Raw genomic sequence first — 126,250 nt, forward strand, 5'->3', positions numbered from 1 at the left:
CCCCCTCAACATCGGATTACCCTCCTGGACTTAGCTCATACCTCTCCAGGATCTGGACATCCAGGCAGGAGGCGGACCCTCTCGCTCCTTCAACAACGTTACTGGTGGCCATCGATGGCTCTGGATACCGTCCGCTACCTCAAGGGATGCTCCGTCTGCGCCATAGCAGACACCCCTAGAAGACTCCCGGAGGGTAAACTGGTGCCTCTGCCCATTCCTGAACGTCCCTGGACCCATATAGGTATAGATTTCATGACTGACCTCCCTCTTTCTCAAGGCTACACCTGTGTGCTGGTAGTGGTTGACAGGTTCTCAAAGTCATGTAAACTCATCCCTCTCAAAGGGCTTCCCACTGCATTTGAAGCGGCAGAGGCACTGTTCCACAATGTATTCCGCCACTTTGGCATTCCTGAGGACATCGTCTCCGACCGGGGTCCCCAGTTCATCTCCAGAGTCTGGTCCGCTTTCTTCCGTCTTCTAGGGGTGTCCGTCAGCCTCTCTTCCGGATACCACCCACAGACCAACGGCCAGACGGAGTGTAAGATACAGGAGTTTGGGAGGTTCCTGAGGATATACTGCCACCGTAACCAGGACTGTTGGAGCCAGTACCTACCCTGGGCCGAATACGCTCAGAACTCCCTCCAGCAATCCACCACCGGGCTCACCCCCTTCCAATGTGTCCTCGGATACCAGCCTCCGCTCTTCCCATGGTCAGGTGAGCCCTCGGAGGTCCCAGCGGTAGATCACTGGTTCCGACAGAGCGAGAGGGTCTGGGACTCGGCTCACGTGCATCTCCAGCGGGCAGTGCGGAGGCATAAGGAGCAAGCAGATGCTCGTCGAAGACCTACACCGCAATACCAACCTGGACAGCGAGTCTGGCTCTCGACGAGGGATATCCGCCTCCGGCTGCCCTGCCGTAAGCTGAGTCCCCGATACATCGGACCATTCACCATTGAACGGCAACTGAATGAAGTGACCTATCGACTCCAGCTACCTGCCCAGTACCGCATCTCACCCTCATTCCATGTCTCACTCCTCAAACCCTTCACTGAACCCTTGTCTCCATCCACAGAGCCTGGTGATGATGCCGTACCTCCTCCTCCAGCCATCGAAGAAGACAACGACATCTTCCGGGTTAGAGCTATCCTCGACTCTCGACGACGGGGTCCACAATTGGAGTACCTGGTAGACTGGGAGAATTACGGCCCGGAGGAGCGTTGCTGGGTTAATCGCAACGACATCCTGGACCCCAGCCTTCTCACTGACTTTCACCGAGACCATCCAGACCGCCCCGCTCCCCGTGGCCGAGGTAGACCCCGTCGTCGTACAAGATCCCAGCCGTCAGGAGCCGCCCGTGGAGGAGGGGGTACTGTCACAACCACACCTGCTACACTCCCAGGATCGGACACTTACGCCACACCCACTCGTCCCCAATCACCCGAATTCTAAACACCTGTGCATCATCACCAGCACCACATATAAAGCCACCTGTCACCATCACTCAGTGTCTGGTCTTGCACCGATCTCCTCACTTACCTGAACGACATTAACCTACCTACCTGATCTGCCTTCCCCTCTTCATCCTCATCGGAACTTCTACTACCATCGTCTTCGTCTGAGTCACCGTCTGCACCACCACTCGCCCGAAGGAAAGTTGTGTTGCTTCTGTGTCCTCCACGTGTCAAGATTCACCTGTGTCTGAAACCTCTGATTCACATTAAATACTGTTTCACTGAATCCTCTGTGTCCTCGTCTGTGTCTGACACTTGTTTATATACATATATATATATATGTATATATATATATATATATATATATATATATATATATATATATATATATATATATATATATATATATTAGATCAATCAAAATTCAGCAAAAAATCTTTTTTGTCAGTTTCAGTGTTGGTATAGTTACTCTGATTTGTCTTCGTAAAGCACAAAACTGAAATGAGGAAAGTTTAGGACTGACTGAGATACCAGATATCAGCTAAGATGAAGAAACAGTGTACCTGGTCTCTGCATATTGTAATAAATCTCTCCTCGAAGAGAATGCAGAACTGAGTCAGAGAGCTTGTTGCAAAATATGGCTCTCAACATGCCCTGAATCTTGTAAAGCAAAATGAGTCATTAGAAAAATGAAATAAATATAACAGATTATGTTAAAGCATGTGCCATCTGCCCCAGACAGCGATCTCTATCTAAAGCATGTGTCAGTGACACTGCATGTTCTCTTATGCCAAGTACTGGCTTGTAATCATCTTTTATATAATCATGTCTTTGGCAATCGACTGTTATCAAAAGATCAAGAGGACGGTTACATCAGTTTTTTATTTTGAGCTGAAAGACATTTGAACACAGTGGATCAGTTGGTCTAGCAAACTTCCTGACCACAATTCATGCACGTAAGCATTTCAGATGTTATCCACAGCATCACTTACTTTGACACATTTTGCAGTGCATGCATGGGGTTACAGTGGTTTTGTCGATACAGTGGTGCTTTTGCTCCAAAGCACACATGCCTCCCTGAACAGTAACACTGAGTCCCCGTACTCTCCTGCTGCTACTTCAATGACTAAACACAAAACAGAGGAAAAATGCATAATGCATGATATATTGGTGCCAAATTGATTATTGGTTATTGATTTTTTTATATATATATTAGTTGTTGTTTTGTGTATACAGACAGTTTTTTTTAATAATGTAAAATCTTATTAGAATTTAAAATATGTTCTATATTAATCTTAATATCAACTTTGAAAACATTTGCTGATTTTTTTTTTTCAGGATCATTTGATAAATAGAAAATGTTTTCAAAAACAGCATTTATTAGAAAAAGAAATATTTTGCATTGAAGTAAAAATTCTTTACTGTAACTTTTGATCAATTAAACCCATCCTTGATGAAAAACAGTATTAATTACTTTGAAAATAATTTACTGCCCCAATATATGAATATGTAAGTATAAGAAACTGAAATCACTGAAATCAAAACGCAACAAAAAATATACAGTATATTTTAAGGCTACAAGCATCCAAATAATGCTGTTTTATTTGTGTCTAAATCTGATAACATTGTTACCAGGTGGGCTCATCAAAAAACATGACTGGGGGGTTGTTCAAGTTCAAGGGCAATAGCCAACCTCTTACACTGCCCCTCAGAGAGAGAGACACAGTACGAGTCTGGGCACACTCATGCAGTCCCAGGGCTGCCTTTCAGAATTTAGTTTTTCTTTTCTGCATGCCAATATAAACACACAGAAAGGAGGTGAAATTTCAGGGGGAAACTAGAAAACATTTCAGAAATCATTCAGTTCAGTGTGTTCCTTGATAGAAATGACATCTTTTTCTGCATGTGACTAAGTATTCAGAAGTTATTGTCATATGATATATAGCACCAAAGCAGCAGTATGGGGCACTACATTACTTTTGCCACACCATTCAAACTGCAGACTCACCATCATAGCTTATTTAACAGTCAAGTGTGGCAGCAATTTGGCCTCATGTATGATGTAACAATACATTTTATGAAAGGTTATGAGGTCTCTGAGCTTTACATTTTTACCAGGATCTCTCCAGTCATTCCTGTTTCCCTGTTACACACAAGACAAAACTTTCAGCCTATTAGACCAAAAGCTCTGTTCTCACAAATCACAGGAAAGCCCTCTCCTTTACCCAGACATTATTCCCATACATGTCCACTAAATGTTTAGAAGTTGTTTACTGTCTTATCATCATTGCTGACACTTTTCCTTAGGCCACAATGGAAACATAAGGACAATGGAAAAATTAAAGTGCAAACTAAATTGATCACTTTTACATTGGCACTAATCATATTTGCAAGTATATTCAATTCTGTATCTGTTTATTTATAAGAGTAGTCAGCATAAATTCCAAACGCACAAGCATTAGTATGATGTCAACAGCCAAATTCGAATTCAAAAATGTTGTTCTCCCCAGTCATGTCAGATGGGATCTCATTTAAACCTGTATTTTCAGCATCATTGCTCCAGTCTTCAGTGTCACATGATCCTTCAGAAATTATTCTAATATGACGATTTGGTGCTCAGTTTTTATTAGTTATTATTGGTCCTCAATTAATAATAATGCTTATTATTATTATCAATGTTTAAAAAAGTTTTTCCTTCTTAATAGTTTTGTTGAAACTGTGATATATATATTTTTGTCAGAATTCTTTAATAAATAGAAAGTTCAAAATAACAGCATTTATTTGAAATATGAACATTTTATGACATTATCAATGGCACTTTTGGTCAATATATTTAAGTTATTTATTTTAAATGTATTTATTTCAAGTTATTTTTGTTCTTCTTTTTAAATACGTAATAATAAGAAAGGAATAAATAATGATAATGAAAGTTTCTTGAGCACAAAATCTGCATATTCAGTTCAATTAAAATCGTTGCAAAGCAACTTTACCAAAAATTATATTTAGTAGTAGCTTAGTGACTGTCAGTTTAGGTGCAATGGCAGAAATGTACGGAAGAATCAATTAAAGATGTAATCAAACAGATGATGAACTCTATCAACAGCAATTATCATATGATGCAATCAAACTGTATTTGAATATTAGAATAATTTCTGAAGGATCATGTGACATCTGAAGACTGGAGTAATGATGCTGAAAATGTTATCTTTGCATCACAGGTAGAAATGACATTGCAAATATATTCAAACAGAAAACAGCCACTTGAAATTGTTTTTACTAGTTTAATTATTCCAAACGTTTGACTGGTAGAAAAAAATATCATTTTAAATAAATGAATCAGATCAGATCAGAACACTTTACTTCTCAACTGATTGTATGGAACATCCATATACAATGTTCTGTATAAAGATGTTTCAACATAGAAGTACTGATCACCCTGATCTATGTGATAAACTACACTACAAATTATTACATCTAATATCACTGAGTCATCATATGGAACATCACTATATGGTCAAAATGGGAAATCTCCAATGGGAGTGTCCTCCTATACTTTCCTCTTTACACTGTCTGCTCATTCAGGAGAGGCTCTCTGTCAAACTGATTTAGAATTTGGAGCTCTTCTAAAAGGCTTGGATTTGGTTTCCTCATAAAGACGTGAAATACTGCCATAATTGAATGCAATAGAAAAATATTATAATTTTTTTAAGTATTAATTTTAAAAGTATTTTCATTGAAAAAAATTATCATAATTACTGCATAAATATTACATAGTACCATGGAATTCTCTCAATATAAAAAAGAAACAATAATATAGAACAAAAATATATTATATATATATTCACTGAAAAAAAAAAACATTTACATTTCAGGTGTCCGGTCACTTTTGTCCTCAAACAACATCGAGTGCGACCCCCAAATGATTACATTAATAAACCTGCTCACAATACTCAATAAACCTGCCCTACCTGCTAATGCAATAATGATTTACTTCTTTAATTATTATTCCCAATACCATCACATGTAAGGTCTTGAGTAAAGCTCGTTTAAAACAAAACTTAGTGACACCTAGTGGTATCTTACTGTGTAGGGCAATCTGCATAAAAAGAGGAAAAAAGTTAAAACCACGAGTGCACCTATACTGTTTGACTTATATGGGATTGGAAAATATAGTACATTAACCAAATAACTCTGCTCTTAAAACCTCCAAACCTACGAAATGTGCGGTTTTATGTAAATGTAAATGCCTTATTTCAAAGTGATGACGAACAATATGCTAAGCATTCAGAGTTTACACCCCTGAATCTGAAATGGCAATAAAACTCAACTAAAACGAAGAACTGAAAGTATTTTATAGAATTCAATCATTTCATCACATTCGAAGAATCTTGCATATGCTCACACGGATTCAACATGGTATGAGTTAAACTATGGCTGTAAACCAACCAACCAAAAAAGAAATAAAGAAAACTGTGTTTCAGAATACTACAACAGAATACTTTGATCATGTTTTATCATACAAATGCAGGCAAAGAGGATGCTAAAATACATTTAGCCAAATAAATAAAGCAAGGACTTGTATGAATTTGAGTGGAGTGAATGAAAAGGCTCAGGCCTTGCTTCCAGACTCCATACAAATGACATCTGCATCAGACTAGAGCTAATACACAAAGATATTTGCAGATGTGATATTTTACATTTCCAGGCACTGATGTTACATTCGATTTAAAAGATTCAATGATAACATTTAACAAATGCACGAAATATATCAGTGGCAAATGTCTGAGATGAAATGAAAAACATTGTACTAACAAACCCTCCATCTACGAGAAAAAGAAAAAAAACTCAGCTGACTCTATCACACAAAACGTTTTGTAATGGTTCACAGATTATGTTGTACACATTCACGTGTACATACAGTATTGTTCAAAATAATAGCAGTACAATGTGACTAACCAGAATAATCAAGGTTTTTCGTATATTTTTTTATTGCTACGTGGCAAACAAGTTACCAGTAGGTTCAGTAGATTCTCAGAAAACAAACGAGACCCAGCATTCATGATATGCACGCTCTTAAGGCTGTGCAATTGGGCAATTAGTTGAATTAGTTGAAAGGGGTGTGTTCAAAAAAATAGCAGTGTGGCATTCATTCACTGAGGTCATCGATTTTGTGAAGAAACAGGTGTGAATCAGGTGGCCCCTATTTAAGGATGAAGCCAACACTTGTTGAACATGCATTTGAAAGCTGAGGAAAATGGGTCGTTCAAGACATTGTTCAGAAGAACAGCGTACTTTGATTAAAAAGTTGATTAGAGAGGGGAAAACCTATAAAGAGGTGCAAAAAATGATAGGCTGTTCAGCTAAAATGATCTCCAATGCCTTAAAATGGAGAGCAAAACCAGAGAGACGTGGAAGAAAACGGAAGACAACCATCAAAATGGATAGAAGAATAACCAGAATGGCAAAGGCTCAGCCAATGATCACCTCCAGGATGATCAAAGACAGTCTGGAGTTACCTGTAAGTACTGTGACAGTTAGAAGACGTCTGTGTGAAGCTAATCTATTTTCAAGAATCCCCCGCAAAGTCCCTCTGTTAAAAAAAAGGCATGTGCAGAAGAGGTTACAATTTGCCAAAGAACACATCAACTGGCCTAAAGAGAAATGGAGGAACATTTTGTGGACTGATGAGAGTAAAATTGTTCTTTTTGGGTCCAAGGGCCACAGGCAGTTTGTGAGACGACCCCCAAACTCTGAATTCAAGCCACAGTACACAGTGAAGACAGTGAAGCATGGAGGTGCAAGCATCATGATATGGGCATGTTTCTCCTACTATGGTGTTGGGCCTATTTATTGCATACCAGGGATCATGGATCAGTTTGCATATGTTAAAATACTTGAAGAGGTCATTTTGCCCTATGCTGAAGAGGACATGCCCTTGAAATGGTTGTTTCAACAAGACAATGACCCAAAACACACTAGTAAACGGGCAAAGTCTTGGTTCCAAACCAACAAAATTAATGTTATGGAGTGGCCAGCCCAATCTCCAGACCTTAATCCAATTGAGAACTTGTGGGGTGATATCAAAAATGCTGTTTCTGAAGCAAAACCAAGAAATGTGAATGAATTGTGGAATGTTGTTAAAGAATCACGGAGTGGAATAACAGCTGAGAGGTGCCACAAGTTGGTTGACTCCATGCCACACAGATGTCAAGCAGTTTTAAAAAACTGTGGTCATACAACTAAATATTAGTTTAGTGATTCACAGGATTGCTAAATCCCAGAAAAAAAAATGTTTGTACAAAATAGTTTTGAGTTTGTACAGTCAAAGGTAGACACTGCTATTTTTTTGAACACACCCCTTTCAACTAATTGCCCAATTGCACAGCCTTAAGAGCGTGCATATCATGAATGCTGGGTCTTGTTTGTTTTCTGACAATCTACTGAACCTACTGGTAACTTGTTTGCCACGTAGCAATAAAAAATATACTAAAAACCTTGATTATTCTGGTTAGTCACATTGTACTGCTATTATTTTGAACAATACTGTATAACCAGAGTCAGTGAAGGTAAAATGTAGATGATACTTCAAGCAGCTCCAGAAAATATGCATCCTGGGATCATTTACTGCAAGTCTGTTTTAAGTAGCAGCTGCAAATTGACATTCATTAAACTCCAGTAAATAAAAAGAAAAGTTTTCTTTGAAAAATAATAACACACAAAATATAAAGGCCATAGAATGACACGATAACACTTCTTATGAAAATACTTCTGGAAGGGGTGGTTGGTCTTCAGCTATGATATAGCTATCGCGCATCATTAAGCTGTCTGGCTACAGTCAGTATCTCTTTGGCCCCTTTGCCGAGCAGCAGATTCCCGAGGTCCACTCCTAACTTCACTGCGGCGTCCTGAGGTGCCTCTGACACCTTTAATGCAGTGATGCCCACACGCTGGACCTTCTCATCAACCTTCTCCTGTTCCTCAGCCTGGGAATAATGAGGTTACAGAATCTCAAGTGTCAAATTTAAACGAAGGATTCCGAATATTGGATATTTGTATCTATATTGTAGTGGATTAACAACCTGACTGTCAGAGCTGATGCTTGTCTGCATGGTCTCCTTCAGACTGTCTGAACCATCGAGACTGTACACCGCTCCAGTCAGGTAGAGCTGTGAATTCTTAACTTCAGTGTAAACAGCAACTGGAACACTGCATCCCCCTTCCTGTTAAAAACAAATCTAGTTAAATAAAACAGATACAGCAATGTTCTTAAGAAATGCATTCTTTGCATTCAGGTTGGATTTAAAAAAAGGTTTGCCAGAGAATGTTATTTTCAATGTCTCAGAAATTGTCATATGTGGTGTAAACAAGTAAATTGTAATTAATTTTCATTTTCACTTTAAATTATTATTAGATATTTACACTGCAGTTTGAAAGTTTGGGTTCAGTAAGATGTATCACATATTCCATAAAAATATTTAGCAGCACAACTGTTTTCAACATCGATAATAAGATAATAAGAAATGTTTACGAACACCAAACTTTGAAACCACAGTGTATTTATGTAATATTAATGAATTCAAATATTAAAACAAAAATGGCATCATGTCATTGATCCAGAAACAGGTGTGAGGGGTGTTACAGTGCAGCAGGATGTCTACCAGTTGTTTGAGGAAGGCTCTCTCCGCCATGCATCTCAACGCAGTTTCTGAGTCATTTAATACTGACACCATTTCCAGGATGTCCTGGTCTCGAGCTCTCACTTCGATTGCCAGAGCACCCTTTAACAAGACAGTAAGAGCAGCATGTAAGGTTCAATGTGATGGCACTCACTGCTGAGTAGGAGATCTGGACGAAAGCAACAGTGAATGTTACCCACCTGTCCAACTGCATACATGCAGACATCAGGCCCAAGGATCTGAAGCAAGGTGATAACAACAGATGTCAATGTTATCGATTAAAAGATGCAATAATCTTTAGTTTTGCATTTTATTTTTATTTTAGGTTCACTGAAGCAGGACGGGGCACCTGGCTGATGCGATTCTCCCAGCCCATTCTCCAAAGACCAGCTGCTGCTAAAATGATGGCTGAAAAGTCATCCTTTTCATCCAGCTTCTTTAGACGAGTGTTGAGATTACCTCTCTGAAACACAACTGTTAAGGTATAACCTCAAAACATCAAGTCCTTGTTAATACACTGAAATTATAATTGACTTGGTATCTGTATCTACATAAGAATAACAAGAAAAGTAAAAAAAAACTGCACTGCACTGAAAGATACAATGTCTTTAAACTCCAGATTTGGAAATCTTTTCTTCAGTTGGGCGGCCCGGCGAAGAGAACTGGTACCTACAACACTTCAAATATAAAATATATTATTTATTTTCCAAGAAAACACATATCCTGCAAATATTTATATGACAAAAATTCTAAAATATATCACTACCATCAAAAATGAAAGTTGAAAGTTGAAAGTTTTTTGAAGATGTCTTTTATGCTTACCCAAAATGCTTTTATTAAAACAAAAATACAGCAAACACAGTAATACTGTGAAATATAAGAATACATTTTACATACAAATGTAATTTATTTCTGTGATGCAACACTGAATTTTCCAGCATCATAACTCCAGTCTTCAGTGTCACATGATCAACACTGATTGTTTGATGAGTTCTTTGTACTGGCCTCCAATTTTACCTCTTGTTGGCTAGAGACTCTAGACATTGGCCTTTATGTTTGGGGTGCAGGACAACAGCATCATGAGGGTTTTCTCGCCTTTGAAGAGAAGGAAGTGTCAATCATAATGTTATAAGTGATTTGCAATGAGCAATACACTATATCATTTTTTTCCCCATACACTTTAATAATTATTTATGAACATTTAGGTTGTCAGCTTTCTACTTTTAAGATAAAAGACTCTTCAGATGTGGATGATTCACTTACTTCAGCACAGATCCTATAGTGAAACCTTCAGGAAGAACAGTTGGCAAGTCTTTCAAAGAGTGCACCACCAGATCTACCCTATGGAGACACAAATATTACAACAGCATTATTCAGTCTGAAACATAAGCACCAGTGCAGCAGTAAAAATCTCTGCAACATCAAATGCACCAAAAGACCAATAAACAACATTAAACATGAATGATATAAAGAAGGAATGACTCACTCATTTTTCTCCAAAGCATTTTCCAGTTCTTTTGTGAAGAGACTCTTTTCACCAATCTGTTAACATGTACAAAACTAATTAATTATTACATCAATATAATTTTTATTATTTATGGATTTGGACTCACTTTGGATAAAGCTGTGTCAAGAATTTTATCTCCTGTTGTTGACATAGCCACTGAAACAAAATCAAAAGATTGAAGTGGAATTTAATTTAAGGAGAGTGAATATCAACTACATCATACTTGCTAAAAAAAATCCATTACAAATAAACATCAACTGTTTCGCATATTCAACAATGATCTCTTACCTATTTCAAAATGAACATCAGGGTAGAACTCCTTGAGTTTCTCTACAACACTGTCTGTCTGAATCCGAGCCAGCTGAAAAAAATGGGAGAAAGGTAACTAAAGGTTCAACAATATTTCATTTCCCACACAATATGATGGTTCTTTAAGGCTGATCTTCTTGTTGAGGGCTGTAACTGGTTTCTTTCCTAAAACTAATCAATCTTGTACGCACCCTAACAAAGACAGAAATCTTATCAAAGCCATCACCGCTGCTGACACACCCAATCAAACTTACATTTGACTATATGACTCTAGAACTACTAAGTTATACTAAGTGACAATGTTTCCCATTATATAATTAGTTATAGAATGGAAAGTAAAAAAATATTTTAGAAAATGTGAGAGGATGAGAGGCATTTCAAACACATGGATTCCAATGACAAGCAGTCATAAAAACTGTGAAAATGGTTAGATATATTAGCAATATTTTAGATGATCTAATTTGTATGTACACTACAGTTTAAAAGTTTGGGATCAGTGATCATTTTTAAAGAATTAATACTTTAATTAAGCATGGATGTGTGAAATTAATCGAAAGTACCAGTTAAGACATTTATAATAATTCAAAAGATTTCTATCTTTCTATAAGTGATTTTTTTCTTCCTTTTGAATGTGATACAATTTTCATGAAAAAAAAAAAACATTGAGCGGCACTAATAAGAAATATTTATTGAGTACCAGCATATTAGAATGAAATTCAGCTTTGCAGTCACAGGAAAAAACTTGAATTATATTCAAATAGATAGATTATTAATAGACCATGCACACTGAATGTGCATGTGATATATTACCTGGCTTTTTCTGGTGCCAACACTGATCACCCTGCTGACTTTGCCATCAGCATCCTGTAAAAGAAGACAATATTTTTTCAGGCAAAGGTCAGTACCAACATAAATAACACAGACAAATATGTTAAATTGGATTACATTCTGACCCTAATGTATTTATAAGGTCCATCTGACATAGCTGTAGTGAAGTTAACTGTCTTCAGTCTTCAGAGGAACAGAAAGCAATGACTGATGAGGAGGCACTACGCCCCAGTGTGCTGGCTTCAGTAGATAAGACAATAATGCCTGTTCACTGCGTCCGTTACACACGAGGGAGGAGTAAAGAACACCATTCACATAGAGACATTTTATATGCGAGAATATTACACTACAACTTCTTGGGTGAAGATGATTCAGATGTAACCTCCTATTAACCACTAAACTTAATTATGTCATAATCGCATAACTAACGGAGCTGTAAAGTTTACGAGTATGGGCGAAATACATTGAATGTAAAATAAATACGGTTAAATTAGAGTTAGATTTGGTTTTGATTTCTCTTAAAATTACTTTTTATTCCGATTTTGAGTAGTGAATGAATGAAAACATACCTGTAACGTTAGTAGGTTTGTCTTTTCCGACATTTTGTAAGATTATCTTAGATATTTAATACTGAAAATACTGAAGTGGGATAAATGTCATTCACAACAGTTAGGTTGAGTATATTTTCCATAAAGTCCGAATTTCAAAACAAAAGTCACTTTGACAAAAAAAAAAAAAAAAAAAAATCGCAGAACACAAATACATTTACAGTAATCGAGTGAACACGAGTATGAATTATTTGACAAACAAACAATGTCTGTAATGACGCTGTTGAATGAAACTGCGAAGACTTTTTGACTGTGAATGTCTATTCTATTCCTGACAGAGGTGCGATATTGGACATAAATGAGAATCGACGCAGACTGGTGCCTTTATTTTTATTCTACATTTATTTATTTTGCATGTTATTTACTTATCAGCAAGGGATGGTTGTCATTTGTGATCTGTCAGACAGCCTGTTTCTGAAGTTTTTCCTATGTGTAGTCTTTTATTTTAAGGTTAGGTCACATTTTATATGATTAAGACTTGTGTTTAACACTGTAATAAGTAACTATATTTAGTTATTTAAATTCTTCATCTTGCTAGTTCGAACATTTTGTCCAGATGAATAAATCAGTAGTTAATATCTGCTGCAGGCAAAGCTTGTGATGGAGACCTTTAACAAGGTGGCTGTTAAAAAAAATATGCAAAGTCTTCAGTCATTGCTTTGCACTTAAAGGTACAGGTTGTAGGACCTGCCACTAGAGGGCGCACAACCAAAACAATAACAATCGCGTGGTTTGATGACGCTAAGAAGGAGCGTGGAATGATGGAATTTGTTGTCTCCTACCCAACCGCTGACGGCCATCAATCAGACGATATGAAAACGATTACCACTTGTTCAACAAATATATTGGATGAAAATCGGGAGGCTTGTGACTGTCCCATTAACTGCCAAGTAAATTACAGTCAAGGTCCAAAAAAATCTGAAAGACATCAGAATACTGCGTCTGCCATCAGTAACATGATGACCGTAACATTATAAAGCAATGAGAATACTTTTTGTATGCAAAGAAAACAAAAATAACAACTTTACTCAACAGTTCATCTTTTCTGTGTCTCTCCGCAACACCAGAGAAACATTTTGGAGAATATGAGCTGAACGCAAGCAGCTTACACTCTTCTGTGTCAGTTGCGATGCACGGGTGCACTGTTTTAATTCAAATCAAAGCGTAAAAAATGTAGAAAACGTATCCTTGTGTCGACACAAAATATTTAACATATACAAAAAGTATTGTCATCACTTCATATACGGTTGAACCACTGATGGCAGATGGACTATTCTGACGACATCTTTCATACTGTTCTGGACCAGTTAATGGGACAGTCACAAGCCTCCCGGTTTTCATCAAAAATATCTTAAATTGTGTTCAGAAGATGAACGTAGCTTTATGGGTTTGGAACGACATGGGGGTGGAGTAACCCTTTAAGCCAATTATTATTATGCAAAATCATTAATTATACCATGAGAATTTCTCATTGCAGTGTAATCTGTGTCTCTGTGTTTTATTTGTAACAGATGTATTAACTATTACTGTGAATAAGAACAAAAAGTAAAGAGCAGACAAATAGTTTTAAACAGTTAAATGCTCAAATTGTAAAAAATAAAATAAATAAATAAATAATAATAATAATCTAAATGTTTGACTTTTCCTGTGCAGGTTGATAGAGAAATTATTATGTATGCATAAATTCTCCAGCGTTTTGTCGTTTACCTTATTGACAATTTTTTTGAAAATCTGTTTTTTTTTTTTTTTTTTACCTAAAAACTGTCAATAGGAATTTCAAAAGATTTGCAATTCAAAGCTGATTTTGCATAACACAAAAACAATAAACAAGCTCATTTAACAAATTAACCAGAAAGGGATCTGACTACTATAAAAAAAAAAAATAAAACACTATAGTATCATAAATAATACGTCTTATTTAAATGGTTTGCCTGTTTCTACAGAGAACATTTTTATTTAGGTTTAGTTAAAAAGGATTTATGGTCAATGGCGCATCTTCGCATACTTTTATTTTGAAATGGTTATGAACTACAGAGGAAGTGTTTAGCGCAGAGTGCAACTTTTCCAAGGAGTTTGCACTCCCGATGGATAATTACAATATACTGACCTGCTTCATATTGAGAATTTGTTATTTTCCATCTGTTAGGATTGTTACGATAATTTGATTGCATTTATTAATACCGGATTTACAGTTTTATAGGCGTTAGACTGCCAATGCAGAACATTTTCTTCTAAATCATCCTGCAATATTATTTTGAAACCGCTTTCAGACTATTTCTCATTTGTGCACTGCTTGTAGCTGTGAAGAATATGTCTAAGTATGAGCTTTTTCAGAGTCAAACTGCTCTGTTGATCTTATTAATGCAGGACACACCAAAGCCACGCAGTTCTGCTGAACCTCATCTCAACATGACACACAACAACCCTCAGGTGGTAAGAATTTTTGTTATTGAAATTTATTTTGTAACTTGAATGTTTGCAGGTGAGTAGCTTGTATCTATGCTCTCTCATCAATCATTTTAAAATATTAAATATATAAGTACAAAATCTAAATGACCATACATTATGAAGTGCTGGTATGGTATATAATATTTATTTAAAACTTCTAGCACTATTTGTTTGTGTAGGGTTTACACGTAAAACATTTCCACGTGATGTGAATTGTAGGCTGCACAGGAGAGTCATGCAAGCAGATGTCTTTTAGTAGAGGACAGAGCAGAAGATAACATTCAGACTTTTGTCATGGGTGATGGTAAGGTAAAGTTCTTATACTAGCTGTTTTATTTACATTAGCTTATGAATAGTACAGCTGCTGTTTGTTGTACGTAGTAAGACCTCATTTTTGCTAAGATTTTTTATTTTAGCGTATGTCTTTCTTATAACTCAACTCATGCATTTAGATTTCTTAAACGGACTTCAAATTTTTTGTATATCTTTAAAAACATATTGATGATGCATGATTCTGTACGCACTAACGTTTTGGAAAAATCATGCTAAAGTATGAGTATCAAATATGACACAACAGGCTTTTGAAGAATGCTTATATGTCATGAGAAATCTTTAATAGCTCATATGATCAACACATTTTTTATTATTGTGTTGTTTTCCCATCAGATGAAGACAGGGGTTGGTCTGAAGATCAGGAAGGTGTGCTGCAGAAATCAGCCGAGCGACCTGAAAAGCCACAAGAGAACGAGTGTTTTGACTGCGAGCAGTGCGGAAAGGCCTTTCCAAAGATGTTCTCTCTTCTTCGACATAAACGTGTGCATTCGCGCATAAAGCAGCACTGTTGTGAAAAATGCGGGAAGAAGTTCTCACAATTAAGAGCGCTAGAAACTCATCTCCGCAAGCATATGCAGAAGTTCGAGAAGAAGAAATTTCCCTGTGCTACTTGTGGAAAGAGCTACAAAGATCTTGCAGCGCATGAACGGGTTCATGCAGACGTCAGACCGTTTACCTGTGATATATGCGGACAGGGATTCACAGTCAAAGGAAGCTTATATATGCACCAGAGAGTGCACACGGGCGAAAGACCATACACATGTGACACCTGTGGGAAAAGTTTCTCTCTAATAGGCACCCTAAACTGCCACAAGAAGTTTCATTCAGATGACAGGCCGATAAAATGCAGCCACTGCAATAAGAGCTTCAAGTGCAAGAGTCATTTGAGGCGCCACCTTCCTGTGCACACCGGTGAGAGACGATATGCATGTAAAATCTGTGGGAAAACATTTGCGCATCATGAAGCTATGACACGCCACATCCTCATTCACACGGGCGAAAAGCCGTACATATGTGAAGTGTGTGGTAAAAGATTTCGCCAGAGAAGCAATTTAAAAGTCCATATGCGGGTGCACGGAGAAGCACAATTTAAGTGTGAAGTGTGTGGGAAAACATTCCAACATGATTTTTTGCTACAGAACCATATTTTATCACACAATCATACTGGAAATTCAGAAGAAGAGCAGTTTCCGAATTCCAAGTCTGTTTTAAAAACTCAACTACAGATACATTCAGTCAAAAGCAAACCTTTTACATGCAAATTGTGTGAGAAGAGCTACAGCAACATTTATAATCTCCGCATACATGAGAAGCTGCACTCAGGCGAGACCCCATTCAAGTGTGAGGTCTGCGGTAAGGCCTATGCTCTCAGAAAGTCCTTTAAAACACATATGCTGTGCCATTCAGGAGACAGACCTTATAAATGCATTGCATGCGGGAAAGCATTCAAGTGGTCTGGCTCTCTGAAAATGCATATGAAGACTCATACTGATGAAAAAACGCACAAATGTGAGACGTGTGGAAAGAGCTTTCGCTTGTATGGAAATTTAAAGCGACACAAGCGTGCCCATGCTGGGGAGAAGCCGTTCAGCTGTAAGGTCTGTGGGGAAGGGTTCCCAGAACTCGACCTTGTCAAAACACATATGCAAACCCATCCTGGAGTGAAACCCTACACATGCCAGAAGTGTGGGAAGAATTATGTATATCTTAGACATTACAATGGTCACAAATGCAAACCTGTATGAAAAAGATGCCGTGGTAGGAACTTTGTTGTTACAACTGCAGGACTCTTTTCATATTGTAATATTTCCTACACAAATGTTTGGGTAACATCATGAAGACATTTAAATAAAACATTAGGCTGAATAAGCTGTTGTTATTTTTAATGTTGTATAATATGTACCTATATCAAAAACAAAGTGATTAATATAATCATTGGCATGATTATTGGAAACTTGGAAATATGAGGGGGGGGGGGGGGGGGGGGGAATTGTTTTTAGGTAAACTGCTCTTGCATAGAGCTTGTGGATAAATGTTTCATATTTTCAATGAATATTCAAACTAGTTTACAAAATGATCTGAATGATTGATTAGCGAATTTATATGATATAAAACATATATTTTTAAAAGTGTTTTTAAACATCCTTATCCAGTCATCAGAAATTCCAGAAAAACTTGTAAAAGGCATTCAGGACTCTTTGTTATCAAGAATGGTATCTGAATTCTCTCAAATAAACTCACAACACTTCATTAAACCACTGATATATAACATGCAAATAATAAAAGAAACGTAGGAAATGTATTATCCCTTTGAAATTAGTGAGCTTTCAACGACTTTTATTTTGAAACTCTGTTTCGGAAGTATATATGTTCTAGTCACAGGTCTATAATTGGTCTTACCAAATCCATTGTGAGATCAAATTGATCCAAAGCTGATCTAATACCCTCAACAATGTACCACTGAATTTTAAACCCCTTACGTTGTTTTTGTTATTCATAACATAAGCATCTTAATGGCGAATGCCGAGCATTAAGAGACTTTTATTTTAAAGTAAAGTGGAAGTACTTGCTGCTTAATTCAACTTGGTAGTGAGTTGTTTATTTTCTTCTCAATCTGGCAGTACCAACTGTCAAACACGGACTGAGTTGATTTTGTTGCAGTTCTCTTAACTGTGGTCATTATGGTCCGGTTTGAGCTTTTTCAGAGTCAAACCACTCTGATCATGTCAGTCCTGACGGACTCTGCGAATCTCGAGATCCGAAAGACTTTTACATACAGCTCCGATGAATCCAGTCTCACTATCAGACCAAACAATACACAGATCCAGATGGTAAGAAACTCTCTTATTGATTCATTTTAACATGGATTGTTGTAATATGTTAAAAAGAACCCTCAATTTTACAGCCCGGTTGATTATGTTTCATTCTTATAGTGTTATTTTTGTTCTTTTTTTCAATGCAGCTTAATTCCATAATGGAGAGGTTTGCCAAAGAAGCAGTGCAGAAGATTTGCAGCCTTTTCAGATACTGTTCATCCAATACAGCAGCTCCAGCACAGCTGTGTCTGACGGGTCGAGACGACCCGAGGAAGACTTCATCTCAGTTGGGACATGATCTCAGTGGAGCCACATACATCCATAACCAAGAGTCTCAGGGTACTTGATATAGATGTCAATATCAGGCCAGAAGAGTTGCTAGTCTGAAGACTTCCTCTAGCACATTCCCTCCTTTATCTTGGTGGTGATTTTTGTTTTGTGCTCCTCTCGCAGTAGATTCTGTATCTCTCTCTTTGAGTCCTCTGAAGGAGCCAGAAACAACATCTCACCAGAAACCTTCAAGCAGCGAGGTGAGTAATTATACAATGGTGATTTAAAGAGGAATTTCTCTTAAATATATAACTTACAGTGTGATAAATGTTGGTTGAAACTCTTATAGCCTGCTCAGGAAAGTAATGTAAGCAAATGTCTTATGATGGAGGACAGAGGAGAGGAAACCATCCAGACAATATTCATCAATGACAGTAAGAGATCCAAACTGAGTTTGAAATTTCTTGCTCATTTTCCACCCTTGCATGTGTTAATTTACATGTCAGTGTTGATATTGTTAATTGATAATTGAAATAAAGCTGAAATAAAATTGAGATAATAGAAAAAAAAAATTAATGGCAACTAACTGGAATAAAAAAAGTTTAACCCTTAACTGTCATCTGTCCCCTCTGTGGGACACCTAAGGTTACTTCACTATTTTACAATTAAATCCTAATCTTATCATGACAAACTATATATCGTTGGAAAGGTCTAAGACTTTATACATATTTGACCACTTTTTTTTGTTAGAAAAGTATGTAGGAAAAGTAATAGATTAATTTATGAAACAAGTGCACCTAAACAAATCTTCATCTTAACAGGAGATCTGACCTTTGTCAAAGAAAGTCTTCTTTTTTTTATCACGCTTTAGAAATCATAAGAAATTATAAATCAACTGAAAACCATTTTAGAATCAGATATTGCATTGTCATGGAAATGATGCTTCGAAATCATGTTACAAAATGTTTTTGTTCATGAATTCATCTATGTTAAAAAATGTTAAGGGGTTAAGTATTAAAATGACTAAAACGTAAATAAATTTGAAAGCTAAATAAAAATAACAAGCACATAAAATGAATAAAACAAAAAATATATAATTTTATTAATATATATACTGTATATAAATGAATGTATAAAATTTATATTAATATAACGTTGATATGCATAATAGTTTTTAAATGTTTAAATGCTAAAGTTTTTAAATTTGAATTTTAATCATCTTTAATAGTTCTTTAAAGGGGGCTTAACACAGTTTCGCCAGGCTCATTTTAATCTTGAGTACCTATAGATAAATTATTTCCAGTTTACTAATCTGTGAATATATGAATAGACTATGATTAATGTTGACTGACCCTGATGACCATGTTGTTTTTCATTTCACCTGCAGCTGATGACAGGGACTTGTCTGAAGATCAGGAAAATGTGTTGCAGACAACCAATCAACCTAAAGCTCCACAAGTGAACGAGTCTTTTGAATGCGAGCAGTGCGGAAAGGCCTTTCCAAAGATGTTTTCTCTGGTTCAGCACAAACGTGTGCATTCAATCGTGAGGCCTCACACTTGTGAAAAGTGCGGGAAGAAATTCACACTGCTGAGAGCGCTAGAGACCCACCTTCGCAAACACTCGCAGAAGTTCGAGAAGAAGAAATTCCCCTGCGCTACTTGCGGAAAGAGCTTCAGAGATCTTGCAGCGCACGAACTTGTCCACGCCGACGTCAAACCATTTACCTGTGAAACATGCGGACAGGGATTCACAATCAAAAGAAGCTTATACATGCACCAGAGGGTGCACACGGGCGAAAAACCATACAGATGCGACACCTGCGGAAAGTGTTTCTCCCTGATTGGCACGTTGAACTACCACAAGAGAATTCATTCAAATGACAGGCCGATAAAATGCAGCCACTGCAATAAGAGCTTCAAATACCATAAACTTCTGAAGCTCCATCTCCGCGTGCACACGGGCGAGAGGCCGCACACCTGCGACATCTGTGGGAAAAGTTTTGCACTTTCCGGTACTCTAAAACGCCACATCCTCATTCACACCGGCGACAAACCCTACGTCTGCGAGGTGTGCGGCAGAAGATTCAACCAGAGAAGCACTCTGAAAGGCCACATGCGAGTTCACGGAGAAAAGCGATTTATGTGTGAAATGTGCGGGAAAACATTCCAGTATAATTACGTCCTGAGGAACCACATTCTAACACATGATCAGATTGGAAATCCAGGAGATAAGAGCAACGCTCAGCGCTGCGACGTCTGTGGGAAGTTCCTGAGCTCTGCCTACGCGTTGAAAGCTCACTTGCAGTTGCATTCGGACAACAGCAAGCCTCATACGTGCACGTTATGCGAGAGAAGGTACAGTAGTGTCCATTCACTCCGGATGCATGAGCAGCTTCACACGGGAGAGAAACCGTTCAAGTGCGAGATCTGTGGGAAGGACTTTTCTCTAAGGGCTTCATATAAAACCCATATGTTCCTGCATTCTGGAGAAAGACCTCACAAATGCGTTTTGTGTGGGAAAAGATTCAAGCTGTCGAGCTCTCTGAAGATGCATATACGCACTCATACCGGTGAAAAACCTCATAAGTGTGAAACCTGTGGGAAGGCGTTTCATTTGTCTGCCAATTTGAAGAGACACAGGCTCGTGCACACTGGGGAAAAGCCGTTTACCTGTGACATTTGTTTGAAGAGTTTCACACAGCCCAACAATTTGAAGGCACACATGCACATTCACACTGGCAAAAAGCCGTACACGTGCACTAAGTGCTGGAAAAGTTTTGCCTATCAGAGAAACTGCAAAGTTCACAAATGTGCTCCACTTACAGACTGCTGAACTGGTAATGCTTGGAGTTCATGTAAGATTGTAAATAATTTTATGAAAGTTGAAATGAACATGAAATGCTTGACTGTATTTATTTATAAAAATAAATAAATAAAATGTTTTCCTTGTAATTTTGGAAGGAAATCGTTTCTGTGAATGTGTTCTTCAAGTAAAGGACATAAAACTAAAAGCCACTGTTTAAAATAAATCAAATAAACATTATACAAGTGGCTGGACTTAATGCTACATGAGTCTACTTATAATTTTTCAGGTCCTAAAATATATCAATATCCAACCCAAAATACTGATTTTATATTTTAATTGAATATTGTGATTTGTGCAAATTGCCGCTATCCCCAACAACATGAGGGCACTTTACTGCTACTGCTGTCATAAAAAGTTCAAAAATGCAGTAAATATTTAATATTCAGTGAAAAATTCTTCATTTTGTCACCTTAAAACCTCAGAGGTCACAATAAATATGCATGTAAATATATTAATTTAAAATATAAAATGTATGTAACTACATTTATTCATCTATTCATTTATTTATAGAATTGTTTGTAAATAATTTATTTTAAAATTAAATATATTTGTATAATATTTCTAGGGTTTTGTCATGTAATGTACAGTGGCAACAGCTGTGCCCCATATATTACATATCAAGATACAGGTGTTGGTTTTCCTGCTGGGCATCACTGCCTGACGCACCTCCTCCGGTGCCTTTTGAACTTGTGTGTCATGGCACCTCACTGAACACTTTTGTGAGCCTGAGCGGGTCGTCAGCTGGGGACCACCACTCATCGACGTTTCGCTCCTTTAACCCCAGTACGTCTCGTGGTGGCGGAGCGATGGCAGGGATCTCTCCCTGCCACCCCCTGCTGATGCCCTAGGTGTTTGCCCCCCAAACCTTCTCCTTCCTCCTTAGCCACAGCCAGAAGCTGCCTTTCTCTGCCTCCTCTGCCAGCTCTTTCATGGCTTTCCGATGCCTTGCTCCTGTTTATCCCATGTCGCGGAGTAGGCGAGCGGTTGAGGAACCTACAAAGCCCCTACACCCCACTTCCACAGGGCAGATAACGGCTTTCCAGCCCGCCTCCCTGCACTCTGCCGCCAGATCAGAGTACTTGGCTCGCTTCCGCTCATACGCGGCCTCCACCCCCCCACCCCCCTCCCATGGTACAGTGAGTTCCACGAGGAGGACGGTCTTGCAAGTCTCTGACCACATTATGAGGTCGGGCCGCTGGGATGTTTCCACTATTTCCCTGGGGAACTGGAGCTGCCTTCCCAAGTCGACCCTCATAGTCCACTCACTTCCCGGTGAGAGGAGCCTTGCTGTGTCTCTCTGGCGGGAGGGTCTGATGCTCTCTCCAGCCCTCGCGAATTGGATGGCATGCCAACCTCGAGCGGAAGGTCTACTATTCGCCTCCTTTCTGCATGACTCTGACACCTCTGCCAGCTTTTTCAGTACTTGGTCATGTCGCCACCTATAGCGGCCTTGGGACAATGCCGTCGTGCAGCCCGACAGGATGTGCTGGAGGCTTGCGTTGCTGGTGTTACAAAGGGAACATGTCTCTTCGGCCCCAAACCATTGGTGGAGGTTTCGGGGACAAGGCAAGGTGTCATAGGTTGCTCTTATCAGAAAGCTGAGCCTAGCTTGGGGGATCTTCCATAGGTCGGACCATGACATGGACCTGTCTGTGAGGCCTTCCCATGACGTCCAACGTCCTTGCTGGCCCTGGGACACAGCTTTGACGTTAAGGCGTTCGTGCTCAGTTCTTGCCACTTCCGCCACCACCATGGCTTTCCGGTCTTCTTTGGAAGCCTTTGACCAGAACAAGGGAACATCGCCCCTCCCAAGGCCTGCTCGACCCTCCTGGACTCTGCCAACCACCTCGCGGTGCTTCAGCCTAGCGATTGCCATGTCGACCTCTTCTTGGGCTTTCCACTTTCTTCCCGTTCTTATCTGGGTGCCCGCTGCTCTCACCAGCTGGTCAGTGGTTTCCCTCAGCTCCAGCACCAGCCGAGCCTTCTCTTGCTTGTATCCCCCGCTGATGGATCGCAGTGGTAGTTGTAGCGTGTTCCTCCCGAAGAGGCCTACCTCCGAGAAGCATCTTGGTAGTCCCAGCCACTTCCTGATGAACGAGTTTGCCAGCCCGTCCATCTTGTTTACCACTGATAAGGGGATTTCGCTCATCTTCAGTGGCCACATCACCCTTTGGTACAGTATGGCCTGGTAACACCACACTTTGTGCTTTCCGGGGAGTTGGCTTCGGTTGATCTTGGCCAGGCCATCTGCGAGTTGCTTCCTCACCGTCTCCCCCATCTGCCTGTCTGAGAGCTCTGCTGTGTAGGTACGACCCAGGCTACGGACAGGTTGATCTTTCACCAATGGGATATTTTCACCGCCTGCGACAAAGATGGTGTTGTCATTTCGAACTCCTTTCTTGATCGACAAACTGCGTGACTTGGATGGTTTTATCTTCATCCTCGCCCAGCCCACAAGCTCGTCAATCCTCTTCAGCAGCCTTGTTGTGCATGCTGCTGTCTGGAGTATGGTGGTGATATCATCCATGTAACCTCTAACTGCTGGTAGCCTTTGTCCTGACGGCAGTTTCACTCCTCCGACCATCTTCCTAGCCCCTATGAGGATGATCTCAAAGGCTGCGATGAACAAGATGGGCGAGATTGAGCATCCCATGGCAATGCCTACTTCCAGCTGTTGCCAGCCTGTTGTAAAGTCCTGGTGGGTGCAGCACATCTGGAGGTCTCCAAAGTACTTGGCCACCAGGGCTCTAATATCGACTGGGACGTGGAAGAAGTCCAAGGCGAACTCGATGAGTTGGTGGGGGACTGACCCGTATGCGTTGGCAAGATCGAGCCATACTACGTGCAGGTCACCTCTCTCTCTTTTCGCCCTTTGGATCTGCTCCCATATCACTGATGAGTGTTCCACACACCCTGGGAAGCCTGGCACACCTGCCTTCTGGCAACTGGTGTCAATGTACCCGTTTCCTGTGAGGTAGCTGGTCAACCTCTTGGCCAGGATGGAGAAGAAGATCTTCCCTTCGACATTCAGGAGGGCGATACTCCTAAACTGGCCGATCGTGCTGGAGTTTTGCTCTTTTGGGATGAAAACTGTGACAGCTCTCTGCCACTCTGACGGGATGACTTTGTTTCTCCAAGCCACTCTCAGCAGATTCCAGAGGTGTCTCAAGACCCCCGGGCAGTACTTATACAGCTTGTATGGTATCCCGTTAGGGCCTGGGGCTGAGGCTGTTCTTGCCTTCCGGACCGCCTCTGTTACCTCGCTGAGTTTGGGGAGGGCAGCGTCAAAGAGGGAGGTTGGGGGAGCTGAGCGAGGAACATACCCAGGGGATCCCAGCGGAGTTGACTTCGCTGGGTCACTGTACTGCTCCTTTATGTAGTTCTCCAGCTCAGACTTGGTAATCTCCAGCTTTCCGCTTCTCTTATCCTCTAGCAGCTGTCTGGCATGCTTGAAAGGATTTTTGAAGAAGTTACTCCTCTCTTTCTCCTTCCGCCTTCTGCGCTTACGGATGCGCTCTGCCCTCCGTAGGCCGGCAAGCTCTTTCCTCACCTCGTCCCACAGTGGTTTCAGGCCTTCCTTCTCTTCTCTGCTTGCCTTCCTCCACTGTTTCCGGAGTTGACGTCGCCTCTTCACCAACTGTCCGATCTCCCTCTCCCTCCTCCCCTTCTGCACTGGGCAAGCTCTCCGCTTTCCAGCTGTTACTCCGAGTCTGCCTATGCATTCATCGTACAGGATGTCTCCGATGCGGTTCAGCTTATTTTCCACCTGGCCATGCAATGAGTGCTCCAGGATCAGGCTGAGGTCCTTGTCCAGCTTCTGCCAGACCGCCACTTCATTAGCTTTTGGCCACTTGACCATCTGCCTCCTTCCGGGTTCTTTCCCCTCTGTCCTATGGCTTTGCTCGCGGTTGTTGGGGTTGCTTTGTGCTCTGTGTGTGTCTTCGTCAGTGCCACTCTCAGAGGCATTGGCGTCCATCACGGGCCCTCCTGTGTCCTCCACCTGCCTTTCTACAGCAACGGTGGATCCCTCAGCGCTGTGGTTTGCGACCTGGCCTTGGGTTCCTCTTGTCTGACCTGCGTTTGCAGTGCAATGTTGCTGTTGGCCTCCCTCTACACACTTCTTCCTACCCTGGTGGATCCGCAACCCTCTGAAGGTGGTCTCTTTCTCCCACCCACACCTGCATCTTCTCGTGATCCTAGAATCTTTGTCCGTATCCGTTCCAGTCGTTACCGGGAAATCCGTCAGTCTTGGCCCTTCTTCCATCCCGCCTCTCGGAGGGCCTTCGGGCTGTTTTTCCTTATTCGTTTTCGTTTTCATATAAGCTCTATATGTGTTCTTGTTGTAGAGCATTGGGTTAGCAGCGCAAAAGGCTGTGGGTTCGATTCCCAGGGAACAAATGTTAGGTAAAAAATGTTAGCCTGAATGCACTGTAAGCGACTTTTAGATACAAGCGTCTGCTAAATTCATAAATCTATTTAATTTATGTATTTATATAAACTCCAGTCCAGTGAGGGGCAGCATTAAGCACAGGTGCTTCACTACTCAATACAAGAGAACATTGCAGTGGCTTTATTGAAATTATCATGATATCAGTCACCAAAAACAGCAACAGGAGAATAATGTTGCTGCTGGAGTCTTGAGTTTGTCTCTGTTCTGGAGACACTCGTTAAGGCAACGGTTAATGAAAGGACGAAAGTCATGGAGTCTTCAAACAAACCTCCACAAATTAAAGAAGACAAGTCAGTAACCCTGGACTTTATACTAATTATGAAAAATGCACGAAATGACCGTGTTTCTTGTTTGCTGCATTTGTTTTTAAAGAATAGTCCACAACCTTAAGACCTTAACTGAAATAGAATTAAATGTGTTTAGCGAATAATCAAATACAAGTATCTCTGAGGCATATTCTACATCATTTGTCTATGGTTCTAGTTAGTTACATGGTCTGTAACAGTACTGTGTTGAATTGACCCCCATTTGTTTGGAATTTACTTTCTTAAAATATTAGTATAGCCAATACTGTTACTAATACTGAGTTGGTCCCATAAACAGTGAAAACATTGGTATTGGACATTCTGACTTTCTCTACATTAATTTTCAAGTAACTTTGTTATAACTTTTAACGACAACACTAACTAGTAAAATATCATTTAGATGTAGATGTTTTAAGGCATTTCCTCATCTTTTACCTTTCCTGAACTATTCATCTTCTAGTAAAGCCAGCCTCAACATAAGTATGATAACTTTAAAACCTGATTATAGTGATTAAATTATGGAAAAGGGTAGGCTAAAAATCTACATGCATGATGTCCAAAACATTTGTCAAATGTACGCAAGTTACTTGCTACAACTTAAAATCCAGTAATTTTTATTCCTAAATTTGAATTAATATCTTTTTTGTCAGTTTCTACTCATTCTTAGAACATTTTATTGACAAGCTAGGCCCTGAAGCCGGATGACATGTGTTCCTAGTTTTTCAAATTGATGTTCTCCGTTTCGGGGTGGGGAACTGACATTCGTGGTAATGAGGAGAGGAGATATGCTCTTTTGAATATGTGGGTTTGCTATCACAGTGGTAGTTTTTTTGGGCGTGCATTGAATGAGAAGGATGGGCCCAGTTTGCATGGAGCTTCCATTGCTCTGTGTTAAGTGAGGGGATGGAGAGTGACTGTGAGCTTTCTTTGAGAGAGTTCTGGTCTCGGCGAGAACTGAGCCTCTCTTCTTCCCACTTTGCATTTGGATCAGGACAGAATATTCAATAAAACAGCATTTATTTGAAATATAACAATTTTGTAACATTATAAGCTAAATAACTTTACTGTAACTTTTTAATCAATGTAATGTCCTTGCTAAATAAAAGCATTAATTTCTTTCCAAACAAATCTTACTTGCCCAAACATGTGAATGCTATTAGATTAGATTAAATTAGATTAGATGTGATTAATGACATTTCTATGTAGTAATGTTCGTATAAAGTCTTTTTAATTCAGCAAAGCATAAGATCCGTCATCATTCACTGACAAAATATTATATAATGCAGATACAACGCGAATCACGTTCCCAGAACCAGGATGCACTAACGCACAGTGACCAGCTGGGGGAGTGGTACACATTTATTTTGGCAGGATGCACTAGCGTACAGTGACCAGTTGGAGGAGTGGTACACATTTATTTTGGCATCTCTGTTTGTCTGTCGATGGGTCTTGCTACATGAATGAATGAAGAGTCAGTGTTTAGGACCATGGGGGGAAGGGTTTGTACGCGCGCGTCCGCCGCAGCCCTGCCCAGCCTAGTCTTTCTTCTGACGTCCTTCCTTGATGCCAGTGTCAAACGCTGCTGGGGATCGATGTTTTACAGCCACTGTACAGATTTTATGTTTGGGAGCTCTGACATACCCTGCCTCTTCGAAAAGGATATTATTCATCAGTCTTCGTTGGGACGGGAGTGTGCTCGAGATACGCGAAATTGTTTGGATTTCGTATTGTGCCTGCTGTTGTTTATTTATTAGTATATTGTTTTCCTGCAAATGCACACAGATGACTATTTGAAGAGGACACTGCGTCCGTGGGAGTGGTTTATTTTCTCTGGACAACCGTGGTTCATTGAAAAAAAAATGAGGCCGTTTTCCTCGATTTGATGCTGTGGTAGCTTTTTTTCTCTCTCCCTTGTTCCCTTCTGCTTCTGTTTTCTTTCTGTCAGTCTCGTGATATGCAATCGCTGACGACTGATCCTTGAGGTTTCAACATACATTTCTGTATATGGACATGTTATGAGGACAGCTGAGTGAGACGTTTTCATCTAGCGAAGGACAAAATGATCTATTGTTCCGGCTAGCCAAACTACCACAGACATGAGCATCATATAGCTTTTATTTTATATTTGTTTTCATCCCATCAGTACTGCACGTAGCATCCAGTAAACTTGACCGAGAATGAGGATTGTTTAAGGGGAAACGCTGTACTGGTGGTCGGAGAGGGCAGCGATAGCCTCGCGATACTGGCTCGGCTGCTGGCTGGTTCTCCTGCCTGGGCCGATTCAATTAGAAACTGTAGACGGACCGCTGAAATAACCGCAGGGTTGCTGTTGGCCGAAGCTCCAGGGACGATGTCTTCACGCGCGCCGCTGCAGCCGGGGAACGAAAGGAATGTAGACCACGTAAGTGTAACGCTTTCTCACGTCATTTAATTCCACTTTGCGTCAAAAGTAGAGGTGAAGGGAAGTGAGGCTCGCGGATCGGTTCTTTCGAAACATAACGAAACGTTTCAAAATAACACATGCATCCTTTACGTCATCGCGTTATTATTAAGACATCGTAGGATGACATTACATCTGTGTTTTTTACATTTACATTCTCCGCTGTTTTACTTATTATTATTGATATTAAGGGTGGTTATTGTTGTTTCACTTGTCCTAGTTTAGTTTGTTGCAGCCGCTATTCTGCTCATGAAAAAGTATTTGAAAAACTAAATAGGCCTCAAATTTGTATTGATAATAGTAAAACAAATATAGTAAAACAAATCGTTAAAAAACTAAACAAAAAAAAAACGTATTATCAAATGATGTGTGTTAATAAAACTGCTGTTAGACATAGGCCTACTCAAATTAATGTCATATTTCCATTTGTGATATTTCTTTTATCAGCTATTAAAGTATCTATTGGCCAATTATTAATTCAATTAATAACAATTAATTGATTCAGTTCAAATGGTCTCATCAGTTCAGTCGGTTCGGTTCATTGTGAATTGGATATGGCTCAAAAACCGATTCTTGTAAGAACCACGCGAAGCGATTTTGCGATTCATTGAAAAGACTCGATTCAAAAGAACATTTTGTTTATCAGGAGCACTGACATACAATCAGATTTTTGGGGGTTTATTTTAGTTTTATGGATATGTCAGAAACATTTGGTACTGTTATCTAAAAATGTGTCTCAACCACTGATCTATAATATATATATATATATATATATATGCGGTCTCAACTAATTTGAGAATTAAAGAGTAAGAGTATGTTTACATGTCTGTCTTTGTTGTCATTTAACTCATGGAGTAAGGGACTCTTTTAAAGTCTATCTATAACATTACATTTTTGGATGATTTGTATGCAGTAATTTGTGGGGGGTTTTAGGTATGTCCTCATGCAAAATGTTCTTGTAAACCTCAGGCCTACGTGAAGTAGGCTTAAAACCACTTCTTTTCGTGTTCAGTATTGTGTAAATTCAGCTACTAAGGCCAAGCTATGCCTTGTGTTCATAGACAGGGCCATACGCATCATTATTCAGATTAGTGGTTGATCAATATAGCCATTCAGTGTATTTTTACTGTTCCCTTCCCCCAATCTGAGATGTTTGGTTACACCATTTTGCATATGCCAAACTGCAATATCATTTAATGCATTTTTTTAGTATTTATATTTATTCATATTTATTCTTCCGTTTTGCTTTATCTTAATGAAAAACATAAAAAGTCTGCTTTGTTAATGATGTACACGTGTAAGTAAACAGATGTATGGCGGACAGCTTGTTATAACATTTTGAAGACCGTGTAAAGTATTTCAGAAAATACAAAAATACGTTTGCTTCTCGTGGTAGCAAGGCTTGCCCTTATTTTTGCGCGCACACACACACACACACATACACACACACACACACACACACACACACACACACACACACACACACACACACACACACAGTTAATAACTTAGAAATTGGGCTGTCTTTTACTTGCAAAGTTGTATATTAGTGTATCTTACTAAAGGCCTATTCATGTACCTCATGATTTATTAATAGTAAATATTAGCATTGAAAGAGTAGTTTACCCAAAACATTTGTTATCATTTAGACCCCCTCATGGAGTTCCAAACCTATGATTTTTGTACTGATTGTTCTTTTCCATTAAAAACCAATGGATGTGGACTACAGGGTTTAAAATTAAAATATTACCAAAATATAAGTAGTCAAAATAACTATTGTATATTTTATTCATTTAATTGCTTTAAGGTGAATAGACTGAATTTTAAGGAGGTAGACATGCACATAGTTTTGGAAGTGAGTCAGTGTTGGCATAATTTTCATTTGTTTTGGTTCAACTGTCCCTTTAAGATAGAAATGCCCAAACTTTTTACTTAAATGCCAAGAACCAAACTTGATTGAGGGCCATGGACCAAAAGGAAAAATCAAAGGTGATCACAAGCAAACTTTGGCCCACAGGCAGATTGTGGCTAGATAGTTTTTAGTAGACCGTTGCAAATATGGGTTTCACTCATAATAATGTAATTAACAGTTAAGAAGTGCTGTCTCTGTTTCCACTTCAAACTGTCATAACTTGTGGTTGGTGTACTTACTTTAACCAAAGCTCTTTTATTATGTGAGTGGAATGTCAGGTGTCAGTTTACTTCTTGAATAGTTCGTAAGGAGATGTAATGGACATCCGCTTTCCACATTTTTACGTCATGTGCCATAATCTGATCGCTTGAAAGAAATTTGATTGCTTGTATTTATTGCTGCTGTAATCGGAAATCGGATTATGTGTTATACAAAAACTATTGACCCACAAAGGGATTCCTAAACTCCGCGACTTAGTTGAGAACGTCATAGATTGAAAAATAAAGGAGTATACATAAAGAAAAAGGAGTGGTTGGCTATGTGAATGAAAGATGATGAAAAGTCTGCATAGTTTGTGCTTCAGTTATCCAGCACATTTGCAAGCACAGACACAGAAACATGGCATGCCACATAGAGGCACGGCGAGAGCTTCAAGAATGATGAGAGCAGATGAGATGAGAGCGATCAAGAACACAAAGCAAACACAATAGGAAATGCATCTACCAATCTGGGAGGTTATGGAAACTCTCTGTCTAGCTATGGGTTAAGAGTGGAACAAAGATGTCAAAATAAAGAGCCTGCAAGTGAATCCACAGATTGCATGTAGGCCAGAGAAACATTGTGTTGTCTGTCAGATAGAAGTTGCTCAAAGCTAGTCTAGAGGATTGGGTCAACTGAAGAAGAAATCCCGGGACGTCCTGTACATGTTAAAGGACATTTATGAAAATGTTTCCCTTGCAAGGTTAAATTAGGTGTAAATGGCAGCCATCTTGATAACCATCATATTGTAACAGCTTTACAGAAGAAAATGCTATCCACCTTATTCCCGATGAGCCTGCTGTGTTTTGAATTATGAGTGTCTCTTTTGGTTTGGGGATCTTCCATTCAAAAAGCCTGAAATGAATCATTTCAAATTATAAGGTTGTCCTTCAAATAAAGCTTAGCTGTCTGTTTGACTGAATGAGCTGTCGATTTCCCATGTTTTATTTTCAGACATCAAGAGAATAACGTATCATTTGTTATTTTAACCTCACGTTATGACAAAAATATCTATGGTAAGATCACTTGTCAGTCGCCTCATTAGTTTCCTCATGATTATTTACATTTTTCCCTTGGCATTCTGCTGTAGTATGTAGTATGAAAAAGGACAACGTATGCAGTAGTGGTATGGTCCCCCGATTTAATTTATGACATGTCCCATTAATAATACACTGGAATGCACAAAGAATCTCTCATTGTTCTCCTCAAATCCTCACGTCTCTTTTTAGGTTTGATTGTCTTTACAGGTAAATACAATTTATTATCTGTCAAAATGACGGAAATCACTTTGAAATAGTATCAAGTTAATGAACTTTTTTTTATTTAAGGCAGCGTATGTTACACAATACAGATATATATATATATATATATATATATATATATATATATATATATATATATATATATATATATATATATTACTACAGTGTCCATTATGTAGAAACAATCACACTTTTGGGGTTATTCATGGTCTATTGAAAAAACTTGTTTATGCTTTTACACTTTTAAATGTAATTTTAATGTTCGATTGTTAAAAAGGTGAGTAGTAATGTATTCTCATTGTACCTAGTTAAAAAACAAAACCAAAAATGTATTATTGCGTTCACAGAGCAAGCCTTTCACTGATTGTTTACAGCTTAACAGAAGTTACACCCATCATTTGCGAAAAGCATCATGTGGCATAGAAATAGGTGGACAAGGATGGAAAATAAGAGGTTAGAATTGCGTCATCCTCTTTAACTTGAACTAGTCTCTCTAAAGTCGCACTACTGTTTTGCAGCATTTACAGCAAACAGACACTTTGAAATTATGTTTTAATCAGGCAAAAAATTCTGGTGTGGAACTATAATTATGTATGTGTGTTGGCTACTGTGGACATTGAAGTGTCGAAACATCAGGAAATTGATTGGTAAAGTAAGTCTGTAAGTGTTCACACATTTGACTTCCTCCTGTACTTCCTCATTGCTGATCAAGTTTTTACATGTCATTTACATATAAATAACATCTATTTGTGTTTAGAAATTTGACCCTCCACGGCGAGGTAATGAGGAAAAAGCTTGAATTCCATTATTCTTTAATACACGTAAGAGCTAGTTATAAAATGATGTTTAAAATTCAAATGAGCCAATAAAGGGAACGGAGTTCTATTACATAGCACTTTTTAATTAAAATAAATGTAAAATAAAACCCTAAAAACTAAAATCAGTTGTTTAAAATGCTAGAAGTGAATTTGTAGTGTAGAATATGAATGTTTATTTAATTTGAGATTTGCTGAAGATTACATTTAACAGTGCTGTAAAATTATTAGTGTTTGTAGGTCTTAACTTTAGTAAATGTTAGATGATGACAAAGGTCATCTAAATATATAAAATCAGGGATATGAGCCCTATTAAATATCCAATATTGACCGATACTTTTAAAAATGTAAAATCTCTAATATCAGCTGATAATCAGCAATATATTGTGCATACTTAGTAAAAATTTCCCGTTGCTCAACAGAATTTCAAAGGTAAATTCCAACCATTTTTGTTGGAACTGCATGATGAAGAACTTGTAAGAAATAAATATATTTTATATGTTCAGTACAGACAATAATTTTTTTTTTCTAGTAAAATGTTTCTACTTTGACTACTTCATCTAAAGTGTTCTCGGCACCTGAATGTAACACCTACAACTCTGCATTTCCTTCTGAAGGATCCCGGCATTTAGAGAGAGTGGAGGAGGTTCTCAACAAAGCCTCTCATTGTTTTAGTCTGATTATGACATTTTAATGTTTTTTTTTTTTTAACTTGTCATAATTGAATACAGAATTTGCAAAGAAGTTTCTATTGAAGATTTGGCAACACAAACTATAACACACAATAAACAAATTGGTAGATTGCATGTGAGCACTGTCTTATTTCACACACGTCTCAAAGCACAGCAGCAACAAATCGCTTTTTTAATGCTCAGAGAGGGGGTGGAAATCGTTGTTAAATAGGGTGGCCATATGAGCTGTTCATATGGGACACGTACTGGCCAGGATTTTAATATTGCCTAAAATATCCAAAGAAGTTTGTTTGACCAATAGCATGCAGATATTGTACATATTCGACCAATCTTGGTTGGTTCTGCTTATGAGAAGGTGAGATCTACAGGGAATGATCACAACATGCAAATATGTGCATGTGTTTTTTCATTTGTTTGACTTGAAGCGTCACTTTGCACCGATCATAAAAAGACACCAAAGTAGGTGTGAGAGCGATTCAAAAGCATAAGGAGCCGTCTGTTCTGCTCTCTATAGCTCTCATGACTGGCACACAACAGTAGACCCGCACATTGCAAACAGCCTAAACCTGGATAGGCCTATTTAAGCAATATTAAAATCCTGGCCAGGACGTGGCCCATATGAACGGCGCATATGCCCATCCTATTGTTAAAGTTTGTCAAAATATAAAAAGATCAAAATATGTATGTCAAAAGAAACCGGAACACCATATCACCTTCACTCTTAGCAATGGTTGTGACTGGACATTTTGCCTCCATGTTCAGCCAAAAGAAATTCACTAAGAGGATTGTTTTTTTAATTGTTCCTTGGTAAAGCAGGAAAGCTGATCCAATGTGGTCCACACGCTTAGTGGCTTGTTTCTGAGGAACTAGTGAAACCTAGGCCTATACATTAATAAAAGAGGTCCTTGTGTCTGTTGTATGTGGAAAAGCAATGAAGTTGAAGGGGTTGTCTTGTTCATAGTGGCAGTAGTTTTTTGTTGTGATGTTATTGTGGTAACATCAGTGGTGTTAAGTGCTGTCTATGAGTCAGTGTAAATTTACACATTTTGTTGTCAAAAGTGGTTATCTTTTAGTTTGACCGGCCACTACAGGTAAACATGTTTATCTAACCTGTAATTCTGAGCATGTTTAATCAAGAGGGTGTGTTTAGACCATGAATGACAATCACAAAATGAGCATGTATTTGTGCTTGTCATTGTGGAAGTATTGCACCAACCCCTGTCTCATTGCCACAATGATTGTTGCTCTTGACAACTGATATTGATGCTGTTTCCTTGTGTATTTGGCTAATGTGTGTGCGTGCGCATGAGAGGGTTATGTTACTAGTTGGTGGGGAGGGGGTTTGCAAAGTGCAGTTAGCAGATGGTCCTCAGCTGGGGCTTTTTTGTTTGGTCCTCTCATCTGATGCCAAGGTGAGACTTTTGCTCTGTAGTCATGAGGATCGCTGCCTGTCTGTGACTGCTGCACCATTAGTTATTCAGATGGTTTCGCTCATGGCAGAGACCGTTACTAAAGGGTAACAACAAGTAGCAGAGGGGTTATGGCATTTCAGTCAAAAGGCATGAGCCAATGTAACAGCAGTGACATAGAATTGGGTCATCTGTTTAACAGAGGAAGATTACACGTTCATTTCTCGCAATATCTGTGTGAATTAGTCGTGTTAAAATGAATCTGTCAAATAGGGCTGTTACATGAATTGGAATAATGAATCAGTAATTTGCGATGTCTGGTTATTGATACATATTTCCAGATTCATTTTGATTCAGATTCGCAAGCTCTTGATTTGATGAACTCACAATATGTATATGAATTTTCAATGTTACAATTAATGAAAAATTAAGACTGTCATTCAGTTAAAATATAACTGAATTAATTGCATGAGATGCTAAATAATTAATCCAATTTTTATGTTTGCCAGTACTGGGTATTGATACAGATTTTTGGATTCAGTTTGATCTTGATTCTGATTCAGTAATATTTTGGTTAAAATGTCCATTTTATTAATGTGCGAAAGAATTTCTCTTTCTGCTAATGCTGTAAATCATGCGGAGCATTGTTTCAGACTGATTAAAACTCTCCTTTTGAACTATTTGTTAAAAGAACTGGCTAATGAATCATTCATTTTGGGAATCGGGCTACATTGATCACATTGTATGTTATTTTTTTTTCACTAAAAAGAACCGCTATGTAAGATTAATTTGCTTGTGAATTCAACTACACTGATCACTTTGTATGTTTGTTTTTGCATGCAGGCTCCTTTATTGTGGCTGATAAGTAAATTGTGGAATAGACATTAGAAAAAGTAACTTTAGAAGTCAATATACTGCATTGTTTGTTTTATTTCCATATAAGTGAACATAAGCCTATAAAAATTCATTTAAAGGAAACGCTGTGAAAGAAATCAGCACAGAGGAAACTGGTGCACCAGCAGTGCCAAATACAATGCTTCAGGACAAGACAGGCCAGGACATAGGTCCCTGTAAATGGATTTTGGGAGTAAGTCATAAGATGCAGCAGCAGGACCCCTCTCTACCCCCTTCACATGTGCTCATATCCTACCCTGAGCAGGGCACCACCCAGATAGGCGGTCTATTGTCTCAGTCTGCGGCGGGTCTCTAGAATTATGTTATGTGGAATAATGTTTTTAGATCTTTATTAACTGCATAGATCCTTCTACATCATCACTAAATAAGAATCCCTTTTGGAGCATGAGTACACTGTTAAGATACACTCACATTTACAAATACAGTCATTTCAGTGGAAAATCGAGGGTTTTGTGTGAGGATGAAAAAGTTCACCACAGATTTTTGGATGTGTGTAAGTGTGTAAATTTGCCATGTTGACCAACAGAAAGCTGCTTGGTTTGAAAGTGACTTCTGTGTGAGCGGTGCATTGCTGATAATGGACCTGATTTGCCCCACAGAATTTCATTGAAAATTCGGTTATGTGACTGCATGAATCAGACTGGTGTGATTTGGGCTTGGAATGAAGCATGGCATTTAAAAAAAGAAACAAACAAATTATTACTTTATTCAGACTGAAATCGAACTTTTAAAGTGCATATACTCTTATGCACTTTAGGATGTTAGGAAACTGATTGTCTAAATGCATCATCCTTTCTTGTTCTGTGGACATTAGGTCCTGAAGCTTTCTTCCACCATCTAAACCATCTATTTCAGTGGCATATTGCTTTCACTGAGAAACCCCCCTTCGTTTATACCCCCACCCCCATCTTTCTCATATAAATTGCAAGGCCAATCAGACAGAGAGCAGCGGTGGAACAATTAATGCGTATGGTTTGGAAAGGTTGAAGCAGTGTGCGGTGGTGGAGGAGGATGGGTGGATGACATACGATGAGGTCTATCTCAGCAAGAAATGGTTAAACTGCTGGGAATAGTGAGTGTAGGGATGTTGCATTAGAGACATTAAAACGTCTTATTGGTGTGAAGAAATATTCTCCCATCCTCTGTGATTAACATTTGTGATTCATCATGTGACTATAGAAGATAAAGATCATCATTGGTATACTTTATATAATATATCCTTATAGCATGTACATGCAATGAATATTTTTTTTCAAAATGTAATATTGACCATCTGCATTTGCTTTGTGATTTATATGGGGTCCTGTATCCAAACAGAATTCTAGAGTTAGCATCCAGCTAAGAATGCCACATGCGTCATGTCGCGCCAAGGTGTGAGTGCCATGTAGTGTTGCAATGCATTCCTGGATAGATTAGATTTAAGATTTAAGATCTTGGAACAGCCAGACATGAAACTTGTCAGCAATGTATAGCTAAGCAGAGATAAGCTGTCCTTGGAGAAATCACAAAGTTTTATAAGGTTCCATTTTTTCATCTAATATTATGTTGTTTTATTTTATTTCAGCTTTATTTCAATTAATGAAAATGATTTGTAATAATTTGATTTAACTGTAACGGCACTGTTAATCATATACATCAAAACCATTTAATCGCCCTCATGTCTTTCTAAACCTGAGTAACAGTTCGTTTGTGGAACACACACACAAAAGATATTTTTTTTTAAAAGTGAATGTAGTTTTGGTCCCCATTGACTGACATTGTATGGACAACAGTCCTTCAAAATATGTTTTATATATTCCACAATACGTGAGTCATATAGGTTGGGAATAACATATAAATATTGAGAAAATATTTATTTTGGGGGAATTAACCCTTCAGTTGCACATTGTGAACATGAATTTTGCAGGATTATGAATTGCCGTGCTGAATATTCTACACTATATCTGAATGTTTCAGTTTTAAATATCCATGAAATCTAAGTAAAACAACTCTTGGTCATGTTTTGAACTATAATGTATTAACAATGAACATTTTCTCTTCAACCCGCAGCATGCCTCTCTCTCAGCCAGTCGTTCAGAGAAGGGCACGGGATGGTCGAGTCGCTCACTCGGAGCCCGTTGCCGGAATTCCATTGCTTCCTGTTCGGACGAACAGCCTCACATCGGCAACTACCGGCTGCTTAAGACCATCGGCAAGGGCAATTTCGCAAAAGTGAAGTTGGCACGCCATATTTTGACCGGCAGGGAGGTAAGAAGTACAGAGAGATGACGGTATTATGTTAGGAAATTAAATAAAGATTTATATCAGGCTTTTCTGATTGGCATTTAAGTAAATCTTCTCAAGTTGTCAGTCATGTAATGGTCTAAACAAAGTGCACACTAATCTGTGCCATAGTTTTTGAACCAGATGTCATATATATAAAAAACAAATCTATATAAAAATCTACATATGCTCATCCAGCTTTTTTACACTTTGACCAAAAGCAATTATGTCATCAACCTACTGAGGTGCGCAAAATTCGCATAATTTTCCAGGTGACTGCTTCTTTTATAGTCAATTTAGTTGTCAAGTCAATGTGTCAGCTATATTTTGATGATTTTTTTAAACTTTGTGTCTTCTCAGGTTGCCATAAAAATCATTGACAAAACCCAACTCAACCCTACAAGCCTGCAGAAGGTAGGAACTAGGTCATAACCAATGCGCTCTTGTAAGCTTGTGATCCTAATTATGTCTTTGGGTGCTAATGTCTGTCTGAACTCAGACACAAGGTCATATCGAGGAGCTTGTTTTGGTCGAATGGTGTTTGATTAGACACTGTTTAGCAGTGGTCAGTGAAAACGTGAACTTTGACCCAATGGTTTTGATTTGCCCCCTTTGTGCTCTTATGGACTGTGCACTGATGCTGTTGTAATATATCTGGAGCTGTCTGAGCACTTTATCTGTGTGAAATCTGGAAAATAAAACCGTGAGCTGTTTTAGTCCTTGGTTTGGTTCTTAGCTAAGTGTATTTCACCAGAAAATGGCGGGAAAGATTAGATAAGCAATTCAAAAAAGAGAAAGCTGTTGAAAATGAGGTAACTATGGTGTTGTTGTTTTTGTTGTATCATAGGCATTATATGTTGTATTATAACTTCATCTTTAGTATTTGTTTTTATGTTTAGTGTTGTCTGATGTGTATTGCATGAATTAAATCATGATTAGAATTGATTAATCTTAAGTGAAAATGGAAAAAAAAATGCATTTATGAAGTGCTAAATATTCCTAGCTTTTGTGCATATGGTAAGATGACTGGAGAATATTGTCTTTCTGTGAGAGTCTGTGTGATAATCACACCTCGAATGTGAGAAATATGGCGTGCTTCTTCACTCAGAGGTTTTGTGATTGCTAATACAGCATTTCAAAATTAAAGATTATGATTAGCTCTAAAAGTTGTTCCAGGATATCCACATATAATGCAGTTTGAAGATCAATAAGTATGTAACAGCAGTTTTTAGTTAGATGATGCAATGGCACACTTATAGAAAGAGTTATATTTGTCGCTAACAGTTTATTGGTGATAAAGAGGTGAGTGATATCATATGGTCGAAACCAAATGCAAATGTTGGGTCAGATGCCTTGTGTAGTGTAGTATAATGTGCTAGGAGAGGCTGATGGTGATGGTGGTCTTTGCAGGGGTGTGTTAAACTCTGCAGCAGAAATGCAGACCTCTCCTGTCAGTATTATTAAAACACCCCAGGTGACCTTTCCCAGTACAATATTTTTGTACCTCTTCTTTCTTTCTTTGTTTTCTCACTCACTCAAATGCAGATCGTATCGCTCCCAACCTTTGTTTAACTGTCGGTTTCATCTGGCCTATAAATTGCCATGATTAACAATGACAGATGTGAAAGGAGTTCTTTCAAATTTGATGTATGTATTATATTTTAGGATCTGTAAGATTTTTGTTAATGTTTAAAAATACAGTAATATAGTGGAAATATCGATATGATATGCTATCATTTCAGTTTAACATAACTTTTCTGTTTTAATGTATTCTAAAATGAAATTTATTCCAGTGATGGCTTAACTCCAGTCTTCAGTGTCACATGATTTTTCAAAAATCATTATGTTATGCTGATTTGGTGCTTAAGAACCATTACTTAATATCACCAATGCTGTATTTTTGTGGAAACCATGAAACACTTTTTACAGGATTCTTCAATGTATAGAAAATTCAAAAGATGTTTATTTGCACAGCAAAACATTACAAATGTCTGTTCTGTCACTTTTGATTAATTTAATGTACCCTTGCTGATTAGAATTATACACTGATTTATAAAATAGAGACATATTGTACTTTTAAACAGTAGTGTCTAATAAATAATTCATGATCTTAAGCCTGCATGATGTCTCAAACTATGACACACTCCAAGGAAGGAATCATATACTTAAGATTGGGAACCAAATCTAAAAATTGTGTGTGCCTCTTAATGTCTATGATGGTTATAGGCCTGCTCCTAACTTGCGGTGTCATGTTTACTGGAGATCCAGACGTTTTGTTAGTCTGATGTGGCCACAGCCTTGTTTCTGGAGATCTGCCAGCAGCCTCATTCTCCTCTTCTTCTCTGATCTCCTCTCTGTTTAATCCTGTTCAGAGATGGAGGGGGGAGCACAATCAGCTGACCATGAACTTTCCCAGCAGCTGGATTTCAGAAGGGTTGGGAAAGACATGGATTTTGCCTTTATCGACATGTGTGTGAGGGTGGGGGGCGTGATCATGGAGGTGTGGGGCCCCATCATTAGAGCATGGTGCTACTTTGTTGAAAAAAAAAAACCTTTGGGCAGGACGATGGAGTTGGACCGTGGGTAAAGAAGGGTAGAGGGGGTTGGGTGTCCCTCATTCAAGTCTCTTGAAGCCAGGAGTGCCGTTCCAGACAGACGAACAATGGAGGCAACTGAACCCGGAGGGAGTGGGGGACTCCAGGGGGGCCGTAGCACAGAAACAGAGATCCTGAGAAAGCAAGCTTGTATTCAAGAGATGTGAGGAGTGTCTAAAACATGATATCAGAAAGCAAAAGCCCTGATTTTAAATGTTTTAGTTGAATGTGAGAATTTGAGAGCATAAAATAGACTTAAAGTTGTAGAAATGTATTGATATATGACTGCTGATGATATATTAATACCACTGCTGGTATGAAATTTCAATTTAGTTTCATTTCCATTAGTTCTCCCAAAAATTATACATTTGTCATCATTTACTCAACCTCATGTAATTCCAATATTTCAATGACTTTCTTTTTGTGGAAATTATAGATATTAAAAAAAAAAAAATATATATATATATATATATATATATATATATATATATATATATATATATATATATATATATATAATTTTAAATATCTTATTCTGTGACAGAATTTTTATTTTTGGGTGAACTAGGCTGTCCCTTTAGGGCAAGTTGGTTAACGGGTTTCAGTTTGAAAATGTAACTCCTCAGTCCCCCAAATTCTGGGATTCTAGGTAACCTGAATGTCTTTAAAGTGCAAAACCTTTTAAGTTTAGTGTAGATTATACTTGTGTAACTGTGAAATCACCTATTTCAACTTTAAATCAACTGTTAGAGCAATTGCTGCTGGAAGAGCACTAACAGGCAGAGCCAGATAAACTCCAAAGAGAAAAGAAGATGAAGTGAACTTGACATTTATGAGTCACATTGGAGATTGCCTAACGCTTTAAGATTATTTCTGATCAACTCCAAACACTCTTGGATTACTTATGTAAGCACCATCAATTATGAGATTATCACTATTTCTGGAACTGTATGGCATTGTGTGTTGCATGTATCTAGGAGACCGATTGTGTTGGGTAAACCCAGGGGCATCATGCACCAGTTTTGTTTTTTGAGGGGACACCAATGGCAGTCCTGACTCACTTGATGACAACATGAAGGCAAAGATAATTTTTAACTAAGTAGCTGTTCTCTTATTCTCTTAAAACTTGGTATAATATTGAGCAAATGAATCCGGGTTCAAATACTAACTGTTCAAAAGTTTGGGGATAGGAACATTTTTATTACATTTTTTCTTTGAAATAAAGAAATTAATACTTTGATTCATCAAGAATGTATCAAATTGCTCAAAAGTGACATTAAATATACTAATAATGTTACAAAATATTTGTTTTTTGAATAAATGCAGTTATTTTGAACTTTATATTCATCAAAGAATCCTAACATATTTTTACAGTTGCCAAAAAATATTAAAGCAGAACTGTTGATAATAGAAAGAAACATTTCTTGAGCACCAAATCAGCATATTAGAATGATTTCTGAATGATAATGTGATACTGAAGACTGGAGTAATGATGCTGAAAATACAGATTTGTCATCTCAGGAATAAATAACATTTTAAAATATAATAAAATAGAGAACAGTTATTTAAAATTGTAATAATAATTCACAATATTATTATTAAAAAAAAGGTGTAGGGAACATCCCATAGGACATAAATGTCACAAAAGAGATCTCTTTATTGTCTGAATCTCAGATGTTTCTGCTGAGAAAAAAGAGCCCAGCATTGCCATAAGAGATCCCAGTAATGTCTTAAACATCTTTCTCATCAAATTTGTCATCAAAAAAGATCAAACTCCAAATGTTCATATATTTTACAGCATATTTTAATTTCCTAAAGAAATTCAGACCAACATCCTGCATAAAAAGCACATCTGGGATCTCCAATAAATCTCCAGAGCTTTAAAAGAGCACTGAGCTATACAATGTTCGTCTGGGATGTGCTCAAGCGTCCATGAGGCTTCTGGGTAAGCCAGAGGTGTCCTGTCCTGATGTTCGGCCCCCCAGAGGCAGCTTTGACCTGAGCTGTTGCTGTGGCCTGATGAGAGTGAGACCAGACCATCTGCTTTGGTCTCTGTGGTGATCCCGCTCTCTTTCTCTCTCTGTCACTCACTGGGCTTCAGATCAATGCTAGGGGAAATGGCAAGGGCATGGACCAATGCCTGCCGAGGACAGAAGCACTTTGAAATCCCACAGGGTTCTCCTTTGGTAACATCACTTATATATGTGAACAATTCACTTTAAATGGTTAACTAACATGTTGTCTATTTGCAGTATTTCTCAATACTCTCACTGTTTTGTTTTCACATCTGAATGATACATTCTCCAGGCTTCAGCTGGCTGTGCACGTGCACGTTAGACCTCTTTTGGTGTGAACGAAATGGAGTAAAAAGACAGGCGACTACGGTCATATGAGGATGCCATTAGCTTCCTGAAAATCAGACTGAAAAAAACCTTCCCTTTGGGAACGGAATGAGCCAATGATGTAGAATCACGGATTATCATTATGACATTGAGCCACTGCTGGGAAGTTATTATAATAATTGTCAGTCAGACTGACGTTATTCCTCTAAGTCTTGCAGATTTTTAGTAGAATATTAAGCGGGAATGCAGAACCGTTCTTACCCTCTTGAGAGGCTCTTACAATGTCTTCGGATATATTTTGATACAATGTGGCACCCATGTAAAGCTCCTTATCAACGCCTCCCATAATGTGATAAAGTTTGAAGAATATGATCTGCCTCATCTGGATAAATGGAAGATTCAATTAACTGCTGTGTTGTATATTTCCATAATGTTTAAAAGGATAATTCACCCAAAATGTCAGATCTACTACATAACCTTCACACTCCCAACCAAATTTTAGTATCTTTGATAAACCACTGTTTTGTTAATATTTTGAATTAGATGTAATTTTTTGTTGTGTTTTTGTTATTTTACTTTTTGTAGTTGTTTTTAATGTGTCTATATAGTTTTTTTTATTATCCATTTTTATTTATTTGGTTTAGTTTATTTAGTTATTTTAGTACTTCCATTTAAACTAAATGCAAATTAAAAATGTTCCCTTGGCAACTTGCTGAAATAAAACCAGTTAAGTTTTTTATATTGTAATTCAGTTAACGTATTTTAATTAAAGTAACAGAAATTTTTCTTTTTTTAATAGTTTTCATTTTTTTTTTATTTAACAATAGTAAGGCTATTTCAAATTTGTATGGCAGGAACAATACTGTTTGGACTCCAATGTTCATCAAAATGTCTTATTTTATGTTCCACATAATAAAGTCATACAGGTTTGATCGATATGAGGGTGATTAAATGGTGACAGAATTTTCATTTTTGGGGAAATTATCCCTTTAATTGTGGAATTATGTAACGTGATTTGAGGCAAAATATCATTCACATGCTAATTTTCATTGTCATAGCTATTATTTGATGTCAGAAGTGTTTCGTGAGTGTTTTTGTTCTCTTGTTCAGACATGCAAAAATGACAAGCCTCTGATTTGCATATTTCACCCCCAGTGTGAAACGGTGTGGAAGGCCTGGACAGAACCAGAAGCAGATGAAAAATGGTTCCCATGGGATGTGGACGGCTGTGATATGCTAATGTCTGAATGATGAGTTTGATAAGGGTGAACAGAGGTTATTACACACTTTCAGAGATCTGTCGAAGGAAGAAATATGCCTAATGCTGAAGGATAGCCCCAGTGTAAAGTGTCACACCTTGTCTTAAAGGTACAGGTTGTAGGACCTGCCACTAGAGGGCACACTATCAAAACAATAACAATCGCGTGGTTTGATGACACTACGAAGGAGCGTGGAATGATGGGATTTGTTGTCTTCTACCCAACCGCTGACGGCCATCAATCAGACGGAAAGATAAATCATGGATTTAATGCGAGCTCAATGATTTGTGCGAGTAGATTACATACAAAGTCAATGCCCCGCGTTTGGCGTGTATGCCCCATAATACTAATCTTGTTGATCGTTATAATAGCATACGTTTTCTGTAAAGATACGAATCAAAACAACTCACCTGTCGAGTAAAACACAAGCGAGATCGGCATCTCTTTCTAGTTGAAGCTACTTCCACACACGACACGTGTGGGGTTTCTACTTCAGAAAGGCAGTAACAAAGGGTAACTAACGTCATTGACAGGTGACTGCACTGCCCCGTGTCACTGTTTAGAGTGGGAATTTTACAAGTAGTTGAAAACATTAGAGATATTGTTAGTAATCAGCTGGACAAAATATATAACACTAGCCTAATGGGTTTTGGATATTTTACTGCAAATATCTTACAAATTGTACCTTTAACACCATATATGATATCTCTTCCATGTAAATTTGGATTTTTGTATGTGACAAGCAACTGGCATCTAGACATTATGTCAGTTGTTGGTTTCGATTTCTGTTGCGTCTCTTAATGAAATCTTTCAAATATATTTAAATATATTCGGATAACCTATTAATTTTTTATTGATTAATTTTTTATGTATTGTTATATTTTTATCTTAAAACAAAAATGAAATAATAATAAAATACAATATATGATGAAAATTTTTAGTTGAGATTACTAAAGCTAAATATTAATCTAGAAAAAAAGTGGAAAAAATGACAAAACATGTAAAAGTATTAAAACTAATTGAAATTAAAATGAAAACGGAAAAAAATATTAATAAATACTATAATAATAAATAATACTAAAATAAAATAACATCTCAGAGACTTCTCTCATAATTTCATTTGACTTTATTTCATGTTCTCTTCATATTTCACAATGTGACTATTTCTTATTTTAACTCGCAATTATGCAATCGCACTTTTTAGGTCAAGGCATACAAATTTGTAATTGAATTTTTGTGTTTTGGGCGCTCCTATATATTTTTTTGTCTGTTTATTTCTAAGCATAATAACTGAATGGCAAATCTACTTTTATTTTTCACTTTTTCATCTGTAAATGTGGCTCATTCAGGCTCTGAGCACAAAGCCTGGATTAACTGATGGGAGGCCTGCATTGGGGTCAAGGTGATGAGGTCTTTCGCAAACATTACTCTGGGCTTGACAAACGTTTCCGTCCAGGAATACCAACACAAGAAAGAAAGAGACCATTATAAGCATATTTTATAGGCAAATTTACCTCTCTAAAGAAAGTTGGTTAACTCAGGGTTTGATTAACTATGTCTGGAAGTCAGTAACACGAAAAATGGACAGTAAAAACAGGAGAGAAGGGGAGAAATGGAGCAGTAATACTATCTAAAGTGAATCGTGCGGGCAGAGGCAGGTTTTCCATCAGGTGCTGAGGGAGCAGCACAGTGTTGCCTGACTGAGGGGGTGAGATAAGTCCCTGCTTTAATACCAGGTCACTATAGCAATGGTGACGTGAGGCCAAAGCTGGGAAATGAACCAGGAAGTCCCGTCTTTGAGGAAAAGCAGGAGAGATACATGATGGAAGGGCTGGATTATCTGATTGTTATCTTTAGGGCTCAGGTGAACAGCTGATGTGCAATTCAATTAGAGCCGCTCTCAAGGGGCCGTCGTATATGTATGTGCCAGATGAGTTTTGATGTTGTCTTAGGATCCCCCTGATGTTATGTGATTATTCAGTTTGTATGACTGCTCATAAAAGCCAAAGAAATGCACTTCCACATTTCAGATTGAAAATACCAGGTCTTTGTGTTTTTCCAGTAAAAAAATAAAATAAAATAGCAAAAAAATAATCAATATAAATGTACCTGTTAAATGTATTTATTTTATTCAGTCAGAATGCATTAAATTGATGGAAAGTGACAGTAAAGATTTTTACATTGTTACAGAAGATTTCAAAAAATCTTGAAAAACTGTTTCTACAAAAAATATTATGCAGCAAAGACAAATATTATATATTATATTATATATGTAATAAATATATAAGCAGCAGAAATTGTAAAGTTATTTCACAATATTACTTAGTTTACTGTATTTTCAGTCAAATAAATGCAGGCTTCGTGAGCATAAGAGTATAATATAGAAACAGATTAGATTATAGATATATATGTAAAACGTTTTACTTCCTTAATGCACATTCTCAGTCTTATTGTGTTAAATGGATCAATTGGACATGGTTACTTTACATTAATTGTTGATATTTTTCTATAAAACAAGACAAAGATAGGATTTTTTGCTGTGCAGATCAGCTGATTCATGGGATATATTGAACACTGAAAACACATGTGAATACAGAAGCGCACTAGAGTTGATTAGAGACAACTTACCGGAGTAAACTAGTGATATAACAGCTCTGTTTAGTTGCAGCACTTGGTCTCTGTAACAGAAGGGATGTGAAAGTGGATTCGATTTCCTTTCTGTGTACAGTGATTGTGCTGCTGGCTCGGAGTCTGTCGCATTAGCGGGCGTCATTATGTAACCTGTCTGCCTTGATCAGTTCAGTTCGCATTTGTGAGCATCTGTGTTTGTGTGTGCCAGCCGTACATGCGTAAAACAAACAGATTAGTGACCTCAAACCGACGCCTGCTGTTGGTGTGTCCCACCAGAACCGTGTTAGCTACTAAATTTCATGGTGAAGTGTTAAATGTGAAGTGTTTGACAAATTTTTCTGAATTTCTGAAAGATTGACTGTAAGTGCACATGAGAAAAATCCGTATAACAGTGATCCTAATCTGTGCAATTGATGTTGTCAATCCTTAAAAATATATTTTCAGAGCTGCAACGTGTGAAATCTAGTCCTACTTGCTTATGACACCATGTTGAGATCTCTTATCTCTTTGACTTACTGATAAGGCCCCATGTTTCTCAAAATACATGCAATGACAATTCGATCATAATGTTATCTGCAGTGTCTGATGTAAATAAAGGGCAAACCTGCTCCTGTACCGGTTTTGCTCCTGTACTCCTCGGGGAGCGTCAGCATGCAGACAGTATAAATCTTGAGAGAAATGCACTGGAATTCCTTCCTGCTCTTTAAGGCAAACGAATATAAAGATGCATGAGGTCATTTGTCTTTAAACGGCCTTGCAGGAGAGACAGAAACTCAAACGTTTTGGAAATGATGTCAGCAAAAAAAGGCCTTCCTCATTCTCATGCTCTGCTGCTAGCAATCAAGAAATGTAGTTAATCATTAGCTTTGTTCCAAAACCTACTGAGCTGAATGAAACTGCACGGCACATATATAACTTGATTGGAAATTGATTTCAGTGAAGAATATATATATACATATATCCAGATCAACATGCCACCATCAATCTCTAATGAAATCAAAATATTCTCCTTCACACCTCATTCAAAGCTAATTCAGCCAAACAAAAAATATATATCACCTAATATTTGCGTGCTATGTATTTTTATGATAACGTCATCACATTGTTAAATAACGAGATATATATAAATAAATAGTTTGGCTGAATTATCTTTGAATGAGGTGTGAAGGAGAATGTTTTGGTTTCATTAGAGGTTGATGTTGGCATGTTGATTTGGAAAAAAGCCATCGCGTTCATGTCATTCTGTTTATACTGTGTTTAGAAAGTCAACTTGGCCCTCATTCCCTATCAGTTTGTCAGGCTTTGTGTTGTGATGCTTTTTGTCAACCTATGATTTTGGCGCAGTGGTGAGAAAGTGAAGCTGCACATGCTCCTGAAATGAAAATGAATGGTAAATGGAAACTAACTGATGGGACACACAGACGGCAGCGAGTGAGGACAAAAACAGGACAAATGAAAGCATGGCCTCTCTCTTTTATTTCATTTTCGGATGTTCTCCCAGGGTGACTGACTACGTTTGGGAAGAATTAGCTCAAATAGTGTCCTGTCTGTCAACCTTCAACACTTATTATGCGTTCTCACTCTCTCTCTCCTTTACCTTTCCTTTCTATTTATCCGACTCATGTGTACACTCACAGTCTCTGTGACTCTTTGTCTTTCAGTTACACTCTCTCTTTTTCTGGGTCTGTCACTTCTCTCTTTGACTCCATCTCTCCGCCCCTCTCCTTTTGTCAAACAAGGTCCTTGCAGCAATCAAATTCTGCTTTCAAACAGCAGACAGACGGTTTGTCGTTTCATCATGGCCATTAGGTTGAATCTCCTAACAGCTAGTTTTAAAAAGTGGAAATAATGTCATGATTTTCCTTCATACAAGCCCACACGAAAAAAAAAAAAAACCTTAATAATAAAATAGAAATAAATAAACATTAAATGCATTTTTAAACATACTTTATTTTATATATAATTTTGTTTTTGAAAATTTTTTTTTTAAATATAAAATGTATTTTTTAAAGCTTTTTATTTTTCATATAATTCACTCTGAGAAAATTAATTGACGTATGTTACATTTGAAGAGCTTTTTTTGTTGTCTATAAATCATGGGAACATACAAAATCCAAAAAGACAAATATTTTACAGTCTTCCAAAGAACATTTTATTGAAATCATTTTAAATCTAGTTTTGATCTCTAGTGTGCTGTTCCATGCACATTTGCATTTAGCCTAAACATAGGCTACTCTAAGACTAAAAATGTCATGCCTTTGAAATACATTTTGTTATATGAAGGTTGTAACTAAATATATTTTCAATTTCAAAGTTTCGCAACTTTATTTAGCATATCATTAAAATATGTTTTGGCCAGAATTATTACCATTTTTTTTTTTTTTTCGAATGGGAGGAAATGTTGGAAGAAGGAAATTCGAAGGATACTTTGTGTGTAACAGTGATTAAGTTTAGTACCACAAGACTGTGATTCTCAGCAGCAGACAAGCTGCAGCGTAGCTCTGATGCATTAGACAACAGAACAAAAGATTGGTCACAAGATGGGGCTTTTTTTGGCTTGATCCCTTTTACATTCAATTTAACTGCCGTAAGAAAGGACAGGCTGAGCAGGTGGCACCGTGGTTGAGTCAGAGCCTGTGAGCTGTTTTGTATTTATCCCAGGCTTAGGTGTGAATGCTGTTTATGGATTTGCATGAATCCTCATCCATCAGTCTCTGCAGGGTCATTGTGGATTCTGATGTTTTATTGATGTAATCACTGAAACATTTCTGACAGAGATCATTTTATCAACCACTAAACACGACTGAAAAGAGGATCTGAAAGTCTGAGACCAATAGTGAAATTGTTTTGATTATATTATCAAATCATATTATCAGCATTTGGGTATATAGTAATTATTATTTAAAAGTTAATATAAATTATATGTGTACAGTATGTAATTGTTACTTGTATTTATTTTCTAATTATATTAAGATTTAATTATAGTATATTCATTTCTAATTATATATTATGAATTATAATACTCTATATTCCCATGTTGTCGTGTGTAAACAGAGGTTTTATCTAATTTTACTGATCACTTTCTCTCTGTATTTCTTCTCAGCTCTTTCGAGAGGTTCGAATCATGAAGGGCCTCAATCACCCAAACATAGGTGAGTGTTTTAGATGCTTCTGCGTGAAAGTTTATTTGCCAAAATGTCAACATCTGAGGCCTCTCAAAACACACTGACCTCCTCCTAAAATTAATTCGGTTAATATTATCCGCATCTCTAGCAGTGTTATATTAGTATTATTTATATACTCTTATGTACAATTCATTAGTATTTTGAATTGGCTTTTATTTTTATTCCTTACATTTTAATTTTATTTTACTTAGTAATTTATGTGCTTTAGTCTCTTATGTCTTTTTCTAAATATTTTTATTTACATTTTAGTGATTTAAGTGCTATAACTTGTCTTACAGTTACAGTTAGTTGCAACATTTCTAAGTTTTTCATTGAATAATTCTATTTTATTTAATGTCAGCTTTGTTGTCGGACTGTTCAACTAAAAAATAAAAAAAGTGGTCAAATATGCGGTGTCATATTTGAATATATGTCAGTGCAATGAGGTTAAAGAGCTACATTTGAGGAAACCATTTTCAGTGAATATATTTTTTTTTATTATTGGGTAAATTATTGAGTGAATTTTCATTTTTGGCTGAGGATTTCTTTGGAATGAACAACCGGCTCATATTCTCTATTGCTCAGTTTACTTATTACGTTTTTGCACATGGTACAATGATCTTCTGATTGTGAATTTTTTTCTTATATCTACAGTTCAGCTCTTTGAAGTGATCGAGACGGAGAAGACGCTTTACCTTGTGATGGAATATGCCAGTGGTGGTACGATTCCTCCGAAATTCAACATACATACATACATGCATCCTACATGTACACACTTTAATGCACTAAGCTAGAAAAAGTTACTTCAATGTAGCATATTACTATGTTTCTGCTTTGCTCTCTTTCTCATTAATACCAAATATGCTGTCTAGCTTTGATAACTTTCTACATGTATAATCACACGTGTCCCCAGTCTTTGCACGCACTCACAGATAAACATGCATGTGCGGGACTGTCACATCACTCAGACTGCACTGAGCACAGCTGCACATGCCTCGTTCTTTATCCCTCTTCTTATCTTTCCCTTCCTTCCTCCTTCTATAAGTTTCATGTGCATTCACTGAAGCCAGGCCCACACAGCTCAGCAATTATAGTGATTTGCCTCTAGTAAAGATGCTCATAGTCAAATCAGGCTTAATTTAACTTTAGCCCATCCTGTTTGTGGAGCTTGAATGGGCTGCTCTCTTAATGAATCACACGTTTCCACTCCACGTCTATCTGATGAGGCTGATGCACGTGCGAGAGTACAGCGCTAACTTATACTACACATTAGCAATGGCATCTTACTGGAAGCCAATTCATTATCCATTCCTTCCTCTAATGAATCACATTCTGTCATCGGTGAACACGTCGCAGAATGAAATATTGCATCCAGTCATTGGGGATTAAGTAGCTAACTTCATTAGTCAGGAAATTCCCAATCGATTGTCCATAACTAGATGAGTTGTATTAGTGACCTCCATTACCCATCCAATGTGCAATATATTTGTACCATATGGATTGTTGATTAATATTACAGAATTTCCTACAAGCGATACATTAAATAATATACTGACTTAAATTTCTTTAAATAATATGAATAATTTAATAACTTTTTAATATATTTTTTAGCGAATCTAAAAATATAAATTTTTCACACTGTACATTATAATCTTGTTAATGCCTAATTCCATTAGATTCACTTTGATTTTTACTTTTGCAGTTTTTTTATTATTGAATTTTAGACTTTATTGTACACTTTTTATATCGACTGTTTATCAAGAGGAATTTAGTCAAATTTATTTGTATAGTGCTTTTCATAATGCACATTGTTTCAAAGCAGCTTCATGGAAATTGATGATGTTAATGTTTATAGTATCTTAATATCTTCATGGGTTATAGTTGTATTTAGCAGATCAGAGCTGGGCGATAATATAGTTAACATTTTGCAATGATGCCACAGATCAAGCAGTTGAAATATTATATTGTATATATCAGTTATCGACCAAAATAAATTAAAATAAATAATTATCTGATTTCTAACTATTTCCTTGAAGGTAAAATTTTGGAAAATATTATTAATTTTAAGTTTGCTAAATGTTTCTTCTATGGTAGGTGAAGTATTTGACTACCTCGTATCCCACGGGAGAATGAAGGAAAAGGAGGCGCGTGCTAAATTCCGGCAGGTAAGACATATCATAATCAATGCAACTTGAAACTTGTTCATCTTTGATTTAAATAAAAATTTAAAAAGATCAAAGCCGAGGGGTATTTTCTGTTTTTAATGTGTTAAACATTAAACATTTTTATTCCTATTGCCCTGTTTTATTTCTGTTTCCTGTTTCAGAGACATCATTGTCTGTGTTTCCCTTTCAGATCGTGTCTGCGGTTCATTACTGTCATCAGAAGAATATTGTTCACAGGGACCTGAAGGTTATTGTTCTTTCACATGACTTGTCATTTTATTGCATCTGTGGCTTTCATAAAACAGTAAAGGCTTTACCATTACACACTTTGCTCCCTTTTAAAATAACCCCAAAGCGCAAAACTATTAAATTCCTTCTCATGGTCATATATCCCATCTTATACCTCACTCAGGCGGAAAACCTCCTGCTTGATGCAGACTCCAATATCAAGATTGCTGACTTTGGCTTCAGTAATGAATTTATGTTGGGCAGTAAACTGGACACGTTCTGCGGCAGCCCCCCTTACGCTGCCCCAGAGCTCTTTCAGGGGAAGAAGTATGATGGGCCAGAGGTGGACATCTGGAGTCTGGGGGTTATACTGTACACGCTGGTCAGCGGATCACTGCCCTTTGATGGACAAAACCTCAAGGTAAATTACTCAACTCAGCCTTGTAACAGAGTAGAGGGATGCCTGTAAAAAAAATCATCCAACGACCATGTTTATCTAGATATTTTTAATTTTAATATTTTTCCAGTGGTAGGTTGGAATGCACTGATATTAAAATTCCCCCTGATAGAGATAAGCTAATAAGTATTTTTATATTATTGGGTGATAATTGATAAATGCTGTCCATTAACGTTCTGCACTATTTTGTTTATACTAATTAAAATAAAGTACAAAATAAATGATCACTATCAATAATTTTTAATGCTACAAGTGAATTTAATATTACAACATTAGAATGTACAGTATGGAAAGTAGATTTTCATTTTGAGATTTTCTTAAAATTATATTTAATATATAATATATAAATAATATAAATAATAAATAAATAATATATAAATTATATATAATATATATAATATATAAAAGGGCTGCATGTATTGTCTATATTTCAGTAAAAACATATTTGATCATATGTGATTATGATATTTTTCTCATTCTCAAAAACATTAAATAAGTGCCACAGTGTGTTTTTTGGTAGAAACATTCAACTTTTATTCCAAATACTTTTTTTTTTTTTTACTTTTGTAGTAAACTTTTTAATATATTAAGTCACAGCTAATATTCAGTGTAAAATCTTGTGTCGTTCTGAACAGTCATATGACAAGTTTGAGACATTTTCTAAGGCAGCACACGTGCAGCAGTTGCTCTTATGAAGAGCTTTGCTCTCAAGTAATGTAGGTCAAGTGAGCGGTGATTGTTTCTTTGTGCCGTGGGGGTGATTCAGTGGCCGATGGGTTCAGATTTGAATTCGGTGTTGAATAGAAGTCTGTTTTTCCCCTCAGGAGCTGCGTGAACGTGTGTTGAGGGGGAAATACCGTGTGCCATTCTACATGTCTACTGACTGTGAGAGCATCCTGCGCCGGTTCCTCGTGCTCAACCCCACCAAGCGCTGCACCCTGGAGGTGAGGAGGAGCACCTGCGACCCGCAATCCACCACCACAGCTGATAACACGTCTTATTGAGTTTGCATGGATCTTGTGGCCTTTTGCTCACTCTATCTGACTATCTGTTCTTCCCTTTCAGCAAATCATGAAGGATAAGTGGATGAATCTCGGGTACGAAAAGGACGAGCTGAAGCCTCATATAGAGCCTGTGGAGGATTATAATGACAGCAGCCGTATAGGTAAGAAAGCTTCCCCTTTTGGCACTTTTACATGATTTTTCAGAAAATTATTATTATTATAATTTTTTTATTTTTTTTTGGCTTTTCAATTTATAAACATACACATAAAAAGATGTATCTTGCACATGTATGCTTAAGGTGTCATTATTTTGTTTTTGTTTTTATATTTTTATAATATTTAAGTAATAAATTTAAATTTTTTAACATTTTTACCCCATTGCCGAAATGTTATTTCTCTAGATATATGATTGAAACAATTTGCAAATAAAGTAAGAAAAATAAACAATTATAACTGTGCAGAACTTATGGTGTAAATACAGTTAGTATCTAATGTTTACAACGATTGCATTTATTTGATAAAAACCGTAATATTGTAAAATATTATCACAATTTAGAATAACTGTTTTCTATGTAATTTATTTGTGTGATGCAAAGCTACATTTTCAGTACTCATGACTCCAGTCTTGAGTGTCACATGATCTTTCAGAAAACATTCTAGGGAATCTTTTGTAACATTGTAAAAGCTTTTTGATCAATTTAATGCATCCTTGCTCAATAAAGTATTCATTTCTTTAATAAAATCCTGGAGTGTATATTCTGTGAAGAAAAGCTTATTCCACAATTCCACTTTTAAAGTAAAATGTATCTTGTTTTTGAGATAAAAAAAAGATAACGATAAAACATTTTTTGCATTGTAGTAACCAAAAGGTTGTGGTTTCAAACCTTACTAGCAAGGCACTTTTGCAAGGCAGATTGCTCAAATGTGTTGATTTGTTTACTTGCTTATTTTCTTTTAAGTATTTTTGCTCTCTCTCTCTCTCTCTGGTCATACAGATGTAATGGTAGGAATGGGTTACTCCCGTGATGAAATCAAAGATGCCTTGAGCACACAGAAGTACAATGAGATATTTGCCATGTATCTGCTGCTAGGCCGCAAGAACGAGGTGAGATAGAGAGTGCCGCTGACCTGAGAACAGCCTGTGCACTATATAAGTGTGTAATATCTTACAGTGTGTGTTTCCCATACAGGATGGCATTGAGTCACGATCGAGCAGCAGTTTGTCTCTAGCACGGGTGCGGCCCAGTCCCATCACGAATGGCACCAGCAAACACTCCTCCACTTCCTCGTCCAGCTCCACCTCTGCCTCCAGTCACACTAAACCCCAGCGCAGTACCTCCACCTGCCACCGCCAGAGGAGGCACAGCGACTTCTGTGAGCCCCCACACCCCTCACTGATCATTTCATTTTTATAGTTTGATATTATTTATAGCTTAATTATTAAATACCAGTAATAATAATAATTATTAAAAGCAACCATTTTATTTTTGTCGTTGTTGTTATTAATAGGATTTATAATGGTCATTATTTATAATGTCTGTCAGGTGGGCCGTCGGTGCCAGTAACCCAACCCAAGCGCAGCCCCACCAGTACAGGAGAGGGGGAACTAAAAGAGGAACGTCTGCCCTCGAGGAAGACCAGCTGCAGTGTGGTGGGCAGTCGTAGCATCCCCCCGTCGAGCCCCATGGTCAGCACAGCCCACAACCCCAACAAGGCTGAGATCCCTGACCGCCGCAAAGACGTCAATGTAACACCGGTAATCAAGCACACAAAATCAGATACATCCCGTTGCAGGAAATATCAATTCAAATATTATCAGTGTTCAGGAGATTATTCTCAATAGTTCACAAATATATGTGCATTATATTCCAAGACTTTTGAAGCCTTATGATAGATTTATGCAAGGAGCCAACGGAAAATTAAGCCATTCGTTACAGCCATGGTCACCGTTGACTTTCATTCTATGGAAAGGGGAAGCTGGATAGTCTGCTATAAATAACTTCTTTTGTGTTCCAAAGAAGAATGAAGAAAGTTCCCAAAGACATAAGTAAACGATGCTGGATATTTCATTTTAAGATGCACTATTCCTTTAATAGAGTAGAAACTAAAAATCAAGTTAATTGCAGTTCAAGGGACATCCATTAAAATGTTACACAACTCCCTGTATGCCAAATACATCAATAACAAGAATTATTCCCTGAGATATATAATGGCACAGGTTCACATTCGTTATCGGCATTCTCTGGTCATAAAGTGATGTTTCCTTGCATGCATGAATTTCTGAGGACAGCAGTGTCAGAAAAGCTCGTCATATTTGGATAGCTGCAATAGTAAATCTGTGTAAAATCCATAGTTTTTGGTTTTCAATACCTGCTTCCTGTTTCATGCTTTAGAACAACACCCCTGTCAGTGCCATGAGCCGTAGGAACACTTATGTATGTACGGACCGTACGAGCGCTGACAGACACTCCGTACTACAGAACGGGAAAGAGAACAGGTAAAACGTGTCTCTGTGTATGTGAATCTGTATTTTAATTTTGTTTATATGCAATGAAGTTTCAGAATTTATGTGCATATCGAAGCCAATTTTTTTTTTCTGTGTGCTTGATTATTGAGATGGATTTGCTTCAGCAGTGGCAGATAGTGATTGCTTAACTGTCCTTCTGTCACCCTCCTCTCTGTCTTTCCTTATCTTCGGGGGAGGCTCAGAGACTGGGTGTCATGTGACTTAAAGAGAACGAGAGGAGGCATGGGATTGTCTGGGTCACAAGGCTGCTTGACTGTTTGACCTAAAGAAAGCCTCCCAGCTAGTACAGCACACGTGTCCACACTCGCAGAATCACCGCCACCAAAATGTGTGTGGGTTTTTTTTAATTGTAAATGGTATTATCAGGGTAATGATTTTAATGATATTTATATTTTACAATGAATATAAATAAGCCACAGATATTCATATTTTATGTGAAATAATGAAGAATGTTTCAATAGAATTACTGTGTCAATTCATCAAACCTAAATTCTGAGATGTCAAAACCCAGACTAGCCTCAAGTTTATTGGACCCCATATACACACTGAATACACTCGACCCAGCCAAGCCATTTCAAACCCCTTCATCACACAAATGTTCTGCTCAGAACTGCAATTTATGACTGCAGTGTTTCCGACCAGTAGAAACTAATATGTGAAACTCTGTTACAGGAAATCCTGTGTGTGTGTGTGTGTGTGTGTGTGTGTAAGGTCCATCAGCACAGGGTTATTTAGAGCATTAAGTGAAGTGGCCCCGGGCCAGTGGGCAAACTGAGGCAGCATGTGAGATCTGTTAGATTTCTGCCAAAACTGTGTGAGACGGAGGGGACAGAGGCAGTCCGGTGCCAAGAGCTGCACGTCTGTGACGTGAACCCATCTGAACTGAGACATTAGTGGGGCTAGTTGCTATGTACAGCATCTCTATTCCTATTCAAGAGGAGAGGTGTGCTACTGCTTATCTAAGCGATTCCTGAAGTGTTCAAGGGGTCCTTGGTAACATCACCCTGTTAACCACCACCATGAACACCTTAGGAATGCTGAGTTGTGGATCATCATTTTTCTTCTTGCTCTCCTTTTCTCTCCTCTCTTTGTCTTATGACTTTCTCTCCTGTTTCCCTGGTCGGGATTAGTTTAATAAACAGAAAATAAAGAGATTTCTCTCGCCTTCATCATCCTCGGCGTCTCCAGGATTCAGATGTGCAGTCGTGTGCAAGATTTTTTCCACTAGGGGTTCAGTTTTAATTTGCCGTAAGTGGCTGTTTCTGAGATGGGAGTAAGAACACGAGAGCTCGTGCCTCAGTGACTCAGCATCCTGCCTCACATTTACACTCAAGTAAACCCAGCCCTCGAGATCTGATGCGGGTTTAATCGTATCGTTACAGAACTGCTACTGTGTTTCGTTTTGGACTTTGTCTTATGGATTAAGTTCTGTTACCAAAAGTAGTTTCCAGTTAGATCCCTGATAACTGCTAATAAGCAGGATTAATTGCATACTGTATCATTGCAATGTCCCTTATAATTAGATTTTTGCATTTTTCTTGTCTCTTTCCTCAGCTCCTTGTCTCATCGATTACCTCCAGCCTCCCCGTCCACCCACAGCATCTCCGGGGGCGGGGCCTCCAGCTCCACATCGACTGAGCGTTCTCGGTTGACGAGGGGCTCCACCATCCGCAGCACCTTCCACGGGGGCCAGCTCCGGGACCACCGGCCCCCCACCCACGCACCCCCCACCTCACCCACCCTCTCCCACGAAGCCAGCCCTCTGCCCCACTCCCGTAGCCGTGCCACCTCAAACCTGTTCACTAAGCTGACCTCAAAACTTACCCGCAGGTAAGAAGAGAACGACAGATTCTTCTAAACCAGAATGACTTTTGAAAGAGTACACTTTTGAATATTATAGATAAAAATATATCCAAATAAGTTCCACATCATCAGTTTGCTCTCTCCAGATATTCCACTGTTTAGAGTAACAATGAGAAACGTCTGAGGACGTTTAAGGCCTGTTCACACCAGAGAATAACTATAAATTTAACTGTAAAGATATGCACATTAATATCTACACCAAGAACGATAACTTCAACATTAACGTGGATGCTAACTATAAATAAAACAACTAAGAACAATGATTCTTTGGTTTGGTGCCCATTGTCCTGTGGAATCTGAGGAGGTAATGGAGTTAGATATGGGAGCTTTTGCAGTCTGTAATGTAATAGAGATGTTCAGTAGTGTGTAGGAACGCTGATGGGGCGCTTTGCTCTTCAGCATCCTCAGTCAAATTGTTTATGTGCCTCTCTGGGCTGTAAGCCAAAAAGAATGACTTGTGCAGGGCTACGCATATAGAAGCTCTTAATTAGATTAGAGCAACACTTCTATCTATTAAAGAAACTTCCCGATTAGATTAACCTACCTAGGTTGAAACCCAATGGATAAAGCTTTTTTCTGCATAAGTTTGCATACAGTATATACTCTTTGCATTAACTCTTCCTCAAGCCTCCTCTGTTATTAACCGACAGCTTCAGGCAGCTGCTCCCCCTAGTGTGTCCTTCTATCTCTTGTTCTTGGCTATTGTTGGGTGCTCTGTGTTTCTGTTTTGTTTATTTGTTTCTTTGCCTTTTCTCCTTGCTGCAATCTTATTTCTCTCTCGCTCTTCCTGTTCCCCTTTTTCTCTCTGTCTACCAAACTGTCTTCTTTCCTTCCCTTCATCAACTCTTAGGGTCAATCTTGACCCCTCTAAGCGCCAGAACTCAAACAAGTCCGTCTCGGGCTGCACTCTGCCACAGGGATCAAAAACAGTTAGTAAGTTTTCTTCCTGTTTGTGGCCTGTTTTCCATCTCTCAGTCTGTCCAAATACTCACAGTCTCACCGCTCTCTTTAGCACCTGTTTTGGCGCTGAGTGTCAGAACACCACCTTGAGCTTGTACACATATATTTATATGCTTTTTAAAGGAACAATTCACCCCAAAATATACATTTTGGATAGTCATCATACTCATCATCATGTCATTCCAAACCTGTATGGTATTCTTTCTTCTGTGGAATACACGTAAGATGTTTTGAGAGCTGTCAAGCTCCAAAAACCATGTATCTTATGACTAATTGGGTTAACATTTCGATTCCCGCATACGCATTTTAAGGAGATTTTAAGATTTGAGCACAGAAATGGCACACGGCACACATCTGAAGCGCGAGCACGGAGAACCACGGGCTCCAACTGTTTCTGTTTCATTACTGACTTTTTACTTGTATTTAACAATTTAACGTTTGAAAAGTATGTTAGTCTAGTTGTTTTTGCTGTGGTATTTTTGTTAAAACCATAGGCAAATGTTCCTCTTTTAGGCCTAAGTGATATTTGCTGATGTTATTCAGCTGCAACGGAACACTTTGTAAAAAGACAACAAATATGTTTGACTTATTTTTTTATTAGAATTTGTTTATTTTATATTATTGGAAGTCATTTGGACCAGTTTTACACTGCTTCATTTGTCATTTCCACAACATGACAGGCAGTTTGTGTATTATGCAAAGTATTTTGCTTGTAATAAGAAGAAAATAATTATACATGTTTGAGATGACAGGGCGAGTAAATGATTTCAGTTTTGACAGAACCACACCATTTTGGTTATTGTTTTGTAAAACTACATTTTTGTGGATATTTTAAAAAGTACTTTATTTGTGTTTGATGCTCAAGGGGTCTTTTACACCATAGCACCATCCATGTATCAGCTTTTTCATGTATTCATTCATGCATTTCTCTCACCTTTTACTCATTCAAGGGAATAGCATTTCGCTTGGTTCAAGGGATACTGTGTGCCTTTATCAGTGAATACAATTCAGAAGCAGCTGTTTATAACAATTTCATCTGGACAATTTTGAACAAGGCAGGGGCTTCCTCTCTCCATTTTAAACCTAGATTAGTTACGTAACATGTATTTCATCCTTTCATGCCAAATCCCTCTCACCGTTGGCCAAGCTCATTTGCCGCCTCTGCCTACAACATAATTTTTCAGTCCAGATATGGTTTATTTACACCCAACAGAGAGTCCTCCATTTTCACTCTAATATTTAAGGAAGAAGCCCATGTACTGTTCCTTTAAGAGGGAATCCACTGGCCACCTCATTTACCATATCATGTGAATGGAAAATTTCACAAATACTCATGAAAGCAGCCTTGGACCATAGCGCCCCCATGTGGACATCAGTCTCAACTAGCGCTTTCTTTGTTTAAAGCTATATTAATAACTGCTAATATTGTTCTAACATCTCATGTAGAATAGTAGATTAATAGACTTAAAAGCAAATAACCAGACACACAGGAAATGAATTAATTAATATTTTGTGAATGTTTTTGTAATTTGTGTTACACTGACATTAAGCACCTCATGGTGACATTTGAAAACGTAATTAATATATTAAATACATAATCCTACTCTATAAATCCATCGCTGTCGTCACTGTCTTTTGTTGTCAGTGGTGATTATTGTGGATTGCTGAAGGTGACGTCAATGTAACCGTGCAAGTCTGTGGTGTTAGATGTGAACTCATGCGATTGGTTGTTTGTGGAGGGCGGGAAGAAGACTGATTTATTCCTAACATGGACCTTTGTTTTCTTCTTGAGGGTCACAGACGAACCTGAGAGAGTCTGCAGATCTCCGGTCACAAGGTGAGTGTTTCCGTTATCTTTTTAATACACAAATATGACCGAGGACATGACATAAGCCATCCATCCTCCAATTCTAGATCATCTTCTTCATTGCAGAAAACAAGCAAACCAATCAAACAGAAGAAAGACAGAAAATAGGTAGAGGAAAATGAGCAATAATACCATAAAACAATCATCTAGATAGATAAATTAATATTATTTGCTCAGTAAAAAAAAAGACTAAAACATCACATACGACTGTAACTCTCTCTTACTTCTCCTTAGCTACAGATACAACTACAAAAAGTCAGACTAAAAAATACAGGTAATTTCTAGCATGTGATCCGTGCCGTGGCAGATCAGACTGTTCAGAATGTGACTGCATTTTGTTAATTTTATAGAACTGTGTACTGTGTGCATCAAAACTAGATTAGATTTTGTTTTCAGGTTTTGTTTAGACCCGTACTTGTCCTTCCCTTTACCCTTCCCATATTCTCTGACAGTGGTTGACTTGCATTTGGAAAGTCACATTTCAGTTTTTTAACATGGATGTTTGAATGACATTTTTTAATTGTCAATCTCAACATATGTTATTGTTAAAAGCTGCCAAGTGTATGTACCTTGAATGCAGTATATATTCGGTTGAGATTTTCATGTAGGAATAATGTATGTTTATGTAGTGCATGACAGGTGATGTATGGCTGCACAGGAATCTGATCTGAGTTTTCATTTCAGCATAAACATACAAGAGTGCTCTGCCAAATATTTTTTGCTTGATTCTTATGTTACTATATTTTATCCCTATATTTGTATGTGGCCGTTTATTTAAGTATGGATGTTTTTATACACTACTGTTTAAAGGTTTGGGGTCCGTAAGATAAAAAAAAAAACTGACTGTAAAGACTTTTTCAATGTCTTTAAAATAAAATTTTCTATTTCAAATAAATGCTGTTCTTTTGAATTTTATATTTGATATAAATGTATATTATAGTAATGGCTGCTGAATATTCTGCTTTGCCATCACAGGAATAAATCACATTAAATTACATGTAAAAAGATTTGGAATAATAACAATATTACTGTGCTTTTGATTGAATACATGCATTGCAGACCCAACATTTTTAAATGGTGGTGTATTTCTCGACAGTTTAAAAAACGAAATGAATGGCATTCACATTTTATGCAGACCTTCCAAAATGTTCCGCAGCTTTTTTCGATAGTCACACGGAGTTGAAATAATGCTCAGATTTTTGAAAATGGTTTTATTATCCTGAAGAACTCCAGTGTCTCCTAAAAGGTAACAGGTGTTTATCTAAACATTCCTTCTCTTTTCTGATTGCAGAAGGGTTTCAGACTTTTTTTTAGGATGCTTGTTTCAAACTGTTTAGGATGATTTTGTTGGCAACGCTTTACCACGAAGTTCACATAAACATTAAATACATTACATAAACCATCAAAAAAAAAAAAAAGTTGTTTCTTATTAGTTACCCAATGCTCTACCTAATGTTAACAAATGGATCTTTTCTATAAAGTGTTACCTTGCTATATAGTGATGATCAGTTCATTTAAATAATATCACAGACTACTAGACTACTAGTCTGGATTTTTGTTCTTACATAATTCTAATATATTTCTCTCTTGTCCCCCTTCCATCCCCCATCCGCTCATTCACGTCAACGCCCACGCCCCATTTCTTCCTCATTTCACCTCCTCCTCACTCCACAGTCGCTATCTACCTGGGTATCAAAAAGCGGCAGAGCCCCGGACCCCCCGATTCGGCTGGGATATGAGGGTGCGGAGCCCGCGGGACCCGGCTGAGGTGATTTTGGCACTGCGGGAGGCAGCGCAGAGCTGCGGTTGCCAGGTCCACCAGGCCGGGCCCTTCCTCCTCTCCTGCACCCACGGAGCAGCTGGCGCCCGCGTTGCTTTCGAAGCAGAGGTGTGCCATCTGCCCAACGGCACCGCCGAGATCAGCGGTGTCCGAATTAAGCGCCTGTGGGGGTCACCGCTTGCCTTTCGGGACATTGCCACCAAAGTGTCCAAAGATATCGAACTCTGAGGGCAACAGGGGGTGGAGGGCAGGGACAAAAGCATTGGACAGAAAGATAAGATGAGTGGACATAGCCCCGCCCACACCCCCGCCCCCTCTAAGCCTACAAAGACTGGCACACATAAATTGAGAACTGGGCACCTGCTCACACAAAAGCCCTGCTGAAGGAACTCCCTTTACCAGGTCTATTTCACCATTGATTTCACCTGGTATCTTATCCATGTTTTTTTTTAACACCCATTTATGTTCACTCTTCACATTGTCATTCCTTTTTAACTGCTGCTATTTAACTCATTTTTATTTCTATTCCTCTGCTTTGTCAGCGAGAAGAATATGTTTTATTTTACCATATTCACAAAAAAAAAAAAACGTATGAAAGCCACACTATTTCATACAGTAGACAACATGCAGAGCCGCTGAAAGTGATAGCAATTTCTCCTCATTTATTAACGATCTTGTTTGGTTGTCAAACCTGCCAGTGATGCAGGTTGAGTAGGTGATGTCTGCGTTCCTGAGCCTCATTGTTTTTAGATCCGTCACATTACATGGTCACACCATAGCACTTTAGGGCTGAGTGAGCAACATCGCCTGTTTAGAAGCAGTTCTCCCTTCAAATGGTGCAATTTATCCTGTTGAGCCAAGTCAATACACAGTGCTCTTTGTGTTGCTTTTGTATGTGTTCCGCTGATGAGAAACCTCTGTTATCTTGCCGTAAGTGCACTCTGCTGAATGACCACAAACAGACTGTTGACTTTGTTTATCTCCGATTTAAAATAGTAAGTCCTCCTCGGTAAAGGTTGGAAGATGTCTGAGCTGTGCAATGTGTGAAAATGCAAGAATGATTAATACAGCATTTGTCTGAAATCCAGTGATTTGTGTGTCTTTATTGTGTTCAGTTCAAAATGTAGCAAAGATATTTGCTTAATGGAAGTTTTCATCAAATATATAAAGAGAATATATAACAATAGAGATGTGTACTTTTCAAATCGCTCTACAATTTGCTGTAAGTGTGTTAGTCTAAACCTTTTTTCCTTTTTTCCAGCAATTTCTATTGCTATATTGCATTTCAGGTTTAAATATATTGTGTATGATTCGCAAGCATTCGAACTAGTTATAATTCAAACCAACATGATCTGGCTTCATAATAACTGAAAGAAATGGCAAACCATGCTTGAACTATTGTTGACGTCATTGTGCTATTCTCCACAAATGACTCATCTTTTAGTGCTCACAATGACTTTCTGGTCAGCTTAGACTGTATTCATTATAGTGTATTGATGTTCATCTTTGAGAATTCTGAATGGATCCTCCACAATTGTGTTCTACATTAAATATATATATATTAAGTAATTAACAGCTGTGTCTGGAGGTACAAATCAAGACTTGTCAATAATATAAAGGCTTAAAACAAAGGGTGATTGTTACATGGGGCCATTTATTAACTTTGTACAACCAAAAAAAAAAAGATCGTTTCGGTGAATACAACATAGCTAAGGTTTTCTAGCTATGTGAAGGTTTGATCCCAGGAAGTTACAGGAGGAACATGAAGATAAGAAGGAAAAGTGCAGGAAAAAAGTGAGCAGGGTGGAGTGTCTCTTGGAAAAACCAATACGTCATGACCGCATGAAAGAACAAATAAAAAAAAGAAAAGCACCATTTTACTTCTGGGCAGGGATCATATCATCAATGGACTCGCCCTTCTCCATTTTCTTTTCCATTTCGACCATGAGCTTCACACCATCAACCACCAGCTGTACCTGCTGCACCTCGGAGGAGCCCAGACGGTCAGCGTTGGAGATGTCGAACACACCGCCGACAGATGCAGTGTCAACACCACCTTAATAACGGAAGTACAAAGAGTCTCAAAATAATGATCACAGTGTAACTCTGCCACTTTATACATTCGGTGATTTCAAGCCCACCTGTGCCCCGCTTCTGAAGACGCAGTCTGGTCAGGATCTCCTCAAATTTGGCATGTGTGCTGAGTTTGGGCAGCTTGACGTGCACACCACCGCGCAGGCCGGTACCCAAGTTAGAGGGGCAGGTCAGGATAAAACCAAGATGCTCGTTCCACATGAACCCATGGTTGTTTTTCTTGAAGACATCCTCAATCTGCAATACACAACAAGGAGTCAGGCCTTCGGTGGCTTATCTTTGCATTAGATGACCAAAGGATTAAACCGACAGCATAATTAGGTAGTAAATAATGGGTTTTACCTTCTGCAGGCCAATGCAGAACCTCCTGAAGACTTCCTTCATGTTACCACCCTGCTGCATGGAGATGACACGCAGGTGATCCTCTTCATTCACCCACACCAGGAAGGACTTGTTGTCATTGTGCCAGATGCCTCTTGCGTCAGGCCAGTCGCGAGCCATGCCAGCAGCCAACAGTAAAGGGGACACGGGCTTGTCAAACAGGAAGTGGTCAGCAATGAGCTGCTCCTGTTCCTTATCAGTCATGTCCTTCAGGGGGTAGTACTTGCCCTTGAACTCGCCGTCCAGGCTGTTCAGAGCTGTGAGAGGAGCAATGTGAACGTCAGTAAGATCATGCATGTTCCTTTGTGGATGTGAGAACATAACGGCAATGAAGCTCACCTTCAATGGACAGCTTCTCCACAGCTCTACGCTCACCACGGCTGTTGTGGGGAGGCAGGGTGAATCCCTTGATGCTGCGGCCGGTGCGCACACGGCTGCTCAGAACGTAGTTGGGGTCAAGGTCATCACCACCCTGCGCACAGGTCAACATCAGCCACAGTAGAGTAAAACAGCCATGATGGTGTAAAGAACTTTAACATACCTTCAGGTTCTCCCAGTTCAGATCAGTCTGGTGCTTGTCGGTGGGCTTGTAGCCACCGTGACGGTCAGAAATGATGGGGTCAAACAAGTCCTTGAAGACTTCGTAGGACTCCTCATCACCAGCCACACACCCGACAGTCATGATGAAAGGATGTCCTTGAATTGGGATCAAAAGGTAGTGCTTTATATATCTTCTAGAACAACTAAAATATTGCTTGTGGTATCGCGAAAGGTCGGCTGCTGTTGGAGAATGTATTCAAACGTGTTCTGCGTACCAGGGTTGTCCACGCCAGTCTGGATGCAGTCATCCAGGGTGAATCCACTGGGGGTTGACTTGCTCCTGAGTTTGTCGTAGATGTCCTTATTCAGGACCTTGGACATGTGGTTGTTGTGCTGGGAGAGGTCAGGGAACTCCTGCTCTAGAGAGAACTTCATCTTGTAATCGTTGTTGCAGTTCTTAGTCATGATTGCACTTTTCCAGAGATCTGCCGAAAGACGAGTAGTAAGGCAAGTTGGCAAAGTATTTACAATGTGCTTTGGAGACTCAGATTAGTCTGCAAATCTTTGTCTGAAGAGTTGTTGTCACAGTGGACAACCAGGAACATTGTCCCAGGCCTACTAAGGTGTAGCTTAGACACAGGAAAGAGGGAAACCAACGTTCCTCATCGCTGCCATTGATATAGAAAATTATGAATGACTACCCATTTGCGTTTGGTCAAGAACAAGCAGTGCTAGTTTCCCGAATAAAATGCCAGCAGTTGCAGACAAAGTTAATGCATATTTTGTGTCCCAAGTAAACTTCAGTCTCTTAGTAACAAAATATGATGCTATGTCTTGGATGATTGAATAGCTCGCATGCTTATATGCATCAGACTGCAGGTGATATTTTTAGCATGCCTGCCAAACTCACTCCTGTCACTCAAAGCAAAGAGCACATTCACCTCTCTAATTTCTGCTGGGGGTGGAGAATGTACACTTGCCCCATAATTGGTATTATGTCCACCCCAATTTAGCTTAATTGCTTAATAGCAAAATTGAATTAACAAAATATAAGAAATATCAAATGTTTACAGTTTAGGAGTAATGAATCATTAATAATCTATTTATCCACATATTCACAGCTTTTGGCACACAGTTGGATGCAAAACAAATGCAATATCTTAAGTATTATAAATAGACTTGAGTAAAATACATCAGCTATAAATTCCCCAAGATACCATGACCTTGCACCAAAGTATGTCACACACACCCAGATCATTCCTACCATGGACTGCAAATCTTCTCCAGACTGTTCTCTCACAAGTTTTCCAATGCATTTCAAATGCAATGACAAGCTTTCTACAGATCTACCATGAACAAAAAAGCTTAAAAAATTTGAAACTGTGCATTTCTAATACTCCAACAATCTAGAGTGCTTCCATAAGAATCCAGATATTGTGCATCAGGGATCCAGTCATTAACACCAATGAGGTTTGATTCATTTGTATGTGGAAATACTTTGGATCAACCACACGTAAAGCCACAGTGTATTACACCCTTTTTTTTTTTTTTGCTCAAGTTTTTCTTATTCCCACCCTTTAGTTTACCTGTACAGAAGAAAGGGTAACAGTCCTTGGGATCAGATCCTGTCCACCAAGCCAATGTAGGGGTTGCCCAACTTTGCAAGATGTCATACCTTGGTTTATATACTTTGATGTTTGCTGCCTATTGGTTACTCGGCTCGCACATGCTTGAACCTCATTGGACAGCTGCACTTCTTGATAGGGGTTTCGGGTTCTAAAAGGAAAGAAGCTACATCACACCACCCAAGATGGGTAGACAGCTGTCCCCACCCCCCACAATGGCATTTTCCTCTTGCTCGGTTATGAAATAACTCAAAGACACTGCAGAAGCACAAAGAAGTTTCATTTCTTCATTTTAAGAACTATAATGCATTCAGTTATTAATTGTATAGTACTATTGTGTTGAGGCCTAAAACTTTCTTTGCTACTTTAATCTTTTCTAAGTGAAATTGTGAAAAAAAGACATTTAAACAAAGCCCACATAAAATCATAATATTCAGTGTTGTGAATGTATAAAAGTCAGAATAACCAGAATAACGGCATAATAACTTTTTATGCTTAAAATATGAAATAGTTAACTAATTAAATAGTATAAATTACTGTTCTCACTGTGGTAGTAGTGGGCCCTGTTTTCATCCATTTTTTGTAAGACATACTTTGTATAAGAGAAGGCACCATGTGTCCCTGAGGTAAAGACTGTAGTGTTCTCAGTGTCCAGTCAGGGAGCTGTGCTGCTTAAAACCACTGCATGCAATGTACAAATTATAAATCTGACATATTTTTATTATACCTGAGAGAATTGTCAATCTGCTACCAGTGTCTTCATTGCAGAGAAACAGGAACACAGCTGCCTTTGGACATATATACAGCCTGACGGCCTTTGGAACTATAGCAAAAATGGAAACATCCATGAGAAGGAATAATTATTTGTTTCATTCAACCCTACAATCCCAAGGAAACACATTACAGTTTTATTTTGAATAAGTAAAACTCAAGTGTGCATCCACTGGTTCATTATTGGTTCTTGAAATGTTTCAAGAGCATGACCTGACATTTGGCAAATCCCATAACATCAGTGAAGGGACAAGTTTGTAAAAGTTTGTGTACAGTACAAAAAGATGGACGAGGACAACTGAACCACTTACTCTATATTAATACCCAGGGTCCAATTTTACATTACACCCTGTCTATGTTTCCCAATGTGACAAGTTTAACCATTATCCACTTCCTTCTTATGTGCCAGATTATACCAGATCATAACTGTATATAGATACGGATATGATCTGAACTAGTTTCACTAGTTTTTGCCTTAGGATTACTTGATATGTAAATAAGTACAAAGACAGATCAAAATGTTACATCAAAGTCCTATTTTGGTGATGACCAAAACACTGAATTGTGTATACTATAGTGCAGACAGCCTTTGTATTTGGTGGAGCAATCCAGGGCTAAAAGCCCACAGACTGCTCCAAAATTATTCATCACGCATTCAACATCACATCATGCCTAGCAATGAGAGAGGACAGTCACAGAACAGTTGCCAGAGAGTGGGATGTGTGGAGGCCTCCATGAACAGAGAAAACCCCCTTATCTCATAACAGCATACACATATGTCTTTTAGGAATTAATAGGGGGTGGGGGGCTGCTGCAGAGTCTACATGCAAAGCATCACATCTACATGCACTGTAATCTGAGGACCTTTTAAACATTAGATCTAGAGTTGTCTACAGCTGTTTGGACAGAAGGAATGAGGGGTTATAAAGTCACTTTCTTTGGACCTCGGAAATGTCCTCTGAAAGCTGTGGCAAAAATACAGTCACACTTAACATGCTCTGTTGACCCTGTTAAGTCTTCAAAATGGTTACGAGAGCAATTATTCTTTTTATCTCTGACTGTAAATGTTAATGAACCTCAAAAATAACAAATGCCTTGCGAATGAGATTTTGACATTAGGTTGTTGTACTTGTCGATACCTGTCTGCATATTGTTTTGTTGTATAACAGGCAACTAAATGCCTTGAGCTATATTTAACCAAATGAATACATGTAGTATGCATTCTAATATTATATATTATTACACATAAATGTGAATATATTCTATTTTGTGTAACTGCTGTTATTAGCTATTTTTTGCAGCCACAAAATGTGTTTTTTTTTTCAATAGTGTGTCTTTTATCATAAGGCACAGTGGAACTAAGTGAAATGATCACAATTTAGCAGTGTTTGAGGGTAATAGTTTAATTATTTTGTTGGAGAGTTATAAATGCAAAGGCATTGCAATTAACAACTCACTGAATTTGCTTTAGACAGGAGTGCCCTGACCTACAAATACCACATGAACTCTTAAGTGAGGATGAGCAGAGACAACAGAGAGAGGGAGGTATAAAAATGGGGTTTTAGTGGTTCTATTGACTTTGGTCTCATCACATTTAGAGATATAGATTAACTCTCTCACTGTTTGAGAACATCGCCCTGCACTGGCCCAGCCAAGCTGCCCTTATTGGGAGCAGATCTGCCCCTGGCTCCTCGAGCAGCTGAACCATTAATCACTCCAGTCTCACATTTCTGCCCACAGTTGCTCTATTGCTTTCATTCTTCTTCCACTTTATATCCCTTGACTAATTTTTCGTCCTAAATTGCACACTGGTTTTACTCTTTCCATGCAGCAAAGTGTGCCAGTGTCACAGTGTCATTCTGCAACAGAACCCTCCCTTTCCTCAGTTCTCCACGCTCTGATTTTGTCTGTATATGTTAAACCAAAGACGATTCCTAGATGCATCCTTATCTGCAGGGATCCTATCATTAAGTTAAGCCTGTCTGATGGGTCCGAAGCTAATGCTGCTTATTTTACACACCCAGACAACAACCCCCCTCTTACCCCAACTCACCCTAAGCAGCTTTATATATACCAGCCTGGTGTCACAGAGAGAATCCTCCCTGTACATGTCCAATACAGAGTCCATCTAGTGATTTTTTACTGTCTGATGTAACAAACAGATTAGCATTTACTTTGCATTTGCGGGAAGTAATGTGTAATGTTTTTGTTGCTAAGCATTGATAATAGAATCAACTCAGGTCAATGGCTTATTATCATTACATGTAACTATAATGTCCAAAAATGCTAAGTAGGCAACTTTTATTTTTGGTTCTTTATTTTCACAACAGTAGGCTGCCTCACTAATGCTGTCAATAATGAAGCAGGCAGTTGTTCTATTTAAATATTACTTGAAATGTGAGGCTTTGGAATCTTTACTGAAATATTTACATATATTGACTCACTCAATTATTATATTCACTGTAAAAAATAAATAAATAAATAAATAAATAAAATACTTTGCTAATGTTTTCAGTAGGCTATTATGAGATATGACACATTGATGTCTTTACATTTTACAAATTATAGCTGTATATGTCTGTTAGTTATACAATTTCAATATAACAATCTGGAATCTGCTTTTTACCATAAAATATAATATATAGTATCCATGATGATAATACAGGTGGAAAAATAGAATAGCACATGAAGAGTTCATGTTAATACCATTATGTCCGTAAAAGATGGTGAGAAAACAACACAAATTGCACTGAAATAATGCACTAAATAACATAAAATGAAACATGATAATGTACATTTCACTCTAATAAAAACTGAGTTAAAATAGCGCAATTTGAGTAAGGCTCCTTAAATAGTACAGAAGACGTTGGGTTGATTTTACCCATCAAATTGGGTTGTTTATTTAACCCAGCATAATGATGATTCTTTTTATTATTCTAACTTATATTTTACTTCATGCATGAATTAATGTTTACAAGTGAACGTTTGTCAAATACTCCACCCAACCACCGGTTTGCATGATAACTTCCTTTATTTTGCTTATCATATTTACAGTTTAATATATTTTATATCGTTTTTAATACGTAGGCCATATATATTGCATATTTAAACTTGATTAACAAACCTTAACCCCTTAACTGTCACTCACATTTTGGTACATAGATAGTGAAAGAGCACTATCCAAATTAAAATGTTTATAATTCATGAACGAAAACATTTGGTTTACATGATTTTGACCATTTCCATGGTTATCCAATGTCTGATTTTAAAATGGGCTTTAAAGGATGCATTTTGACATTTTAAGTTTTCAACAGATAGATCCTTTTTTTATGATTTCTAAACCGTGATAGAAAAAAATGGTCAGAACTCCTGTTATTATGTTGATTTTTTTTTTTTTTTTTTTTTTTAGCTGCGCACTTGTCAGATATTAATCTATTACTTTTCCTACCTTTCCAAAGATATATAGTTTGTTATGAGTAGATTAGGACTTCATTGTAAAATAGTAACGTAACCTTAGGAGTCCCACAGGGTGACAGTCTGTAAAGATCAGATATGGTAATTCAGAGATTTTACTTACAAAGCAATACATTTGACAGTATTTGACAGTAAAGTTAAATTATGCCAAACCCAAAGCCAAATTTGAGCCAGCTGAAATGATTAAGAATGAGCCTCATTTGAACTGCATATGTTATTCAAGTAGCTTTGTAACTAGTCATGGTGCCACCCTCCTGTGTTTGTTTGTTGATGATGTTGGGCGCAGTTCAGAGCAGTGGCAGGTAGGTGGCCTGAGCTCGAGCTCGAGCTCGCTCCACACGGCGCAGTCGCGCGGCTGACGGATCAGGTAAGCGCTGTTAAGTCAGCCTGTCTGCGACGCCACAACAGGTGAATGAATGTCCGCCACCGAGGATCTATCTACTTGGCTGTTACATCTATTTATCGCGACGACATCAAGGGAATAAAGATGTGATGTGAGTTACTTTAGTCGGAATTGTCTGGCTGTAAGTTGGGACGCGTCGCGTTCACTTCTGCAGGTAAATAAACATCAGCTGTTGACTCTCACTGCTCAACCGTCTCTTGATGTGACCTGGGAGAGTAAACAGCTTTACAGGACGGTTTAGAGGACTATTAACTTACACTCTCGTTTAGTTAACAGTGTTTGTTTTTACTGAATTCGCTTTCGTTACAACTGCTAAGCTGATAAAAGTGTTATTTGTTAAGTGGACTATTATCCTCTCATAAAATCACTTTTTAAGGGGTCTAACGTTACCTGTTGTATAGAGTGTCATTGTTTATTATAAAGAAATGTTCATTTATTTAAGGTTGTCCAGCGCAATTGTCAGAATTAATATTTTATTCAAACGTGTTTTATTTTCGTGCTACCTAATATTTCCCCCCTCTGTAATTCTATATATTTGTCTCTTATATTTATCTGCAAATATATCTCTGTACTTAAAACAATTATTTGTTTACACAATAAGTGTCTGATCAGACTCAACACTAGTATTCAACTGACAGATCAAATAGGCCTAGATGACATTATCGTCATTATTTACTCGCCCTCATGTCAAGCCAATCCTCCAGATTTGAATGACTTTATTTCTTCTTTGAAGTTTGTGGATTTTAGGTGATATTTTAGCCGATCTTTTCCATATACTGACAGTAAACAATGATTGACAGCTGTCAAGTTTCAAAATGACAAAAATGTGACTCCTGCTGTTCTGTATTATAATTCTTCTGAAGCCATACAATAGCTTTTGCAACAAAAAGACTTAAGTTTATGTTGTTATTCACTGAAATTTTAAATGAGACGACTTGGAAAATATAGCACACTAGTCATATGAACACATTTTATGACACTTCTAAGGTGAACCCTTTAAGTGTTGAACTGGAGTCTGTAAGACAAGAGTATTCAGTGCAGTTTAAAACCGATCAGAACTGAAAAGCTTTTCCATCAACAACAGCCAAAATAGAGAAATATCATTTGAAACATAAAGATAAAAAATAAAACATGCAAGTTAGCCATTAGTCCATTAAGAATGCCAAACTGGTATCTAATGCATTTTAACATTGTTTTATTTTCTCAATTAATTAAGCCTAAATGCATCTATCCTGTGCTGATGACCTCATCAATCTGGCGTAAACATTAGCTCAGCTCTTCACCTCCCCAGAGAGATATCTGTTACTTACCTGTAAACTGATTCTTTCCTAGCAACCCTTCTGCTTGTTCTCATCTGTTGGGGCGGCAGAGGAGCTTGCCTTCACTTTTCTCTCTTAAGGCTAAAGGGGGTGTCTGCTCTTCCCTTAAAAATACACTGTAAAAAAAATCCATAAAATAGGTCACAGTGTCCTGTATTAATATGAAGGAATTGTCTGTATTGATTTTTTTTTTTTTTACAGGTGTTTTACCTGTATTTTGAATTTTGCACTTCATTGCACTGTGTTTAAAGTTTTCATAAAACTAACGGTTAATGTCTTGGCAGAAAATAACATATTCCTTTTTTTTTTCTTTTACACCATTTTATTCAGTTATATTCTCATGCTTCCTGAAATGTGAACACATCACACGTGATATGTTTGTATTAATGGAGTTACTTTTATGTTGTTTTCCCATCTTTATTATGAAGATTGGTCTTTTTTTTTTGCAGCCAAATGAGATCTTCCTTTTAGTGTGAATTAAGGTCAGTTTCTGATATTCTATACTGTGTGTGATATAATTTTACTTGTGACCCTTTTCAGTTTTTTTTGTTTTTTTTGTAGATGTGTTTGTCTATACATTTCCCGGTATAATAATGTCTGTGAGTTTATGTAGCTAAAGTGAAGCAGAAGGTGGCCTGCAAATCTAATTTGAATGCAGAGGCTTTTTATGCTGCACATAGTATTTATAATATAGTAAAAACTGTCAAATATAGATTGGCAAGTATGGAAACATGCTGTATAAGTTTTTATTTAACCTTTTGTGAGATCGAAGTAACATAAACACCCATTTACACAGGTTGTTTGAAAAAAAGTCTGATATCTGTTTGTCTGAAATGTAAACACCGTGACAAGCTCACAAACCACTTTAGATTCAGTAAAACAGTTTATACAGTAGCTGAACTAGTAATTTAATTCTCTTATGCCCAACAAGGTTGCATTTAGTTGATCAGAAAACAGTTAAAACCATAATATTGTAAATCATTATGAAAATTGTATATAACTGTTTTCGATTTTAATATATTTTAAATGTAATTTATTTCTGTGATGGCAAAGCTGAATTTTCAGCAGTCATTAGTTGAGTCTTCAGTGTCACATGACCTTTCAGAAATCATTCTAATGTGCTGATTTGGTGCTCAAGAAACAGTTATTCTCAATATTGAAAACAGATGTGATGCTTAATATGGAAACTTAATGAGGAAACCATGATGAATTGTTTCATGATACTTTGAATCAAGAGTTTAATAGAACAGCAATTATTTGAAATTTTTTACCATTTTAAATGCATATAAAAACTTTGAATAATAATTTGCATCGTCAACATAATGCTCAATATAGTAACCCAGAAATCATGTTACTTTCTGATAAGCCCTAAAGTTACACAGCAGAAATAGTGTTGTTTTAAAAGTTATAATGCACTCCTGCATGCTGTGTGAAAAAGGCTCAGTTTGCACATTGAATGCATGTTAATTAATACTAAATGCATATCTTCCTCTTTAGGGACTAAGTGTCGGACATGTTGTCAGGGGAGGAAATCTTATGCAGCACCCAGCAGGTGATCGCAGGGCTGGAGGCTCTGCGTGGAGAGAACCGCACGCTGCTGGACAACATGCAGGAAACGCTCCAGAGCCAGACACCCAGCGAGAGCGGCAGCCTGGAGCAGGAGAAGACCAACATCATTTTAGAGTCTCTGGAGAGGATTGAACTAGGCCTAGGAGAGGCGCAGGTGAGTGACGCCGTCATCTTCATTCACTTTCTGTCCCATCGAGGGCATTTCCACTCACCCTGGCTGTCTGTTTCCTGCTCATCCAGGTGATGATGGCACTGTCAGCACACCTGGGGTCCTTGGAGGCAGAGAAGCAGAAGTTGCGTGCTCAGGTGCGGAGGTTGTGCCAGGAGAACCAGTGGCTGAGGGACGAGCTGGCCCGGGCCCAGCTGCAGCTACAGGAGCGGGAACAGGAAGTGGTTACTTTAGAGGAGCAGAACAGACACCTGCAGTTCATGAGCAGCATCCGCAAGTACGACCATGAAGAGCCGTCTATGGTAAGGGTTCATCTTGAAAACATTCATATGGTTAATACATTTAGGTTCTTAAGCTAAACATTTGTTCTAGACTAGCTTTATATATATGGGTTTTTTATTATAAGAAAATGGCACAATATTAAGTAATATTTGACAAAATTACATCCTGATTGGTAATGATTCACAATAACAATATTCTGCTCAAAAGTGACATTAACCTTGTTTTTCTGTTCTTTTTTGTAATTTATTTAATTATTTATTATTTATATATTATTTAATCACAGGCATATTCTTCGCTGTGGTTATTTCTGATAAATAAGTACACAATTTTTTTATAACTTTTTAGGGGTAGAATTGTGTTGTGGAAATGACGGCGCAGCAGGGGGACAATCGCAATTTGTGTCAAATCTATATCAATTAAATGTATTTGTATAGTTATGTTTATTTCATTTTCTGTTTGGATTATGATAGTTTTAAACATAATTTTATTAATATTTTCATGATGGATTTTGATATTTTATCTAAAAACAATGCTCCTAAAAAATAAGGAGGATAAATAAATGTGTGGCATGATATCGCATTTAGTCAGTCTGACCTTCACACAAGAAGAAGAAGAGGTTGAGATCTGAAAAATCAACACTTGGGATTTAAAACATTTAATAAAAAACACCCACCTTTTTGACTTGAAGGCCCCCAATTGACCCCCATATAAACAAAGATATTTCCGTATTTCTACTGTAATTATGACATCCTGTCCTCTTGGAAGTGTGCCATAGCCCCCTTGTTGGCCGCGAACTGATGATTGGGGGGCACTGGTCTATTCAGAATATTCGATCGTACACTTATGACATGATCATGCTGTTTGTTTCTTTCAGGAGGATAAAGATTCGAATTCAGGGAAGGAGTCCCTTGATGATCTCTTTCCTAGTGAAGAAGAGGAGCAATCCCACAGTACGGCAATCCTCACCGATCACAACTGTTCCTTTACACATGTGTTTACAGAGTTTGTAAGGTTTAGGGCAGTGTTAGGTTTTAACCACAGTTAGGATTTACTATAACCACAACTAGAATTTAAACTTCTTAAAGATTATTTCGATACATTTTTAGTGAGAGAGACGAGTAGCGGTCAGGAAATTGAGAAATGTCACAAGATTGGTTTGGACTCATGATCACCAGAGCTCAATCTATCAGAGCATGTGCGCATGTGTCTCATCGCAGCTCTTGTATTTGCAGTGTCTCAGCCGCGCAGTAGTGCTGCTGCTGCTGCTGCCCAGCAGGGAGGATATGAGATCCCTGCCCGACTCCGAACTCTCCACAACCTGGTGATCCAGTACGCCTCTCAGGGCCGCTATGAGGTGGCCGTGCCCCTCTGCAAGCAAGCTCTGGAGGACCTGGAGAAATCCTCGGGCCACAGCCACCCGGATGTTGCTACCATGCTCAATATTCTGGCTTTAGTGTACAGGTCACACATTCATTTTACCTTAAAAGTAAATATAATTATTAATCTGTAAAATTAAATTATAATCTTCTTAAATAACATTAATATTATGCTCTACAGAGATCAGAACAAATACAAGGAAGCTGCCAATCTCCTTAATGATGCATTGGCCATCCGTGAGAAGACACTAGGCATAGACCATCCAGCAGTATGTACTTTTTGAAGATGTAGTATGTTACTGTTATAGGTTGTTTTTCTTTATGCAATCTATATCCGTTAGGTACCTTTCCTTGAGTTTATGTTTGTGTTTGTAGGTGGCAGCTACTCTGAATAATCTGGCTGTGTTGTATGGAAAAAGGGGGAAGTATAAAGAGGCAGAGCCGCTGTGTAAAAGAGCTCTGGAGATCAGAGAAAAGGTACTGCCACAAAAGAGTGAATTGTAGCCCTGCGTGTCCTTTCCATAATAGCTGTAAGATCAGATCATGATCAGATCACCTGTACACAAGCCGTTCAAAAGTTTGGGGTCAGTGAGATTTGTTTTTGAAAGAAAGTACATTTATTTAGCAAGGATGCATTAAAGTGATTAAAAGTGACATAAGGCTTTTCCATTACAATTGTAAAAAAAATTAAATAAATGGTTTCAGATAACTTTCTATTCATCAAAGAATCCTGAATTGCACAAAAATACTAAGTAGCACAATTGTTTTCAACACTGATGATAATTTTTTTTTTTTTAAGTAGCAAGTCATCATATTGTATCATTGATTTTATAACGACTTCACCTTTATCCGTTAAATCAAGAACAACTGGAAAAGTCACGGAGCCTTTAAATATTGTTGTGGCCTTGGAGTCAAAAAGGTTGAGAACCACTGGCCTATTCTGAATATCTTGCCTATCTTTGTCTACTGACAGGTGCTTGGGACAGATCACCCTGATGTAGCCAAACAGCTGAATAACTTAGCCCTCCTATGCCAGAACCAGGGCAAATACCAGGAGGTGGAGCAGTACTATGAACGTGCACTGCACATTTACCAGAGCCAGCTGGGTCCGGACGATGCCAACGTGGCCAAGACCAAGAATAACCTGGTCAGGATAGTGTTTTAATAATGATAGTAGTAGTTTATTATGCATGCTATATAATATACTATTCATGTGGTCTTCAGGCCTCCTGTTACCTCAAGCAGGGCAAGTACAGGCAAGCTGAGGCTCTTTATAAAGAGATTCTGACTCGTGCTCATGAGAAGGAGTTTGGTTCAGTAGAGGGTAAAGTGAATTTTCTATATACAGTAGTTTGACCTACTAAACATACCTGTCCAACAGTAAATTCCTATTTTCACATCTATAAAGGGGATGGACGGCCCGTTTGGATACATACAGAAGAGGGAAGCTCAAGACAGGTGTGTTTCTGATCCAAATATGTATGGTTTATGAGCTGGAGGAGCTTCTTAATGTACTTTTTCTTCTGTGTGTGCACTGCAGGATGGTCTGGGAAGTCTGAAGCGCAGTGGATCGTTTACCAAGCTCCGGGAATCCATAAGACGAAGCAGCGAGAAACTTGTTCAGAAACTGAAAGGTGTTGGAACAGAGGAAACAGCCCCTCGAGCTGCTGGGTAATGATATTCTGCTAATTGTTCAGCTCTTGTCACTTTTCATGTAGAAGAGAGCAGTATTAACTACTTGTTTATTTTTAAACAGGATGAAGAGAGCCAATTCTCTAAATGTTCTTAATGTGAGTCTCAAAGAGAGTCAAGAGACTGCTGTGGTAAGTGTTGAGTCTTTCCTTTTAAATTTGCTCAAGTATCTTATATTCACCAAGGCTGTTCTTAATTGATTATTTATTTTAATAGTGAAAACAGTAAAATGTTATATTGTGGAATAATAATATTGAGAAATAATTGAAAACGATTTCTATTTGAATATCTTTTAAAATGTAATCTCTGATGGCAAAGCTGAGTTTTCAAGTCAGAGTCACATGATCCTTCAGAAATCTATCATGATGATTTAGTGCTCACAACACATTTCTTATTATTATCAATGTTGAAAACAGTTGTGCTGCTTAATATTTTTGTGGATTTTTTTTTTTAGGATTCTATGATTAAAAATGATAGTAAAGACATTTAAGTTACAAAACATTTGTATTTCAAATAAAGGATGGTCTTTTGAACTTTCTAATAATCAATTTAATGTATCCTTTCTGAATACAATTTTCTTTCTGATGGTGAATAACTTAACAGTAAGCAGGAATAAGTTAGAGGTTGATTAACAGCTAATGAAAGTTTATTTTGTCTTTCAGAAGCCCAAGAGGCTGACAGACGCACGAGGTCTGAGTTCCAGCACGCAGAGTTTAGCTCGCCGTGCCTCTTTAAGTGGTGAGACGGCTAACTTTCAGACAAGCCACATGACATCAGGACTCTGGGGCAATGCACACATCTGACTAGTCTGTAGTAATGACGAAGATCATATTTGACCATAATATGAGGACTAGTACGTGATGAAGAATGCAGGCCTCCCTGAGACTCACTTTAAAGCAGTCCATTAAAGTGCTCCTGGAAAAGGAAAGCACTTTTTGGCTTTACAAAAAGATTTTTTACACAGTGTAAAATCAGTTCAGTCCAATCTACACATATTTTAAAAGCCAGTTGCAATATAAAATGTCAGAAATGTATAATTTATTACATTTAAAAGATGGGACCAAATTTAATAATCAGGCTATCCAATATTACAGACTTCGACTGTGCAGTTTTTTTTAAACTATTTTTGCAGGCAAAATCGAGTCATTTAATCAGGAATCCATGCATTCAGGAGTTTCTTGTGAGAACAAAAAAAGGTTTTCACTCAGGTTTCACTCATGTTCAGGTTCACTCAACTGGAAGCTTGTGTAGTGGAAGTCTCTATTTTATGAGCATAATTTATCACTACATTATTGACCTGCAAAGTTTCTCCAAGATTTTGCAAATGTTACTGCACCTCAACAGTTTACTTAGAATATTGGAGCAATATGTGACAGATTCCATGTCCTCACAACAACATACAAAAGAATTATAATATTGGAACTGAACAATTTGCACCTTAAATCTTCACTTCTACATGCACTCAACTCAACTAATTGTAATCCATGATGTTACATTCCAAGATGCATGTAAGATATGATGTGGTACATGCTAATTTGTCAACCAATTCATCAACCAATTGTGGTATGACTTGTGCCTATAAAATAAGGGACTTCTGATTTTACAATTTCGAGCAGATGTTGTACCTTATATATATATTCACATGCTGTGCTATTGCTTTAGTTTAAGTTTCTATTTATCAATAGGAATGATTTTATATTAGCGGAATTTCAGGGTACTAATACACAGAATGTGACTTGAATCTAGCTAGTGGATATAGATACTGAGAGGTTAGGAATCAATGAGCAGTTACATAATCTAAACTGCTGTACAAGCTATGTTGTTGAATCATGTTACATATTCCATGAGCTTAGGGGAAAATATTTATATACTGAATGTTGCTGATGAACTTAATAAAATTGTTCTACCTCTGTTTAAATCAAAATGTGTAAAAAGTTTGTTCAGATAATTAGGTGTGTGACAGCTTATACAGACCAATCAATAGCTGGTGTCCAACTCCTGGTGTCCTTCAGTTGTTTCCCTCAATTTAGTGTGCTCGTGTGCCCTCTACAGCTGCTTTTGAGACAGCATGTTTCTCCTTAAACAGTAAAGAATGACACTGGCTAAAGAACAGCATTTATTCATGCTTATGGGATTGTTGTAGAAAACACCATATTAAAGAATCACAAAAAAATGCACACATATACACATATCTGCCAGACTTTGTTCGCTTTGAGACCTCAGGCTTGTTGAGCGATCTGAGCAATTTTCTTAAGCATGTCCTCAGACTGCAGTTGTTCCAGAGTCAGCAGAGACAGACCCAACTGATCCTCCTGCCACACAAAGATGACACAAAGACTCTTGATTCAACATCACCTCAAAACCTCATCCAGCCAAACCTATCATTTTCATTTCTCTGGCTTTGCATTAAATTTAGAAAGAATTGATCTCTTGACTAACTGAATTAACACACACTAATCAAGAGAGGTTTAGATGACTGAACAGGTTGAGGAAGGTTAATGTTGATCTTACCCGTCTGAAGGGCTGGGCCATCTGTCGGAGAAAGTGCTTGCCTAACTGCACAGTCTCATCGATGGTCAGATTTAGGCTTCCGTCTGTAAGGTGTTCCTGGATCCAGCGGGGCAGCTTTCCTCGCTTATCCGCTCGTGCGTAACGCTGAGGGAAACACATCAATTAAACAACTAAGAAAAAAAAAGAAATCATGCTACCTTCTCACTAGTTGACTTACCTTATCTGCAAAGATCATCAGGCCGTAGTCTGTTTTGCCTCGAATGGCTCTCCCCACACACTGAGCCGCATGACGCATCGCATCAAATGTCAGAAAGTCATTTTCCCGGATTTGAAATTGGTCTCGGAGGTATTCCAGTCGTGCCTAATAAAAAAAAAATAAAAAAAAACAGGACAGGACAGGGTATTTTTATTAATTACAAAATGAATAAGAAATCTTCAAAATTAGAATCTGGAAGAAAGCGCTCTACAAACCTTTAGGATTCTGCTCTGGGTATAAACATACGGCACTCCAAACATGATAACGGCACGACCATAATGATGAACTGGTGTTTGAAAAGAAAAACTGATGAACAAACGTTTACACTTAATTCTTTAAAGAATCTTATGATTAAAACAGGATTTCTGCAGGTACATTTTTGAAGACCGATTTAGACCAAGCAAAGAAAATATAAGTAATAAATGGAAGCAGTTTGATTAAAACAAGAAAAAGTATTGCCGTAAGGGTCAGAAAGATCAATTTAATTTAAAAGGGAGAACAAGATTATTTTCCTGACCCCCATTAGCAGATTTATTGTTTTTTGTTTAGCACCATATTCTTAATTTTGCATCTCTAGTAAATTTATCTTGATTTAAGAATAATTTAAATATTTGTACAGGGAAAAAAAAATGTTATGCCATGAGTGTAAAACTTTCTGCTCCGATTTAAGACCTTTCTAAGACCTTAATTTATGGAAAGGCGAATTAATACTTTTTAAGACCATGTAGAAAACCTGTATAAAGTAACTTTGCAAAACTGTTAAAGGAACTAGTATCCACCAAAGTCAATGCCCTCTGACACTTTCCCTCTTGCCACTGAAAGCAGAATTGCTCCTCTGCCGTTCTCACAGGCCTGAAAGTGAAAGATAACGAAAGTGATTAATTTCATACAGGGCGCCCAAGATAAAGTCAACATTACACAACACGATAAAAGAAAATAGCATTAGAGAGCATTAAAACCCCAATGTTTATTGACCTCTTGATACTTCTCCAGGGCCATGCTGGTCTCAGCTGCATCCTGGGTTTCTATGAAAATGAGCTTGTTTCTTTGGATGTTCTCTAAGATCCCCTACAAAACCAGCAAGAGAATTCGTTATGCTTATCTTAAAAACACTTTCAGTGATCTGAGAAAGAATCAAGTTGTCCATACCTGTTCATACCATGAGGCCACAATGTTCTCCATGTAGATGTAGCTTGTGAAAAAGGCAACGATTCCATCAGGAACGATGGCAGACATTTCCAGGAGCAGGTTTCCATAGTTCCGGATCACAGCTATGGGATGTATTTTAAATAAATGAGTTGCCTTTTAACTGCACTCACAAAATAAAATCAGTTAAATACCGTATTTTCCGGACTATAAGTCGCACTTTTTTTCATAGTTTGGCGCGTCCTGCGACTTATAGTCAGGTGCGACTTATCAAAATTAATTTGATATGAACCAAGAGAAAACATTACCTTATGCTGCTCAGTGCTCCTGTAGTCTACCCCTGAGAACATAGAGCGCCCTCACGCGGCTGTAGACGGTAATGTTTTCTCTTGGTTCTTGGTTCTAATCTAAATAAATGCGACTTATATATGTTTTTTTTCCTCATCATGACGTATTTTTGGACTGATGCGACTTATAGTCCGAAAAATACGGTAAACAAAATCACAAAACCGCTTGCCAAAGTCTTCTCTGGTCTCAAACTTGGAGGTCATCGCTACCTGATCATTCCCTCGGCCAACAATCTGAAAGTTGGAAAAAAATAACATTGTCTAAGCTTGTTAACAAAAAAATAAATAATCAAGAAGAACAATATTAATACAATATTGTTATTATTACATGAAATACAGTAAATAAAATGATTACAATCACTAAGTATATATCAATATTCTCAGTTTATGTTTATAAAAAAGAACAAGCAACTTTCAGCAGAAATATCAAACAAATATATATTTTTGGACTTTATGCAGGGCTTCCAATATCGTGCCAAACAACAGGGGGTTTTGGAGTCAAAAAGACTAAAAAGGCCACTGATTTAATGTCTTTAAAAGATAACAATCCAGAATAAATTCATTTAAAACTCTAATATGCAAATATTTGCATAACTGCTTTCTTCAAATGGTGAACTACACACTGCTGGATGGCATTCCCAGTCATAACTCACAAGAGGGCACAGGCAGGTTCGTGCCAGTGTCATGGTGAAAGATGCCATAGTGACTGGGCGGAAATCAAGGATGCGTGGATAGATGTCCAGCGGAGAGAGAGTCTATTTAGAGAGAGAATCAACAATGACCTAGTTTCTAAAACAAATAACTGCAGAAGATTGAACTAATATTTGTGTTTCGCAATAATACTAAATGTGTAGGCTACTGATGTTGAATGAAAAGTTCCCCATTTTAAACCAATAAACAAGCTAAAGCAAACCCATTTAAAATGTGACTTGAACTTAAGGTGAAAGTGGAGTGTGTCTTACACAGATGGCATGAGTGTTAACAGAGGGATTATAATGAAGAGATTAGTGAGCAGGGTGTGTAATCTAATATTCAAGGAAAGATGAGGCATATGGATTGCTTACCCCTGATGTAATAATGACTGATTGAAAGCGCCCAAACACTGGCTTTATGGCGATAGAGGGGTCCATGCAACTGCATAGAAACAAATCCAAAGTTAATAATGAAGACATTTCATAGAAAACATGACAAATTGTATTAGAGCACCTGAAGTGAAGAACAGGATTTGCTATTGTTGGCGTTCTATCTTCAAAGGGCTCAATGATGATGGTGAAGCCTAAAATAGAGAATGATTACACATAAAAACTCACTCTTGTTGGAAATCATTATTAGACTGAGAAGAGTTTGAGATGAAAAATTTCAGAAACATTTCACAGGCCAAAAAAAGATACAATGGCAAATACTTGACACCAACTTCAACCCACTGCAAAACTGTTTGCCCTTACGCAAAATTCCCAGTCACATGGAATCTCTTCGGAATTACTGGATTTCTCTTGTGCAAATTTGCAGAACAATATTTAATGTGACCACAGCTTTATGGTGGAAGGAGGGCAGGACGAGGCTTTGTTACCTTTGCTGTAGGTGCTGACAAGTGTGGCAAAGTGTGAGATCAGGGTAACGGCTGAGAAGTCAGCAATGTCTGCAATCTCTAGTGTCCTCAGCAGTGAGCGTAGCCTCTCGGCACAAAATCTAGAAGTGGATTAAATATACATTTAGGCTCAGGTGAACATGATGCTTTATCATTTATTAATGACCATCAGTACTTCCAGTATGGGACGGCAGAAGAAACGGCTTTCTTTTATTCACCTCAGAGGTTTGCGGTCAATGCAGACCTTCTCATAGATGTCTTTGAGGAACTGAGGAGCGCTCTCCTGCACCACATGATGGATCCGCAAACGTGCCTTCAGGTATTCAAGAAAGCGCTTCATGAAGCCCACAAAGTGCTCTGCAGTGCGAATGCTGCCAGGTACAGCCTCTGTAGCGAGAGTCACATATATTTGGACACTTGAGACAAACTTCATGAACCAAAATATTGAAACAAATGGGATTGAAAAAAAAAATGTAAGCAAAATTCTCACAAAGGAAGTCTGTTAGGTTTCATAGAACAAAAATTTTATTTTTATTGTTCAATCAAGATATTTTCTGCTTGTCAAAGAGGGAGAATGACTTCATACATCAACTGTAATTTACCTTGGGACAAGCTGGTTGAAAACCATCACCAATATGTCTCAGTTAAGTTATATTTTGAGAAATATGACATGTTTTTGCAGATGGTTCTTGGGTTTGATTTGTATTTATTGCAAAGACTGACACTTTTGTGTGACTTAAGTCCAAATACTTTAGGGCTTGTTGTAGATAATAAAAGTGACCTTGGAGGATTTCATCTGGCAGAACTGGATTGGACAGATACATGTCAGTTTCTCTGGCAACATTTGCTTCTTTAAGACCTTCAACTAATCTCCTGTATTCTTCTCTGAGTTTGGCAGCATCTGTTTCCTTAATTCTTTAAAAGAACACAAACAGAATACAGGAAATTAAAGGCATTACTCATGTAGTAATAAATAAAATACTAATGAATTCACTCTCTCAGTATTTTGTTACACCTGCTAATGGTGTTTTGCAGGGTTTCCACATTAGTCTGGCAGCGATCCAGCGTCCTCCTGGTAATGTTGACGCTCATGGAATCAATACACACATTATCTAGAAGAAAAGATATCACCTTAAATAACCGTGATCTGTCCACCATGACAAGCAGGGTGATTTTCTACTCACCGATGTTGTGCGCCTCGTCAAACACAACCACAGATTTCTTTGCAAGCTCTTTCGAGACCAGGTCTGCAATTTTGGGATCTAGTAAGTAATGGTAGCTGTACACCACGATGTTAGCGTGAAGAATCTGAAAGAAAAAACATGAAATCGACAACACTGAATTGCATGCTCAGCAAACATCCACCATACTAAATCTAGCAAAGTACTCACTGCATAACGTGCCAGGAAGTACGGACACCAGCCTTTTCTACGTCCAAAGTCCTTCAGATCATCCAAGTTATATATACCAGGAGCAATGGGCACCTGTCTGCCTACTGCATCAAATTCCTGCATACAGGGAAACAATTGTTTTAATGTTAGTTATATATCTGATTTAATATATATTTTAACAAATATGTCTTTAAAAAATCTTAAATGGACGTGAACATTTCATAAAATATATTGAAATTCCTTGCATCAAAAAAGAAGGTGCCTTAAAACAAAATTACACATATTGTTCCGGGATTGTGAAGGGGGGAAAAAAAAGCCAAAGGCTATAGCATATGCTTGAGAAAAGCATCATACCTCAAAGAATTGGCAGACCGGTTGACTTGGATTACTGTGATGCTGAGCTCGAATATAGGATGCTGTCAGACTGTGACACTTTCCATCTACTTCTTTTCCAAACCGCAGGGAGCTCACCTGTAATCACACATACACTTCCACTTAATTAGCTAACCCTGCACAAAAATATTACAGAAACCACTCACAAAGCTGCTCATGGAGCAGCTTCTACCTCTGGATGAATGCACAGATTTTTCCGTGAAGAAAGTGCCAGTGCAAGGAAGTCATTTTTCGCTTTTGTTTGCTTAGTATAATAATCCATTAGTTTCCTAAGCTCCTCCACAACCTGACAGGAGAACAGAGAGGTTATAGAAAAGAAAGATAATTAACTGATGAAAAGCATATTTGAAAAGAAATTTAAAGATAAGTCATGAATTTAAAAAAAAAAAGTTGAAAACCTTCTCTATCTCAGGCACGGTGCGGGAACAGTAGACAAGCTTTGTGACTTCTAAAGGGTAAGCCTGCAAGAAATTAAGATATAAATTAAATTACATGCATTTATCATGGTGAAGTTTCAAATGATGTAACAGTCATTCAGAAATCCCTCACCTTCTGGTAAGCAACGATGAGTGAGAGAAGAGAAATAGTTTTTCCGGTCCCTGAGGGCATTTCGAGAACTCCATGACCCTTTGCACATATAATAAAAGAGGGAAACAGACAGATAGATAGATAGATAGATAGATAGATAGATAGATAGATAGATAGATAGATAGATAAATAGATAGATAGATTTCAATTTCTTTGGGGTTCTAAATTACTTTGAACTTTCACTTGATAGTTTAAATGCCCCTGTTGTGAGACAAAAGTAAATGCACAAATACCCATGTTGTCTCTCAATTAATATAAAAACTGCATGCATGATTGACTGAACTTTTGATTATTCACTAATGTGGAAAATTTCGTGTCTTCTCAAAAATAAATAAATAACAATAATAATTCTCACATAAGATGCTTACACTTACTTACTACCATTCAATATTCTAATTGTTACTGGTATAATTCGAGAAAAAAATAATAATTCTACATAAATTTAAATAAAAAAGCCGTTAACACACCTTCGCATCCAGCGTCCTCTTCAGCTCGAGCATGTACGAGTATTGTTCAGGATAAATGTAGTCATACGGGAAGTAAACTAATAAGCCGTCGATATTCAGCCTGAATGGATGAAAGAGCCATTACAGCAGGAAACTTCTGTTAATAACTAATAATAATAACGGTTAGGAGTATTACCAGTCTGCGCATTTGAAGCAGTGCTACTAACTTAATCCACTTTTTACAATTTTACCGTTTTACTTACTTCATGTTTGCTGGTACTTAAACTTTACAGCTCTGGTGTTTTTCTCGTAGTCAGTTTTCTATAGTTTCAAACATTTATATAGCTGTATATTTAACTGTCATGTGAATTACACAACAAGCGTCTATCGATTTATACAGGCGTTTTAGAAGCACGAGAATCTGTCGACACTAATACGCGTAAGGTATTTTGCTTCTGTGATTGGTTGTTCCGCTTGAAAACCCTCCCCAGTCTGATATCTTATTGGATGATACGCATGTCAATTCAACTTTTTACCGGAAGTACATTTAGAGCCAGTCTATGGGTTAGACCTAAATAATCGAAAAGAAGATCGGACAAAACTTTAAAAAACTTAAATAAATAAATAAATTCTGCCTGACAGGTTGTACTTTCCTACCATCAGTTATTTTAAATAGTGTAAATAATAATTAATTTAATTTAAATAATAGTTTTACCAAATTTAATAAATGTAAATAAATGTATTTTATATTAAATAATTAATATTTTTTATTATTGAGTATATAATAAACATGATATTTTTAATAATACAAGAAAGAAATAAAGAAAAAATTGTATTATTAAAACAGCAGAGGCATGTATTTATATAATATTTTATTTACATTAACATTTTATTTAATGCATTAAAATGCAATGAGATATACTGTGATATTACACCCCAACAAACATAAAACTTTACAAAGTGACTTCCTTTGTACTCGCAGCAGGGTATAAAACTATCTCTTAGATCTTGAGTTTTACATATCTGCATAACATGTTTAGTCCTAAGGAAGTAAATCAAAGCTCTGTTTTGGGTCACTACTTGATAATATTCACATTGACTAAAAATTATACTTTCCGAACTTTATGCAAAATGTTTGACATTTTCAAGATTTTTTTTTTAATACATAGCCAAAATCCCAATTCATTTCCCTGCAAAGCATAGCTTAATAAGTAACAGCAAATATAAAAATGAACAAATTGCTAGTGCCTAAATTATTTACATCTCCATTTAGGCTACAATGACCAAAACCCAGCAAAACATGTTATGTTACGATCTGATCACCTTAAGGAAATGAATAGACTGTCTTTTTCAGAGTTGAAGCTGTAATGGTTTTTGCCTGTTTGTTATAGTACATGTGGATAAAAATGTGTCATAACCCTACAGCATCTGTGGCACGACCAGCTAATGCTCTTTCATCCCAATTCTTTCACTGTGCTTTGAAACAGGCAAAATAACATAAATAGGCTGAGCTGATGCCTGTATTACAGTATCTGATAGAGTCCCCTTATATCTCATGTCTTTCTTCCACACTCTTATAGCGGTCCATGATTCTAAGAACATCCTCCAAAATGGACGGCCCCAGGTCCAGGTCCAAACCCATTAGCGACTCAGAGCGTGACATGCTGGGTGAGATAGCTGGAGATTCACAGTGTTCGTTCCGCAAGTCCTCATTACTGAGCCCTGCATCAGAGTCCAGACTCAAGCCTCGCTTTGGGTCCAGTGGACCACAGCCTTCCGACATGGAGTCATCCGAGGAAGCTTCAGATAAGGAGCCCGTGGAAGGCACCAGGTGCGGCAGGACTGGGATCGAGGCGGAGAGAGTGAGGTCACGGCAGGGATCCCTGTGCTTCCTAATCCCTTCCTCACACACAGACATGGAGCGCTTCTGCGTTGGACTGTGATGGTGATTCTGCTGCTGATGAACGAGGGACGGCTGCTCGTCTAAATGCAGACGGGGGGGTTTAGGAGGTGGTTGCACAGGCGCAAAGAATACCGGCATGGAGATGGTGGTTTTGAGGACAGAATTGTGATGAGAATTATGACTGCGATGGTAAGTGTGGCTCTTGCTGTTCACATCTAAGATCTCATTAATTCTTCTGTCAATGCTGTGAGAACGAGAGCTGGGCGCTTGATTGAGGGCTGGAAGCATGTCGAGTTTGCCTTGCAAGAACCCCACATCACCAAACATGTCCCCTTCTCCTTCAGGCCCAATATGGGCACTGTGACACATATCACCCAGCGGCGGGCTTATCATGTCTCCTGAAAGAACGTCACATATTTTTTGCTTCTTGCCTCGCTTTGGTGTGGATGTCTTTGAGTACATGGGTGTCTTGGCTGGCATGCTGTTTCCCAGTATTTTGTGTCAAATGTGTGATGATGTTTGTTGCACAAATGGAGAGGAAACTAGTCCTCAGTCTGATATAAGTTCATTCATATATTTCGGTTGGTTTGTCACCTTTATTTCATTTTTAAATTCCCCGACAGCAGCTGGAAGTGACGCACTTTGTGTCTGAAACTCTTCAGAAGCTCCTGGAATGAATCATCACAACAGCAGATCTGAGGAACAAACAGGGAGAAGAAAGATTTACAACCTGTGAAACTCAAGAGTGGGGTACAATTTCAAAAAACACAAAGAAAAGCAGATATATTTACTGTGCAGTTTGAACAGCAAAGAAAACAACTCTGTTTTTTCCTCTGAGCAGAGATTTTTCTCTTGTTTTGGAGATTCATAAAATATAATAGCAAGGATGTTTGTTTGCATGCACGCCTTTATGAGTATATTTTGAAAGTGCCTCAGAACATTATTGGCAGTAGAGAACGAGATTACAAATCAGCACTGCTGTTCTCCTTTGAAATCCAGCCTTTAAATTACATTGGTTTGTATTGAATTTGCTATGGGGCCCCCTCAAAACCTATTTTCTCCAGCATCCATTTGATAAGAAAATAAGGGAGGGTACAGCATAGACAGCATAAAGTAGTTATTTTTACTTCACCCAGAAGATGTAAGTTAATTATGCTGTCATTGGCTCAGCAAGTAAACCTGTTATTGTTTCTCTATGACAGCCATATGTTTTTACCCGTTTGACTGCTCACCGCTTGTTGCTGAGATTTATTGGGCTGTGACGCAACTGAGAAAACATGCTAGTAAAAAAGAAAGACAAAAATATGTATTGAATGTTTAAAAGATGTTTGTTCCATCAATGGAGAGAAAAAGTGATTTAAGATGTAAAAAGATGTATTATATGACATCCTTGTGACCTTCAGAAAAACACTTTACGATTTACACTAACACACTATTATGTAATGTTTAAACACTGTTAGTCTTAGAGGTTAGCCAATTCCCAGATTTCTCTAATAAACCACATGGTGTCATTGCGTTAACATAGCTGAGACTTGAGTCTACAACAACCATGGTGTACAGAAAGTGGGAGGCTTGGTTATTTATCAGGTTATTGTTTTTATATATATATATTAATTAAATTAAAGAATAATATGAATGACTGAAACCTTGATTATATAATTAAGTGCTTTTACAATCACCAAAACCTAGATTTGTACAATGAAAAGCCATATAACAATACACTTTCAGATATATTAAAATTTTCCTTAACTAAGCACACTGTTTTTGGTTATTTTGGTTGCATCCATTTAACTTATCTGTCGTTTCTTCTAGATTTTAAGTTCTGAGTTCAGTTTCTGTCACTAGAAATACAATTAAAAGTTGTCAATAAGTAATGTGTAACAAATGCTTTGCTGAAACAATCAAGCAGCAAATTTTTTTTTTTTACAAATTATAATGTATCAGATTCAACTATTTCAAGTATTCACTAGGCTACATGGCTCATCTCAAGACAATAAATCTCACTGACGTAGTTCGAGTAGTTGAGTTTTAAATGATAATATTCAAAGCGACAGGTAAAAGTATCTGTACTTGCCTGTGATATCTGCGTTGAAATGACTCGTTTGTTCTGGACGGTTATTCCGGGGTGTTAGGGGATAAGCTGTTCTGAGTGCGCGTTCTCGGCTTAAGCGCGCTGAAGCTGAGGGTGACGAGCTGCAGAAGGGCAGGGACGGGGGCGTGCGCGCATGATGCAAGTGAATGAGAAAATCTTTGGCAGAAAGACGCCTAAAGAGGGTTTGCACACACACTGTACAGCGTTTTGAGTGTTAAAGTGGGCACTTATATATAGGCACCGTTTATGCTCGCTCCCTCTCCTCAGTTATTTATTTGTAATTAAGAAAGGAACAATTCATTCAAAAAAATATTTTAAAAAATGATATCATGTACTACTTTTTTATCTTTGAAATAAGATATATTATGGTTTTTTTGTCATCTGTTGAACATAAAAGACATTGTAAAATATAATGTCCAACCTGTGCTCTTTTCAATGAATGAAAGTAAATGGTGAACACAAGTACTTTGAATACAGTGTACATGTAGTATACAGTTTTTGTGATTGTTTTTTTTTTATTATTGATTATTATTTTATTTTAAAATGGTGTTTTGTTTTCCTTTTTGAAACTTGAGAGCCCCTGTCCCCATCCCCTTCCATTATACGAAAGAGAGCAGCTCAAACATTCTGGAAAATTTCTCCCTTGACTTTCTATGGAAGAACCAAAGTTGGGTAGATTTGGAATGACATGACAATGACTAAATGATGACAGAATTTTCAGTGATTAACTATTTCTCTACCTTCAGATCAATCAGCATAGCAAGTGCTTAGCAATGTCTTTTTCCATGCTGATGCTGCATTGACTCATGGGATAGACAAGCCCTACCCTGGTGTAGGTCTGTCTCATAAATTGTCTAAAAACAAAGCAAGACAGGTTGCATAAGCACAGAAACAATGTTGTAATATCCCTTTACTGTTAAAAAAACCTATATATATATATATATATATATATATATATATATATATATATATATATATATATATATATATATATATATTATTTTCAATAATAGTCTAACAAATTATATGGATGTACATACAATTGATGATTATTAAATACTTATTATTGTAAGTTCAATTACATGTAAAATTGTTTTGCAAAAAAAAGTCTCTGACAGTCAGCCAGATCATCAGTACACTTGAAGATAAAAATGCAGATATGAGCACCTATAAAAATTTTGAAAACAGCTAAAAGAACCTACTTTTATCAAACTAATTTTCTCCAAATGATAAACATTTGACATAGTAACTAGGACTTTGAGCCAGGCTGATCTCAGACTACAAATATGCATACAAGGCCCTTTCAAACCATCATTTAAAACAGGTCTCTGTTTAATGGCTCTGTGGGTTTAAGCTCTAGTTAATGTTAAAATTAACAACTACCTCTGGAATTATTATCAGACTTCCAAAATTCACAGACCTGACATTTATAACTTCAACACACATTCAACACACCGCAGTCTAACCCATTTTTTAGGTTCGGTATATGTTGGATTAAGCCTTCTAAGCTTTTCCTGTAAATTTCAACATGATTTCACTTGATGTATCATGGTGATGACGCACTTAACTGAATACTATTTCTTAACTCTCATTATCTGTGTGAAAAAGTTATTTAGACTATGATTCAGTGATCTAGGAATTCCCGTTTCTCCAGTGACAGACAAAACTGTAATGGCATAAATACTTCTGTGACATTTTGTGCAATTTGGGAGTCTTCAGTAAGGTCACATATATTCATCACAACACCCAATTCACAGATTACTGCAGAAACCATCTGAGGATTAAGACCATCCTCCTCTACATATCATTTCTTGGAAGATCTAATGTCTGTTCTGGTTGAATTAATCAGTGGTTTAGCGCTGGAGGGTTCAGTTGTTGGTCAGCTCTGACGCAAAGGGCCAGAATGAACCTGGGTCAAGAAGCCCTGCTTTCTGCGGAGCCCTCTCAAGTCTTCAATCCATCAAAGATGTTACTGTGTATATTGTATGAATGGGCAGTAAATGGGGAATGCTGAACGTGAGACCAGTTTTGCAGGACAATTGACTAGCTAAGTGACCTTACTAGCAGGAATTCTGGCAATTTGGGGATATGACATGTGGTTTGCATTAGTGCTCTGAGTGTTTTCACAGTGTTCAGAGTACAGGCCTGTCAGAAGGCATTCTGGGAGGATGACACACTAAGCTAAGATGGAAAATGAGCTGTATTTCAACTTTGAAATCACATTTGACTCAGACACTCATGACTTTTACTGTTGTGTGGCATATTTTGGACATTTTTATTGGACTTTTTTTGTATATTATAGCCCTTATCTTATCTGTAGAATAAATAACATGATAGGTTGATTAATCCTATTAATTACTAAATGAACAGATAAGAGAAACTGGAGTTCAAAAGGTGGAAGGATGTTGTTAATCCTGCATGCCACAAATGGACAGAATTTAAACAGTTTTACACTAGTTTGGACACCCCAACTGAGCCTGGTTTCTCCAAAGGTTTTTTTCTTTTCTCCGTTTCTGTCACCGGTGGTTCCTTGCCACTGTTGCCTTTGTTTTGCTTAGTTGGGGACACAGTTTGTGGCAATATTGTCGAGTTGATTGCACAGCCAGTATTTAAAGAGAACTGAGGTGGATGAAGACACAACTGAATCACCATTTACATGGAAAAACTGACTGTTTTCTTTAGTCATTTTGCATTATCAGCACACTGTTTTTCTTCTGTTTAACAGTGCAAAGCTGCTTTGACACAATCTGTACTGTTTAAAGTGCTATATAAATAAAGGTGACTTGACTTAACTTGACTAGGTTTCCATTCATGCTCTATTTAGTCTCTGCTCCCCACAAGGACACATTGCTGCCAATGTGGGCAGTAATTACTATATAAGATAAGAAAACAATACAAAGGACGGAAATAGAACAAAGAGTGACAAATAAAATATTTATCTTTAGTCCAGTCTTGAAATAGCTTACTTCAGTTTCATTGACATGTCAGAAAATCAGTGTGATTTACTACAGCAGTTTAATGAGAGCAGACTTGGGAAAAGACACAGCTCAGCAGGAAAAGATATAAACAGACCATATGACCCATTTAGTGCTGATAGTTCCCAGAGGGCCGAAGGGCTGCTGTGGGAACTCAGCAGAATATGTTTGAATTGACTGCAATAATTATCATTAAGCAGCTCTTTCACACAGACACACACATAATGCGGGTTGAGCTGAAATAAAAATTTGCTTACTTTGCATAAAATGTATTAGAAATAAAAATCATACAGACAATGACTTGATTTGAATAATGCACTAAAATGTTGAAATTAACATTAATATTAATAAATGCTGCCGAAGGCTTGTTCTTGCTTAGTTCATGTTAACTAAAGTAGTTAACTGATATTAACTAATGGAACCTTATTCTAAAGTGTTAGCAAAACAACTTTTACATGTGGGTGCTATAATAAAAATGGCTAGATGGTGTAACTGTCTGAAAAAAAATAAAAAAATAAATGAATAAAAATCAGAATACTACTAATAATAATGATAGTAAATATTGGCACAAGTAGCTGGCAATAATAATGAACAATTATTTCTTTAAAAAAAAAAAAAAAAGCAATGAAACATGAATATTTACAAACCTTTCGTCCACTCATTCAAAATCATTGTAGCATATCCACAGCCTTATACATTATGTCACATGACAAAAAAACTATTCAACACAGTGGACCCTTTTAATGGACTTTTAGTTTTAAACCATAATGAATATGTTTCTCTGGTTCAAAAAATCAAAATAAGGTTGAGATTCAATGGAGTAACTTTATTAGAAAGGTCTTTGAAAATAAAATATGTAATTTAACATTTTTTTAACTTTGTAATTTATTAGTATTTTACTTGCTTAAAGGACTTCACATTAAATCAACCAAACCAAAATGTTTTTTCTTCTACAGATTAATAAAACTTTTCTGTGCAGAATAATTATACATTTACATGGCTTGGTAAGAAAATGACCGCAAATAAACTCCATTTCGTGATTGAATCCAGACTATTTTTGTAACAACCAGATAAATATTTTACATAACAATCTATTTTAATATGTTATTTCCCCTTTATCCAAACCAGTGGAATAGGAAGAAAGTGTTTAGAGTGAGAAGGAAGGCTCCTCTCACTGAGTTAATGCATTTCCCTTTCTGTTTTTTCCAAAGGAAGCCAGTTTTGTTTTTGAGGTCTCTTAAACAGACATCTCACTCCTGCTCCAGTGCCTGGATCAGATCAGTCTTCCCAAGAAAAATGAGGCTGGGGGGAATTCCTCAACGAGGGCAGGAAATAGGGTGGAGGTGACCAAAGAGGTTGCAGTTGTGTCCACATGGGAATCACAAACATGATGGCTGTACAAATTCAGCATGAGATTGACTTAATCTCCAAAACAGTTCTAGATTGAGAGCAAGGTTTCCAGTTTAAGTAAATCTAAAAATAGGCTGACAGTAAATTTTTATTATTATTATTATTAGTAGTAGTGTCTTACATTTTGTTTTCCAAGTAAATACACAAAGAATAATTATATAAGGTTGTATTAGCTGTGAATTAAATGTTAAAAAAAATTTAATACCCTAAAAAATATAAGAAATTAAAACTAGTTATAATCTTTTTAGGTTAATATCATGAACACCATATTTACTCAATCCTTTAAATTGATTTGTTTCATTCCAATTCATTGCTTGTGAAGTTTCAACTATTCTACTTTCAATTAGTGTTGATGGTACATATCCACGAGCGGCAGCTGTAGTTAAAAGCTTTGCATACAGTTTAAAACAAAGGATCTGGGCTAAAATAACCTACTTTATAAGAACATTACGCAAATTTAGCCTCCGTTTAATCAAGGCCAGTTTTCCCTTCCAAAGAAAATCAATACTCTTGCCGATCCAGTTGCCAAAAACAGCAGGATGTGGCGGAACCTTGTATAGAAACGTGTTTACAGTGGACTAAATGTAAAACAAAGTAAAATAGGATCTTTTCCTGTGGTTTCTCATGTTAGGGAGGTTCAACCTAACAGCAAATGACACTGTTGAGCACTGTGACAAACACAATTTTAACTTAACTGAGATTTCTCCTTAGTTGACACTGAGGATGAGTGAAGTGCCAAAAAAGGTAACCTACATTGCACTTACACCTTTGTAAAAGTAAACCAACAGTAAAGAGTAAGCAATGTCGTAAAACTGGAATCTAGAGGAAATGACTCATATCATGCTCACACAGATGGACAGAAGAGTCAAGATTCAACCAACACTGATTCACCCGTTGTTTGAGGTCCTGCTCGTTTTCAATCTGGTATTGCCTTTATTAAATATTACACAACTTCACCTACAATGAATGGTTACAAAAAATTACCTTTTGTCAAATATGGACACTTTTCGATTTACAAAGCCGTCATTTTGCAGGCAACCCAAAAAACACACACACAAAAATGAGATACTTCAGAGAAGTCATTGAGAAATATCACCTGTTTCAGGGAAGAGTGACAGAGCCTTGAGAAAAAGACTGACATGATATATTTTCCATCAACATTAGCTGTTGCACAATTCAAATTAATTTACAAACCAGATGCAATCATATGTACTATACACTTGTATATGTATATATATTTATATATATATATAAACATTCATAAAATGGTTCAATCTGACAGCCACGTTACAAAAAAGTAAAAAGAAAAAAAAGAACAGACTGTTTAAGTATAAAAAATAAATTAAAATGATCTCACATGTGACAAACACATACAACTGTAGGTCTCATCTCTGGAGTGGCATCAACAGACTTAGCATGAATTTGAAGCAATGGGAATATAAGGGGCATGAATATTGTCTTTCATACAGACATGAAAAATGAGCTAACTAGTCTAAGCACAGAAGAAACGGAGTAAAAACTTCTTAAAAGAATCTAAATCACTGGTGGGAAGCAAATGAAATTTGCCGGAGAACAACATGAACTAGTTCAGCTCCACTGCTGGAGGCAAAAGGAGTGGCAGTAAATGAAGTCGCCCTAAAGCCAAGTGGAATGAAAAAGTCAGCCGGCAGACTCAAGCAGGATGATATGGTAGGGGTAATGGGTCATAATCCAATGAACCGGTCTTGTATAGGCTGATGAAAATGTTGGCCTTACGTAATGCCGAAATTAATGTAATTCAGTGTTTCTAGATGTACACTCCCATAGAGGTCCTTAAAATTAACATTTTTTTAAACGTTTCTCATTTAGTTTTAAAATAGACATTTACTTTTTATCTTTCTCCTACTAGTACAGATACAATCCCTCCCAATCCCAACCGTCCAATAGAAATCTATATGTGAATACTGTGGTGTGTAACCTGGCAAGGGTGAATATCTTTATATATTGGATATCTGTGAAGCCACACTTAAAAAGTCCTTAAGTGGCTCACAACGACACAGAAGAGTTCACTGGCAAAACGGCGACGCTGTGGGGTCAAAGCCTTTAAAAACGTCTTTTAGAGAGCCATTGTCCTGTTCTGCCACCTCAGGCTGTGCGGGGCTATTGCCACCAAACGGGCTGCCAGTGCCGCTAGGTTTGCTGACCTGCTTTACCATGGTGAATAATGTGGAAACAGGAAGGTTGTGGACTCCTGCGGGCTGCTCTGCAGAACCAGCTGGGCCCTGACCAGCTGTAGATGGACTGCTTGTAGCAGGGGCCCCTGCAGCAGTCCCTGCATTGGGCGAAGGTGAAGGTTTGGGTCGGGGGCGGTTGTAGCTGTTGTAGCGATCCGTTGTCTGCTCCGCCGAGCTCTTCTCTGGTTCCGGTTGGTCCAATGCAGACTTGCGCACAAACAGGGGCTCTTTAGATTTCGGTTTAGATGTAGTCGCTGTACTTTCACTTGACTTGGGCTCAGGGGGAGGACTAGTGTTTCTAGGGGCCCCTGAACCCTCTGCCTTGTCTGAGCCCTGAGTCCGAGGGTCGTACAGACTGATGCCGCTCAGCACACTACTGCTGCTGCTGCCGCTGCTACCTACACCGCCAGCACCCACCCCTCGAACTGACCCTCCTGCTGATAGCAGCCGTGGGTCGTAAGGTGCGATGGTGGGGCTGGAGGAAGGTGGAGATAAGGAGGCAGCTGGGGGAGATCCTTGAGGAGCAGATGCCTCCAAAGTGGACTTGAGAGCAGATTTTTGTGGCTGGAGTCGGGGGTCAGCAGTGACTTTTCGTGCCATGCGGGGGTCAACAGGCTTCTCGGCAGAGACGGATGGAGGAGATGAGATTCCTGTAGAAGCACCTTGAGAAGGGCTGGATGAAGTGGCGTTGACAGTTTTGAGGATGCGGGAGAGCAGCTCAAAGTCTGGAAGGGAAGAGGAGGATTGATTCGACTGCTCAGCAGAAGGAACAGCAGGAGGGAGAGAAACAGAGTGCTGCTGGGGCTGTGTGCGGGACATACGAGGATCTATGGCGGTAACTGGTGGGATGCCAGGGGGCAATGGGAGCAAGTCTTGTTTAGGAATGGGAATAGGGATGAGGTCTTCAGGACTCCACAGCACTGCCTTAGAAAATGAAGGCTTGCTCAGTACTACATCCTTTTTTATGTGGCTGAACTGCTGTAGTTGGGAGCGGGGATCACGCAAAGCCATGCCCATTAAAGGGTCAAGGGGAATGGGCACGGGCTTGTCCCTCAGTGTTCTCTCACCCTCCTCTTCCTCATTACTGGCTGGAGCGGTTAATGGCGGGGGTTTGTACACAAATGGGGGCTCGGGTTTAGGGGTATGGGTGGCTGCATGCCGGGCAAGACGGGGGTCTGAAGGGGTAGGAGATAGAGAGGATGAAGCACTGGCTTCAGGTGCCTGAGAGGAGTCTGTGTTGCGGGATAGACGTGGGTCTCGTGCCAGTCGGGGGTCTGCTGGTCGGCTGGGGGCCTGTGCAGGTGGAGACTTTAGTAGACGAGGGTCACTGGGAACTCCATCCGGCTTGGCAGGGCCTTGGGTCTGGGTTTGTTGCCGCAAGGTTTTGAGAATGGAAGTGACACTACCACCACCGTCCTCATCTTCACTGGAATACCAGTTTGCTGAATCTCCTGAAAAGTAAATGGAAGTGCAGAGATTCAAAGATCAATGGGATTTTATTTTGCAGGTAATATCATCTGAAATCATCAGCCTCTGTAAGTTTCACTCGGTGCAAAAAAAGCACCATCTAGTGGAGAGATAATATTTTTTATAGCACGCTTGCACAACCACAGGCCAGAGAATGTTTACAGTATTATGAGGTCCTGGGCAGGGTCAAGCTTTGAGCAGAGCCCCCTTGAGATGTTTCCTTCCCAGAAATAGCCTTAGCAACATATACATTTGAAATTAGCGCTTTGAAAACCTCAGCTATTTTATGACAAAATGTAAACCTAAAAAACATTCTTTATAAAAGAATCTTCAATTAATACCAAAGTACTTTCCAAGACTTTGTTAAAAATGTAACATTATTGTATTAAAGCTATGCATGTAATTTCTGCTGAAAGTGTATGTCTTATGATATAGTATTAAATGCTGCAATCACAGGCAATGTTTAGTATTAGTACCTTCATTCTCCCTCTCAGTTCCTCCTGCCTCAGCCAGCCTCCTGGCTCTCTCCTCATCCTCCTGTTGTTTCTGCTGGAGTCTCATAAACAGCATACGCTGCGCTGGGGGCAGGAAATCTGGCACTGCTATCCCAGGCTGATTAGAAGAGCCTACATTAGCTGCACCCTCTATGTTTCCAGAATTCTGTTTCCCAGATGACTGATCATTGAAGTTTCCACCACCCACACCTTGAAAGTTGTCACCTGTACCGGGAGGCAAAGAATAAAGTTGAATACTAATCTCATGTTTCAGAAGTAGAGTACTATAAACCAGCCAACATTAGTTCAAATGCTAGAGCATGGTACGAGCAACAACAAAGACATCCCAAAGAGTCCCACTGTCAGGTAGTTCAAGAACTGATAAAAGTCAATTTGGATAAACATGTCTAACTAATACTTATATGCAACTATGCTTTGCTCTAACTTTACAGAACATGAACTCACCATCTCTTCCACCTCCATCTATCGATATGGCTTGCTGCTGCTGGTAGAAGTTATCATAGAAGTTGCTACCAGATGTTCCACCACCTGGAGGCATCATGCCTCCATTTGGTGGTCCATCTCCCTGGCCAAAGTTCTGCATCATTGGCGGTCCTGTGCCTATTGATGGAGGACCTTGGTTCATGTTAGATGGGCCCATCGGAGGCATATCATGAGGACCACCTGGTCCCATGTGTCCTGGTGGTGGGGGGCCAGGAAAGCGAGGTGGAGGTACACCTGGGGGACCTGCAGGAGGTCCCTGAGGTCCTGCAGCAGCATTGCCAGGACCTGGTCCTCTGTAAAGAATACATCTGTGTCAGTATATTTTGTATGTGGCCAGTAAGTAAACCAAGATGACTTGACAAAGAAAAAGATGGCTAACCTGACACCCAGTTTTTGTGCAAGCTGTCCTGTGGGCTTGACCACAATCTCAAACAAGGATGGAATCTTCTTTCCAGCATTTCCTCCACAAGCAGGCGGTGGACCCATAGATGGCGGAGGACCACCACTGGGGTTTTGTGGCCCTTGGAAGGTGCCTCCATCTGGGCAGGGAGGAGGGGGGCCTGGGCATGGTCCAACTCCAGGACCAGGAACTGGCCCAGCACCAGGGCCTGGAGCTGTTGGACCACTTGGAGGGATATTACCATGTGGGGCACCAGGCATTCCGAAGTCCATGGGTGCAGAGGAGTCCCCCGGAGTAAGTCTTGGTGGAGTTGGGAGAAGGCCAACACCAGGGGGTGGTTTTGGAAGAGGGTTAATGCCTTGCTTTTTAAGTTCCTCAACCTCTTTCTCATCTTCTGCACCAGCTTCTGCATCCTCTGCCAGCATCTTCAATGAAAAATAGGAGCATTGTTACTCTATATTTACATTTAATCATTTAGCATAAGCTTTTATCCAAACTCTAAGTGCCCAGAAAAATTGAGAAAACCACATCTCAATTTTAAAATATCTGTGAAGATCACCTTATCAAGCAGCTCTTGTGTGTCTTCTGTTAGGTTCTCATGGGAGAACATACACTCCTCACCATTCACACAGTTCCCTGTAGTATGGAACAGCTTGCAAGGGAAATCACGTGCAGTGAAGTCAAGGGAATTATTTCGACACACGAAAATTCTTTACCTTTAAAATGTCCTTATATAGATAATAGATGCCAATGATAATACCACCAAGCAAAATGACCAAAGGATATCATGCATATAGGGACAGTTTTCTGCTCGCGCACAGAAGCCAGTGATGTAGAACTTGCAAAGTTCTTTCTTCTTAGGCAGCTCAATGTCATGACTGAAGTTACAGTGGTCACCCTGATGATACATTGACAGCATTTAGTACAGAAATAACTCATGTTGTCCACAAAGTCATGTAATTTTGCATCATTTTACACAGTCAGACATGATTGATGTAAACAGACAAAACTTTCTTTCAAGTCTCAAAACACAGATATCTAGATTTCAATCAATTTTATCTGTAACATCTTCCAAAGTTGGTTAACTGTGCTTACCCATGTACAGCGGCCCTCAATATAGTATTTACAGATGGCTTTCCCCTTCTTTTCAGGCCCATGTTTCTCCTGATCATTCCTCCTCGGGCCTCCAGATCCGTCCTAAAGCAGTCAGAGAAAAAATTATTCGGATGCCAATTTATGTTCTGTTGATTAATTATAAACCAAGTGTAGCATCTGAAAGAAATGTCTTACCCCCATGTCCATTTCTCCGCTGTTATCTTCATCAGGACCATGGTCTCCTCCACGGCCCCTCCCTCGATTTCTCCCTCTGCCCCGGTTCATTCCTCGACCTCCTCTGCCTCTCCCGCGACCTCGCCCACCTTTTCCACCTTAAGAACAAAAAAAAAATTAAGGTTAGAAATGAGTAAGGGTGACCCTGAATAGTTGAAGATTTGATGCTTCGATAAGAGCCTGATTCAACTAAAAATCTCAAAGACGAATATTCACGGGTTATTATGATCATTCCATTTTGGCTATATGGGGGTGCTCATGCTCACATGTCTGATTTCGCATAGAACTACTGGTTTTCTCCCAATAAGTTAATATACAGCCTATTCAAATAATGCAGTAAATAAGAATCTAAAATAAAGTAGCTTCAAAGAAATATTATAACGTGCATGAATAAATCCAACCACCCCTATAGATTTAAGTTTCACTTTCCATAATCCGTGACCGACAGAGGAGCATCTTGGCGGCAAGGGTTTCAAACTTTAACAAGACTCAAATTAACACAGGCAGAGTAAAAGATTAGATTTTTGGATTGGCAATAATTTCCCCTCCACGCTCTGGGCATTTAATAATCACTCTGCTCCCAGTAAATGTCGCTCTGTGATTTCACATGGAGCAGCATTTACTACACAGAGCTGCTATTCACTGACAAGCTTGTGAATTAAATATCAGCTGATATTTATCGTGGATACGTACAAATAATACTTTGCTTTTCATGCCGATCTGAGTTTTAGGTGTAATCCTACATCTATTATTCAAGCAGAACTCACCCCGCCCTCTGTCCTTTGATTTCCTGTACTGGTTTAGTTCTTTTGAGTAGTCATCATAGTCATCGTCACCCATGTTTTCATAATCATCATCTCCATACTGTCCAAAAAAAAAAAAAAAAATAGGTTAAGTAAAAGACAAACTGACTTACTTAATTTGCATAATCTTTTCCAGCCATTTATGGTTTTTAAGGCGTTTTCTTAAGATTTCGGTAATATCGTTTTCTAGGCTTAGAAATCAAAACATTTCCTGATAATAACTTGATAAAGTTAATAACTTGTGAAGTATTACCCACCTCCATCTCATCTCCGTACATGCCATCACCATCATCATTTTCTCCTCCCATTTTGCCCCGTCCTCTCCCTCTGCCTCCTCCTCTCCCACCACGTCCCCTCATTCCTCTGCCTCGACCTCTCTGGTTCTTCATGCGGTTTTTGCCACCTGTGTGAAAGTAATAAGGGTCAGCAGATGTATCACAAATGCTGACACACTGGTGTGAATTCACACCTTTTTTAGTCAGATAATAAAGTATGCAGACACTGAACATGTGACACTTGTCATACTGTACCAACTTGATATTGTAACTAAAGGTCAAGCTCCAAACATCTACCTGATGATTAATATGAACCCAAACATTCAGCCAAGACCACTCAAGCAAAATTATTGCTTTGAAATTAGCATTCACCTCTGCCACGTGGACCACCTCCCACCTCTTTGGCCTTGCGGTATTGGTTCAGTTCCTTTGTGAAATCATCATAATCATCATCACCCATATCCTCATCCTCTTCACCTTCATATGTTTCCTCCTCGTAGTCATCATAGCCACCATAACCCTGCTTGTCCATCTTCATGAAGCCACCTTTCTTTGGCATGGGACCTCCATGACCAGTGGGAGCAGGAGGGTAACCTCCTTGAGACTAAAAATACAGACCAAAATACAGGCTGGGATTAAAACCTAATCTGATTGGCTGGATGGCCGGTCTAGGAAGTTCTTGTGTTATGAGAGTTACTTTAAATAAATCAAGACCTGACCAGAAAGAATGTTTTACTCACAGTGGGAGGATACTGAGGGTTATATTCCCTGTACTTCCTCTTTTCACTCGGACTATAATCTGATTCGTCACTGTAGTCCGAGTGCTCATCGCTGGAGGATTCGTGACGCTGCATTACACACAAATACATTTAAGAAGATATACACTGTAGTTCAAATGTTTGTGGTCAGTAGGATTTTTTTCAAAATAAATGAATACTTTTATTCAGCAAGGATTAATCTAATTAATCAAATGTGAAACTAAAGACAATTATAATGTTACAAAAGACTTCAATTTCAAATAAACGCTATACTTTTCAACATTTTATTCATCCAAAAATTCTGAAAATCACAGTTTCCCATATCAGTCAACCAATAATCATCGCTGTAGTCCGAGTGCTCATCGGACTATATATATACTATATATATATATATATATATATATATATATATATATATATATATATATATATATATAGATAATTTTCAAAAACATAACAAAAACACTTACCTTGTGCTTTGATTTACGCTTTTTCTTGGCCCTCCTTTTTTCTTTTTCACGCTCTCTCTCCCTTTTTCTCTTTCTCCTCCGCCGATGTGACTTTTCTTCATCTGATTCACTGGCATGGTGCTCCTTGCTTCGGCGAGGTTTATCCTGGGGTTCAGCTCCCTCACCGCTGGGGACCTGTGCCTCTCCGCCATCATCCTCCAACTCGCCTTCTTCCAGTTCACCTTCTTCTTGCCTGTTTGAAAAAAATACAAAAAGAGTGTCACAACTCTGAACAGGACTAAGCAGGAAATCACTTTTTTCTTTATGACTCACTGCCATTGGAGAACTCTTATTTGCTTCTCAGTATATAATAACGGGTAACTTGCATAAAGGATACTGTTGTGATAAACTGTGCAGAACAGAAGATTCAATCTATTAATTGCTTTTTATGAGGGCCTTCATTCTTAATTCTGACATGACGATTTCCGCTGGTCTGGCTTTTAACAATTCACTTATAATTACAGTCCAGATAACTAAGCAAATTGAGATGTCTTAACTGATCTTCAAACATTCAGATCTCTTTTTATACAGGGCTTCCAATCTACAGACGCAATACTGTATTTTAGTTGCTTCAATCTTCACACCAATGGTGTCAAATGTTCACTGCTCATTTGTGCCCTGCTGAGAATAACTCAAAGCCACTCTGTTTACAGAAGATTCAACATATACGTTTATACAGAAAACACATTACATTCAGGCAGGCCAGCCCTTTAAAACTCCTATCCAGCGATAAAGAGTTGCCACATAAGACAAAGAAAACACTTCTGCACTTTTACATCATGCACGGACAAAACATTATCACCTAACCCCTCAACTTTGGCCTATAAAAACAACAGGTCCGTGTAATGCAACTTCTGAGAGAGCACATGTGCTACCAGATAAACTGTGGTTGAGACATAACTCAAACAACACAAGATTAAATTATTACCACTAAAGTTAAATCAACTGAAATATCTGCATACTGCTTAAAATGTATATCAGTCTCTTTTACTAGTACAAAAAAAGCAATCAGCAACTGAAAACATTTTGACTATGAAATATAACTTTCATTTAATGAGATTAAACTTATGTCATCTGCTTCTCTGAACAGTTAATGTCCTAAAAGTACTACAGAGGGAATCAATTCAAGAATTATCAATGCATTAACTACAAATCTCTTCATCTCCGTGCAACAATAATTTATATCATATTGTGAATAAAAATCTACAAGTTTAGCAGTTATCTAAGAGAGGGAAAAGAGACCTCAACAAACACAACTTCACATCTTTCACTCCTGTGAGTCACAGAATATACTGAAGGGACAAAAATAATAGCGTCAGACAATATAAGGGCCACACTTGTATTATTTACTTATATTATTAATGCACCTTGGGGAAAACTGACAACTGTAAAAATAATATATTCCTTATGCATATAGTGTTGGCAGACAGGTTGATAACTAACTCTAGTTCATAAAAAAAAAAGTTACTTTTTTTCCCACTGTAAGAGTTCAAGTAAAAAGGCACATTCACAGCCAAGAAAATAGATTGTGATTACAAAATGTTGGCCTTTCATTTTTTTTGCAATGAACTGAAAATACTTACCGTGACATACTAATTTATGCATAAATTACTTTCAAGGGAGGTGAGATTTTGCATTTTTGACACTTGCAGACATTGGTGGTGTGGTTGAGCACCTTTGTGTTTTGCTTCATGTTTTGGTAAGAACTTGAGTGCTTTTGAGACACTGGAGAAAGCACTGGTTCATGAGGGATGGATGTGCACATAAGGCTAACTAGATCACAACAAAACTAGAACATGTAAAAAGAGGGAAACCTACTATGGAATATGCATCAAATTATTAACATACGTTATTACATTACTTTCTACTGTAAACAAATGAACTGACGTGGAGAACTTGAGGAACCAGCCAAAACAACTTTAAAATAGGGGAACAAATAATTTTCATTATTAGCTCGTATCATTAAAATGTCTAAAGTTAAATTAATGAGACGTTAAAATGCGATTTATTCCCTAAATAGCTTTGCGATATATATATAATTAACTAATAACTTATTAATCGAAAATATAGAGGTATGATTACGTTAACGTTATTAACTTGGATATATAAACGCAAAACTCAAACACATTTATTCAAGTGACGTCTCTCAATAAATCTAAGTGCGTAGCTCGTGTCATTTAGCGCGAATGCTAAGTGCTAAACTGTTACAAATGAACATCGCTTAGTAAAATAACTATATAAACTAAATCGTACAATATTCGATGACTAATTAAATTAAACAAAAGAATGATTAATCAAGCGGACACGTTATAAACCACGCTAGCCCGTCGCTATCCATTAGCTGCCGTTAGCCGTGTTGTTGTATTTAACGGTTAGCAGTGCTAGCTTTAGCTTGGTCCAGGCCTCGCGATGGTTAAAGATACAAATCCTTAATGCGTTAGCAGGAATGCATTTTGCCATGTCCCCGCCATATTACATACATTTAGCTTTTGTAATCAAGTCGCATTTTAGGTTCACGTTATTAACCAAAGACCGTGTTTTTCATTTGTCCGTTTGTTCTCTATCTGTGATGAAAACATTGAGTTACTGGAGCAACGTTTGGGCGTAGTGGTGGCCCTTGGTCTTCGATCGCTTAAAAAGCTTCGAAAAGTGACTGAAAATGTATATCTGGTCATATTCTGGATGTTTTCCTGATTCAGACTGCGCTGTGTCGCGCTTCAAGATGGCGTTTCGTTACCTCTGTACGCTTCCCAGAAAAGGCGACTTTAATCCCTTTGAAAGAAAAAAAGCAAATGCCCGTGCTTTTTGTTTTTGGAAAAAAGCAAAGGACAAATCAATAGTTGGTTAGAAATATGATGGTATTACTCGACCTTTCGTCAGTGAGAAGACTGTTGTGTTCGTGGTTGGCTGTTGGGGAGTTTGGATGGACAGTCATGCTTTCCACAGCCATTTCCTCTAACGTACTACATTCAGTGCAGAAAATCAACTGTCTTATGCGTTACTTGACTTTGAGCTAAGTGTTGATTGGCTTTAGGAAGAGATTCAGTTCATAGTAGTCAATTCCCCACTAACAGTTTAAAAGAGAAACAGGTTGAAAATGTTCCTGAGGTTCTCCGTCCTACAGTTGCGATGTGAAATGAAACTCATTCACTGAAAATGGCGACGTCTCTTCTCCAAGGAGAAGGGGCGGGCTTTTGTGACGTGATCGTCGTGACCGATCGGCTCGAGAAGGGGGTGGCTAGTGAACAGCAACACTGGCTGCTTTAGAAATAATTTAGCCTAGATATTTACACTATGAAACATTCAACTGTTCCTGAAATAGTATTGTATTTTGTGAACATGCACCAAGTAAACAATAATTTAATGATATAAACTGATTTAAACTGTGGTGTACTGTACACTTTGTCTTAAGTTTCGTAGATTAACGTTACACTGCTATATCATGTTTAAAATTAAAACCAGGTTAGTATAAACATATTATACTGACTTTTAATAATTCGGTGACAATGTTTAAAAATAAAGACGCTTTATTTTTTATATGTAGTTAGATTACAACAGAATGGCAAAGGACAGCATTTCCAGTTAATGTAGATAAACATAATTGACTCAGTAAGCCATACTCTTTTTCTATTTCTATGTGGTCTATTGTTTTGTGAAGTTAGATATTATAAACAAGGGTGAGGTAAACATAGAACACACAATCATTAATTAATGCAAATATACATGGTACGAATACAAATAATAATAAATAAATAAATGTTTAGAGTTGCTGGAATATGTTTATTGTTGAGCTCTGAATCTGGCGCTTTCCCACCGCTCACACGTCATCATTGCGCGCCTCAACGAGTAACACTAAGCGGCGTTTATTTCCCATTGAATGGGCAAGTAGGGAAAAAACAGAGCGTAGAATAGTCAAACTAACCTCTCACCAGTCCTTTACATGATACCAATAAAAGACAATATTTTGAAATGATTGATACCATCGAAAAAGAAGACAATCTAATCAGCGAGGAGGAGGCTGCACAGTATGATCGTCAGATTCGTCTCTGGGGTCTCGATGCTCAAAAGAGGTTGGTTTAAAACTGTTTCGTGCATAAAGAACAACTGTAATCATATTATATTTTAAGGTGTTTGTAGGCTGTGTTTTTAAGAATAATGCATAAGCTTTTTCTAGCATTAATCATAAGAATTATTTTTAATGGATTATTTGCATTTTGTTTCATGCATGAAAATATGAATCTTTCAGATTCACAATTTTAGTCTGAAATAAAAATGGTGTATTAGGGCCACTCTACGACTAAATTTTTGGACTAGGTTTGCATAAATAATAAACAATATGATGAACAAAAAGCAAGGAAATGCATAAATGTTTTACATTTTCAGACTGAGGGGATCACGGGTGCTTCTTGTTGGTCTCCGGGGTCTTGGTGCAGAAGTAGCAAAGAACCTTATTTTGGCTGGGGTCAAAGGACTGACCCTCCTGGACCATGAGCAGGTATCATATAGAAACTTTTTTTCTTCTGTGGAACAGCAAAAGAGATAAAAGGCAGAATGACGGTAGATGCACTTTTATTGTATGGAAAAGAGGTGCAATAAAGTGAATGGTGACTGAGGCTATCAGTCCATAGATGTTTAACATATGCTTTGTGTTCCACTAAAGACATAACAGCTTTGGAATAACATTGTGTGGATTTTAGTGAATTATTCCTGTACATTTTCTACTCATAACAGCACCTTAACAGGTACATAACTTGGTCTTATTTGGCTTCCATCAATCAGGTCACAGAGGAGTCTAGACGTGCTCAGTTCCTGATCCCTGTGGATGCAGATGGTCAGAACCAGGCCCAGGCCTCTTTGGACAGAGCTCAGTTACTCAACCCAATGGTGGAAGTGAAGGCAGACACCGATGCCGTGGAGAGCAAACCGGATGACTTTTTCTTCCAGTTTGATGCGGTGAGTGCCGGAACCAGCAGCTTTACGGGATCATTTGTATATTGACATAACTAAATCATACACAAGACCAACAGGCAATCTTAAAGGGGGGTGAAATGCTATTTCATGCATACTGAGTTTTTTACACTGTTAAAGAGTTGGATTCCCATGCTAAACATGGACAAAGTTTCAAAAATTAAGTTGTACGTTTGAAGGAGTATTTCTGTTCCAAAAATACTCCTTCCGGTTTGTCACAAGTTTCGGAAAGTTTTTTTCGATTATGGCTCTATGTGACGTTAGATGGAGCGGAATTTCCTTATATGGGTCCTAAGGCACGTCTGCCGGAAGAGCGCGCGCTCCCGTATAGCAGAGCAGGGACGAGACATCCACTGACCAGAGCGAGAGCGTCGCGAAATGTCACAAAAGAAGTGTGTTTTTGGTTGCCAGGGCAAGACAACCCTGCACAGATTACCAAAAGAGAAACAGCATTAAGGGACCAGTGGATGGAGTTTATTTTTACAGAGCATCAACGGAGTTGTGCAAGTGTTTGTGTTTGTTCCCCTGCATTTCGAAGATGCTTTGACGCCGTTTGACGCCGGGTTTGCACATCGTTTATTTCTTAAGGACAATGCAGTCCCAATGAAAAAGGGTCACGATCGTGTGTTGGAAACACAGGCGGTGAGTAAAACTGCTTCTAATATCTCTGTGTTATTAACTTAGCTATCAGCGTGTGAGCACATCAAGTAAACAACATGCGATGTTGTCATGAAACTGCACTTTCCACATGTAACGTTACAGCTTAAAAAAAAAAAAAAAGACGACAAAGTGGAACTTAGTCATTTTCCAAAACCGCTAAGCAAATATATACAGTTTCAGTACATACCACATAGAGACATTGTTGCTGATGCTGCTCTTGTTAAATTTCAGCTTCTGGATCTGATTCTGGATCATAAATATACGCTGAATCTGACTGTTAGCCATGGTTTGTTTTGGATGGTTTTGTCCTCACGGTGCCACAGCTTCCAAACGCTCTCAACGCAAAAGCCTACTGGCGCTCGTGATTCTTTAGCTCCGCCCACACGTCACGCCTCCAGTCCGTCGTGTTTTTCCGGGAAAAATCGGTACAGACTATCTTTCTCTTATGAATATAATAAAACTAAAGACTTTTTGGAGTTGGGAAGGATGCAGTACTACTCTATAGGTACTCAAGATTAACAGGATATTGAGTGAAAACGAGCATTTCAACCCCCCTTTAAGTTTTGAATTACTGTATGATATTTTTACCAACTAAAAAAGGACACAAGAATATTTCATGTGATGGAGGTTAATCGGTATATTATTGATAAAGTATTTACCTTGTGCCTTTCGTGTCCACTAGATGTCTCTATACACAATTGATCATTTTCATTGAATGTGTTTGCACCTTCTTTTTTTGCCTTGTTTTTCCCCTCAACCTCAGTGTGAACCCATCTGTGAACAGCCAACGTCAGATCTAGACACAGACTTTTAGTTGAGACTTGGTTTGGACTTTTCCAAGCGTGTGCTCTTTTCCAAGCGTATGATGTTTTCCAGGCCATATTTTCTTTAAATCAGGACTCTGTTGTTGGCTGTGGAAGATGCAGTCAGCATACATAGCCTGTTCAAAGCGCAGACAGGCAGTCTTTCATCTTCTCTCTGGCTGGGAGCTGTCTGAAGCCTCCCTCTGGGAGTGCTAGTGAGAGTTCAGGAGGAGGGGGAAGCGATGGTGGGACACAGAAAGAGGAGGGGGGTTTAAACATCATCTATTCTCTTTTATCTGTTTCTCTTGATATTTCTTTGAGAAGTGAATGCCTTTGTCTTCTCTTGTCTGTGGTGTTATTTTCAGGCAATGTCTTAATATACAATGCAAGTTTAGTCGAGAGGAAGCCAAGTCTGGATGAATTGTACTTGCATGAAATAATCATTTGAGACAAGAAGTAGTACAAGGATGTTTTGTGCAACAAGTACAGGGCATTGCTTGAGCAGATGTTGAGGTAAATTATGTAGTTTTTGGTGAATCACAAATTAACAATTTCTATTTATGGAGGCCAATTTCTGCCACAAAAACAAATGTTTTGGTAAATCATATGACATGTCTGATAATTATGACATAAGTTGACATTATGAGATATAATTATGAAATAAAAAGTTGAAAATGACATGCCAAATCATAATTATGAAATACAAAGTTTAAAATTGTAATTAAAATTGTTATTATGGCAACAACAACAAAAAATGTTGAACTTTGTGTTGTTATTTTGACAATTCTCAGTTTTATGACCATCCCTTTTTACTTTTTATGACTTTGTATGCCATAATTATGATTTATCATTTAATAATTATGACTTGTTATTATTTAGACTTTTAATCTATGACTTTTAAATATAATTTACCAATCATGAGATTTTTTTTCTTAATTTGTGTAAATGCGCAGAGAAAAAGCAAAATATAGCATCACTTATGTTTTTCTGAACCTGTATGACTTTCCTCTGTGGAACACACAAGAAAAGAAAGAAAGAAATGTTGAATAATGTACTGAACATTCTTTTCCATAATCACACATAATGGTCACAGGAGCTTGCAAGCTCCATAAAACTTAAATTTCAGTCTCTTTCTCACACAGAGCCATCATACTGATTCAGAAGACATGGAATATAGTCATATTGACCACTTTTTGTGCTTTTTGTCATTAATTAGAAATTAGTGGCAAAGATATATCCTTCAAAAATGTTCTTTTTGTGTTCCCAGAGTTGAATATGTATATAGAGTGAGCTGTTTTGGCAGTCCTTTTTCACCAATAGAAAACAAACATGGAGCTCCTGGATAAGGTCAAGCAGAAAGTCTTCATGTAGGGAGCGAGTGGAGAGCTAGGTTTTCATAAGGAGCTGTTCACATTTTGAAGGACTGAAGATAGCAGAGGATTAAAGCCAAGCGCTTGAATTGAATTAAAGTTTTGCCAGCACAGACGTCATGTAATGCCAAGTGGCAGCTATTTAGCAGAGGCAAATGGTAGCTGCTGCATTTATATTCCTTTGTGGCATGACTTGTTTCTTTGCATCCTCTAGGGGTCACTGCTTGATAAAGATGTGTTCTTTTGAGACATCTAGCTGCCTGGAGGCACATAATGCTGACAGGAAGAATGTGTCAAAAGACAATGTCTCGCCACATGTTTCATAATGTTTCTCCACGCACCCTGGTCCCAGATGAACCAGTGAAGGTGATACTCCTCAGGGCAGTAATTCATTGCAACAGGATTTCTGAGAAGTGTTGTTGATAATTCAGTGTTGGATTGCATAACCTTAGAACATCCTTTGAAAAAGGCCTGCTTAGATAACCTGTTCTCTTCAGGTGTACTTTAAGTAACGAGGTTATAGGTGGTGTTCTGATGAGGAAAGTAAACAACCAAAATCAATGGTAAACAGATAAAGTCATGATTCATCCATCCTTAGAGATCCACCCAGTTAACGCATCATGGCACACGTCAGAGGTATCTCATATGGGTGTTAATACACCACCCCATTCTTATCTCAAACCCAGAATTGGAGGGTTGAGAGGTTTGGGACACTGGATGCAAATGCTCTGGTCAGTTGTCTGTCATTGCAAAACCTTTGTTCGGTTTCTGGTTGTACAAATAAGATGTGTTTTAAGGAACCCATCAATGTCACTGGTTTGGAAACAACCACATATTAATGCACATTGTTTAATGTTTTGTTCAGGTTTGTCTGACCAGGTGCTCCAAAGACCTCATGGTGCGAGTGGACCAGCTCTGTGCCTCCAGGAACATTAAGGTCTTCTGTGGAGACGTGTTTGGGTATCATGGATACATGTTCTCTGACCTTGGCCAGGAGCATCACTATGTAGAGTAAGTCTGGAAAAATGTGTATGAAAAGGAGGTTGTGTTTGATTTTCATGTGGAAAAAACTGATGATCCCATTCAAACTTACCAGGGAAAAGCCCAAAGTGGTGAAAGGGTCTAATGAGGCCAATGATGGTCCAGAGGCAAAGAAACCAAAGGTTGACCCCAGTGAGACTACAATGGCGAAAAAGGTGGGTGTGTTGGCAGCTTTGGTATCTGTTCACATCTACGGCCATTTAAAGTTAGGTTAATGTAACCTCCACCTCTCTTTATATAGACCATCAGTTTCTGTTCTCTCAAAGCAGCACTAGAGGTGGACTGGTCTAATGAGAAGGCCAAAAACAATCTAAAGCGCATTCCCGTAGACTACTTCCTTCTGCAAGGTACACCTTCAAAATATATTTAAATTGAATCAATGCAATAACTCATGACTTTAGGAATGATCTTCAGGTACATACTACATTCCAGAAGGTTCTTATGCTCACCGAGGCTGCATTTATATGATCAAAATTCCAGTAAAATTGTAAAATATTTTTCTATTTTAACATGACTTTTTCTGTTCTAATAAATGTTAAAATAGAACTTATTCCTGGGATGGACAAATAGAATTTTCAGCAGCCATTGCTCCAGACTTCAATGTCACATGATCCTTTAGAAATCATTTTAAAATGCGTATTTGCTGCTCAAGGAACATTTCTTATTGTAATCAATGTTTTTGTGGAAGCTGTGGTGCCTTTATTTCAGGATTCTTTGATTAATAAAGAAGTTCAAAAGGACAACATTTATTTGAAATTGAAATCTTTTGTAAATCATCCTTACTATCATTCCAATGTTTCATTTCTGAGTAAAAGTTTTCATGTGAAGCACAAACATCCATTCAGTTAACACAAATAATAATAAAAAAAGCAACAATATTATATATACTATACAAGGTGCAAACAGTTTTTGTTACAGGCAACTGAAGACATTGCAGATTCCTCCTACACTCTGTGGTCCACCGTTATCAGGGGGAGGGCCTGTTGATCTGTAATTATAATCAACATTTCTCTTTTCATACTAGTGCTCACCTGGTGTCCTCGCTGATACTGGCTCATTTTCCATCACAGGCTGTCCATGGCCAGTCATGTGCAGTGGATCTCAAAAACAAAACATGCCACCTCCGCACCTCTCTATCATTATAACAGACTCCGACTGCACCTCCGCCCCTCCCTAAACATCTAGTATTACATTTATGGAAAAAACAACACTTCCTATTTGTGCACTGAAGCAAGACTTTAAATGCATCGCTGTGCTCAAAAGTACCACGCATCAGTTCAAACAGCTTTTGAGGAAGAGCCGTTTCCTCGGTCTTAACTCACTGATTTATTTGAGGTTTTTTCACCCCAGTGGTGCGACTACTACATCAATGATTGTTTTTCCAAACCCCTCGGAGGTGGTTTTCACAATCTGGAGAAATTTCGATCAAGCTATGAAACATAAAATTTCATCTATGTGCTAGATAGTGTGAGATAAGATAAATGAGCGGGTGTGTGTTTCTTTGATGTAAGTGTGTGTGCTACGCTGCCAGGTGGAAATGCAGTGGGCTGGGGTTCATTGTGTTGTAGTTGGTGGGCAGTCAAAAAGGGGAAGTGATACTTTGGAAAATAGCCTAAAGGGGCTTGATGCCTTTTCACGTGCTAAACAAATCTTCAAACACATCTCTCCTCCACTTACGTCCTGTTTAAATGTGGAAACCCACTCTTTCCCCACTCAGTCTCTCTTACTTTTTCCAACAGTGCTTCTGAAGTTTCGTACAGATAAAGGTCGTGATCCTCAGCCAGACAGCTTTGCTGAAGACTCTCAGCTGCTCTTGCAAATCCGTGATGATGTTCTTGAGACCATGGGCTTGAGCTCCGAACTTCTTCCCAATACCTTTGTCAGGTACCTACAGACGCAGAAACATGGTGTTCACATTCATTCTCTCCATCGTGTTTCTTTCTTACCAGCTAGGGATGTGAGAATCTAGTGGGTGGGTTTCATGAACAGCTAGTTGAACATAATAATACGTCTGGTTTCAGGTTCACCAGACCCCGACTGGGTGTTTCTCAAGTAGACAGAGTGGAACAGAACGGAACTGAATGCAGGCTTTTTTAAAAGATGGGTTATTTTTAACTATTTGCGCCATCTTAAAAGCGGTCAAAAATAGCTGCAGATACTGCTGTAGAGTTAAAAAATAATAAAAAAGCGTATCGTCCAGACACACCCACTTGAATGTGATGGCTGTAGTGAATTTCTGAGATAGACTTCATGCACACTTTAGCTAAAAACTGAAGCATAGCATACTAAAAAAAACACCACTTCTACAATATGTAAAAACACATTCTTAATATCAGTATCCTCTTACTTTAGCTCAAAATATATTTGCTTGATACACATATGCTAGGGTAGACATACAGTGTGTGTGCAACATATATTTTGTCATCAGCTTAATAGGCGCATATGACACATGCACATTGTTTTTTCGTTTTTTTTTTGTTGCACAAATTAGTTATTCCAAAAGGTGGCAACACTTGCATAGCCAGTTTCACACTCGAAAAATAAATTGATTAGTTGGAACGAGAACAAACAAATGAAAATACTTAAATTAGGTAGTTATTGGAAATTAAAATATAAATTGTAATAATTGTAACAAATTTACAGTCAATATACACTTTAGATCTATTATGTTCACCATGTTTTCTCACTGATACGTCCACAACTTGGGTTCATGTGCATTAAAACGTATTAATACTGTGTTTCCAACATGATCTGAACACACCACAAACATAAAAACTGAAGTATATTTTGGGCTTTTCTTTCCAAATTAACTACAAGTCATGGCTTGTGTTTGGTCCTCACAGTTACTGTTTCTCTGAGATGGCTCCAGTGTGCGCTGTAGTCGGAGGAGTTCTTGGACAAGAGTTAGTCAAGGTGAGATCTTTGATTTCATCCATTTACATGTCTGAAGTCTTCATTGCAGGTTTGGTTTCTTTCACTTTTTTCGTCCTACTTCTACATGAAATGTTTGCTTTTCCTCCTCCATACCACCTTTCAATCTGGTTCTCCGCGCAACCATGAAAGCCTCCATTTTCACTAGCAGCGAGAGTGACTTTTCTGATGAGGCGCAGTGAGAAGCGTATGGCAGCTGCCCTCTCCATCAGAATCTGGGCTAAGTCCAAAAGTTTTATCTGTTGACGGTGTGTAAATGCCAGAAATGACGAGGTAATATTCCGGTCACTGATGAAATCCAGCGGAGAGCGCCTGAAATCTTCTCGTAGTGATCCCATAAACCGAACGAGATTAAATAAGCTAATGCGCAGTGATGTAATCAGTCGGTCTTGAATGGATAATGACACCTGGATTATGGACCGTAAGAGGATCTGCTGTAGTATAGTGGTAGGCCATGTAAAAACGCAAATTCGCTCCAGTTTCACACAACAGAATACGGTATTTTGTAAACGTCAGTATCTCTCTTGGAGGGTGATGTCATAGCGCGAACCGGGATGCGGTGGGGTCTTCATGAGGGTGGGGATCAGGGCTGAATGGGGTGATGGAGTGAACGCCGTTGTCTCGGTGGCTGGGCAGGCCTTGAACCCACATGGCGGTGGAGTAAAGCCAGGCTGTCTCGCCATCTCCCTGCATGATGAAACAGGCTGCAATTCGCATATGGCTCTCTGTTTCTCGCTGCCCCTCGCCCATCAGTCTCTGTCGCCACAACAGAAAACGAGTCTGATGCGTTCGATCAAAGCAGTTAATTAGAGAATTCAAGGTCTTTGGCGTCTGACGTGTCTGAAGATTTGTTTGCATGTGTTCGACAGGCTCTGTCTCAGAGAGATGCTCCACACAGGAATTTCTTCTTCTTCGACGGCCTGAAGGGCAGCGGGGTGGTCGACTACTTCGGATCCAAATAAGTGGCCCCTGGAGAACATGGAGAGATGTGTGGCGATGCATGTGTGCTCTCGAAACACCACGGAGTTCATCTTCTGCCAGTGGCCGCAGGCATCAAAATCTGTCTTTTGGACTGTACCTTTGCGTAGCAGCATGCCACACATCAACTGATGCCAAGAGCAACGAGAACATTTTGTCCACACACTCTTAAATATTCATGTGCACACGTTTTCCACCAAGGTTATGTGATTTCTACGTTTTGTATTGGAACAATAAAAGCCCAGTAGAAGATTAATTTGTTTTGGATTGTTTTAGCATCATCGATTTTAATAATGTCCTCTAATCTGTTGCCAAAGGTCTCTTTGCTGTCCTCGGTGATGCGAAATTGCAAAAAATGAGGCCAACAACTTTAAAGGGAATTTAAAATGAATGCAAATATGTCCGATGCTCCCTTGAGCCATTTATTTCAGTAAATTAAACCACACAAATCATCCCAGCCCCGCTCTGAAGTGAGGCCTGGTGGATTTTCAGATGCTTGTTATCATTCTGAGATTGTAGAGAAAGCCTGAGGCACATCTTGAGGTCTAGGGTTTTTGTCATGGTGTCGTTCGTAATGGGAAAGTACTTTTATTAGCTCAGCCCAGGTATGTCATTGACTGGACTGGTACTGCAGGGTTTATGGCCCCCCGAGGCAAGTAGGTTTTAATGTATTCATTTTTAGGTTTTCGTAGAAAGAAATGATCCTGCCTGTCCAGTTACCGACAAAAGGGAATGCGGTGTAACATTCAATACGATTGATAGTCCAAACACATACTAAACCTATGAGCTCATGTACTGTAAAAGAATCAAATAGTACCAGATGCATCACATTTGTTTGCATTTCAGCTGAAGTGTATTATGATGTTTGAATATGTTACGACTGTGCTCAATACATGCAAAACCAGGCTTTTGGCCTTAAATAGATAATAAAGAGAGTGCCTTAAATCGTAACACTGTATCAGTGAGTCAGATGAGAAGACCGGTCAGACTGGTTGAGCAGGTGCTCAAGTGGGAGTGGCAGCAAGTCTTGTAACTGTTTTTAATTTTTTTAGGTTCATTGACAGTGGAAACATGGGTTACTAGGCACCATAATAGGCCAAACTTTTTAAAGATTCTCATCATCAGCATGGAATTTTTTTTAACTGTACTGTGCTAATTATAACAAGACATATATGGTAAAGTTCACTAAAAGGTAAAACTCCCACAATAAACAGGACGTCTTTACCAACATGATTTCAAAGAAAAGATCCAAGGACGTTTCTGAAATGATGTCGCTACTTCTGTTGCGTCACAACTTGATGACATTAAACTGAAACCAATATCCTCAAACTGGATTTGATTGGTTGTTTAAAACAAAACTAAACTGTTTTTTCTTTCTTGTCATTGGGAGTACAAGTACTCATCTTCAGTGGTACTCAAGTACAAATTCACCAAGATAATGAAATACTGTAATGAAGTCCAATTACTTAAGTGCATTACATCGCTGCCAATGCCAACATAGTGAGAAAAGAAACAACAACCTCAGCTGTTAAGAAGCCCTGACTGATTAAGATCCACTGCTCATTCTCTAGCTGAGGAGAGACCAGGATTAATTACGGATGCTGCGTTAAGCTCCTCATTTTAATTAAGCAACCTTCCTCTTATCGTGAAGGAACCCTCAAGGCAAGAACAGATGTGTTGCTCCTAGCTCTAAAATGCATAAACATGTGACGGGGAGAAAGAACAGCCCTCAAAAGATCAACAGCTCTTTTAGGAACACTCTTGTGAAGTCTGAATGGTCCTGCATGGGAAATGTTCTAGGCACACGCAAAGCAGAGCATAACAATCTATCACATCTTGTTCTGATAAGACCTGTGGTGTTCTCAACATATGTACAGTCAAACAGTCCCAACACTATATCAGATGAAATACACATAAGAGAAGTTTGTTTGTTCAATGCAACCTTCTTCAGGCTGAAGATCCTTTAATCGATAAAGATTTGGAAGCAAGACGATGCATTTTAGGCCTGGCCTAAACCATATAGTATAATCATTTTTTTGCATATGCTAATATATGTGACCCTGGACTACAAAACCAGAATTAAGTCGCTGGGGTATATTTTTAGCAATAGCCAAAAAAAAAAAAAAAAAATAATAATTTATGGGTCAAAATTATACACTTTTATTTTATGCCAAAAACCATTAAGATACTAAGTAAAGATCCTGTTCTATGAAGATATTCAGAAAATATCCTACAGTTAATATATCAAAACGCAATTTTTTGATTAGTAATATGCATATCTTAAAATTCATTTGGACAACTTCAAAGGCGATTTTCGCAGTATTTAGATTCTTTTTTACACCCTCAGATTCCAGATTTTCAAATAGTTGTATCTCAGCCAAATATTGCCAGATCCTATAAACCATACAACAATGGAATGATTATTTATTCAGCTTTCAGATTATGTAGAAATTTCAAATTTGAAAAATTGACACTTGATACATGTATTTATTAACTTTGTGTTGCATTGCAATGCATGTATTTATTAACTTTGTGTTGCATTGCAATGCCTTTGAAATAATTGTTACTGATATAAAGATTCATACACTTCTAACTTGTTTTTTATTAATGTTTAGTAAATGTTTCATTTTCATGTGAAAGGTAAATTTAACAATTTAGCTTAACATTTAGAATTTAGAATTTGTTTTAATAAATAATGTTTGAAAGCTTATTTCTGCCACATGTAAAAAAATAAACAAGAAATACAAATTTAAATGTGACTTTGTCTCACAATATGTGGTTTTATCAACAAAGTTCAGGAGGAGCACGATCAGATAATCATCCGATTTGGCACAGGTGCATCTCATTCGGCTAATCATCTTAAAGCACAAGCGTATATATATATCCAGTCTTCCTACCTCCTGTCCCACGACAGTTTTTCGGCATCCCTCCTCCACCCCAACTCCTCACTTCTAATCTATCCATCCTAAATTAGGGATAGGGGGAGTTATTTGGGTTCGGGCTATGCTCCGGGCACGGACCCCTCCCCCAGGACAGCACGCCAAAATATGCTTACTATTCGCTTTCAGATTTGATGTAAGAGTGAATTCGTGAATCTGATTGGTGAGATATAAACTTACAATTGTCGATTTATGAGATTAGCAATTACCTTATTTTTTCACCCCATTAAGGAAACATGCTTCTAAATGTTGTGTTTTTGTATTAAACTATGTTGACCCAATGTTGAAGACACCTAATCTAATATATTATTGAAGGGATCATATGGGCTTTATTAAAAATGTTGACCAACCATTATGAATAGTTTTTGAAAATTATGTATTTAACTTGTGAGGATGACAGAAAAAAAACCATCAAAACACCGTTGTAATTCTCATATTTATTGAAAATGGTAAGGAAAAAACAATATAAAATTCATATAGAATTTTACATAGAAAATTCCAAATGGCAAAATTACAAAGCTAGAAAATGAGTGACATGAGTTTAGTGTAAATCTGATAGTACATATAAGGCCTTTCTGCATCGGAGAACACGTGTATCGACGAGAAGTCACAAGGTGGCCACAGGAAAGAGACCACACAACTGTTTTACAGGAAGTCATGAGACAGGCAGCCACAGGAAAGACATCTCTGCTCCACAATACGCTATAAAAATTCTGTACCAACATCACAAAACCAATGCAAGCAGAAATGTGAGTGGTTAAAAGAATTTTCCCACCGACTTGCCACAGTTTTTTAAATGTGGTTTATGAAGGAAGCGTACAAAACCCATAACGGTGTCATAAAAATCCCAGACAGACCTGGATCTGACACATTGATTCACAGAGAACACGTTTGTTCAAGTATGATGGAAGTTTGGCTCAGTTTAGTCCTTTATGTAGATAAATAAATCGCAGCAGAAAAAAATATGAATGGATTTATCTGACAACCTTCAGGGGAATGTCAACAATTAAAGAGATATATGGTCCATAAAACACAACACTAATGAATAATCTCCATGCTTATTTAATCCACTTGCAGTACATTTTCCTCAATAACAAATCATCAAAATAACCGAAAGTACAAATGATGGACATAGAAAATAAATTAGCTTGTGCTTCTTAAATATTTACTTGAGAATTCTGTTCGCAAAGTACGTTTTAATGGGGATTTTTTTTACAGGACTCCTTTATTTAAATCTAAATAAGCTGAAAATAAGTCCACTGCATTTTAAAAAACAACTGCTTTCCAGTGTTGGTCCAAAAAAAAAGAATATTTGAAGAACAAAAAACTGAAACCGAGAAAAGGAACTTAATGTTAAGTACTTTAAGGTCATTTCAACAAAATATACAAACCACATGAGAAACAAAACTCCCTGTTTATTCTATCTGTCCATTTTTCTCCCAACATATGTACATGTGTAATCCATACAAATATTAACACTGCTCTCCAGCCATTTCAAGAACTAGTGGTCTGGCTTTCCCACAAGGCTTCCAGCCTCACTTCCGTACCTCCATTGGAGGTGACCGATCTTTGAAATAAGTGGCAAATTTGTGTCCCGAAGTGTAGATTCAGGTAGGGGGCAACAGGGTCGGTTAACCCGCACACCATGCAGTGATTGTCCCTGATGGCTTGAGTATGCAAAGGGCTGAAAAACGGCATTAGCAAGGCACGATCCAACTGTGCTCCATTAGTATAGTATGTGAGCATTCCATTATCTCGATTATCACCCGTTTTCCATTGATTGTGTGCGGGTGCGCGGCCTGTGCCACTGGTGACTGATAGTGCAGCGCAGATATTGCTCCTGTAAGGCAGCTGAGAGGAGAACTGACGACACATAAAGCACTTCTGGGCCAGAGGCGCTACGCAGATCTCATTAATCTGTTTGCTTGAGAGCAGCCCGGCTTAATGTAACTTCCCAGCATTGCAGTTAAAGATGCAAACGAGTACGCAAATGCGCAGAGAGCCACGCACTCCTACTGACATCTATACCGGGACACACACTTCAGTTGCTAATGCTACATGAGAATCCATGGAAAAAGATGTACAAAACAACAACAACAACAAAAAAAAAAAAACACAGGCGAAGAAACAAAAACTTGACATCTGATCCTGCAGAAAAGTCCCAGAGTCTTTAAGTGGTCGGAAGGAGAGCGCCTGCACTCTTCCTGTGACGTAACCCGTCTTTTTATCTGAAGTCGTGCTGGTAGAGGCCATTGATGGTGTCAGCGACAAATGTGATGAGTCCGCGGTACAGGCCTCTCCAGTTCTGCCAGTGCGGAGCGGCATTCTGAAACAAAGATGCAAGGAGAATGAGCTCATCGTCTGTTTTATGTGATGCAAATAGTGAAAGGGAACATAAGTGCATTTGTACATTGCATCTAAGTGCTCAGAGACTGTTAAACCAAACGCCTGCAGCATTTCAGATTTCGCTCTCATCCTCTGTCTACCATTGTGAAAAAGATGTACACTTTCAGAAACAATATACTTAATTTTAATAGAACAATATAATTTAGTTTGAACTGAAAGTAATGTTTTTGGACTCTAAATTGCACATTAATAGAAATTAGATAAAACTTTAGTACTTTATTTGTGATTTCATTATTTATTAATTGAAATACGGTTCACTACAGGTGCACTACACACTGAATATTATATTAAGCACACTTCTTTTCCACAAGTGTATAAAGCAAAGTCGATTTAGGTCTGTGCCTGAGCTTCTTCCTGTGTGGAAACCGAATTTCGAAACGTTGACTCTGTGTAATTAGCTTTTTCCACCTCTTCTATCTCTGATCAGCTATGAGGTAATTGCTTTTTGACCATTAGCAATGCTTGCAATGAGATATAACGCTGACGATGTGTGTGTCAGTGGGAGTGTGTGTCAAAGTTTATGTTAGCATTGATGTGTGTGTGGGGTGGGGTGAAGCAGTCCCAGACAGACAAAGTGCAGTCAGGAGAGGCAGTACATTACTAGTCAACAGCTGCTATGAGTCATCCGCTAAAAATAACTCCTCAGGGGGGGGGGGGGGGTGTATAGTCAAAAAGAGGGACAGTGAAAGAATGAGCTAATTGGAGAGAAAGGTGCAAGATGGATAATATGGACAGTGTTGAAAGGTCACCACACCTTTCACGTTTATTTAAAAGATTAAATATTTAAATAAATATTATCAAATTAAATGTATTTTTTTTTTATTAAGTAGACATTACTTCAAATTTTTTGACACTACTGAGTAGTACAGTACTGGTTTTCTTGTCAATAATTAATTTATTCAAATTAAAATATTATTGTTTAAATCATTTTAATAACATAACAGAGAAAGGCAAACCTATAAAGCCTCATTTATGCTCCACTGCGTCAAAATTTTGAATCATATCCAATTATTTTGTGCCATCTGTTTAGATCTACCTCAGACAAATCAATATATCAAATATATCTAATATATAATAATATTATATAAAAATATATATATACTATAGATACTTCCATGACTTTTTAAGATTTCATTAAAGTCCATGGTTTTAAAAATTTGATGAAGAAGATGGAATACAAGACTGTCCAAGAGAAAGTGTCTGGACGACTGAAGGCTCAAACTACAGAGGGGACCAAAGAGGCCAAGGAACAGAGAAGTGACTGAGTTCAAGAGGGCGGGAGGAGGATCTGTGGTCGGCCAGACTCACATGTTGTCACTGACAGAGAACAGTATATGAGTGCATGCATGCTGCACACTCACACTGAGCTTTTGTTGCCCCGCTAGGGAAGTCCCTGTCATGTCATTCTTTTGCCAGCTTCAGTAAACAAAGACATCATCCTGTAAAAACACGCTGGTATCAAAGTTCAGAGAGGCCACACGACAGGTCACAGACTTTCTGCACGTGACCGGGCCGGCAGCTGCCTCAACAAGACATACTGGATTTCATTACATCGTGTGTGTCGGTGCAGGTGTGTAAGCCTGTACGGGAAACTAGGACGAATATGTAAAAGCAATTGGCTCCACATAAAAATGGCGCACCCACTTAAAAATCGGTAAATAAAAGAGCAGAGAGCTGAATGTGGTGACGTCATGTGTTTGTCTGAGGAGACGAGGCGGGGAGGTGGGTTTGGTTGAGGGGGAGGGGAGATTAGTCTCTGTTTACTCCTGTTCGCTTCACCGACTAGCTCCTCACGCGATACAACAGGGATCCAGAGCGCCAGAGACAGGCAGAGGGAGGGTTATTAAGTTCAGCCACAACTGGAAACTCGACTCCAGTCACAACACTCACTACAGGCTCGTGAATATCACATTGATCCATTTACTAGAAGACCCACTGGAGGCTACATTTGTGCATGCCCGCCCTACCACACTCTCTCATATTAACAAACAGACACTGCCTTTTTAATGATGCTTTGGCACAAGCGGTGGCATATTCAAACTTCCACAACTAGACAAACGTGATCCTTACCCTCTGGAGAAAAACAGCATTCATCTGATCTCCGATAGTCCTCAGCTGTATGGCCACCCTCTGCACCGCCTGCTCCTCCAGCCGGGGATGGTCTTCACTGATAGAGCTGCTGGACGTCGAGTCTTCGGAGGAGCTGTGGCGGTCTGGTAGCAGATCAGGCAGTGGAAGCGGCCTTCCTCTGAGGCTGGAGACTTCCTGTTCTGTACCTAAATAAAAACAAGAATACAATTTATTGATGGGACCAAATTCCCCATTAAAAACCTTCAAAAGATGTGTGTAATTACAAATAAATATCACTATTCTTGAAGGGATCCTTTCTATATGATACAACTTCCTGTTTTTGTGCTTTTTTGTGTACGTTTCACCTCATGAATTTAACAAAGTAGACAAAAACCTTTTTAATAAAAATGAGTATTAAAAATGTATATTTTTAATTACAAATGTATGCTTTAAAATGCTTCACTACTTTTTTCTACTTTTTTTCATATCATTTCTCACTTATAAAAAACGTCTTAATTAGGAAATTGAAACCGTGTTAATCATAGAAGAGATAAATTTATGTAATTTAATATACATTTTATTTGAATGTATATTTTTTTATAAATTAATAATTTAGACGGAAAAAAAAGATTGTCATGTCAATAACCAATCACTTATCTATGTTTCTCAGCACTTGAGGCTGTTTGTATTTAAAAGACTAGTTGTGCAATTGATCCATTGTGAGTCATCATTTGTTGTCATACTTTCTAGTAGTTCTGTCAAACTAGTACCAAGGTTCATTTAGGGTAACTTCTTTGTGTAAAAACGCCACCATCGCAATGTTAACAGTATTCTGATTCTTCAGTTAAGGCCACTTTTATTTAAACAACCATTTAACAGGCAGACATGCAAAGGGGCGGGTAATCTAACCAGATCCAGATTCAGCAGAGATTACAATAACAGTGAGATTTCATACACAATGGTGAGCCAAATTCTCTATTTGTACTTTAGTACGCATGTGATGTCATGTGTTGAGCCTTTTGTTAGTTCAGTTCTATTAGTTCTATATAACATTCACATTCTGTTCTCTACAGTAACGGTAGTACTACCAATACCATCTGATTAACTGTATGACTGCTTATGAACTTTTATTGATTGAATGCAAACTTTAAGTCTTAACTGTTTATGTGACAGCTGGAAAGCGATAATATATATCATCTCTGAATGAGTACTGCTATTGTAACATGGGATAATGCACTGCCATTTTTCACATGTAACTCCTTGAGACATAAAGTGTGGACTTCCTAACCTTCAGTGACACCTGGCAACCAACTGACCTAATTCAACACCAACGCACAGCAAAACGCTTTCAAATCGTACTTGTGCCATCAAAGTAAACCTTCATTGTAAGTCCCTTGCGAAGAAGAAGTACACAATAGCATATTTATAGTACACAGTATTACGGCAATTATATGCTTTAAATAACACCGTTAAGTGTGAACTGAATGTAAAGTTTTCAGACACTAAACTGAATGTTATTTACAAATAAATGAAAATGTTCTATTATAGTTTAATGTTAATGCTATTTGTTATATTATAGTTTAAAATGATAATGAATGCAACTAGTTTAAGTGCTTTTTGACTGCTTAAGTATGACTGAAGAACATCTTTATTCACAACTGTCAACTGACAAGCTTTTAAGTTGACCTAAAATATACTATATTATCATTTAAATTAAAACATGTTGTGTATTTGAATTGATTTTTTAATTACACATTGGTATTGACGATGCAATTTAGCAAGATATTTAGCAAAATATTAAAACATACTGATTTGAAATGTGCTTTAAAGTTAAACATTTATTTTCGACGTTGTTACAAAGAGCACTTTTTAAAACACAAGTGCACTTCAAGTCTGCTCTCTCTAATGGTAGACTT

General features: G+C 38.1%; 10 protein-coding genes, 1 long non-coding RNA gene and 1 pseudogene across 26 annotated transcripts; 6 read left to right on the plus strand and 6 right to left on the minus strand.

Annotated features, from left to right (window-relative positions):
* The window catches only part of LOC113058908 (ATP-binding cassette sub-family G member 4-like), a 7,938-nt pseudogene extending 4,476 nt beyond the window's left edge, over positions 1-3,462 (minus strand).
* A 4,537-nt stretch (positions 3,463-7,999) lies between these two features.
* LOC113058444 (porphobilinogen deaminase-like) lies at positions 8,000-12,409 on the minus strand. 2 transcript variants are annotated; one of them, XM_026226355.1, is made up of 14 exons: positions 12,341-12,409; positions 11,897-12,042; positions 11,754-11,807; positions 10,923-10,995; positions 10,741-10,790; positions 10,614-10,669; positions 10,391-10,468; positions 10,145-10,222; positions 9,729-9,804; positions 9,477-9,590; positions 9,328-9,366; positions 9,110-9,229; positions 8,531-8,671; positions 8,000-8,434 (listed from the first exon to the last, which is right to left on the minus strand). In XM_026226355.1, exons 2-14 carry the CDS (start codon positions 11,924-11,926, stop codon positions 8,255-8,257), a joined length of 1,089 nt encoding a protein of 362 aa, XP_026082140.1. In that variant the 5' UTR covers positions 11,927-12,042; positions 12,341-12,409; the 3' UTR covers positions 8,000-8,254. The 2 variants fall into 2 exon arrangements, with proteins under 2 accessions (XP_026082140.1, XP_026082141.1); XM_026226356.1 differs by lacking the exon at positions 12,341-12,409 and having other exon boundaries at positions 11,889-11,981.
* A 2,004-nt stretch (positions 12,410-14,413) lies between these two features.
* Positions 14,414-17,029, plus strand: LOC113058445 (zinc finger protein 721-like). Of its 3 annotated transcripts, none has more exons than XM_026226360.1 (3): positions 14,414-14,812; positions 15,007-15,131; positions 15,494-17,029. In XM_026226360.1, exons 2-3 carry the CDS (start codon positions 15,122-15,124, stop codon positions 16,903-16,905), a joined length of 1,422 nt encoding a protein of 473 aa, XP_026082145.1. In that variant the 5' UTR covers positions 14,414-14,812; positions 15,007-15,121; the 3' UTR covers positions 16,906-17,029. The 3 variants fall into 3 exon arrangements, with proteins under 3 accessions (XP_026082145.1, XP_026082143.1, XP_026082144.1); XM_026226358.1 differs by having other exon boundaries at positions 15,047-15,131; XM_026226359.1 differs by having other exon boundaries at positions 14,414-14,809; positions 15,047-15,131.
* A 321-nt stretch (positions 17,030-17,350) lies between these two features.
* LOC113058446 (gastrula zinc finger protein XlCGF57.1-like) lies at positions 17,351-21,235 on the plus strand. 2 transcript variants are annotated; one of them, XM_026226362.1, is made up of 5 exons: positions 17,351-17,991; positions 18,123-18,315; positions 18,433-18,506; positions 18,596-18,680; positions 19,634-21,235. In XM_026226362.1, the coding sequence occupies exons 1-5, from the start codon at positions 17,842-17,844 to the stop codon at positions 21,079-21,081; spliced, it is 1,950 nt and encodes a 649-aa protein (XP_026082147.1). In that variant the 5' UTR covers positions 17,351-17,841; the 3' UTR covers positions 21,082-21,235. The 2 variants fall into 2 exon arrangements, with proteins under 2 accessions (XP_026082147.1, XP_026082146.1); XM_026226361.1 differs by having other exon boundaries at positions 17,353-17,991; positions 18,430-18,506; positions 19,634-21,231.
* Positions 21,236-27,334: 6,099 nt separating this feature from the next.
* On the plus strand, positions 27,335-63,762 carry LOC113058447 (MAP/microtubule affinity-regulating kinase 4-like). Of its 4 annotated transcripts, XM_026226366.1 has the most exons (19): positions 27,335-28,270; positions 37,622-37,819; positions 38,195-38,248; positions 49,764-49,812; positions 50,479-50,544; positions 51,919-51,989; positions 52,180-52,236; positions 52,402-52,638; positions 53,499-53,618; positions 53,740-53,839; positions 54,674-54,783; positions 54,869-55,052; positions 55,223-55,434; positions 56,072-56,175; positions 57,760-58,035; positions 58,919-59,001; positions 60,821-60,865; positions 61,130-61,169; positions 62,570-63,762. In XM_026226366.1, exons 1-19 carry the CDS (start codon positions 28,220-28,222, stop codon positions 62,901-62,903), a joined length of 2,391 nt encoding a protein of 796 aa, XP_026082151.1. In that variant the 5' UTR covers positions 27,335-28,219; the 3' UTR covers positions 62,904-63,762. The 4 variants fall into 4 exon arrangements, with proteins under 4 accessions (XP_026082151.1, XP_026082149.1, XP_026082148.1 ...); XM_026226364.1 differs by lacking the exon at positions 61,130-61,169 and having other exon boundaries at positions 27,339-28,270; positions 62,570-62,771; XM_026226363.1 differs by lacking the exons at positions 58,919-59,001; positions 61,130-61,169 and having other exon boundaries at positions 27,343-28,270.
* Positions 63,763-64,309: 547 nt separating this feature from the next.
* On the minus strand, positions 64,310-67,409 carry LOC113058449 (creatine kinase M-type-like). Its single transcript, XM_026226367.1, has 7 exons — positions 67,277-67,409; positions 65,966-66,175; positions 65,692-65,846; positions 65,490-65,622; positions 65,112-65,407; positions 64,817-65,006; positions 64,310-64,731 (listed from the first exon to the last, which is right to left on the minus strand). The coding sequence occupies exons 2-7, from the start codon at positions 66,153-66,155 to the stop codon at positions 64,553-64,555; spliced, it is 1,143 nt and encodes a 380-aa protein (XP_026082152.1). The 5' UTR covers positions 66,156-66,175; positions 67,277-67,409; the 3' UTR covers positions 64,310-64,552.
* Positions 67,410-71,869: 4,460 nt separating this feature from the next.
* Positions 71,870-80,338, plus strand: LOC113058451 (kinesin light chain 1). Of its 5 annotated transcripts, none has more exons than XM_026226370.1 (14): positions 71,870-72,117; positions 73,732-73,764; positions 74,780-75,005; positions 75,092-75,322; positions 76,177-76,252; positions 76,535-76,763; positions 76,860-76,947; positions 77,054-77,155; positions 77,652-77,825; positions 77,903-78,002; positions 78,087-78,136; positions 78,219-78,349; positions 78,435-78,501; positions 79,033-80,338. In XM_026226370.1, exons 3-14 carry the CDS (start codon positions 74,796-74,798, stop codon positions 79,171-79,173), a joined length of 1,599 nt encoding a protein of 532 aa, XP_026082155.1. In that variant the 5' UTR covers positions 71,870-72,117; positions 73,732-73,764; positions 74,780-74,795; the 3' UTR covers positions 79,174-80,338. The 5 variants fall into 5 exon arrangements, with proteins under 5 accessions (XP_026082155.1, XP_026082158.1, XP_026082156.1 ...); XM_026226373.1 differs by having other exon boundaries at positions 71,870-72,054; XM_026226371.1 differs by lacking the exon at positions 73,732-73,764.
* LOC113058450 (general transcription and DNA repair factor IIH helicase subunit XPD-like) lies at positions 75,084-87,458 on the minus strand. Of its 3 annotated transcripts, none has more exons than XR_003277969.1 (25): positions 87,300-87,458; positions 87,058-87,157; positions 86,552-86,629; positions 86,401-86,463; positions 86,175-86,288; positions 85,964-86,080; positions 85,610-85,726; positions 85,403-85,526; positions 85,234-85,330; positions 85,000-85,133; positions 84,437-84,605; positions 84,201-84,319; positions 83,837-83,906; positions 83,695-83,764; positions 83,284-83,385; positions 82,801-82,864; positions 82,287-82,408; positions 82,113-82,205; positions 81,917-81,989; positions 81,353-81,423; positions 81,099-81,242; positions 80,882-81,025; positions 80,589-80,682; positions 80,345-80,447; positions 75,084-75,220 (listed from the first exon to the last, which is right to left on the minus strand). XR_003277969.1 is itself a non-coding variant. In XM_026226368.1 (23 exons), the coding sequence occupies exons 1-23, from the start codon at positions 87,302-87,304 to the stop codon at positions 80,590-80,592; spliced, it is 2,283 nt and encodes a 760-aa protein (XP_026082153.1). In that variant the 5' UTR covers positions 87,305-87,458; the 3' UTR covers positions 80,474-80,589. The 3 variants fall into 3 exon arrangements, 1 of the variants encoding a protein (XP_026082153.1); XR_003277968.1 differs by having other exon boundaries at positions 80,551-80,682; XM_026226368.1 differs by lacking the exons at positions 75,084-75,220; positions 80,345-80,447 and having other exon boundaries at positions 80,474-80,682.
* On the plus strand, positions 81,352-81,935 carry LOC113058452 (uncharacterized). The gene is made up of 2 exons (XR_003277970.1): positions 81,352-81,456; positions 81,570-81,935. It is a non-coding gene; the product is annotated as an uncharacterized LOC113058452 (long non-coding RNA).
* A 728-nt stretch (positions 87,459-88,186) lies between the features above and the next one.
* LOC113058453 (cdc42 effector protein 2-like) lies at positions 88,187-89,633 on the minus strand. The gene has a single exon (XM_026226375.1). It carries the CDS (start codon positions 89,417-89,419, stop codon positions 88,583-88,585), a length of 837 nt encoding a protein of 278 aa, XP_026082160.1. The 5' UTR covers positions 89,420-89,633; the 3' UTR covers positions 88,187-88,582.
* Positions 89,634-96,313: 6,680 nt separating this feature from the next.
* LOC113058454 (zinc finger CCCH domain-containing protein 4-like) lies at positions 96,314-107,585 on the minus strand. Of its 3 annotated transcripts, none has more exons than XM_026226379.1 (14): positions 107,039-107,585; positions 104,130-104,361; positions 103,642-103,749; positions 103,379-103,505; positions 102,884-103,029; positions 102,591-102,687; positions 101,785-101,921; positions 101,590-101,691; positions 101,281-101,392; positions 101,054-101,163; positions 100,474-100,919; positions 100,056-100,387; positions 99,573-99,815; positions 96,314-99,080 (listed from the first exon to the last, which is right to left on the minus strand). In XM_026226379.1, exons 1-14 carry the CDS (start codon positions 107,116-107,118, stop codon positions 97,462-97,464), a joined length of 3,891 nt encoding a protein of 1,296 aa, XP_026082164.1. In that variant the 5' UTR covers positions 107,119-107,585; the 3' UTR covers positions 96,314-97,461. The 3 variants fall into 3 exon arrangements, with proteins under 3 accessions (XP_026082164.1, XP_026082161.1, XP_026082162.1); XM_026226376.1 differs by having other exon boundaries at positions 103,274-103,505; positions 107,039-107,577; XM_026226377.1 differs by lacking the exon at positions 107,039-107,585 and adding an exon at positions 105,752-106,175 and having other exon boundaries at positions 103,274-103,505.
* Positions 107,586-107,964: 379 nt separating this feature from the next.
* On the plus strand, positions 107,965-117,175 carry LOC113058455 (SUMO-activating enzyme subunit 1-like). Its single transcript, XM_026226380.1, has 9 exons — positions 107,965-108,238; positions 108,552-108,663; positions 108,948-109,121; positions 112,835-112,980; positions 113,066-113,165; positions 113,252-113,357; positions 114,750-114,894; positions 115,854-115,923; positions 116,811-117,175. The coding sequence occupies exons 1-9, from the start codon at positions 108,138-108,140 to the stop codon at positions 116,901-116,903; spliced, it is 1,047 nt and encodes a 348-aa protein (XP_026082165.1). The 5' UTR covers positions 107,965-108,137; the 3' UTR covers positions 116,904-117,175.
* Positions 117,176-126,250: the final 9,075 nt, after the last annotated feature.

This window comes from Carassius auratus, chromosome 40, assembly GCF_003368295.1.
Source record: "Carassius auratus strain Wakin chromosome 40, ASM336829v1, whole genome shotgun sequence".
Lineage (NCBI taxonomy): Eukaryota > Metazoa > Chordata > Actinopteri > Cypriniformes > Cyprinidae > Carassius > Carassius auratus.

Bases quoted from the DNA above. Each gene is read 5' to 3' on its own strand.
- LOC113058451 (XM_026226370.1), top strand. From the start codon at position 74,796: ATGTTGTCAGGGGAGGAAATCTTATGCAGCACCCAGCAGGTGATCGCA. The intron at 76,764-76,859 runs GTCACACATTCA...TATGCTCTACAG, and splicing joins ATTCTGGCTTTAGTGTACAG to AGATCAGAACAAATACAAGG. The intron at 77,156-77,651 runs GTACTGCCACAA...GTCTACTGACAG, and splicing joins CTCTGGAGATCAGAGAAAAG to GTGCTTGGGACAGATCACCC.
- LOC113058446 (XM_026226361.1), top strand. From the start codon at position 17,842: ATGGTCCGGTTTGAGCTTTTTCAGAGTCAAACCACTCTGATCATGTCA. The intron at 18,316-18,429 runs GTACTTGATATA...CTCCTCTCGCAG, and splicing joins CCATAACCAAGAGTCTCAGG to TAGATTCTGTATCTCTCTCT. The intron at 18,507-18,595 runs GTGAGTAATTAT...AAACTCTTATAG, and splicing joins AGAAACCTTCAAGCAGCGAG to CCTGCTCAGGAAAGTAATGT.
- LOC113058447 (XM_026226366.1), top strand. From the start codon at position 28,220: ATGTCTTCACGCGCGCCGCTGCAGCCGGGGAACGAAAGGAATGTAGAC. The intron at 55,435-56,071 runs GTAATCAAGCAC...TTCATGCTTTAG, and splicing joins AAGACGTCAATGTAACACCG to AACAACACCCCTGTCAGTGC. The intron at 59,002-60,820 runs GTAAGTTTTCTT...TTTCTTCTTGAG, and splicing joins ACAGGGATCAAAAACAGTTA to GGTCACAGACGAACCTGAGA.
- LOC113058450 (XM_026226368.1), bottom strand. The intron at 83,386-83,694 runs GTAAGCAATCCA...CTCTCTAAATAG, and splicing joins CAGTCATTATTACATCAGGG to ACTCTCTCTCCGCTGGACAT. The intron at 82,409-82,800 runs GCAAGCGGTTTT...TACATCCCATAG, and splicing joins TGAGACCAGAGAAGACTTTG to CTGTGATCCGGAACTATGGA.
- LOC113058454 (XM_026226376.1), bottom strand. From the start codon at position 107,118: ATGGCTGTGGAAAGCATGACTGTCCATCCAAACTCCCCAACAGCCAAC. The intron at 99,816-100,055 runs GTGAGTTCATGT...CTCCCGGTACAG, and splicing joins AGATGGAGGTGGAAGAGATG to GTGACAACTTTCAAGGTGTG. The intron at 99,081-99,572 runs GTACTAATACTA...TTTACTTTTCAG, and splicing joins AACTGAGAGGGAGAATGAAG to GAGATTCAGCAAACTGGTAT.
- LOC113058455 (XM_026226380.1), top strand. From the start codon at position 108,138: ATGATTGATACCATCGAAAAAGAAGACAATCTAATCAGCGAGGAGGAG. The intron at 113,358-114,749 runs GTACACCTTCAA...TTTTTCCAACAG, and splicing joins AGACTACTTCCTTCTGCAAG to TGCTTCTGAAGTTTCGTACA. The intron at 114,895-115,853 runs GTACCTACAGAC...TGGTCCTCACAG, and splicing joins CTTCCCAATACCTTTGTCAG to TTACTGTTTCTCTGAGATGG.
- LOC113058449 (XM_026226367.1), bottom strand. From the start codon at position 66,155: ATGACTAAGAACTGCAACAACGATTACAAGATGAAGTTCTCTCTAGAG. The intron at 65,847-65,965 runs GTACGCAGAACA...TCCCAATTCAAG, and splicing joins GACTGGCGTGGACAACCCTG to GACATCCTTTCATCATGACT. The intron at 65,623-65,691 runs GTATGTTAAAGT...ACCTGTGCGCAG, and splicing joins TGAACTGGGAGAACCTGAAG to GGTGGTGATGACCTTGACCC.
- LOC113058444 (XM_026226355.1), bottom strand. From the start codon at position 11,926: ATGTCAGATGGACCTTATAAATACATTAGG. The intron at 10,996-11,753 runs GTAATATATCAC...CATTTTTTTCAG, and splicing joins TTGGCACCAGAAAAAGCCAG to CTGGCTCGGATTCAGACAGA. The intron at 10,469-10,613 runs GTGAGTCATTCC...GTGTCTCCATAG, and splicing joins AATGCTTTGGAGAAAAATGA to GGTAGATCTGGTGGTGCACT.
- LOC113058453 (XM_026226375.1), bottom strand. From the start codon at position 89,419: ATGCCAGCCAAGACACCCATGTACTCAAAGACATCCACACCAAAGCGA.
- LOC113058445 (XM_026226358.1), top strand. From the start codon at position 14,690: ATGTCTAAGTATGAGCTTTTTCAGAGTCAAACTGCTCTGTTGATCTTA. The intron at 14,813-15,046 runs GTAAGAATTTTT...TGTGAATTGTAG, and splicing joins CACACAACAACCCTCAGGTG to GCTGCACAGGAGAGTCATGC. The intron at 15,132-15,493 runs GTAAGGTAAAGT...TTTTCCCATCAG, and splicing joins GACTTTTGTCATGGGTGATG to ATGAAGACAGGGGTTGGTCT.